Source organism: Scyliorhinus torazame, chromosome 7 (assembly GCF_047496885.1).
Source record: "Scyliorhinus torazame isolate Kashiwa2021f chromosome 7, sScyTor2.1, whole genome shotgun sequence".
Taxonomy (NCBI): domain Eukaryota; kingdom Metazoa; phylum Chordata; class Chondrichthyes; order Carcharhiniformes; family Scyliorhinidae; genus Scyliorhinus; species Scyliorhinus torazame.
The window spans coordinates 115088825-115233003 of NC_092713.1; the positions used below are offsets into that span (position 1 = coordinate 115088825).

Below are 144179 nucleotides of genomic sequence, written 5' to 3' on the forward strand. Positions count from 1 at the left end.
ATGTATATTTGCTAACAGAGTACCAGACACTATCGAAACCCCTAGCCGATTTACATTCTAATGGCCCATTTCCCCAGGACAAAGGACTGGTACTCAGGTATCAGATACAATTCCAGACACATCGGCGCACTCCCTTCACCCAGGAAGCCCAAACAGTCAAGGTCAATGACTGCTCAGGACACGCCCAACCATCAAGACACCCGCCTCTTTATTGGCTCAAATCGAAGGCAGTAATCGAAGCCTGCCGAATTATTTGGTCCAAAGCCAAGGGCCGCCCAAAAGAGCACAAAACCCAAAGGATAAAGAGAGACACTGCCATTGTGTTCGATCTCTTTTGGCCCTGGCACACCGGCACTCTTCGGCCCGGCCTATACCTGAAGCCAACTGCAGCACCACGACCAGGAGCAGGTTGAAGATCAACGATTGCTACCGGACGGATGAGCCCAGCAAAACTGAAGTTACTTCTCCAGACCCAGCCACTCCAGATCCAAAAAAGGGCCTTGTTCCTCTGCCAAAGCCGGGTACCTGAAGTTAAGTACAGGTTGTTGTAGTGTTAGGTAGAATTTAGCTTGTAGTGTTTTTATGTTGCATGTGTGAGTTAATCTTGTATGTAAATAAACTATTATTGAACTTGAACAAACTGACTGATTGTTGGGTCTTTGATCAATGTCCGGTTGAACCTTGTGGTGGTATCATTTGATACCTGGCGACTCTGAAAAGCAATATCATCATTATTAATTGGCAACATTCTTGGTGACGCTGGTGGGATAGTATCCCACTCAGTATTAAAAAAGGCAACATTATTGGCACCTCCGGTGCAAAATTGGCAACAACCTAACATCCAAAGGTCATTAAAAGAAGCCAGAACCTTACATGATTGTTGGTCTAGTCCTGACTGTCAGGTTTTTTAAAAACATGAACCTCAAAAAAACACACTTACAGTAAATACATGGGGCTGGACTCTCCATAGCCTGACGCCGAAATCGCGATCGGGCGGAAAATGGATTCCGACGCCTGAATCGGGGGCGGTGCGGTTTGACCCCAGTCCACCATGCTCTGCCCCCTCCAAATCGGCATCATCATGACGTGCTTCGCGCGCCATTTCAATGCCGTTGGCAGGTCTTCGGCCGGTCCACCTAAGGTGCTTTACCTCCGATGGGCCGAGTTCCCGACACCGCGGGCCACATGTGGCCGGGATCCGTGCCGCTAGCCGGGGGGTGGGGGGGGGGGTTTTGGTAGGGCTGAGGGGACTGGTGGGGGGTGGCCAGTGGGTGGGCTGTGGGGTCACGGTTGGCAGGTTAAGGTTAGCGCACAACCGGCGCCATGTTTTATGGCGCGAGCGGTGCAGGTCGTCAGCTCTGCAATCGCGCGGCCTGGAACCCGGTCATTTTCCGCCTGTTTTCGGAGTGATCCGCGGGAGTTTCACACGCCGCCGGTGCTCGCCTCTCACAAGTACCGGAATCGGTGAGAGGTTCATGCCGATTTTCCTGTTGTGACCCTCCCATGGATTCTTTATTGGCGCTGGCACTTCGCCTCAGAAACGAAGCATCCAGCCCACAAACTTGCTTCAAACTTGCCTCTCTGTTCTCCAAAAACTTCACCTCATTCAAAATTATGTCCCCTGCAATTTCTTAGCAATTTCTACAATCCTCACTCTTCTATACTAACTCCCTACATCTCAATAAAGATCAGGTTGTTGCAAAATAGCTTGATGGGTAAATTGAAAAGGGAATTAAGAGAGAGTAGCCCCAATAAGTGAGTTGGTTGAGATTGTTGCTGAAAAATGAGCGATGGAACAGGTAGAATTGTTGTTTTAGGACAGCTCGCACCCAATCCCACAGTGGTGGACAAAGGCTAAGGTGAATAGAAGGAAATTACACAGTCATCCATGAAAGGACTTGAGTCTAGATTGTCATGGGGGAAGAAGATTTGCAGCAAAATAACTTCAGGTTATTCAGGGCTTTTGCTAGGGCTGAGGGGACTGGTGGGGGCTGGCCAGTGGGTGGGATTGAGTGAGAAACTGAGGAATATAATTCTGCACAGCAATGAAGGGAAGAATGTGGGAATGTAAGGGAATGTGGGAGGCAGAGGCTAGAACAAATTTGGGTCAGAAGGAAGCCAATGGAGAAATGTGGAGGGAATTTCAAGTCTAGAGCGGCAACAATATGCACATTGGGTGAGCTTCAAGCTTTCCCAAGCCAAATATAACAGGACCAACTGCAAATTAAAGTTGCGTGTGTACTGCTCATTAAGTTCTCTCAGTTCGAGCAGCACGGTGGCGCAGTGGGTTAGCCCTGCTGCCTCACAGCGCCGAGGTCCCAGGTTCGATCCCGGCTCTAGGTCACTGTCCGTGTGGAGTTTGCACATTCTCCCCGTGTTTGCGTGGGTTTCGCCCGCACAACCCAAAGATGTGCAGGCTAGGTGGATTGGCCTCGATTAATTGCCCCTTAATTGGAAAAAACGAATTGGGTACTCCAAATTTATTTTTAAAAAACGTTCTCTCAGTTTAGGTTCAGGTCAGACACTGAGTAAAGCTCCCATTACTCTACCACAACATATCTCAATCTCTCAAAACATAAACCATTACTGGGGTAGGAGAACATTTTTCAACTTCTTACACACACCATTTGTCCAATTTATTTAAGTATTTTACATTGGCAAGAAGAAACTAAGCAAAGTTGGAGAATTCTATTGAGCAAAAGCTTGATGAGTGAATGTAGGCAGACAAAGCTCTGAGCCTAGGCTTGTCTTGGGGGTTGACAGCCAAGCTGATGTGATGATCAGGGACAGGGGCTTATTTGCTGTTTCACTGATGAAGGTGTGATGAACGGTTACTGCCTTCTCGTCATGTAAGGTGATGTCCCCTTTAAGACCGGGCTTGGAACCCTGGGGACTCCGCCTCTGGCTCCGCCCATCTGGGAGCCATACATAAAGGCCTGCCTCATGGTCTGTGTAACAGTCAGCTCTCGTCTCTAGTTGTAGTATAGTTATTAGTCTAATAAAGCCTTCTTTACAGTTTAATCTCTAAGCATCATTATTGAGGGTACCTCAGAAGGTTTGGAGATTGTTCTGGTAGTTGTGGTGCAAAGCTGTCATGGAGCTAGTGATGTGAAGCCGATAGATAGTTTAGCTGATGATCTGACACTGTTTGCAAATCATAGTCTGTGGTTGCCAAGTGATCAAGGTACACTTCAGGAGACTATCTGATGGTCAGAAATCCTCAGTGAGTTTGGCACATGGTGGTGTTGGGCTTGCTGTTTGGGTTATCCATGACTGCTGTGATTTATATTGCCTTGATCTTGTTAAATTCTCCATCTCCCCAGCCGCGTGTTCCTCCATGGTGCGCCATCACCGGCAGCAGGATTCTCCATTCCCGCCGCCAGCCAATGGGATTTCCCATTGTGGCCACCCCATGCCGCCGGGAACCCCAGGGGTGGGGGTGCACTGCCGGCAAAGAATTCACCCCAATGTGCTCTCTTTTCATGATGTAGCCGCAGAACTTATTCCTGATGCCATTCAGCCTCGGTTGGTGTCACGGGTGTGTGCAATCAGCTTATCTCTTCCCGTCAAGCTTTAGCTGCCTTCTGTGGTTGGAGTTTGAATGAAGTTGAAAGAATCTAAAAGCAGCCATGCAAAGGAGGGAAGAAGTGGGCCACAGAAGCAAGGCAGGGCTATTGATGGAGCAAGAGATTGGACAAAGTTAGCAAGAATTGTGGTGAACAAAGGTATCTATGGAACATTGTCAATTTGAAAAAGGTAAAGCAGCAGTGAGTTAATATCCTGGAAACTTAAGCTTTTTTTTGTTCATTCATGGGATGTGGGCATCACAGGCCAGCATTTATTGCCCTTGAACTGAATGACTTGCAAGGCAATTTCAGTGGGCATTTAAGAGTCAACCACATTGCTATGGATCTAGAGTCACATGTAGACCAGACCAGGTAAGGATGGAAGATTTCCTTCCCTGAAGGAAATAAGTGAACCAGATAGGTTTTTGCAACAATTGACAATGGTCATCATTCAGCTTTTAATTGCAGATCTTTTTAAATTGGATTTAAATCTCACTATCTGCCATTTTGGGATCATCACCCGGGTCCCCAGAGCAATATCCTGGGTCTCTGGATTACTAGTCTAGTGATAATACCACAACACCATCGCCTGTCCTTTGAATGAGAAATATGGGATTGCTTTTGGATCCCAAACCAATGGGAAATCTATTAAAGTCAAGATTTGCACATGCGTGAGCTCTTAATTGACATGGAGACAGTTTCCCATGGCGGGAAGGCTCTGGAAGCTGGAGGGCCAATCAGAACCCATATAGCTTCAGAGAAACACCCAACTGCAAAATAATGTAAGTAACTGGAAAGAAGATACCCTCCCAACTACTTTGTAAAAACTTTAATTATAAAACACAAGAAGCCACTAAAGCAGCTGTGAGAGGAGGCTACGGGCTGGCCTTTAGCTGTAACCCCATCCAGGCAGACAGGGGAGATCTATACATCTGACAGGAGCTTTGGCATCCCATCCTGCCACCGGGTGCCTGCCTCGACACAGTTAATCTGGCCCCAATTGTGTCAGAAACTGGGGGTCAACTGGAAAATCCCAGTTGCTTCATTAATCCCTGTTCAAAGCAGCTCTTAATGAACCAATTTGCCTGCCTACCTCAGAGGGGCTGTTGGTCTTCCCAGATTCAAACCCACATCTGGAATGAGGTCTGGAAGCTGGTATGGCAGCTGACCTTGGAACGCACAGGCTCCATCTGCTTCTGATCCAGAAGTTGACGAATCCTGGTGTGTGGGAAACGGAAATGATGCCATGCGGGCACAGTAATAGGAGCTCTGTCAGGGGCTGAAGTATGGTGTTGGGAGTTTTACTCTGCATCTGGTTCTGCTGTGCCTGATTTGGGAATGAGTCAAGGGCCAATTAGAGTGGTTTCTGTTATAGCTGGTTCAATTAGACTCAATATTGAAGTGCTTGAATCTTTCAGTGGTTCATTGAACTGGGAAATGCAGCACTAATATCCCTTACTTTGGTGAAGGCAATAGTAAGGCTAAAATTATATAATGCAAGAAGTCATCAATTACACATCTGGCAGAGGACCTTTTGACTTTATCTGAAGATCTATATATATAATATATATAGCAGTTGGTAACATTAGATGCACCAGTCCAAAATCCCAGTCCTTCGGGAGGTAAGTGAGACAGTCCAATCGTGCTTTGATAAAAATGGATTTCAGAAGGTAGAAAATCAGTGGCCTGGACTGTCAGAAATAATAATTCAGCACTAACTATGACCAAGTTACCAAAGGTCTTTTGCCAAGAATACTTTCATAATGTTCAGGTGAAATTTCATGTTTCATCCATCCTGGATGCAATTTATGGTGACAACCTGTTAACCTGGAGATAGGATTATCTGTTTTAAAAATACAACCAGCCAATTAGGCAAACAATATGAAAGAGGAGAAATAGGCACTATCAAAATAAAGAAAGGAATATTTTTACTGAAGAACAAGGAGTAACATCTCATTAAAAATAATCAAGTTCTTATTTTTACTGCTTTGCTTCCTGAAGTGCTGGCAATAGGTGGATAGCATTTCATGGATGCTCATCATCCTACAATACAGCACAAATGTTTATCTTGAGTTTGGGTCTAGATGGGATTGTTTAGAGTTTGCCAATTTCCTGAGAATGTTACCAGAAACTATTACTGTCGCACAGTGGTTGGCACTGTGGCTTCACAGAGCCAGGGACCCGGGTTCGATTCCCAGACTGGGTCACTGCCTGCGCGGAGTCTGCACGTTCTCCCTGTGTCTGTGTGGGTTTCCTCCGGGTGCTCCGGTTTCCTCCCACAAGTCCCGAAAGATGTGCTTGTTCGGTGAATTGGACATTCTGAATTCTCCCTCTGTGTACCCGAACAGGCGCCGGAGTGTGGCGACTAGGGGCTTTTGACAGTAACTTCATTGCAGCGTTAATGTAAGCCTACTTGTGACAATAATAAAGATTATTATTATTTGTAAAAACTATTCTATATTGACAGATCTATATACATCTCAGTACTCTACACAAGGCTGTACTTTTGCTTTCAATCTGATAAGATCTCGGCTGTGAAGCTCTTTCTATTACTGTACCTTCTTCCTGTTGATCTCATATTCACACTTTCTCCCGGGCTGTAGCACTTTCAAGTTTCATGTGTCTGAAGCTGAAATTCTGAGCATTACTTGCTCCTGATGCTTTCTGCCTCTCTCATGGTCACCTGAAGTAATATTAGATGTAGTTTGTGTAGTTGTGTTGGGAGTTCTGTTCACAGCCATCTGCCCACAAATAATTCTGATGATGAGAACCTGTTTTTTAAGCAATGAGGTTCCGTAGTTACGAAGAACTAATATCTTGGGGGCGATTCTCCGATATGGTGGGCAAGTGTTCGCGTCGTCGTGAACGCCGTCGCGTTTCACGACGGCGTGAACACGGCCCGGGCACGACCTATTCTGGCTCCCACAGACTGCATGCGCAGTTGGGCCGCGCCATCCTGCACATGCGCGGGGAACGTCTTACGCTTGCCAGCCCCTCACCAACATGGCGGCGGTGTTCTGGGGCCGTGCGTGGAAGGAGGTGGGCCCGGGGGGGGGGGGGAGAGGCCGGCCCGCCAATCGGTGGGCCCCGATCGTGGGCCAGAACCCCATCGGAGGCCACCCCAGTGAAGGAGCCTCCCTCCCTCCCCCACAGGCCGCCCCCCTAGCGTTCCCGCAGAGTTCCCGCCGGCAGCGACCAGGGGTGGATGGCGCCGTCGGGAACCTGTCATGTTGTAGCGGCCGCTCAGCCCATCCGGGCCGGAGAATCGCCGCTCGCCGGTTCTCCGAGCAGCCCGGTGCGAATCACGCGCCGCTAGTTTCCGGGGGGTGGGAGAATCGCGTGCGGGGGTCGGGGCGGCGTGGCGCGATTCGTGCGGCGCCCCGGCGATTCTCCCACCCGGCGTGGTGGGGGAGATTAGTGCCCATGGGCTTAGCGTCAGCCCTTAGGGTGATGTGATATTCTGCCTTCATCTTTCCTAGGCCTGAAAATGGTGCTGGAAATTATTTTCTGAACATATTACTGGACTGTTGATCAGAAATTTAATCAACCTTGTAAATCTGTTCCAACTGCAAGCATATTTTTCTGCTTAATGGTGGTGACTCCTCGTTCTGTATAGCATACAGGGGTCAACAATTTCCTTATCCTTGTAAATTAATCTTGCCAAGTATTTATTTCATTGTAGTCCCTCCTAGACTTTGCATTTGGATGGAGGAAGTCTATAATGTGAAATTGTTTAGCCAGTTTACTTTATCAGATAATACGGAAATATTGTCAACAGTATCTAGCTTCAAATCTGTGGGGTTACCATCAACTTCTAATTTAATGCTACAATATATTTTTTGTTTCATTAACTTCTCCTGGGGAGTTGTTAGATTTTTCTGTGGCTTTTCCAATTCTTGAATTTGATTTGGCCTTGCTACTTTCTCTTTCTTCCTGTGGGCTACTTATATTTTAGATCAGCAGACATTTTTAAAGAGTCTTAACTTTCCTCAGTTTTGACACTCTGCTCCCCTTGTGGAATTGTTCCCGTTTGTGCGAGGTTTTCCCACCACACTGAGAGCACCTCAAGATGTAGGACAGCATGTTTTTTCCCAATTTTATGAACTTTTGCTTCGCTGTGATTTTTTTTCCAAGGCATTTCCTCAAGGACAACCATTGTACTTAGCTTCCTAAACTTGGTCTGCCTCACTATATGTACTGCCTCTGTTGAGAGTGAATCCTTCTTTCATTTGTAGGATATCTGATACACTTCACCTAAGACCCCAACTACTACGCCATCACGTATTAATTCGGCTCTGAGGTCTCATTGTTGCAGTTCTCTGCAAGCCAGGACAGGTCATTTATAAATGAATCCATGCATTCACCCAGTTTCTGTTTCCATTTTGTAAATTTTGCTTGCTCATTGATCACATTTTTTTGAATACTAAAGTACACAATGAATGTCTGTAGGACTTCAACTTATGAGCTTCAAGCCTCATAGACTCTGTGCCTTGCTTTTACTTTATCAGCGATAGCCCCTACTGTATAGAGTAAAGTATTGACCTGATCCTTTTGTTTGTTCTGATGCAAACCTGAAGTTCATCTGTATCTGGAGAACCCCTTTCTTCATTCGTCCCAGTGTTTAACCTGTTGTGAAGCTTCAGTGCTTTGGAAAGGTTCTGGGCATGGCACCAGGTAGACTCCATGCTTGTCCTAAGCTCTGGATTGGTTTTTGTTTCAGTCATTTTCCTTGTAGATTGCGACCTGTACTCACTTCTGTCTGGACCCCAAGCTTGTGTGTCAGCTTGCATTTGCTGCACTCACGATGCTCCGTTCTCAGGTGAGTTTTCAATCTTTTTTTTCTTATCCTTTTCCGAAGGATTTGTAGGTCTTTCAGGTCCGCGGTCTTCACTTGGAGTTTTTCTGGGTTTTTTAAGTTCTGTCCGCTGCCACCATGTTTTATCTTCAGGTCAGGGTCTAGATGGTATTTCTCTAGGGTTTGCTTGTTTCCCCAAGAATGCTACCATAGTTTGTTGCTTATAAAAAGCAACCTTGTTTTTTCACAAATTTATATGCATCTCAGTAGTCTACACAAGGTTATACTTCTACTTCCTTCCAGATCTTAGTTACCTAATCATGTTGCAATGCATTGTAGTTACATCATGTGCTCCATATGTCGCACTGCATCATAGTTACATCATGTGCTTTACTCTACAATCAAGAGGTCATTTTTCATACTTAGGCATGAGTAAGCAGAATCAGAAGAGAAATTGAGACCAGGGGAGGTGATCTTCGTAAATACACGTCATTGATTAGTGGATGAGAAGTTTGAATCATTACTATATTAAATGCCAATCCAAGATTTAACATGGACGAAACTCGGCCAAATGGTTGAAAATGGGGTCTGGGTTACATGCAGATTTCCGATGGGAGATACACAAAATGTACTCTTGGTAAAGGGTTTCATGCACCCTTAGCTAACAGCTGTGAGCAGCATGTAGAGCAGACAAACTGTGGCATGAATCAGTGTTCAACAATGTGATATGGTATGAATAAAGTAATGGCATGATGGGAAAACTGGTCAATGGGAAGACTGGTCAAAATGTTTGATGTAATGTAAGAAATGCTGCCCTAACCATTCCAGACCCCTGTAAGACTGATAAGGCTGACTCCGCATAACTTGAAGTCTGAATAAGATCAGAGAAGGTCAAGCCATTCCAAAATACCGGACCTCGGCAACTCCTGATAAGACTAACTCGTCATAACCCAGGGCAGTAGGAATAAGACAAGATAAGGTCAGGAAGAAATAAGTCTCCTCCGATCTCTCAATGTTCCCTCCAAGGACAAGATAATGGTATGAGTGATGCGACAAAGAGCCCAATAAGGTCAGCAGGCATTGCTTCCGTTTCTACTTCCGATCGAATTCCTGACTAAGCTGTAGTCACACAATCTTGATAATGATAATGTATAAATACTGAACTGATTTTCTGTAAAAGCGCGGACTTGAGAAGGAATTAGCAAGTTTCACTAACTGCTCTCTGACCTCAAGTTTCAGCCATTACTGCATGCAGTCATTTTGAAAATAAAGCCTTGTTATTTTGTCTCAACGAGCGTTGTTGAATCTTTCTACTACAGAAGCAGGAAAATATTGTCTACAACATTTTAGCGCAAGCGAGCAGTTACCAATACCCTGAGTGAATTCCGTGGGGGACTGAAGATGTGATCGAGCCACGACCCGTAGGGAAGAGACGGACGCTGGCACAAGGTAAGATTAACCTTGGTCTCTCTCTCTTTCTCGGATTGGTGGTTCGACCCCTCATCCCTGACGGAGTAACTAAACAGATGACGGTGCTCGAATCTAAATTGGACTGTTAGTAGAATACCTAGGGTCAGGGATCCCAATTGTGGTTAGCCTTAGGTCAGGGACCTCTTGTTACACAGGCTTAAGTTTGGGTCAGGGACCCTGCAATTTGATTTGGTACCAGGGATTTTTTTTTTGATCATTTTTTGTTGACAGGGGCACATTTTACTGACATTATGGGACAGAGTTTAGACAAAACCGGGGGCAATTCCCCTCTTTTTTTATGTGTTCCGAAACGCCTTCTCAAGAACGTAATTTCCGGAGATTATCTGCTGCGCTAAACAATAAATTGGGTAACGATATTTGGCCACTACGATAATTGCATTGCTGCGGAGAAATCTATTTGAGAGAGAAACGCCGCTTCAAATGGAAATTTTAAATTTCAGAGTGGAAAAAACAGTCCACTAAACGCCACGAACAATCACTATTAATGAGTTGGAGAGATAACGCCCGCAGAAAAGGGATTGATGATTGTGTGGATGGTAAAGCAAAAAATTGGGAAACTTCAAAATTGGAATGTGAACTTTGGGATAGAAAGCATAAACAACAAAGCAAAAATAAAAAATCTCCACCTAATAGGCAGGTAGGGCTAGCCCATCAGATTAATCGAAAGGAGGATCCTGCCAGTTGCTCTGGCATGCCGCTGTTTCCCTTCTCAGGCAACACAGAAGAGGAGGAGGATTTGAACCCTGGACCCCACCCTCATCCTGCACTCCCCGATCCTACAATTCCACCGTCCCAAGTACAGCCTACCCCTTATGGTCCCACTGCCAATGAAACTCCTGCTAACGCATCACCCGTAGCAACACGCACTCGGTCACATACGCAAGCCGTTATTATGGAACAACCCTTCACCTCTGTTAATTAGGCTCTTCTTGATTTATCACTCCAACCTAGGGAGGAGGAAACTTTTCCGCCACCACCTCCCCCCGCAAATTATCCCATTAGGAGTGTTATTAACCTCCACGCTGGTGATAATGACGACCCATTCATTGAGGTGTGGCAGGCTTTTAAACCCCATGAGCTATGTTTGATCATGGCCCAATGTCCCTCCTGCAAAGATGACCCAGAAGGGTTCACTGAGTTTTTGAGGAGAACTGCGACCATGTACGGTGCTACCGCACGTGATCAATATTCTCTGATTTATTCATCCCTTCCCCCAGAATTAGGGGAAAGATGGAAAAATGAATTAGGACTTCATGTTGCAGTACCCCTTCACTCCACACACGGAGGATTTCGACAGCGCTCCTCCGCGTCGTCCTCCTGCCAAGTATAATGTCACTTGCTTCAACTGTCAACGGACAGGGCACTATGCTAGGGATTGTCCAGCACCCCGACGACAAGGTAGATTTCAACCCCGTCAGCAGACACCATTCACTACCTCAAAACCCTACTGACTAGCCCGATCAAATAAGCATGTGGAACTTGCTGGTTTCATGGGGGAAGGTGCTGTTTATCCGCTTACGGGGCTGCTCTCTGTTCAATTTGAGGGCAGGGAATGTTGCATCCCTTTCACGGTTACCCGCGTCCTCAGTGTCAACCTGGCCGGATGTGATTTGCTGTGTCCCTTGCAGGTGGAAATTGTTTGCCTTGATAACGGCATTACTATATCAGCTATCCCGCAGGCCCAGCTTCAAAATTTTCCCCTTTTCACTACTCCACAGTGGTGGTCGATTAATTTTGATCCCTCACACTTTTCACCTCCCTTAGATATTCCTGATCCACATGTCACTCTTTGCTACGATCATCCAGGATGCTCGCCTGATTTGGAGAGCATTTACCAAGACGCCCTCGGTTCTCTACAATCCGTTTCCTTTGTTGGCCTTGCTAAGGGATAAGAAGGGTCTGCATTTCTTGTCGATTTACCCCACGGCCTCTGGTGTCAGTCGGGACTTGTGACACCCCATGTGACCCTTTCTGTCAACGAAGGCTACAGTGCCAAGTCCTTGGGATTTCTGGCAGCTGCACTACGAGGATAAGCTGATCCTTTCTTTAATGGAAGTCAAACCCTACCCACAGGCACTTTAGAATATTTTCAACGCCCATTTGTCCTCATTGGCGAAGTTGGTCTCACTAATGTCCCTCCCGTTGTTATTAAAGTTAAACCTAACATGCCCTTGCCCTCAATTTCACAGTTTCCTTTGCGCCCCGAGGCTGAAGAAGGAGTCTCGGTCATGATTCAATCGTTCCTTCAACAGGGAATTGTGGTACCATGCCAATTGCCCTGTAACACCCTGATTCTTCCAGTTCCTAAGATGGGAAGACCATCCGAATGGCGTTTGGTCCAAGACCTCCGACATATTAATCAGGTAGTGGAACCCTTACATCCTATTGTCCCAAACCCGGCAACAATCCTTAGTCATGTCCCACCGGAAGCGACTGTTTTCACCCTTGTTGATTTACAACATGCCGTTTTTGCGATACCCCTCGCCCCTGAATCACAGTATTTGTTTGCCTTTACATTTAAGGGCAACCAATACACTTGGACTAGGCTCCCACAGGGCTTCATTCATTCTCCAACCCTTTTCTCATAGGCTTTGCACTCCCAGTTAGCGACATTATCACCTCCTGGTGGCTCCACAATCATCCAATATGTTGATGATTTACTCCTTGCCAGCCCTGACTTCATCGCTAACCAGCGTGACAGCGTTTACCTGCTCATCTGCCTCCATTCATGGGGATATGTGATCCCGCCCGCTAAAGTTCATAAAGGCCAACGGCAGGTCAGATTTTTGGGTGTCCTAATAAGTGCTACGGATCTCTCCCTTACTCAGGAACACATTACTCCGATACTGCAGACCCCATTTCCTACATCACCCAAGCAGGTGCGAGCCTTTTTAGGATTGGTGAACTTTTGCAGACAATGAATTCCGAATGTTACTGTCCATAATAAAGATTTAACTCCGTACTCCTCTCAAAACGCTCCTCTTAAGTTTGAACTTCCTGATTCAGCAAAACAATCTTTTGTTACTCTTAAAAACACCCTGGCTACCGCCCCAGCACTAGGACGACCTATGTGTGACAGACCCTTTCAGTTGTACGTAAATGTTCTTGATGAATGTGCCACTGGTGTTCTTACACAAGAACACGGTGACCGGCGTCGCCCGGTCGCCTACTATTCTACGAAATTGGATCCTGTAGCTTGCGGTCTACCTCCCTGTACCCAAATTCTTACGGCTGTCCATTTGTTAGCACAGGCAGCCTCAAATCTGACCCTTCACCAGCCAGTACAAGTGCATACCTCGCACTCTATTGTGGCTCTCCTAACGTCTCAGCAAACCCAGCATCTGACACAAGCACGCTTGAGCCGCTATGAGGTTTCACTATTGCAAAACCCCTACCTCTCTTTTTATTACTGTTCTACCTTAAATCCTGCTGTGTTCCTCGATCAGCCCCCCCGGTTACCTGGCGGACCCGCCACACGATTGTTTGCTTCGGAATCACTTCCTTAGCGTGCCTCGCCCGGATTTAATGGACCGGCCTATTGTAATCCAGATCTAATTTTTTATGTTGATGGCAATTCCTCCATTTCTCTCACTGGCATCCCACAGTCGGGATATGCCGTGGTAACCGACACCGATGTGCAGGAAGCAGCAGCCTTCCAGACCCCTGTCTCTGCACAAAAAGCCGAGCTATTTGCCATTACTCGAGCATGTATTTTGGCCACAGATAAAAGTACTAATGTTTACACTGATTCTAGGTATGCCTTTGTCGTGACCCACGATTTTGTCCGCCTCTGGCAACAGTGAGGCTTTCTCACCTCTGCGGGAGCTCCCATTCAAAATGCTCTTTGGGTCAAAAATCTCCTCGATGCTATTCAGCTTCTCATAAATTGGCAATTATTAAATGTGCAGTGCACACAAAGGGGGTCACTCCTGTTCAATTAGGAAATGCCCGTGCTGATTCAGCTGCTAAGGCTGCGGCTATAACAGCCTCTTTGATTGTTCCCAGTGGGGCTAATCAGGCTCTAAACCAGGTACCTGCATTAGGAACGAAGGGCATGCCAGAGATAACTGAAGTTCAAAATTTACAGAGGGACGCCTCTGATTCCGAGCGCAGACTATGGAAGTCAATGGGGTGTTCACACTCCTTAACACGAGACCTCTGGCTTACTCCTGTTGGTCAAGTTTGTATTCTGAATTCTTTATTGCCGGTACTTATTGATTATTTGCATTCTTGTACCCACCTTGGCAAGGAGGGAATGGTACAGCTACTCCTAAAAACTTGGTGGCACCCAGATTTGAATACAGCAGCGCAAACGCGGCTGGATCGATGCGGCATTTGCATGAAACATAATAAGGGTAAAGGCATTAAATGCCTTCCAGGAACCACTCCCTTGCCAGATGGCCCCTTTGTCTGTATACAGCTTGATTTTATCGAAGTGCCAAAAGCACAGTGCTATAAATATTGTTTAGTAATAATCGATGTGTTTAGTAAATGGATTGAAGCCTTCCCCACCACTAATTGTACGGCACATACGGTGGTGAAGTTGTTGTTAACAGAAGTCATTCCTCGTTTTGGGGTACCCAAGATGGTGAGCTCAGACAATGGACCACATTTTGTGGCTCGGATCAATACTGAATTGTGCGAAGCACTCGTAATTAAACAGCAACTGCACTGCGCGTATCATCCGCAGGCAGGAGGAATTGTGGAAACGGGACTTTAAAAGAAAAATTATCTAAATTGACTGAAGAAACTGAGTTAAATTGGCTAAAAGTATTACCCTTGGCACTGTTTCACATGCGAGTGACTCCCCATTCGCGGACCGGACTGTCAGCTGCAGAGATAGTCTATGGTTGGCCAATGAGGACTCCCTGGGATGCCCATGAAAATCCCCTAGAGGGAGTAGACCTCCATGTGATGGGGGAACAAATGCAGAACTATTTGAAGCAATTAACACTTTCTCTGAAGTTTCTCCACTCACAGGTGAAACAGGCATATCTCCCAGTAATGGCAGGGACAGCCGTCCCTCGATATCCAGTGATCAAACCCGGAGACCACGTGTTGGTAAAAAACTGGGACAGAAAGAAACTAGGATAACGCTGGAGCGGAACCTTCCTCGTACTGCTGACTACACCGACTTCCGTCAAGCTTGAAGGACGTTCAAGTTCGATACATCTTTCCGATTGCAAGAAGATAGTCTCCAACCCAGACGAGAACACAGGATGAAGATCTTCAGTATAATTTTTAGACTCTCTGGACTATTTAGCCTTAATGGCCACTCGGTAGTAAAAAAACAAACTAAACGAGACCTGCCTTCCAATACCTATTTATGTATGTCATATCTTTATGCTGAAAAATTGAATATAAGCAAGTGTTGGGTTTGTACCCACATCCCCGTCCATTCGAGGGAAGGAATACCTCTCCAATCCCTCCCCTTTCATATCGCAGAGACAGTTGAATGGATTTTACAACAAAATCAAATAGGGAGCAGGGGAGATGGGGGGATATGGAAATATGGAAATCTGCTGGTTATGACATGACTAAATTTTCAGCTTCGTATCAACCTACCTATAATCATGCCTTGACTCCACCCTCCCTCACTGTCCACTCGTATAATGTTCAAGGTTCCATGTGTTTTAATAAATCAGGGAAAGGAAAGTTAATGGGGCAAAGTAGGTGCAACCTTACAGTTGACTGGCAAGGACCGGTACCAGGCATATCCACCAAGGGCATGTTTAACTGTGATTGGTCCAGGGTGTGGAATATAACCTTTAACAGTTCATGTGGATAGACATCCCCAATCGCCTGGATGACATTAGCTGATGATTTTACGGCATATAATGGAACCTATTTCATATGCGGCACTAAAGCATTACCGTGGCTCCCCATTGATTGGACAGGATCCTGCTTTTTGGGATACGTCGTACCTCAAATGCGTCGCCTACCCACCCTTAAGCACTCCCCCTCGTGAGCAAAAAGGACTAATTCTCAAACGGAACAGTTCTTTATGATGGCCTTTCCCTTGTATGGAACGGGCAAGGCATCCGACGAACTGATCAACATGGCCTCAGCATTGGAACAACTGGCGAACTTAACGGCAGCAGAAGCCAGGGAAACTGGACAGGCACTGGCTGAGGTCTCAGCTGAGCTAGTCGCTGTCCGGACCGTGGCATTACAAAATCGACTGGCTTTGGATTATCTGTTAGCCTTGCAGGGAGGAACGTGCGCTATTGTAAGTTAGGAGTGCTGTACTTATATTCCAGATGGCTCTGAAAATATCACTAACCTGGCCGACCATATTAAGAGACAGGCTGCTCAAATTCAAGAGATTGGCAGTGAATTTCATGACTATAACCCGGGTTGGCTAGGGTGGTTGGGTGACGGATTATTTGACTGGATCTTTAAGGTCTTCATGCTGTTACTACTTCTGTTAGTAGGGATAGGATTGCTTGGTTGCTGGTGTAAATGCATTTTCAATCGAGTCGTGGATATACCTATTTAACGAGTTGTCATGATATGACAAAAGGAGGGAATGTGATATGGTACGAATAAAGTAATGGCATGATGGGAAAACTGGTCAATGGGAAGACTGGTCAAAATATTTGATACAATGTAAGAAATGCTGCCCTAACCATTTCAGACCCCTGTAAAACTAATAAGGTCGACTCTGCATAACTTAAAGTATGAATAAGATCAGAGAAGGTCAAGCCATTCCAAAATACCGGACCTCGGCAACTCCTGATAAGACTAACTCGTCATAACCCAGGGCAGTAGGAATAAGACAAGATAAGGTCAGGAAGAAATAAGTCTCCTCCGACCTCTCAATGTTCCCTCCAAGGACAAGATAATGGTATGAGTGATGCGACAAAGAGCCCAATAAGGTCAGCAGGCATTGCTTCCGTTTCTACTTCCGATCGAATTCCTGACTAAGCTGTAGTCACACAATCTTGATAATGATAATGTATAAATACTGAACTGATTTTCTGTAAAAGTGTGGTCTTGAGAAGGAATCAGCAAGTTTCACTAACTGCTCTCTGACCTCAAGTTTAAACCATTACTGCATGCAGTCGTTTTGAAAATAAAGCCTTGTTATTTTATCTCAACGAGTGTTGTTGAATCTTTCTACTACAGAAGCAGGAAAATATTGACTACAACAACATTGATGCGACACCAATACTACCATTATCCAATTGCACTGTGATATGGTACGAATAAAGTAATGGCATGATGGGAAAACTGGTCAATGGGAAGACTGGTCAAAATGTTTGATATAATGTAAGAAATGCTGCCCTAACCATTCCAGACCCCTGTAAGACTGATAAGGCTGACTCCGCATAACTTGAAGTCTGAATAAGACCAGAGAAGGTCAAGCCATTCCAAAATACCTGACCTCGGTAACTCCTGATAAGACTAACTCGTCATAACCCAGGGCCGTATGAATTAGACAAGATAAGGTCAGGAAGGAACAAATCTCCTCCGACCTTTTAAGGTTCCCTCCAAGGACAAGATAATGGTATGAGTGATGTGACAAAGAGCCCGAGAAGGTCAGCAAGGTTAGGTCTGTTTTATGATATTGCTTATGTTTGTATTTCTGATCTAAGCTGTAGTCACGCAATCCTGATAATGATAATGTATACATACTGAGCTAATTCTCTGTGAAAGGGCGGACTTGGGAAGGAATCAGCAGTTGTACTAACTGCTCCCTGACCTCAAGTCTCAGCCATTACTGCATGCAGTCTCTTCGTAAATAAAGCATTGTTATTTTGCCTTAACCAGCGTTGTTGAATCTTTCTACTACAGTCTAGAACCAGGAAAATATTGATTTCAACAGCACACTCTAGCGAATACACTAACCTTGCAAAAATTAACATGGCATTAAACAGAATGAAGGACCATCCATCAAAACCCCACCACAGCCAACGCCCCCCCACCCCCCCGTTCCAACATTGAACCTTGCGAAACATATACCATTTTCCATTCTGAAAAACAACCATTTATCTACAACTTGTTGGTTTCTGTCCTTAAGCCAAATCATTATCCAACTGTCAGTGATTCTACTATTGGACGAGCCTTAATTTTGTTAGCCAGTATCTTGTATGTTGTACTTTGTCAAACATTTTCTTAAAATCCATATAGTGACATCCATTGCTTTCCTTTCATCAACCTTCTTTGTTACTTCAGTGAAAGATTCAATTAGATTAATCAAGCATGATCCACTTTTTACAATTCCATGCTGCTCTCTTTAATTAACTCAACCCTCTCCCATTGCCTATTAATTTTTTTCCCTGACTTTTTTCTAAAACCGTACCCACCACTGATGTTACTGACCAGCCTTTATTAAGAACATAAGAAATAGGAGCAGGAGTAGGCCACCTGGCCCCTCGATCCAGCTCCATCATTCAATGAGATCATGGCTGATTTTTTTGTGGACTCAACTCCACTTTCCGGCCTGAACACCATAACCCTTAATCCCTTTATTCTTCAAAAAACTATCTATCTTTATCTTAAAAACATTAAATGAAGGAGCCTCTACTGCTTCTCTGGGCAAGGAATTCCATAGATTCACAACCCTTTGGGTGAAGAAGTTCCTCCCAAACTCAGTCCTAAATCTACTTCCCCTTATTTTGAGGCTATGCCCCCGAGTTCTGCTTTCACCTGCCAGTGGAAACAACCTGCCCGCATCTATTCTATCTATTCCCTTCATAATTTTATATGTTTCTATAAGATCCCCCTCATCCTTCTAAATTCCAATGAGTACAGTCCCAGTCTACTCAACCTCTCCTCGTAATCCAACCCCTTCAGCTCTGAGATTAACCTAATGAATCTCCTCTGCACACCCTCCAGTGCCAGTACGTCCTTTCTCAAGTAAGGAGAACAAAACTGAACACAATATTCCAGGTGTGGCCTCACTAACACCTTATACAATTGCAGCATAACCTCCCTAGTCTTAAACTCCATCTCTCTGGCAATGAAGGCCAAAATTCCATTTGCCTTCTTAATCACCTGTTGCACCTGTAAACCAACTTTTTGCGACTCGTGCACTAGCACACCCAGGTCTCTCTGCACAGCAGCATGTTTTAATGTTTTATCATTTAAATAATAACCCCTTTTACTGTTATTCCTACCAAAATGGATAACCTCACATTTGTCAACATTGTATTCCATCTGCCAGACGCTAGCCCATTCACTTAGCCTATCCAAATCCCTCTGCAGACTTCCAGTATCCTCTGCACTTTTTGCTTTACCACTCATCTTAGTGTCATCTGCAAACTTGGACACATTGCCCTTGGTCCCCAACTCCAAATCATCTATGTAAATTGTGAACAATTGTGGGCCCAACACTGATCCCTGAGGGACACCACTAGCTACTGATTGCCAACCAGAGAAACACCCATTAATCCCCACTCTTTGCTTTCTATTAATTAACCAATCCTCTAACCAATACTACTTTTCCCTTAATGCCATGCATCTTTATCTGATGCAGCAATCTTTTGTATGGCACATTGTCAAAGGCTTTCTGGAAATCCAGATATACCACATCCATTGGCTCCCCGTTATCTACCGCACTGGTAATGTCCTAAAAAAACTCCACGAAATTAGTTAGGCACGACCTGCCCTTTATGAACCCATGCTGCGTCTGCCCAATGGGACAATTTCCATCCAGATGCCTCGCTATTTCTTCCTTGATGATAGATTCCAGCATCTTCCCTACTACCGAAGTTAAGCTCACTGGCCTATAATTACTCGCTTTCTGCCTACTTCCTTTTTTAAACAGTGAGGTCACATTTGCTAATTTCCAATCCTCCGGGACCACCCCAGAGACCAGTGAATTTTGGTAAATTATCACTAGTGCATTTGCAATTTCCCTAGCCATCTCTTTTAGCACTCTGGGATGCATTCCATTAGGGCCAGGAGACTTACCTACCTTTAGCCCCATTAGCTTGCCCATCACTACCTCCTTAGTAATAACAATCCTCTCAAGGTCCTCACCTGTCACAGAAATGAGGCTATCAGTCACTGGCATGTTATTTGTGTCCTGCACTGTGAAGGCCGACCCAAAAAACCTGTTCAGTTCCTCAGCCATTTCCTCATCTTCCATTATTAAATCTCCCTTCTCATCCTCTAAAGGACCAATATTTACCTTAGCCACTCTTTTTTGTTTTATATATTTGTAGAAACTTTTACGATCTGTTTTTATATTCTGAGCAAGTTTACTCTCATAATCTATCTTACTCTTCTTTATAACTTTTTTAGTAGCTTTCTGTTGCCCCCTAAAGAATTCCCAGTCCTCTAGTCTCCCACTAACCTTTGCCACCTTGTATGCTTTTTCCTTCAATTTGATACTCTCCCTTATTTCCTTCGATATCCATGGTCGATTTTCCCGCTTTCTACCGTCCTTCCTTTTTGTTGGTATAAACCTTTGCTGAGTACTGTGAAAAATTGCTTGGAAGGTTCTCCACTGTTCCTCAACTGTTTCACCATAAAGTCTTTGCTCCCAGTCTACCTTAGCTAGTTCTTCTCTCATCCCATTGTAATCTCTTTTGTTTAAGCATAAAACACTAGTGTTTGATTTTACCTTCTCACCCTACATCTGTATTTTAAATTCCGCCATATTGTGATCGCTCCTTCCAAGAGGATCCCTAACTATGAGATCATTAATCAATCCTGTCTCATTACACAGGACCAGATCTAGGACCGCTTGTTCCCTAGGTTCCATTACATACTGTTCTAGGAAACTATCGCGGATACATTCTATAAGCTCCTCCTCAAGGCTGCCTTGACCGACCTGGTTAAACCAATCGACATGTAGATTAAAATCCCCCATGATAACTGCTGTACCATTTCTACATGCATCCGTTATTTCTTTGTTTATTGCCTGCCCCACCATAATGTTACTATTTGGTGGCCTCTAGACTACTCCTATCAGTGACTTTTTCGTCTTACTATTCCTGATTTCCACCCAAATGGATTCAACCTTATCCTCCTTAGCACGATGTCATCCCTTACTATTGCACGGATGTCGTCCTTAAATAACAGAGCTACACCACCTCCCTTACCATCCACTCTGTCCTCCCGAATAGTTTGATACCCTTGGATATTTAACTCCCAGTTGTACCATCCTTTAACCATGTTTCAGTAATGGCCACTAAATCATAGTCATTCACGATGATTTGCGCCATCAACTCATTTACCTGATTCCGAATACTACGAGCATTCAGGTAAAGTACACTTATGTTGGCTTTTATACCTCTGTTCTGAATCTTAACACCTCGATCAGTAACCTCTCCTAAGTTATATTTCCTCTTAACTTTTCTCCTAATTTTCCTTGTCGTTGAATGCATATCTTCATGTAACAACCTGCCGCGTCGCTTACCATTAATGTTTTTACTTCCCTTTTTATTCCTTTTAGTATTACTGGTCCTATTCACTGAGCTCCCCTCAGTCACTGTACCTTGTACTGTCACCCTTTTTGATTTTTGACTATGGCTTCTCTGCCTTACACTTTCCCCCTTACTGCCTTTTGTTTCTGTCCTTGTTTTACTACCTTCCAACTTCCTGCATCGGTTCCCATCCCCCTGTCACATTAGTTTAAACCCTCCCCAACAGCTCTAGCAAACCCCCCCCCCCCAGGACATCGGTTCCTGTCCTGCCCAGGTGCAGACCGTCCGGTTTGTACTGGTCCCACCTCCCCCAGAACCGGTTCCAATGTCCCAGGAATTTGAATCCCTCCCTCTTGCACCATGTCTCGAGCCACGCATTCATCCTATCTAGCCTGACATTCCTACTCTGACTAGCTCGTGGCACTGGTAGCAATCCTGAGATTACTACCTTTGAGGTCCTACTTTTTAGTTTAACTCCTAACTCCCTGAATTCAGCTTGTAGGCCCTCGTCCCGTTTCTTACCTATATCATTGGTGCCTATGTGCACCACGACAGCTGTCTGTTCACACCCCCCCCCCCCCCCCCCCCCCAGAATGTCCTGCAGCTGCTCTGAGACATCCTTGACCTTTGCACCAGGGAGGCAACATACCATCCTGGAGTCTCGATTGCGCCCGCAGAAGCGCCTGTCTATTCCCCTTACGATTGAGTCCCCTGTCACTATAGCCCTGCCATTCTTCTTCCTGCCCAGCTGCGCAGCAGAGCCAGCCACGGTGCCATGAACCTGGCTGCTGCTGCCTTCCCCTGGTGAGCCATCTCCCTCAACAGTATCCAAAGCGGTAAATCTGTTTTGCAGGGAGATGACCGCAGGGGACACCTGCACTGCCTTCCTACTCTTGCTCTGTCTTTTGGTCACCCATTTTTTATCTCCCTCAGTACCTTTCACCTGCGGCGTGACCAACTCGCTAAACGATCCATGCATTCTTGGATAAGGATCTCAGATTTTCCACTTTCCAATCGTCTGGCATCTCTCCTGCATCTAGGAAAGTTTGGAAGAATATGGCAAGCCCTTCCCCTATCTCTATTCCCACTTCCTTTAGCAACCTGGGATGTAAGCCATCCATACCATGTGACCTATTCATTCTTGAGCATAACTAGTCTTTCCAATACATTCTTCTATCGATTTTCACTCAGTCTGTAACCTCTACCATCTCTGCTTCTACCAATATCGTGTCAGCATCCTCTTCCTTCGTAAAAATCAGTAGAAAGTATTCATTAAGTATTCTAGCTTTTCCCCGAGCTTCTAAACGTATATCACCCTCTTCGTCCTTAATAGGCTCCACTCCCTTCTTACTACCCACTTACAATTCCTTACTACCTTTTTATGTTAATTGGCATTCTCTTATCATATTGTCTCTCCTCCAGTCTTATTTTCCTTTTCCCTCAAAACTTATTATATTTAGTCTGATTCTTGCTTGACAAATTCACCTGACATTGATCAAACACCCTCTGTTATTGTTTCATCATATTCTCTAACTTCCTTGTCATCCAAAGGATCATGGATTTGATTCCCTTACCTTTCACCCTATCGTAATGTACGTAGCCAAAGATGGGCAACCTACGTTAGTGAGTGGGCTGCACCTCAGTGAGCTGCAAGATGGAAATCGGACACCTTCACTAACCATGACCCTGTGAATAAGATTAAATACATTTAATACATGCCAAATATTTGATAACAGGTTATAGAAAATGCTTAATCATTCATATATGAATAGAACTGCCAACTTCAAATAGTATGAACAAAATAGGTATTTATGCTATGATTGGATGCAGAGGGAGCGCATGCTCCCACAGTCATGCACCTCATTTCACGTACCCCTTCTTTATGTGTGTATCACTTTAGTCATACCAGTAGGAAAAAAACTACACAGACAAAAAACAGTGGAATTTGGAAACCCTGCATGTGGACAATGGTCAACAAAATGTTTCATGAGCCCCATTCAGAAGCCTGATGGCCTACATGAGGCTCCAGAGACACATGTTGCCCAACACTGTCCTCGCCTGTATCTGAAAGAGGCCCATCTTGAAGATTACCAATGTTCTATTACACTTTGTTCTGTCAATTTTTGATTCAATTTTATCCTGGCCAGATTCCCTCTCATTCCATTTAATTCCATTCCTCTTCTAAATTAAAAGTTCTGGGTGTGATCTAACAAAAACGTTTCTAAGTGGCATTTGTGGCAGGTTTAGCTGGGAGTTTCCAGCGACAGCGCACGTGTTTCCCGCCGACAAGGAGTGCAATCACCAGGAAGTCCCGTAGACAAAGGCAGGACTAGAAAATCTTGCTGATAGGCCACCTCCCCCACCGAAAAACACGCGGTAGGTTGGTCGGTAAATCCTGCCCATCTTCACTTTTTGGGGCCCTTGGGAGTTTCTCACTGGGCCAGCCCACACTTAGGGCACGCTCTATCAGCTGCGTACATCCGAAAGGCAGTATGACGCAGCACAACATGGCTCATAAATGACACGATCTACCCGGCTTGCCATGTCTTGTGAGATCTAACGCATGTGTTTGGGCGGGACACCTTTTGACAGATCTGCATATTAGAGTGAGATAGCTAGTCTCACTCTAATATGCAGTCCCACGATCTACCCAAGGCAATGGGACTTAACCCCCTTGCCTTGGAGATCTTGGGCGAATGCCATTCAGTGCTGGTCTCCCCAAATGGGAACAAGATGTAATGGCATTCATGGGAGTTGCCCAGAGGATCGGAGGCCCCCAGATGCTTGATTTCTGGTCAGGGTGGCAACCTTTGGCACTTCTAGACTGGCACCCAGACGGTGCCACCTGGATAGCAGCCTGGTGTCGCCAAGGTGGTAGGGCCACTGTCAGTGCCATATTCCGTAGGCCCCTTCATAGCTGTTCTGGATCCCCCCATCCTTCGTACCCCCTGCCACCCTCCTTTCATGCACATGGCCCCTCTCCCCCCTCCCCTGACACTTGGCTATACTACCCTGGCACCGTGGCATTTTCCCACGCTGTGAATTGGGCACAGGGGTACCTTGTGTGTGTGGGGGGTTGTGGGTGGAGGGAGGTTGAGGCTTGGGGGGATCACGTTGAGGGGGTCGAGAGATCAAGATGCCATTTAAAAATGGCATTCCAACGTCCTTCTTCACTGAGGAATTCCTCAGTGCAGAACACGGGAGTAAGTGCAGCCTTGTCAGGGCATTCCCTGCTGAGGCCCCGTATCTACCTGAATGGGAGATCAATAGCGTGGCTTTTCTCGGCGCTCCAAGTGCCGGGAAGCACCTAGAAAAACATGCTCGCTACGGGAGTCTGCTCCCATTCGGGTGATCACATCCTTGGAATTATTTTGTTCTGTCATGTGAGAGTACCTTTAAGAACTGGGTGTTTATCAAATAGCTGTAGTGGATGTACCTTTAAGAAATGGGTGTTTATCAAATTGTTGCAGTGATGTCAGAGTGTGGGTGGAGCTGGGTTGGTTGTCTTTCAATTTCGCTTTTGAGCAGGCAGCTACAGTGGATTTTAGTTTAGTTTTCAGAGCTGGATAGCTGCAAGCAAAGCAAGCAGCTGTACAACGATCTCTCTCTACTAGCTACAGACTGTCTTCAGCTCAATTAAGGATTTCAAAGCAATACCTGTTTCTGTAGAGAATTTAATCCTGCTGTCTTTCTTTGAAAAGGGTTTAATATATGGATGTTGTTAGGAAAGTTATGAAGGGTCACTTATAGAATATTGTATCTGTGGGGATTATTGGTGTTGATAGTTGTTAATATGTTTACTGTGGGTTTATAAAGTGTTAACTGGATTCATAAATAAATATGGTTTTGTTTTAAAAGTACTTTAGATCTCTGTTGCATCACCCTGTAAAGTAGGCCCTTGTGCTCCCCATAACCACAATCTGTTAAAAGTTGTGGGTCAGGTGAACTCCATGATACACTTTGGGGTTCTCTAAACCCTGGCCCATAACACTTCTCTGCGGAGCTGAACTCACTGTCCAAGCCAGCTCCTCATAGATCGGGCACTCTTTTGAAAGTGGGCTTGTAGGTCCCCCATACCAATGTCCACCCCCCACACACATGGGCACTACCCCCACAAGTGATGGCACCCAGCTATGGGGTTGCTGCCCTCCCTTTTCAGGCCTTCCCATGCCTCATTTCAGGCCCCACCCCCTTCCAGGACTCCCACCCTTCACCCACTCACCTTCCGGAGACCCTTTCATAGCTGCCCTGGAGCCCCCTATCCTGCATACCCTCTGCCACCCTCCTTTCATGGGCATGGTCCCCCCAGGCCCTGATACTTAGCCATGTCACCCTGGCACTGTCACCCTGGAAGTGGTCCTTCCAGCTTGGCAGTGTCACCCAGGCACCTTGGCAGTGCCAGGGTGGCAGTGTCAAGATGCTAACCTGGCAGTGCCAAGGTTCCCACATTCCACTGTGAGGGCCAAGGGGCCAACCTTCCCTGTCCCTGAGCACCCAGCGGCTTCCAATGTCCTGGGAGAACCCCTGGGTGCCATTCCGCCTGGTCCACATTTGTGTACACCAGTACTGAATCGCGCCCTGCTGGGGTCTCCCTGGGAAGGTCAGTAGATGCCGGGAGCCGATAAATCCTGGGTCAGCATGCCTAAGTGAGGTTTAAATCTACTTGGATGTGCGAGTGTTGTCCCGCCCATTGTGAGCAGAATCCTGATCACGACGCCTCGCGAGACGTGGGTAGATCTTGTGTGGCGTACCGGCTGTCGGGAAGCCCGCGGGAGGCCTCCCCTGGCATCTATCGGTCGTGTTGCGCTCCATTTCTGGTGGGAGACGGCCGGTAGATCGTGCCCTCTATGTTAGATTGTTCCTTGCTTTTCGGAAGTTGCTCCTTGTGTATTCTAAACTTTATGATACTGTCAAGCCCAGTAGAGGCATACTCATAACTTTAAACATGGACTTTGCTTATACGGAAGCTTCTGGAACTGTCTTTTATTTATTTAAAATGGACACTGATTTTATGGTTGCCAAGGGAGTCAGGTGCCCTTTTTTTTACTCAAGGCAGACTATCAAGCTTCTGGAAAATTCTAACTGAATCACCCTGGGTGATGCTAGTATTGGTCATGTGATTGAAATGGGCTTGAGATAACGAGTCTTACCTAAAGGCTCAGAGGGACCAGAACAGTCTACAGAAAAACACTGAAGAGACAGCAGAAAGGACAGTGTTATCTTTGACTTTTAAGAACCATCAGTAATCAGAGACCGAGAACCTGACTCTGAAATGAGCTGCAAGTCATCAAATAGCCAAAGTACTTAACCTGTTCCAGTCTCAAAATTAATCGAGGAATCAACCTCCTACATATTCTACCAAAGAAACCTCACAAGTCTTCACCCCACAAGTCCCCTCACTTCAACTTTAAATCATTTGATCCATTCAATGAATCACAAGCCTGCCACCTGAATGACTGGAAATCGTAAAGCAGAGACTGAAGTAACTGTAATTAGTAAAAGTTCACTGTCTTTACCTGTATCCAATCTTTGTGTGTGTCTGAAAGTGCGTGGTACTAATTGTGTGATGCTGCATTAACTGTGAGAATAAAGAATCTTTTTTATTTTGAATTCACAATTATTTATGCTGAATTATTTAATTGCAATACACATTCCACAGATAATAAAAGACACCTCTTTCCACACAAAACATACTGATTATGAGCATTAAAAGAGCACATACATACTGTCTGTGACAGATACAATGGTCACTCTTAATTTACTGTTCCCCATCTGGTGATATGCGCAAGCAAAAATGTATATAATGATGTAAACAACCTCCGACCAGCAGATGGCAGTATAAATCTACCATGTGACTCTGTACCTCGAGGAGTTGGGAGTTAGTCGTGTTAGTGGATAGTCATACTTGCAGTAGCTCTAGGATAATTTATCAGTATTAGTAGATGCAATATATTTCTTATAGTTATCTTTACCATGCATTTATTTTATGACAAAATACTTTAACTAGTCAAGAACTAGATGTTCTACTGTGCATCATTCCTATCGAGCACCAGAACGTAACACCCCACAGACACTTAGTCCACTTGGCCCACCTCATTTCTCATGATGACAGTTTGAGAAATGCCTGTATATTCCCTCAACTATGAAATCTCCGATAATTAGTGTATGTCTACTTTTTGCTGTTGACTCCTGTGCAGTCCCTTGCTCATTGTTACCATGGTTTGGACTGCACTTTTAAAAGTGTCATAGATTAACTTTTGCTGAAGTGCATTTTTGTTCATTTAAAAGATTGTGTTAAAACTAGTTGTTTCCAGGCATGGAAGACAATGGCTTCCACTGGTAGTTGAACATGGCTGGGAGAAAAAAAGAAAGGACACACACCGAGCAAGAACACTGCCAGCAGAGGGAGGAGGTGAGGAAGAGGGAAATCTGCTGAGACTTTTCAGGGAGCAATTCTCTCACCTCAAATTCAGTGAGGACCAATACTGCAGATGCCTTCACTTCACTCCAAACATTTTGACTGAAACCTGTAAAATGCTGTGGCCACAATGCAAACTTTTAGCAAGATAGAGACAGCAATTTCTGTGACTGCCAAAATAACTGTGGCTCTCATGCTCTATGCCTCTGGCTCAGTCTAGACTGCAGCTGGAGAGATAAGCAAAATTTCCAATTTTTTGTGGTATAATTGGCATCACTGTAGTTTTCTGGAACCAGAAAAACATGGCTGGGCTTTTAAATATCGATGGAGGCATGGATGCATTGAAAACCGCATTCAGAAGGGGACACTGGATCCCAATAACTCCAAAATGTAACATGATATTGGGGGAAGGGGGGGGGGGAGCAAGCCAGGAGCCCACTGATCTCCAACGAGGTAGTCGTTGAGTTCATTGTAGAGCTCAGTAAAAGGCTTCAGAGGAACATATATAAACTTTCAATTAGGATAAATAGAGAAATTGCGGTGTCTAGCACATGTTCGTTTACAGCCCTCATGAATATAGTGGGTGTAATGATATAGTAGTGTGATGAACGGTTACTGTATTACTGAACCCTTATCATCATGTAAGGTGATGTCCCCTTTAAGACCGGGGCTTGGAACTCTGGGGGACTCCGCCTCTGGCTCCGCCCACCTGGGAGCCATATATAAGGGGCCGCCTTGTGGGTGGCACCCAGTAAGCACCCGTCTCGGCAGCAGGCTAGTTCTTAGCTTATTAAAGCCATCTTTACCGTTTACTCTCTAAGTGTCGTTATTGAGGGTATAACAAGTGGGAAGTCATGATGGCTAATGAATGCACTGGTAAACATATTTAAGAAGCAAAGAGTAATCCTCAACTGCTGAACCAATGACACAGAGTTGCCACTGCTAGAGCTGAGATGCTTACATTTGAGAGCTAGGACACCTGAGAGGCATAAGTGGCTGATGCATCAGTGGGTAGCAGAGATTGGCAGAGGAAGCCCTGGTGAACAAATGAGGTCCCCATGAGGGAGTTGAATAGGGAAGGCTATTCTGACATTGGACAGAGAAGCAAGAAGGAACTTCAACATATGCATCCTCCTGCTTTGGAGGAGGACAGAGAGGCACAGATTAAGGGTGAAAGGGGAAAAAGGCACTCCAAATTATCAGGTGAAACGCTCAAGAGTTAGCCACCAGCAAATGACAGAGGAGCAGTGCCATCGGAGGCTGTGTCTACCCAGACAGTTGGTCATGGATATCTGTGCTCTAGTCAACCATGGACTGAGGCCTTGTGGTCTCCAAGACAATCCCCTACCACAGCCATCAAAGTCACTGTGATGTTGAATGTTTACATTTTGGGTTGTTCCAGTGATCAGTTCTGGAACTGGGTGACATCTCATAGTTGAAAGCTCATTGAGCCATCAGGCAAGTCACAAATGCCCTATGGTGGAGGGAGGGGAAACCACATCCATTTTGGGCCAGATAGGCCTGGTGCAGGCATAGAGGATATTGGGCTATGCCACCATCTATGGACTCCCTTAGGTTCAGTGGGCTCATCATTTCTACCCACACATTCGTCGAGGCACTAACAGACCGGCTAGCTAGATTCCTGAACAGGAAAGGCTTCACCTCATGAAATGTCGATCTGGTGTGTGGCAGCATGAAGCACATCTTTCAGTTGTGTGTTCAGTTCTTGGGTAGTTGTCATGATTCCTTTACCCTTCAAGAATCCCAGGTGTCATACCTCTTCCAAGACAAAAATAGGTCTGGTACTCATCAGGAAGTTGCTCAGCACCAATTATGCCACACCAACATTCCATACCAAGGAACACTCTCAGCATCAAATGGGCAGATTCTCACACCTGTAAATGGTTTGATTTAATTATCAGCATCAGAAGGACAAATATCCTGGTGTAGGATGTTGCTATACTGCCATCAATCGGCATTGACAATGTGATGTTGGAGGTTCTTGACAGCTTCACTTCTCTAGGTTCCACAATTACAAAAAAGATGTCACTTGATCCTTATATCAACACAAGCGGCACAAAAGCTGCAGCTGTTATGTCCAAGCTGAGTAAGACATCATGGAACAAAATCAACTTGACAGAGAATGCCAAATTGAAAGTATACCGAGCCGACATCCTCAGTGCACTCTTATAACACGGTGAGACCTGGAAAACAGAGGTTAAGCAGAAGAAAAGGCTGAACAGTTTCCACCTTCCCTGTCTCAGTGCATCCTCGGTATCGCTTGGCATGGAAATGCCACCAATTCAGAGATCCTGCAGCGTGCTATTTTCATCAGCAAATACTCATTAATAAGCCAATGATAATTACATGTTCTCAGTCTCCTGTGCTCTCCAGCATCACAGATATCACTTCAGCCAATTCAATTCATTCAACATGGCAAATTACTGAAGGCACTAGATAATAATAATCTTTATTAGTGTTACAAGCAGGCTTACATTAACGCTGCAATGAAGTTACTGTAAACAATCCCCTAGTTGTCACACTCTGGCGCGTGTTCGAGTACACTGAGGGAGAAATCAAAATGTCCAATTCACCTAACAAGTACATCTTTCGGGTCATGTGGGAGGAAACCGGAGCACCCGGAGACAACTCACACAGACACAGGGACAACATGTAGACTCCGCACAGTCAGTGACCCAAGCTGGGAATCAAACCGGGTCCCTGGCCCTGTAAAGCAACAGTGCTTCACAGATTATGGGCTCTGGCAACAACCCAGTTGTAGTATTGAAGACTTCTACACCAGAACTAGCCCCGCCTCTAGCCATTTTAGTCCAGTACAGCTACAACACTAGCCATGTGGAAAATTGTCCCGGTATGTCCTGTCCACAAAAAGCAGGACAAATACAATCCGGCCAATCATTGCCCCATTAGTCTACTCTTGATCATCAGTGAAGTGATGAATGGTGTTATTGACAGTGCTGTCAAGTGGCACTTAGACAGCAATAATCTATTCACCAATGCTCAGTTTGGGTTTTACCAGGGTCACTCAGATCTTGACCTCATTATAGACTTGGTTGAAATATGAACAAAGGAACTGAACTCAAGAGAGGAGGTGAGAGTGATTTCTCTTTACGTGAAGGCAGCATTTAACCAAGTGTTGCAACAAGAAACGTAGCAAAATTGAAGTTAATTGAAATCCAGGGAAACTTTTCACTTATTAGAATCATACCTGGCAAAAAGAAGGCTGGTTGTGGTTGTTGGAGACCAATAATTTCAGCCCCAGGGCATTGCTGCAGGAGTTCCTAAAGGTAGTATGCTAGGTCTAATTATCATCAGCTGTTTCATCAATGGCCTTCCCTCCAACATTAGGTCAGGAGTGGGGATGTTGGCATATCGACGATTGCTCATTGTTCAGTACCATTCGTGACTCCTCAGATACTGAAGCAGTGCTTGTCCCTGCAGCAAGACCTTGACACCATTCTGACTTGGACTGATAAATGACAAGTAATTTATCTGCCAAACAATGAGATTGCTATCGAAGAATCCCCATCAATATCTTTGGAGTTATCACTGACCAAAAACTTGACTGGACCAGCATTATAAATACTGTGGCTTCAACAGCAGATCAGAGGTTGAGGATTCTGTGGTGAGTAACTCATCACCTGACCCTGAAGCCTGTTCACCGTATACAAGGCACAAGTCAGATATGTGATGGAATATTCTCCACTTTCCTGGACAAGTACAGCTCTAACAACATTCAAGTAACTCAACACCATCCAGGATAAAGCAATGCACCTGGTGAACATCCCATCCACCATCTTAAAGATGCATTTCCTCCATCACTGGAGCACAATGTTAGGAGAGTGTGACATCTACAAAATGCACTGCAGCAATGTGCCAAGGCTCTTTTGATAGCACCTTCTAAACCTACGACTACTACCCCCTACAAGAACAAGGGCAGCAGACAAATAGTGGCACCAACATCAGTGAGTACCCCCACAAGTCACACACCATCCTGCTTTGGAACTATATTGCCGTTCCTTCACTGTCGCTGGATCAAAATCCTGAAACTCCCTCCCTCAAAGCACTGTACCTACTTCACACAGACTAGAGCAGTTCAAAAAGGTAGTTCACCAGCAGCTTCCCATGGGTAAGTAGGGTTGAATAATAAATACTGGCCTTGCCAGTGATGTTCTGATCCAAGAAAACTTTTTTAAAAACTGTACAGTTAGCAGAGGTGTAGAAGGAAGAGGAGGAAGAGGATGAGAAAGAGAAACTGTGTGAAGAAGTAATTTCAGTGTGATACCTGTAACTTCAAACCCAATTCCCCATTCACCAATAGTCACACACCTTACTTTCACCTTGATACTGACCAGCACAGCTTGAGTAAGACCACGGAAAACCGCTACAAAATAAAATTCCATGCCAAATTTATATGTTAAATTATGCCATATTGCATGCAATTAAACAAATTGTCTTACGGATCCCTTACTATCCGTCTTCCAATTGCCTTTGCCTGTCTAATGCTTCCATGCAATGTTACCCGACAACTGGAATGTTGCTGACTTTCAATGGAGAAGACTGCAAATGGAGAACTTCAGGTGTTTTTGGGTCTAGAAGGCCCTACTGCATACTGCACAATCCTGACATGGGTGGCAGCAATGTGTGCTTCTTAGCTGACAAGCAACATCAAGGGCACTGTGAATTTGCAGGAGTGGAGAATATATGCTGTCTTACAGAACGAACAATGGGTTTGTGCTCCAGTGAGTTACTGCCACTCAGCACCTTAGCAATCCTCGTATTCTGTTGGAAGACAGCTTGCTATATTGCTCTGATACTATGAAATGTCCTTTTCACACTGTTATCCACAGCCGATTGGAGCCTCTATCATCGCTATAAGAACATAAGAACTAGGAGCAGGAGTAGGCCATCTGGCCCCTCGAGCCTGCTCCGCCATTCAATGAGATCATGGCTGATCTTTTGTGGACTCAGCTCTACTTTCCGGCCCGAACCCTTAATCCCTTTATTCTTCAAAAAACCATCTATCTTTAACTTAAAAATATTTAATGAAGGAGCCTGAACTGCTTCACTGGGCAATAATTTCCTTAGATTCACAACCCTTTGGGTGAAGAAGTTCCTCCTATGCTCAGTCCTAAATCTATTTCCCCTTATTTTGAGGCTATGCCAGCTAATTCTGCTTTCACCCGCCAGTGGAAACAACCTGCCCACATCTATCCTATCTATTCTCTTCATAATTTTATATGATTCTATAAGATCCTCCCGCATCTTTCTAAATTCCAACGAGTACAGTCCCAGTCTACTCAACCTCTCCTCGTAATCCAACCCCTTCAGCTCTGGGATTAACCTAGTGAATCTCCTCTGCACACCCTCCAGTACCAGTACGTCCTTTCTCAGGTAAGGAGACCAAAACTGAACACAATGCTCCAGGTGTGGCCTCACTAACACATTATACAATTGCAGCATAACCTCCCTAGTCTTAAACTCCATCCCTCTAGCAATGAAGGACAAAACTCCATTTGCCTTCTTAATCACCTGTTGCACCTGAAAACCAACCAACCAACCACTATCCATAGCTCTAGGCCACAACATGCATTTAAAAGTGTATGTACACGGATACCTTGGGCTGGTTGGTTTAGTTGGCTGGACGGCCAATGAGGTTTACATTGATGCCATTAGCACAGGTGCAAAACCTGATCCAGCTGGGCTGGATTCAGGACCTGCCTCCTTGTGGTGGAGATCGTGGTGCTGTGGGTGGACCTGCGATTCGGCAGAAAACGTAAGAAGGAGAAGAAATACACAGCCATGACAGCAGTGTGAGCTACCACTCCAGCAGTGAGATGTTGCTTGGCTGTTGCTTTTTCTGCAATGGAAGCTGTGACATCAGATGCTGTATCATGTTTGAGTTGACAAGTGTGCAATCAGAGTTAGCCCCCACTTGCATGCTGGGAGTGGGGTTGTGCTCCAAGCTCAACCCAAAGCCTTGTGCCAAGTTGATGCTGGACTCCTCCATGTTCTTTGATATAGATTGCAGGTTTTCCAACATGTTTCCCATGTTGTTGTGCATATCCTTTAGCATTCATCTGGAGGATGCCTTATCAATGTCCTTATTGCGTCTTCTGCTCTAGAACCCCTGTGTGATCTCCCCCTCCAGTGAACTGGCACCTGCACAATGCTTGCCTTCTACCCTGACTACAGTGTCTCACCATGTGCAGATACCATCTCGACTTTATCCTTTAAGATATATAGAGAATCAAAGTATTTGAGCTGATGGCTATGAGTGCAAAATCAAGTGGTGGTGCTGTTTCTTCTCATAACTTTCTTGTTGGCATTCTTCCGCTGTCTGGCCAGGTTGCATGTCATAGGTATCTGAAAGGAAAAAGGCACATGAGTAAGGTTATGGTGAGCACAGAAGTAGGGAAAGTAAGAGACATTCATACTTATGCCATCTTCAGTTTGTAAATCAGAAGGGATAAGGTGGAAGTGGAATGAGAGAAGGAAAATTAGATTTGAGAATACTGTCATCTTTGATAGTTTCCGTCCCACCGGTGAGAGCAGCTGGATATAGGAAAGAAGGGACTAACTGCGACCAAGAGGGGGAATAAATTGTTGGTCTGAGAGTCAAAATGTGAATGTGAATTAGATATGTGGTTAGCACTGCTGCCTCACAGCGCCAGGGACCCGGGTTCAATTCCAGCCTTGGGTGACTGTGTGGAGTTTGCACTTCCTTCCCGTGTCTGTGTGGATATCCCCCCACAGTCCAAAGGTGTGCAGGTCATGTGGATTGGCCCATGATAAATTGTCCCTTAATGTCCAAGGATATGCAGGTTAGGTTAAAGGGTTATAGGAATAGGGTGGGGTACTGGGCTTGGGTGGAGTGTTCTTTCAGAGGGTCAGTGCAGACTCAATGGGCTGGTTGGCTCCTTCTGTGCTGTAGGGATTCTATGATTCTACGTAGGGAATTTGGTTTACAGAGACTTGGAAGATGTTGGAAGTTAACTAGTCCCTCTTTGTCCTGTTACCTTGTATTGAACATATTAAATACTTTTTTTTTCATACTCTTGGTATCTAAATGTTACAATTGTTATGGGCCAGGGTTTAGAGAACCCCAAAGTGTATCATGGAGTTCACCTGACCCACAACTTTTAATAGATTGTGGTATGGGAAGCACACGGCCCACTCTACAGGTGTGGTACAGCAGAAATGGAAAAGTAATTTTTAAAGCAAAACAATGTTTATTCTATGAACTCAAGTTAACCCTTTTAAAACATACAGTGAACATCTTAGCAACCATTAATTCAAATACAACCCCCAAAGAACACAACACTAAGTAAACCTTTAAGCTTTCCTTTTAACATCCATAAGACTTAAAACACCTTTTACCAGAAGCACATCAAAGTCACTACTGTTATTAGTTTTAAATCACCAGGATCGATCTACAGTCTTTAGATTACAGAGAGAGACTCTAATACACCTTCTGGCTGTGACTGCAGCTATCCATCTCTGAAAACGAAACTAAAACACACCCTGCGGCAAACAGCCTCAACAAAAGTAAAAAGCTGACAGACAACCCAGCTCCACCCACTCTCTGACATCACTGCAGTAATAAACACCCATTTCTTAAAGGTACACTCACTACAGATACTCATATACACAGCCATTTATAAACACCCATTTCTTAAAGGTACTCGCACATGACACAATAACATTTTACAATATCTAATCAATCAACTGTCAGCCCACAGGTGAAAAACCTCACTGGATAAACTTCACCAAACATTAAAGCATGTCACAAATGAAGTCTCACAAATTTAGAAGAAGTTGTTCTTTAGTCTTCGTGTGGGTTTAGTGAGTAAAGACACTGCTCTCTCGTTGACCCTGATGATTTTCTAGGTAAAGATCATGATCCTTGATTGGTGCTGAGTCCCAGATAAAATAACACAAGCAAATTGACTCACCATTCCTTTGTGCTTTGATGCGCCATCAATTGCACAAAGACGCAGATTGGGTACTGTGGCTTTATTGCAGTCAGATGCGTGTCCTCCTGCTGCAGCTGGCGAAATGGCAGGGCAATGGAGGTCATGCATATTTATACAGGTCTTAGTGGGCGGAGCCAGCCGGCAGGGGCTACCGGCGAACCTGTAGTGCAGGTCCTACCTTACATCCCATAATACAGTGATTCACCACATGCTTAAAGCTGTTTCATAAGCCACCATGTACCACGATAGTTTCAAAGAAACCATTACTAAGTTTTTAAAAACGTTTGAAGTTTTTAACATTTTATACAAAATTACCAAACATGCAAACAAATACTTTAATAAACACCAACCCCATACAAATCCCCGCCACAACCTATCAGAAAACAACAAAAAGAAAACAGAAAAAGGCCTGATCACCCCCCCCCCCCAGCTACCCATCCCCCCTCCCTAATCTCAACAGTGATCACACAATAGAATGCTTCAATCAACCCCCTCATGGTGAATTTGACATTCTTAAGGTGCAAAAACTCCATCAAATTTCCTAACCTGTCTGCAACTCCAGCATATCCGATACCCCAAAATTAGCCGTCGGGGGGCAGGGTTCTAGCTCAATATTCAGGGTTGCTGACATTGTATCAAAAGAGGACCTCCAGAAACCCATCAGCTTAGAACAGGATCAAAACATCTCTTGTGATGTGCAGGCCCTCTGAACAGCGCTCGCACCTACCCTCCACCCCGTCAACAAAACGGCTCACCCTTGCCTTAGTGAGGTGCGCTCGAAACACTACCTTTAACTGAATAAGGCTCAGTCTCACACATGACTGTTGTGTTGGGTGCTCGGGATCCGTGGGACACATACAGGTCACCAACACTTGAAATAGTGCAACACTATTTTATTGAATCATTAACTGTTTAACATACTCTGATCATGGGTTAACATGATACTAGCTTTAACTAAAGACCTTTGACTTGTCCTAACCAGTCGATGCACTCAGCACATGGTGAATGTCTGTGCTGCAGGCTGTGAGCTCTGACCTCCTAGCTAGCTGCAGCTCGAATGAGCGGGAACTCTGATGCCCCCTGTCTTTATAGTGCGTGTGCTCTAACTGGTGATTGGCTGCGGTGTTGTGTGTGTTGATTGGTCCCACTGTGTGTCCATCAGTGTGTGTCTGCACCATGATATAAGAGACAAGATTTATAATCATCTAGATAGGAATAATATGATCAGGGATAGTCGGCATGGCTTTGTGAAGGGTAGGTCATGCCTCACAAACCTTATCGAGTTCTTTGAGAAGGTGACTGAACAGGTAGACGAGGGTAGAGCAGTTGATGTGGTGTATATGGATTTCAGCAAAGCGTTTGATAAGGTTCCCCACGGTAGGCTATTGCAGAAAAGACGGAGGCTGGGGATTGAGGGTGATTTAGAGATGTGGATCAGAAATTGGCTAGCTGAAAGAAGACAGAGGGTGGTGGTTGATGGGAAATGTTCAGAATGGAGTTCAGTCACAAGTGGAGTACCACAAGGATCTGTTCTGGGGCCGTTGCTGTTTGTCATTTTTATCAATGACCTAGAGGAAGGCGCAGAAGGGTGGGTGAGTACATTTGCAGACGATACTAAAGTCGGTGGTGTTGTCGATAGTGTGGAAGGATGTAGCAGGTTACAGAGGGATATAGATAAGCTGCAGAGCTGGGCTGAGAGGTGGCAAATGGAGTTTAATGTAGAGAAGTGTGAGGCGATTCACTTTGGAAGGAATAACAGGAATGCGGAATATTTGGCTAATGGTAAAGTTCTTGAAAGTGTGGATGAGCAGAGGGATCTAGGTGTCCATGTACATAGATCCCTGAAAGTTGCCACCCAGGTTGATAGGGTTGTGAAGAAGGCCTTTGGAGTGTTGGCCTTTATTGGTAGAGGGATTGAGTTCCGGAGTCAGGAGGTCATGTTGCAGCTGTACAGAACTCCGGTACGGCCGCATTTGGAGTATTGCGTACAGTTCTGGTCACCGCATTATAGGAAGGACATGGAGGCTTTGGAGCGCGTGCAGAGGAGATTTACCAGGATGTTGCCTGGTATGGAGGGAAAATCTTATGAGGAAAGGCTGATGGACTTGAGGTTGTTTTCGTTGGAGAGAAGAAGGTTAAGAGGAGACTTAATAGAGGCATACAAAATGATCAGGGGGTTGGATAGGGTGGACAGTGAGAGCCTTCTCCCGCGGATGGAAATGGCTGGCACGAGGGGACATAGCTTTAAACTGAGGGGTAATAGATATAGGACAGAGGTCAGAGGTAGGTTCTTTACGCAAAGAGTAGTGAGGCCGTGGAATGCCCTACCTGCTACAGTAGTGAACCCGCCAACATTGAGGGCATTTAAAAGTTTATTGGATAAACATATGGGTGATAATGGCATAGTGTAGGTTAGATGGCTTTTGTTTCGGTGCAACATCGTGGGCCGAAGGGCCTGTACTGCGCTGTATTGTTCTATGTTCTATGTTCTATATACTGGTGGATATTATGACAATGACAACATAGCATTCACCCTCTGCAGGGCCTCACTCCACACCCCCGCCTCCAGTATTGCCCTAATTCCTCCACCCATATTCGCTTTCACTGAACTCAACTCTTCCCCCGCTAGCTGTGCATACATGCCGGACATCCTGCCCTCCTCTGACCCCCAACAGGAGAGAATCCGCTCCAATAGCGAGGATGGTTGCACCACTGGGAAAGCCGAAAAACCTCTTAACAAAACTTCTCACCTGGAGGTACTTAAATATGTCTGAGCCTTTCAGCCCAAATTTCTCCTTCAGCTCCTCCAAGCTGGCAAACCGCCCCTCCAAAAATAAATCCCCTACTTTCTCCAACTCTCTCCCTTCCCACGCAAAATGTGGCATCCAGTCTTGCCAACTCAAAGAGGTGGTTAACACAGATGGGAGCCAGTCTTGAAGCTGCCTCCAACTTAAAATGCTGGCGGAGATACCTACATATTTTCAACGTGGCCCCCACCACTGGATTGGTTGAGTATGTTGCCGGCACCAATGATAGTGGCACTGTTACCAATGCCCCCACACTTGTCCCTCTACATGACCCCAACTCCATCTGAACGCATAGAGCCCCTGGGTCCCCGAACCGCCCAATAATAATACAGCATATTTGGCAATGCTAAGCCCCCTGCCTGTCTCTCCCTCTGAAGCACCCCCTCCGAATCCTCGGGGCAGCCTTACCCACCCAAATAAAACTGAAAATACGCTGCTCGATCTTTTGGAAAACAATTTGGGCAGGAAGACCGGGAGACACTGAAGTAAAAATAGAAATCTTTGCAAGATGTTCAACTTAACTGTTTGGACCTGGCCCGTTCACGACAACAAGAGACTATCCCACCTCTTCAAGTCTGCCTTAACTCTTCCCATTAGGCTCAATCATTAGGTTCAACCTCCGAAGCTGTCCCCAATTCCCCACCACCTGAACTCCTAGGTATCGAAGACTAGTCAACGCCAACCAAAACGGCAGCCCCTCAATCCAGTTCCCTGCCTTGATGCACCAACCACACAATATTTGCTCTTCCCTCTGCTCAGCTTGGAATCGGAGAAGGTCCCAAAGCGATGCAAAATGCTCACATTATTCCCAATGGACAACCTAGGGTCCCTGACGTACAGCAGCAAATTGTCAGCATACAACGACACCCTGTGTTCCACCCCACCTCTAACGATCCCACACCATGTATTTGAGGCCCTCAATGCAATGGCCAATGTCTCAATTGTTAACACAAACAACAAGGGAGACATCGGACACCCCTGCCTCGTACCCCAATACAACCAAAATGACCCAGAGCTCGTGACATTAGTACAAACACTCACGAACAGAGCCGCATACAGCAAATGCATCCATGACACAAACCCAGGACCAAACCCAGAGTTCTCCCAGTGAGCCAGAGAGAAGAGGAGTTCTCCCAGTGAGCCAGAGAGAAGACAGCCAGAGTGAGGCAGCAAAGAGTGAGTTTGGGAATTTGAATCTAGGTGGGAATTGAATTGAATTGAATTGAATTTAATTGAATTGAATTAAATCAGTAAGGCAGCTCCTTTTAAATTTCAGGAGTTTAAATTAATTTAAATTAAGCTAGTATTGTGCAGTGTGGGTTAACAAGGGCTGCCCCACCCACTCACATAACTGGTTGGCAGTTAAGTGTCAGTAACTTAAATCTACCTTGATCTAAAAGCAGGTGGGGGAGGGGAGTCAATTCAGGACAGTTTAAAAAGAGCAACTTGTAAACTCACTCCCAGTGAGTTCTCCCAGTGAGCCAGAGAACACAGAGCCAGGAGTGAAACACATCTAAGAGTGAATTTGGGAATTTGAATCGAGGTGGGAATTCGAAGCTTGGAGGGGGGAGGAGGTGCTTTTAATCCCTGGTAAGTGACTGGCAAGTAGTGTTTCTGTTTTTCTGTTTCTTTTCATTGGTATATTTATTTATTTTTTCTTTGTTGTTTTTTGTTGAAATTGTAGTTGTTGAAGTTAACCGAAGGTTTAAGACATGCCAGGAGATCTCAGACCCATGTCATGCTCCTCGTGTGCGATGTGGGAGCTCAGGGACACGTCCAATGTCCTTGGCTCCTTCACGTGCAAGAAGTGTGTCCAGTTGCAGCTCCTGTTAGACCGCCGGACGGCTCTGGAGCTGCGGATGGACTCACTTTGGAGCATCCGCGATGCTGAGGACGTCGTGGATAGCACGTTTAGCGAGTTGGTCACACCGCAGGTGAAAGGTACTGAGGGAGATAGAAACTGGGTGACCAAAAGACAGAGCAAGAGTAGGAAGGCAGTGCAGGTGTCCTCTGCGGTCATCTCCCTGCAAAACAGATATACCGCTTTGGATACTGTTGAGGGAGATGGCTCACCAGGGGAAGGCAGCAGCAGCCAGGTTCATGGCACCGTGGCTGGCTCTGCTGCGCAGCTGGGCAGGAAGAAGACTGGCAGGGCTATAGTGATAGGGGACTCAATTGTAAGGGGAATAGACAGGCGGTTCTGCGGACGCAATCGAGACTCCAGGATGGTATGTTGCCTCCCTGGTGCAAGGGTCAAGGATGTCTCGGAGCGGCTGCAGGACATTCTGGGGGGGGGAGGGTGAACAACCAGCTGTCATGGTGTACATAGGCACCAACGATATAGGTAGAAAATGGGACGAGGTCCTACAAGCTGAATTTAGGGAGCTAGGAGTTAAACTAAAAAGCAGGACCTCAAAGGTAGTAATCTCAGGATTGCTACCAGTGCCACGAGCTAATCAGAGTAGGAATGTCAGGATAGAGAGGATGAATACGTGGCTCGAGAGATGGTGCAAGAGGGAGGGATTCAAATTCCTGGGACATTGGAACCGGTTCTGGGGGAGGTGGGACCAGTACAAACCGGACGGTCTGCACCTGGGCAGGACTGGAACCGATGTCCTAGGGGGGGTGTTTGCTAGAGCTGTTGGGGAGAGTTTAAACTAATGTGGCAGGGGGATGGGAACCGATGAAGGAAGTTGGAAGGTAGTACAACAGGGACAGAAATAAAAGGCAGTAAGGGGGAAAGTGTAAGGCAGAGAAGCCATAGTCAAAAATCAAAAAGGGTGACAGTACAAGGTACAGTGACTGAGGGGAGCTCAGTGAATAGGACCAGGAATACTAAAAGAAATAAAACGGGAAGTGAAAACATTAATGGTAAGCGACGTGGCAGGTTGTTACATGAAGATATGGGTTCGACGACAAGGAAAATTAGGAGCAAGGTTAAGAGGAAATATAACTTAGGAGAGGTTACTGATCGAGGTGTTAAGATTCAGAACAGAGGTAAAAAAGCCAACATAAGTGTACTTTACCTGAATGCTCGTAGTATTCGGAATAAGATAAATGAGTTGCTGGTGCAAATCATCGTGAATGACTATGATTTAGTGGCCATAACTGAAACATGGTTAAAGGATGGTCACGACTGGGAGTTAAATATCCGAGGGTATCAAACTTTTCGGAAGGACAGAGTGGATGGTAAGGGAAGTGGTGTAGCTCTGTTATTTAAGGATGACATCCGGGCAACAGTAAGGGATGACATCGGTGCTATGGAGGATAAGGTTGAATCCATTTGGGTGGAAATCAGGAATAGTAAGGCGAAAAAGTCACTGATAGGAGTAATCTATAGGCCACCAAATAGTAACATTATGGTGGGGCAGACAATAAACAAAGAAATAACAGATGCATGTAGAAATGGTACAGCAGTTATCATGGGGGATTTTAATCTACATGTTGATTGGTTTAACCAGGTCGGTCAAGGCAGCCTTGAGGAGGAGTTTATAGAATGTATCCGCGATAGTTTCCTAGAACAGTATGTAATGGAACCTACGAGGGAACAAGCGGTCCTAGATCTGGTCCTGTGTAATGAGACAGGATTGATTCAGGATCTCATAGTTAGGGATCCTCTCGGAAGGAGCGATCACAATATGGTGGAATTTAAAATACAGATGGAGGGTGAGAAGGTAAAATCAAGCACTAGTGTTTTGTGCTTAAACAAAGGAGATTACAATGGGATGAGAGAAGAACTAGCTAAGGTAGACTGGGAGCAAAGACTTTATAGTGAAACAGTTGAGGAACAGTGGAGAACCTTCCAAGTGATTTTTCACAGTGCTCAGCAAAGGTTTATACCAACAAAAAGGAAGGACGGTAAAAAGAGGGAAAATCGACTGTGGATATCTAAGGAAATAAGGGAGACTATCAAATTGAAGGAAAAAACATACAAAGTAGCAAAGATCAGTGGGAGACTAGAGGACTGGGAAATCTTTAGGGGGCAACAGAAAGCTACTAAAAAAGCTATAAAGAAGAGTAAGATAGATTATGAGAGTAAACTTGCTCAGAATATAAAAACAGATAGTAAATGTTTCTACAAAACATAAAACAAAAAAGAGTGGCTAAGGTAAATATTGGTCCTTTAGAGGATGAGAAGGGAGATTTAATAATGGGAGATGAGGAAATGGCTGAGGAACTGAACAGGGTTTTTGGGTCGGTCTTCACAGTGGAAGACACAAATAACATGCCAGTGACTGATGGAAATGAGGCTATGACAGGTGAGGACCTTGAGAGGATTCTTATCACCAAGGAGGTAGTGATGGGCAAGCTAATGGGGCTAAAGGTAGACAAGTCTCCTGGCCCTGATGGAATGCATCCCAGAGTGCTAAAAGAGATGGCTAGGGAAATTGCAAATGCACTAGTGATAATTTACCAAAATTCACTAGATTCTGGGGTGGTCCCGGCGGATTGGAAATTAGCAAACGTGACACCACTGTTTAAAAAAGGAGGTAGGCAGAAAGCGGGTAATTATAGGCCAGTGAGCTTAACTTCGGTAGTAGGGAAGATGCTGGAATCTATCATCAAGGAAGAAATAGCGAGGCATCTGGATGGAAATTGTCCCATTGGGCAGACGCAGCATGGGTTCATAAAGGGCAGGTCGTGCCTAACTAATTTCGTGGAGTTTTTTGAGGACATTACCAGTGCGGTAGATAACGGGGAGCCAATGGATGTGGTATATCTGGATTTCCAGAAAGCCTTTGACAAGGTGCCACACAAAAGGTTGTTGCATAAGATAAAGATGCATGGCATTAAGGGGAAAGTAGTAGCATGGATAGAGGATTGGTTAATTCATAGAAAGCAAAGAGTGGGGATTAATGGGTGTTTCTCTGGTTGGCAATCAGTAGCCAGTGGTGTCCCTCAGGTGTTTGTGGAAAAGGAGCAGAACCTTTGACTCTTTATACAACAGCAGCTAAACGTAGAAAAATGGCTTCTGCCACAAGGCTCGATGCATCCTGTCCAATTCCGGAGCAGTGAACACTTCATCCCTACCCACCAACTGAGAGAACATTTCTGAAAAATACTCGGTTGGCCTTGGGGCCCTCTGCTCCCTCTGACAAGCCCACCACTCAGGTTCATGTGCTTCGACCTGTTCTCCAGATTCACCACTTTGGCCTTCAGGGTCGTACTCCTATCCGACACGAGCAGCATTTCAGCTTCCAACGAGGCAAGCTGATCCTTGTGCCTTGACAAGGCCTTCTCCATGCCCTCCAGTGCCTCCCTTGCTCCTTTACAGCTTTGGTCGTCTTGCCAGCTGCTCTTGTGTTGGGCCCAATGCCTCCTTGATGGTAGCTTTAAACAAAGCTCTAATCTCCTTCCCTTGTTGCTCGAATTGGCCATCCATCTGCCTGCCCACTAATGATATGCAAATGACGTTTACTGTACATGCAGAGTAGAACGCATTAACGCCGCTGTCGAGGCACCGGAGCATTGCAATTTGGCATGCACCCGGCGCCCACCACAATATTGGCTTCATATCCAAATCTCCGTCCAATCACCTTTCCCGGTAATGGCGGCGGTCCTCGGTGAATCCTGCCCAAAATCTAACAGCTACTACAAAAAGTACTGTGGATGATGGATCTCTGAAATAAAAACAGAAAATGATGGAAATACTCAGCAGGTCTAGCACTATCTGTGTAGAGAGAGACAGAGTTTCAGGTCTGTGATCTCTGATCAGAATTGAGAAAAAGAAATGGCAACAACAGTACATTGATTACAAAAATCAATGTACTGAAAAAAGAGTTGACGAAGGGGGCCCGAGCAGGGTTGGAACAAGGAATCTTCCACATATCCCAGAAAAAGGCAGGCATAGCTAAGTTCCGTGAGGGTACCCATAGCAATGCCTCTTATTTGCAGGAAGTGAGTTGAATTAAAGGAGAAGTTGTTCAGTGTTGTTCAAACTAGTTCAGGCAAGCAGAGTTGAGTGGTAGAGCATGGAAAAAGGTTGGGCCTCCGTTCGAGAAAGAAGCAGAGAGCCCTTGGAGTGATGGCCTGATGAGGAAATGGAGTTAGAATTCTGATGAAAAGTCATAGACTTAAAAGCCTAAACCTTCTGATATTCAGAGCAATGAAATCTAGACTTTAGTCTGTGTTGCATGTTGGGACCCTGCAGAAGTCTTGGCGCAAACCCATGTTCCGTAATTGCCTCAGTAGCTTAAAATTCTTATGAGCTGACCTTACTCTTGGAGACTAGGGCTAGATATGTGGAACTTACCCGAATACTTACCCTGTAAATGTTACACAGCTGGTGTAACAGAATGAGAAACCAACGTAACTGAATCAAGCACCACAACCAACTACCCTAATCAAACCCCTGACCTTATTCCCTCCCACCACTCTAAACCGACAACCCCTTCAGATCTGCCTCCCCTCAAACCCAATCCGATGATCTTCCCAATTCACCATTTCCCGCAACTCAAGCCTAGTACGTCTCCAACTGAACTACCCAACAGAGCCAACTTGACTACTCAGCCAACCTGTCCCAATTCAACCAACTACCCGACTACCCATTCACCAACTCACTAATACAACCACTCACACACACACTCGTTCAATGAAAGACTTGAAACCTTTAAAAACTTACCTGACTATGGCAGCTACAATCGTAAAAAGGAGGCATGTCCTCTCTTCGTCTGTTTTCTTTTAATCTCTCTGGACTTGCCCTGGACAGGCTGCCTGAGCCCATTACTGCTGTAGCCAGGATGCAATATAGACCGGGTGCAGAAAACCTGGTGAGCAGCAGCGATGCTCCCAACATTGCTCGACAATAATATCTGGGTCAAAATGTTGGGGGGGGGGATTCTCCAACCAGCGGCGCCTGGATTGTGAATCGTGATAGGGCGGAGATTCGGGTGTCAGTTGACAATTGAGGTCAGTGCCAGTGCTTCGATGCCGGCCTGAAAGCATTCCATGCCCTGCGCCGGCATGGGCATGCAAAACGTACAGCAGCATTTGTTAACATATCATTAATGGGTCCGACATGGTAGTCTCCAGCCTCCCGCTATGCTTCGCCTCCGCCAGGCAGAGGTGACACCGGCGCGGTTCACTTGTGGTATTTAAAAACAGGGACCGGATGCCGTGGCAGCTAGGGGAGAGAAAGTAAGAAAAGTTTCCAAAGGTACATTCTCGAGCTGGGGCTGCAGTGCAAACCAGGGCCACTGTGTAGCCCGTTGGACCTGGATGGACACTGGAGTACTCACCATGCTAACATGTCCACCCTTAACCCTCTGCAAACAATGGATTTCAGACTCCAGCCAGGAATGGTTGACAACTGCATAGCTGTGGCAGCCCTTGCAAACGTAGTGATGCTGCAAGAGCAAGAGCTGCTCGGAGAGGACGCTGCAGAACAGGAGACTGCCCTAGAGAAGCAGGGGTCAGCCGACGAGGCTGGAGAGCGTGCCATCCAACTGACCGAGGGGGAGATTGATGTGTTGGGTGCTCTGGATCCGTGGAACACATACAGGCCACCAACACTTAAAATAGTGCAACACTATTTTATTAAGTTAGAAACTGTTGAACATACTTTCACTGTGGGTTAACACGATGTTAGATTAAACTAAAGACCTATGCCTGTCCTAACCAGTCTATGCACTCAGCACATGGTGAAGATCTGTGCTGTACGCTGTAAGCTCTGTCCTACTGAGAGGCTGCATCCCGAATGAGCAGGAACTCTGATGCCCTCTGTCTATATAGTGAGTGTGCTCTAACTGGTGATTGGCTGTGGTGTTGTGTGTGTTGATTGGTCTTGCTGTGTGTCCATCAGTGCGTGTTTCTGCACCATGATATACGGCATCCAGCAATATCTCGAGCTCTGGGTCCGCGAACCTCGGGGCTGCTCTCTGTAGTGCCATCACCTTGGCTGGAATCCGTGTGTGTGGCGAGTGGAGTTTATATGCAGCTCCAGTTTGTCAGGCTCTCTAATGCCAATCCAGACCCGGTGAATCCGACATTGGCGTCAGTTGGAATTGCACGAGTTCCGCGTGGTGTGATTGCTGGCCCATTAGCATGTCCTGAATGACTCCGGCACTGGCACCCCCGTCGGGACCAGGGAACATCCCCCATTCAACATGTAATCTCTCAAACGGAGAATCCTGTCCGTTAAATCTGTTTCTCTCTCCACACACTCTGCCAGACCTGCTTAGTGTTTCCTTTATTTTCTCTTTTTATTTGATCTAACAACCAATTCCTGATTCATCTCATCTTCTATCCTGGTGATGACCTGGACAATGGGGCTTTTCAATTAAAAAATACGTCATCTTAATTCTTAGGCACCTCTCAGCTCTAATCTGCAACCGTTTGGTTGAACTCCCCTGACTATAAGGCTCGCCACTGGGAAGTTATTTTATATCACAGAATTGGGGCAGTGGGTGGTGCTGTGTACAATATGGGATAATTATGTCATAGATCTCTAGTATTATAGTACATCTCTCCTCTATGCATTGGTTTGTGCTTTGAAATCAGTTTAGCATTTAGAAATTAAAACTAGATATTTGTATTACTTTATAAGAGTGACTTAAGGCATTTCTACAATGATAATGAATTATGTGAATGTTTTAGATGTATAGCAGAAATGGTTATGTATTTTGCTGATGATTGTCACCAATCACTTTCAGGGCACAATTCTTTTTTTTTTCTTTTTTAAAATGACTTTTTCTGAGTTACCAAGCCAGGGCTCAGAGTGTGGGTCAGGGGCGAACCCCTAATCCAGCTCCTCGCCTGCTCCAAAAAACTAATTCAAATTGAATCCAATTCATGGTCCCCACAAGAGAGACATACCAGATCTGAGCCAAAGGCTCAATCTACATTACACTTGATCTTAGCCAAAAGGCCGAGAAGCGATCAGGGTACAATTCTGTTGGAAGTTCCTAATATAAAGTACAACAAAGTTGACAAATAAAAATACTATGAATCAACAAAGACAAAGAGCAAATTTGTTGAACAAATTTCACATTTTGATTTAACAAAGATTACAATGCCTCAATCATTGAAGCTTCAGTACACCTTGAATCAATCTGATAAAGCATTTTGTTTTCACTGCAAGCACCTCACAGGTGACTTAGAAAGAATGTTTCAAAACTGAAATGAATAGTGGGATTCAAGTCGCCAAGTAAAACATTCACTCTGGCCCACACATTCACTGATAAATTGTCTTACTGAAAGAAAGGGTTTGACAAAAGAAATGCAGAGTGGTGCTGATTATGGTAGATTTTAATCAGAAGGTTTCATAAATACCTGATTAAAACGATAGCATGTTGTTCACCTGATGATCCACCAGGTAAAATGCCTGGAGCATTGAGAAATTGAAATGGGAAGGTCACGGGTTTAATACTTGGGTCAATGTTGAGTTAGCTCATTTGAACTAAGGCATCACTAGAAATTTTTAAGTTGATCTCAATGTGCCTTGATTAGAAACGGTCAGATATTTGGTTGCGTTTGCTGCTAAGTGACCTATTTTTAATTGTGTACTATATGTGTGTTTATGATGTGTGTAGAAATCAAGATTGGGTTCAGCTGCAATGCCCCCTTAACAGTCAAATATCTCCAGGGTCAAAATGATAATTAACTTCTTGAGAGAAACAATGGAAGACTGAGGAATTAATAGAGTTGTAGTCGAAGAAGAATCAATGCCTTTTAAAGAGGAGGAATACAAAGAATTATAGATTTAAAACGTTGCAAATTGATAAGCTGAACGTTACCTGTTAAAGTATTAAACCTGCTTTGAATCGGCTTTTTTCATGTCAAGTAACATTCTATTTTTGTCAGTAAATTAAACCATGAGATTTTCTGCAGTACCCTGAGTTAGAAGTGACAAGAGGCAACAGCTGTTTGGCCTGGTTGTAACGTTTTAGAGTAAATATATGAAGCAGGCAGAAGTGCCACCACTAAGGTGGGAGGCGAGTCCACTTCAACTGCCAGTGGCAGGACCCTGGAGCAGCACATTGCCAGCATTGGCTAATTAAGTGGGTACCACTGGTGTTGTGGTCCAATTGAGGGCAGCTGCCTGCCCCAAAGACCTGTCAACCCAATCAGGTGCCTGCAACTCAACAGCTTCAGCAGTGCCACCATTAGCAGTGACTGCTGCTGAGGCAGCAGCTGTGAGAAGAGGGCTAACTGGGCCCCGTAATTGGTCACTTCAGCATCTCAATTGGGTTCTCGGTAGGTAGCTGATCTGTCACCTTTCCTACCACTGACAAAATAGCATGGCAGTGGGAAGACATTGGGCAGCACCCCCCCCTCGACTTCCCCCTCCCCACCAACACCTTTGCGTGCCATTTGGCCAGACGTCCCGCCTCCCAGCCCTTTACCAAACGGTTGGTAAATTTAATCCCACTGGGTGTGCATTTATCCCTCATACAGTAGTTGAAAACAGAGCTTCCTGTGAAAGGTTTTAACTGAGGAACATCCTATGAGCATCAAAGTAGAGTGGTTCAGATTTAAGAATTGAATGATAATGCTGCTGATGGTTGAGAAGTGGCATACTTGCTTGCAACGTGGTTGTGAATGTATCTTCAAATTTCTTTACAACTTTTTTAAGGAAGGTTTATTGCTCTGGAGTGAATTTTTCCAAAAGTATATGATTAATTGACCTGATTTCCTTAATTAAGATTGCAAAATGGACGGTATATAAAAGAAAAATCAGCTGAAAGGGACTTGTTTTGATGCCCAGATCCAATGGAATAATTGATAGTTTTCACAACAATTGGGAAGCTTGCATCAGCCAAGAAAAACAACATAAGAAGTTCAGCTTGTCCTAGATAAATTATGTTTGCGGCACCTGTCGTGTTATTTACCCTGGGGTAACACAGACTGCAGCTGGATGCAGTTGGACTGTAAAGCATACACCAAACTTCGATGTTGGTTCAATAAGATTTCTTGAACTTCTTTAACAATGCCCACAGCTTGCTGTGGGTTGACACTCTACTACTCTAAATGTACTAACTCTAACTAACTAGACCAGACTAGCTCTGATCCACGTGGAGAAGGTGCTAACTGATATATACACCCTGACTGTCACTACAGTTGTCACCAGTAGAAAGAGGCAGAGAGCTGATGCCTCGTGTGTTTTATAGTAGGAAGCCCCCTCTAGTGTTCTGTCTGGTGATTGGTTGTGTTCTGTCCTGTGTGTTGATTGGCTGACCTGGGTGTCTGTCACTGCCTGTCTTTACCTCATGATGTGCATGGGTGCATATTATGTCAGCACACAATGTACATTTATTATTAATTATGTCTTCTGCAAAGTCAAGAGGTGTTTTTCTGAATCATTGTGTAGATGAGAGACCATACTCTACATTTAAGGTCCATTAAGTTTAAGTTTGCAATACAGTAAATCTGGGCGCAATTCAACTAAAAGGGAACAAAGACCCAAAGCGAGCGGGTTAGCCATGTGCTTCCCAGCGCTTGCAGCACCAAGAAACACATGGCTATAAAATGCGACCCGTGTTAGATAAGGGGCCTAAGCAGGGAACGCGCGGCCGAGGCCGCAAATAGCCCCATTTTGTACACTGAGGAAATCGGCTCGCCGGAACTCCTCAGTGTGGTGAGAGATCGAGACACCTTTAAAAATGGCATCCCAATCGTTGAGGCCTTCAACGCAAACGCAACCACCCCCCAAGCCCCAATTCACTATGGGAGGGTCCACCCCCCCACCCCCCCTCAGCGCCGCAGTCCCAGTGCTAACCACTGCGCCACATGCTGCCCCTGGTATCTAATGTTAATTAGGGCACTTAATGATGCCCCACGGGCTTTACACCGGAAATTACTGTCCTGGCGGCTGATTCACCAGGACCACACCCAGCTGCTCCCTGCTAACAAGTTGGACCAGCAATTAAACTGGTCCTGCAGAGCAAACCCCAGAAAGCATGCAGCCATGCCACTGCGCAGACCAACTCCGTGATTCAGGGATGCCGACCTGGCCAGGCTCATAGACGTGAAATCCAGATGGGATATCCTGTTTCTCTGCAGGGCTCAGGGGGTCAGCCACAGTGCAGCCAGTGCCGCTTGGGAGGCAGTGGCAGCAGCCGTCAGTGCGGGAATGTGTCACAAGGAGGACCGCCGCCCAGTGCCACAAGAAGCTCAACGATCTACACCAGGCCACACGGGTGAGTTGACATTGGCCCCCTGGCACGGTTCCGCCTGCTACCCCCGGAGCCCGCCGCCCCTCACCTCCCGCCGATGACCCTGCACCTCGCACCCTCCCAGCACAACACTGTGACGTCTCCAAAACACGCTGGCATCCACCAGCACACTCCACCCATGTCCCCCGCCATGCCCCACCCCTATGCCTGATGCATGAAGCAGCTCCCCTCTGTATCCCCACAAGAGAAGTTGGCCCACAATAGACGGTAAAGGGCCCAGGCAGGCGACAGGGTGCTGCACACCAGGGTCCTCATCCCCTATGGCCCTGGAGGTCACGGGGTGGCTGAGGACATTATGGTCACTGACGTCGACATTGGCCTGATGCAGGAGGACTTTTCTGAGGTGGTGCAGAGCATGCCCCAGTCTCAGGTAGGCTATGCCGAAGCACTGCGGAGCATGTCTCGGTCGTTGGGAGTTGTGTCCCAGTCTCAGGTGGAATGGGGCGAAATGGGCAGTGTTGGATCAGGTGCCCAGTATTCCTGCACAATATTCATTTCCATTTACTCTGAAAAGGAAAATTGGACGAGGGTATCAAGGGTGGATAATTCGCTACTATCTGTTTAACATACTTGTTGAAGTTGTGTATCTCGGTGCGCAACTATAATACACCCCAGGGTGAACATTCTGATCACAGTTGCCTTTTAGGGCCATGTGTTTAGTATGAGCATTTAGGTAAACTACCGGAGTTCTGTCAGCAGATTTGTATTGTAAAAAGATTAGGCTTGTTCTACAATAGTTCTATTATTGGGGAAATTCTATAGAACTTACAACCACGGGAGATTTTGATTTCCCTATGGCAGGCAGAAATGCAGAGAGAAAGTCACCAGTGATTCGATCATTATACTGGCCTGTGGCAGGCTGTAACACATTTGCATTCAATGAAACAGTCTTCAATAAAGTCCTACCCTCAGAGTAAAGTTAATCGAGCACGAGAATCTTGTATCAAGTTCATTATCGTTTAAATGTGGCATGCACCAATTGGCTTTGTGCATTGTGACTAAGCTAAGCGTTGAGAGATTGGTGTTTGGATGCAGTGAGGTCTGATGGAGGGAAAGGAGATTGGACAGATGTTGATATTCAGGTGCAGGGAATTGCAGTGGAAAGAAGATAATAATCTTCTCGGTGGTGTAAGAGGTTGGGAATGGGCGGGTCAAGGCAGGGATTGAAAGATCGATGAAGAACCTAAAGGACGGGGTCGGTGCTATATTGGTGGGTTCCAGAGGGCCGAATTGAGGATTCTGAGCAACGAAGGCAATAGTCACAGGGGGGAGTTGTGTTTGGTACGGGGACAGGTCCAGAATCAGGGTCAGTTATTGGAAGGTCTCATGGGGTTGGCCATGGAATGAACAAAAGCATTGAGGAAGATAATAGGAGGGCTCAGGGCCAGAGTGGAGGCATTGGGATGGACATGGGTGTATACATTGGGGAAGAGATACCATGTGGAGGGATATGGTAATAGGGTCCAGGATAACAGGGGTGGTTCAAGGGTAGCAGCGGGAGAGGAAAGGATTTGTTGGTTTGGTCAAAAGTGATGGAGGCAACCGTGTCTGGGGGACAGTAGAAGGTGCTCATCTGTGAGATGCAGCAGATTTCCTTGCCTTTGTTTGAACTGATGCCCTGAGACTTCATGGGGTCCAGAATCAATGTTGAGTGCTCCGAAAGCACTCATTCTGCTGCCACCTCTGGTGGGTCTATCCTGCTTGTGAGCAGGATTTACACAGGGATGATGATGCCTTGAACATTCTGTAAGGTATGAATCCATGAGTGTGATTGTTGTTTGACTAGTCTGTGGGGCAGTCCTCCCAATTTTGGCACAACCCCCCCTCTAGATGTCAGTAAGGAGGAGTTTGCAGGGTCAACATGGCTGCATGTGCCATTGTCTTTTCTGGTGTCTAGGTCAATGCTGGGGGTAGTCCACTTGGTTTCATGTCTCATTGACTTTTCTGTAGCAGTTTGAGTGGCTTGCTAGACCATTTGAGAGGTCATTTAAGAACTACATTGCTGTGGGTCTGTAGGCCAGACCAATTATGGACGGCAAATTTCCTTCACTAAATGATATTAGTGAACCAGATCGGTTTTTACAACAATTGGCAATGGTTACCATCACCATTGCTATGACTAGCTTCTAATTCCAGATTTATTAATTTAATTTAAATTCTATGGTGGGATTTGAATCCATGTCCCCAGAGCATTAGCTTGGGCCTCTGGCTTGCCAGTCCAGTGACATTTCCACTGCACCACCATCTCCTCATAATTTTATCTACTTTACCATCAATGAAGACAGCAAGGCTGCAAGATCAGCTGTGTTCACTGTTGGGGTTTCCTCGAGTGCAAGATGTCATTGACCGCATTCATGGGGCCACAAAAGCTCCCTGGGGAACAGCCAGCTGCTTTTATAAATTGTAACAGGTTTCACACCTTGAAAGTACAACTGGTGTACAACTAAAGGAGAAGAATAATGCAGGTCTCTGCTTGTTTTCCAGGGAGCTGTCAAGACGCATACATATTGTCCAACTCACAGCTCCCAGAGCTTTTTGAAGACCAAGTCCAGGTTGATGGGTGGATCCTTGGTGACAAGGACTATTGCCTGTATACATGCCTTCTGACAGCAGTGAGGCATCCGTGAGCATAAGTCTCTAAAATCAAACTCCTGCGTCCACCGCAGCTGACATTGAGCACACAATATGGCTTCTTAAAATCTGCTTCAACTGCCTTGACTGGTCTGGAGGTGCTCTGCAATATGCACCCGGGCTGGCATGAATTTTAATGGTCTGCTTGTACTTATCAGTTAGGTGCTGCAACGTGGAAAGATGTTGCCAGGGGAAAAGTGCGGGAAACATCAGCCCTCCTTAAATGACAAGGATTTTTGGAACATAAGGATGGGGCCATACATCCAAGTGGGCCTTTCATGGATGCTAACACTATGGAGAGATATGAGCGACCAACTTGATTGACACAAGATTTGCACAACAATAATATATCTGCATGATCAGCCTTCCAATGCTAGATCTCCATTAAAGTCCTGAGGTGTAGATCTAGCCCTGCTTTCCTCCCTTGCTAAGACCAGAATTCTCAACAAGTTAGAACAGAATGGGAACCGCCATAGTGCTAATTTTTTTTTTCGACCACTGCATTTTGATGCAACCTGACATCACCAGCTGTGGTGGAGGCTGTCTGCTAATGCCATGTCCCATCGCCTTGGATGACCATGGTGGGTACCCTTTAGATAGAGCAAGGAGGTTTTAAGGGCTTCAGTCTACTGGTGGTTTCCTTCACTGATGCCGGGGAGGAGAAGGGGGGTGAGGCGGGAGCATCCCCCTCCTGCCTGCTGGAGCTGTTGAAGTTGACGGGATTTGCAGACTTGCAGACTTGAATTTATGGAAATAACTTCTTTGATTTTGTGAGAGCAAGTAAGGAAGGTAATATTTGAAACTGAATGAAACTCTGAAATATACTGAATGGCAGTATATGTATCTTGTTAATTGGAGTATTTGCTCCTGCACTGGACTTCCTCATTCTGCCCTGCACTGGCCTGTGATGTCAGCTGATTTTTCCACCGTGTTGCTCATCAGCAAGTTCCGTGTTTGCTCACCTCAAGACACACATCGCAATATTGACCACATTTACCGCCATTGTGGCTAGAGGTAAGCCAGGATTTCAATTCGGCAATTATTCACCCAGGCTTTTTACAAATTAATAAGCATTACTGATCAATTTGTGTATTTTTGTGGCTTGCACCTTTGGCTTCTGTGGGACGAGGGTGAGGGGTGTCGGCAGGTGCATGATGTCATGGGGGAGGGCCAGAAATGAAGGTGAGCGGGGGCCCCATGAAATGTAAATCCGCCTCTGACTGCGCATTGTTCAACTAAACCAAATGGATGCCAGCCGTTCCCAGGTTCATTCCCCAGGGTAGTGCCTTGACTAATCTGAGTCAACCTGTGTGGTTTGAATTTAAACAAAGCTTGGCAGTTAACTGTCAGTTATCAGTTAACTAGTGCATTCTCAATGGCAATGCCTCTACATATCAGATTCCACTTACCAACTAATTAGCACTCTCTTCTCATCCCGTATAAATTGTTGTTTACCGTTTACATTTGGCATTCTTAAGAATTGTCCTGATGAGTGCAAATTAAAAGCTTTTGACAATCTTATAGTTTTTCGTTACCAGTTTCCCACTTTGCTGTTGTCATCATCAAGTAATCCAACAAAGTTATAGTCATGTACAAAGTAAAACTGTCTATACTCATCTCCAACTTGGATGGTTTTCCCTTTGCTTACTTGGGAAAATTGAAACTAATTGGAGTACCCTGGTTGACACTGGCTATCTGTGGGCCCACCTCATCACAGGGAATGCAGCAGTTCCGGGACAGGCCCACCGCCACTTCCAGTTAACTATAGATGGGTAATGAATACCAGCATCACCGCAACCTGCGAACAAATGAAGAATAACGTTCAGACCAAGGATGAACTTCAAACAGCTGGGGCGCGATTCTCTGCTCCCGCACCGGTTTGGAGAATCGCCTGAGTCGCCAAATTTTCCCGCGATGCCAGTCCGACGACCTCCCGCGATTCACAGAAGCGGCCAGATCGGCACAATCGCCTTTTGCGCGGCACGGTCCAGTGAATCGCCCGAGACAGCTAAAATGGCGATTCACCGGTACCCCCGCAATTCTCAGTGCCGGATGGGCCGAGCGGCCTGCCCAAAATGGTGGGTTCCCCCCGGCGCCTTCCGCACCTGGTCGCTGCCGGCGAGAACAGCGCGGGATCGCTGGGGAGGAGGGGGGCCGGCCAGTGGGGGGGGGGGATCCTGCACTGGGGGGGGGGGCCTCAAATGGGGTCTGGCCCACGATCGGTGCCCACCGATCGTCGGGCCGGCCTCTCTGAAGGAGGATCTCCTTTCTTCCGCAGCCCCGCAAGATCCATCAGACATCTTCTTGTGGGGGGGGGGGGACTCGGAGAGGACGGCAACCACGCATGCGCGGGTTGGCGCCGGCCAACCCGCGCATGCGCGGGTGACGCCAGTTATGCGGTGCCGGCCGCGTCTTGTATGCAGTGCCGCCTTTACGCGGCGCCAAGGCCTGGCACGCGTAAATGACGCGGCACCGCTCCTAGTCCATTATCGGGCCCTGAATCGGTCGGGATAGGGGCCGTCTCGCACCGTCGTGAACCTCGACGGTGTTCACGGCGGCGCAAACACTCTGCCTCCATTTCGGAGAATCCCGCCCCTGGTTTGCGTGATTCAACATCACAGCAAGTGGCATATTTAGCAACTGGACCATCAGGGAATTTGTTCATGAATTAATGGTTGCTGTGCACTTTAAAACTTCTTTTGGTGGGATGTATAAATGCATGCAGTGGTTTCTGAGGTTTCTTTTTGGTAGTTGGTAGAATTCAAAATTGTAGTGTCTTTTTCACCAGAGAAGAAAAGAATGCAGCTACTCAGCAATGATAAAATCTAATGAACAGAAAGCAGACAGACCAAGTTATAAAATCAACAACATAAAGAAACACAAAAAAATGAAAATCTGATTTTTGATAATATCTTATATTTAGAAATGAACAATTGTCCCAATGTAAATAATTTAATCTCTGAACATGCTACCATGTGAACAACTTTATATATCAGCAAATCACCTTAAACATTTACTGTGGATTGAACTTTTCCTACAGGGCCTAATAAATTACACTGGTTTATTTTTGCACAAGTCTAATGTGATAGCTATATACACTTTCCCATTCCCTCCACTTTCAGCATTCTGCAGGGGCTGTTCCCTCCATGACATCCTGGTCCACTTCTCAATCAATCCCAAAAGCCCCTCCCCATCCCAAAACACTTTCCCATGCAAACACAGGAGATACAACACCTGCAATTTTACCTTGCCCATTAACTACTCAAGTGGCAACACCTCTTCCAAGTGAAGCAATTATTTTCTTGTACTCCTTTCAATTTAAAATTCTGCATTTACTTCTCAAAATGTGGTCTACTCTCCAGAGGGGAGACCATGCAGATTGGATCACTGCACTGCAGACTATTTCAGTTCAGTCAGCAGGAGTGACTCTGAGTTTCTGACTACTTGTCATTTTAAGTCTGCACCCAATTACTGATCTGGCCTCTCTGTTCCCCCAGGTCTGTGAACAGCCCACATCCAAACTCCACACTAGCCATCAAGCCGGCCCTCTCTCCAAAATCACATGTGCCAGGGGTGGAGCATTATTGGAAATTACAACCGCAGAGTCCTCCACTTTCCTTACACCCGGCAGCAGAGCCCTCCCCATTATAAAATAGTCGATCCGTGAATAGACTTTATGCACCAGTGAGAAAAACGAAAATTCCCCTCGCCTGAATGTAACAATTTCCATGGGTTCCCCCCCATCTCTGTCCTAAATGGCGCCAATACCTTTGCCACCCCCATGAAGGGGTAAGCGACTTTGGCCTGGAGTGGTCCTGTTTCTGGTTCAAGACCGTATTCAGGTCACCCCCAGAATCAACTGGGTCCGTGCCCGGGATCACTGCCACCATCCTCTTCATAAAGCCTACATCGTCCCACTTCGGTGCGTAAACCGTCATCAAAACCACCAATTTATCCTCCAGGACTCCTACACACAATCACATGCCTCCCCCCTGATCGTCCAACATCTTCTCCATCTGGAACCGGATTCTTTTATTTATCAGAACTGCCACCCCCTGCACCCTACTATCAAAGCCCAAATGGAACATCTGACCTACTCACACTTTGCGGAGCCTAAGTCCTTCACTCGCAAGTGGGTCTCCTGAAACAGCACCATATTGGCTTTCAAACTCTTCAAGTGCGCGAAAACCCTCGCCTGTTCTACTGGGCCCCCTAACCCCCGGACATTCCATGTCACCAATAGGACCGGGGGCTCTCACACATCCCCCTCTCGCACTCAGCCATTAGCCATTATACTTCTGGGAGATGTTTCCACACCCCCAACTTCCACATTGCGTGTCCCTTACAAGATAGCACCTTATCCCACCCACAACTCCAGGTTCCCAGGTTCGATTCCCGGCTTGGGTCACTGTCTGTGCGGAGTCTGCACGTTCTCCCTGTGTCTGCATGGTTTTCCTCCGGGTGCTCCAGTTTCCTCCCACAAGTTCCGAAAGACATGCTGTTAGGTAATTTAGACATTCTGAATTCTCCCTCTGTGTACCCAAACAGGCGCTGGAATGTGGTGACGAGGGTTTTTCACACTAACTTCATTAATGTAAGCCTACATGTGACAATAAAGATTATTATAATGGGTGGTCCAGCCACTCCCCCCCCCCCCCCCCCCCCCCCCAGCCACTGTCAGCAAACTAACCCATCCCACCTTCCTCTTCCGAGAAACGCCCACTACCACTTCCTCATTCCCACTCTACTCATCATCCAACTACTCACACCTCCGAAGCTCACCAAAACCTGTTTGGCAGGTCGCAGCCCCTCTCCCCACTCCCCTCCTGTTCATTAGCTAACCAAAGCTTCCTGGCCTGGGCGCTCCTCCACCAGAGACCCCCCCCCCCCCAGACAAAGGAATCAAAACCTCTCCACTCCACCCATCAATCCTGCCACCCGAAGAAACCAAAACCCCCACCAAAGGACCGGCCCCTGAATTCTTAACCTCTTCCCCAGCTGTCCTGCAAGAAAATATGGACAATAGAACAGCTAGGCCAACAAAAATCTACACATTTATCAAAACACTAATCGCCCATCAGCCCCAACCCACCACCAACACCAATGTCTCTCGTCTGCCATGATCAGCCAAGTCCCAGTTCCTCTGCTTGAACAAACGCCACTGCCTCCTCCGCCTTTACGAAATAATGGTCTCTCCCATTGCGCGCATTCCTCAACTTCGCTGGGTAGACCACCCCGAAGAGCACTCCACTCGTATACAGTGCCACCTATGCTTTAATAATAATAATAATAATAATCTTTATTAGTGTCACAAGTAGGCTTACATTAACACTGCAATTAAATTACTGTGGGAATCCCCGACTCACTCCGGCACCTGTTCGGGTACACTGAGGGAGAATTCAGAATGTCCAATTCACCTAACATGCCCGTCTATCGGGACTTGTGGCAGGAAACTGGAGCACCCGTAAGAAACCCACGTAGACCATGGGGAGAACGTGCAGACTGTGCACAGGCAGTGACCCAAGCTGGGAATTGAACCCGGGTCCCTGGCGCCGTGAAGCAACAATGCTGACCACTGTGTTACCGTGCATTGAAGGCACTCTCCTTTTCGGCAAATCCACCGTGAGATCATGGTGAATTCAAATCACAGTGCCTTCGCACTTTGTCTCCTGCATCTGCTTGACACACCTTAACACCTTCTCCTTCGCCTGGTAGCTATGAATGCACACGATCAGCGCCCTCGATGGCTCATTCACCTGCAGCTTCAGCCGGAGCGATAGGTGGGCCCTATCCAATTTCACGGGGGGACATTTTCCTACTCCCCCATCAACTTCCTCAGCATCTCTGCTATAAACTCTGTAGCTCAGGACCTACCTGCACTCCGGCAGCCCCACAATCCACAAGTTATGCCTCCGAGATCAGATCTCAAGGTCCTCCACCTTTGCTCTCAGGCCCCTATTCCAACTTCTATCTTGGTCATTTCAGCTTCAAGCAAGGCGAGTTGATCATTGTGCCTCAAGTGTCACCTCCACCCCTTTCAATACCTCACCCTATCCCCTTCCTGTCTCCGACGTTTTTCCGAGCGTGTCCCTCATCGGCGGCAGGTAGTCCTCCACCAAATACTTGAGGGACTCCAGCATCTCCCTCCATTGCCTCTCAAAGTATTTATTGAACTGCCGTTCGAACTCTGCCATCACCTCCGTCAATGTATCCACCGTTATAAAGACGGCCCCTTCCGGCCCACCCGCCTCTGCCATCTTCCCTGCTCACGCACCCTTCATTGTGCTTGAACCTCCTGGCAGACTAGCGCTTGAATACTTCCTCCCTTGATTTTTCCACAGGTTCTTGACCATCCTTCACCAACTACTCTCAACGGGGACAACTTTGTCTGCAGTTTCCCCCCCCAAAACGTGTGAAAAAGGCCTAAAACTCAGGATTCTGGCGGGAGCAATCCAATGTGAGACCTCCTCTTACATGTTGTCACCGGAGCACCCTTTCCATTTTTTATAAAGTATTTTGATTGACTTTTTAGCATATTATAACAACAAAGAAGAAACCATTACATAGTGCAACATATAAATCAGAAAAAACAAGCAGCAACAGTAATATGAACTCCAACAACAATAATCCGACCCAGAATAATCACCCCCCCGACTCACCTCCCCCTCTCCCTTACCCGTTCACTAACAGCTAACAGTGACAAGTTCTTTAATGTTCAAAATGAACATCCGCCATCTACAATAGAACCTGTCAATCGACCCCCTCATCATAAACTTGATTTTCTCAGGTTTAAGAATTCCATTAGATCACTGAGCCATGCAGCGGCACTGGGTGACGTCATTGTTATATTACTTGCAGTAATATATGTTACTCATTTGCTCATACCAAGATGCTCTTAAACTTGATGTTGATAAACACTCGTAGTCGTTCAGTGAAAGCAAATAATTTATTGAGTAACGAAACGATTAACTTGTGAGTTTGATTCTTTAATACTTTTACTAGCTATTAAAATAAACAAGATAGAATAAGAATAAACTATGATAAACTACGCTTGCACTCTGAGCTAACTCACTACACCTCTGGTCTCTAGTCACAATACACATGAAGAGAGAGGCGGGAAAGCAGATTGAGTCTGTTTTTATACCCCTTGTTAGTGCTGCCCTCTAGTGATAATTTAACTGTAATGACTATACATTAACCTCTTATGTATATACAGATACACAGATCACTACAGTCACCTGCCTCCAGCTCAGCAGTGTTTGTCGCCATGCCAACAGCGATGCAAATGCCAGAGCATCCGCCACTGTCCTCAGTTATGGTTGATCTGGCACTCCAAAAATAGCAACTAATGGGTTTCAAGTCAATCTTCAGAAGTGCTGATATGTTGCAGAAAAAGACCTCCAATAGCCCACCAATTTTGGGCAGGACCAGAATATGTGAGTATGGTGAGCATGTCCCAATGAGCACGGCTCACATTTACCCTCAAACCTTGGAGAATCTACTCATCCTGGTCTTTGTGAAGTGTGTCCTAAACCAACCTTAAGTTGTAACAAGCTTAACCTCATGCAGGATGATGTAGCATTTACCCTATGGAGGGATTCATTCTGTACCTCTTCCTCTAAAATGGGCCCTAGCTCCTCCTCCCACCTGGTCTATAACCCACCTATAAATCCAAGACGTGTTGCCCTCTACTGACCCCGCACATGAGAGGATCCTTTCCAGCAGGGTAGGCAGCGGTGCCTCCGGAAAAGTCAGAAGCGCTCGCTTGACAAAATCTCGAACCTGAAAATATCTAAACCTATCCAGTCTCCCAAGCTCTGCCTTTTCCTTCAGTTACTCCCAACTCGTAAACTGTCCCTCCAAGGACAAATCCTTCACCCTCTCTAGTCGCTTATCCTTCCATCTCCTGAATGTAGCATCCAATTTCACCGGCTCAAATAAATGACTCCTACAGATTGGGGCTCACTTTGACATGGCCCTCAGATTGAAATACTGATGAAATTGCCGCCATATTTTTAACATGGAGATTGCCACAAAATTCCCAGAATATTGTGCCGGTGAAAAAGGAAAGGATGCTGTTGCCAGAGCCTCCAAACCTGTTCCTCTACATGACCCAGACTCCACTTGTACCCAGTAAGAAGTCTTACAACACCAGGTGAACCTGAGGAAGGAGCAGTGCTTCGAAAGCTAGTGTTTGAAACAAACCTGTTGGACTTTAACCTGGTGTTGTAAGACTTCTTACTGTGCTCACCCCAGTCCAATGCTGGCATCTCCACATCATGGCTACCACTTGTACCCAACTAACTTCCTGGTCCCAAAACCACCCTAGCACTTTCTTTGGCAGCACCAACGTTCCCACCTATCTCTCCCTCTGTGGGACCCCTCTCCAGATCTGAGGTATTCTTCCTGCCCATAGAAACCCCATTATGAGCCACTCCACTTCCCGGAAAAAAGACATAGGCAGAAAAACTGGAAGGCATTGAAATAAGAACACAAACTGTGGCAAGATGCTCATCTCAATAGACTGAACACGACCCCCCAGCGAGGGTGGAAGGATGTCCCATCTTTGTAAGTCCACTTTGACTCTGTTCACCAGCCTTGTGAAATTTAATTTGCGGGGTCGTGTCCAGTCCCGGGCCACCTGCACCTCTAAATAGTGAAAACAGGTCTCCACCAGACGAAATGGGACTCCCCTTAACCCTACACCTCTCCTCGGAAGACTAACTACAAAATGTTCACTCTTCTCAACATTAGATTTATATCCTGAAAAGAACCAAAACGCTGCAATACTTCCATTATCTCTCCCATACCTATCTCTGAATTCCTAACATACATGAGTAGGTTGTCTGCATATAAGGATAACTTGTGCTCTATTCCACCCCTCACACTTCCTTTGCACTTCTTCGAAGCCCTCAAAGCTATCGCTCATGATTCGATCGCTCGTGCGAACAACAGTGGGGATATCGGGCATCCCTGTCTCATTCCCCTGTGCAGCCTGAATGACCCCAAATTCATATTGTTCATTCAAACCCTAGTGGTCGGTGTCTCATACAATAGTCTGACCCATGGCACAAACCAGGGCCGACCCAACCTTTCCAGAACCGCAACAAAATACCTCCATTCGACCCTGTCAAACCCTTTTTTCGCATCTAGAGACACAATAATCTCTGGTTCAGGTCTCTCTGCCAGCACAAGAGCTACATCAAGTAGCCATCTTACATTAGAAGACAGTTTTCTACTCTTTACAAACCCCGTCTGATCTTTCCCTCCTACCTCCAGAAGGCAGGGTGCCAGCCTCAGTGCTAGGATTTTAGCCAACAGTTCTGCGTCTACGTTAAGCAGAAGGAGGTAGATAAATGCTCCTCTCAACGTCTCTGGAAGGAAAGCCCGTGCCAATGAGTCATTGAACATCCTCAGAACCAATGGGGTCAACTGGTCCGCAAACTTCATGTAAAATTCTACCGGGAACCCATCAAGCTCTGGTGTTTTCCAGCAACGGTGGCAAGGGTCTGGCATGCCCGGAGGACCAGGTAGGCCTCATCCTCGCCTGTTTCACATAGCACATGGCTTCATCCATCATCTCACCCCCTCCCCCTTTCCCATTCACTACCCACCCCACCCCCCACCCACACAGTGTGAAATACCGTGACAGAGACTTCACATGTCTCGGGCGTAATATATTTTAATGGTGTACATTCGTAACCCTAATTGTCCCTAGTTACCAATGGTGCCGCCCACTCCTCCCCCTCAGTGTCTTCTCAGTGATCTTCAAATTGCTTAGGCCTCCGTGTTCTATCGTTATGTCTTAGTGTATCCCCAGGATGCACATCAGAGGTGGGGGCAGCCTGTTGCTTACCACGTCCCGTGGTGTTTTATGTCCCTGGCGGGCATCCTCTAGAGGGCCTGGGGCCGGAGGGCCCCATCCGACTTGGAATTGGCACATGCCTTGCCATGCCACCCTGTTCCTCATGATGGCCCCAAGACTTGGGAGAGCTGGTCACCGCTGCTGTCACCCTGTAGGGATGCTCCAGGTCGGCCTCCAATGCTCCCTCCTCGTGAATTGTGCCCACAGGGCCCGAGGGTCACCTCACGGTGGAGGGGCTGCTGGATTGAACTCAGGGTGACCCTGCATCATCTGACTCTGCTAGCCCTGGTGGCTCCCAAATGTCTGCAGCATGGTGTTAATGCCCTCTGTGATGCCCCTCTGTGAGCAGGCCATGCTCTGCAGTGCCTTGCCAATGTCCACCTGCGTCTAGGAAATGGTCCTCAATGACTGGGGCAAGCTCTGGAGCACGTCAGCAATACCCACCTGAGACTGGGACATGCTCCGTAGCGCTCAGCGTCCAGGTCCACCTGAAACTGGGACACGCTTTGCAGTGGCTTGCCAATGACCACCTGCATCTGGGACATGGTCCTCAGCGACTGGGACATGCTCCGCAGCGCCTTGGCAATGCCCTACTGAGACTGGGAAATGCTCCGCAGCGACTCAAAAAGGGTCACCTGCGTCAGGGACAAGTCCCCCAGTGACACAGACATGCTGTTGAGGCACTCGGCCTTGGCCACCATTGGCTGAGCTACGCCTTGGACACCACCACTCATGGTGCTGATGTCACACTCCAGGCTTTCCACTGCGGTCGCCCCCGAGCAGTGTTGGTTTCAGACCTCGCATTGCCGGTGCTACCGCCTGCGTCCATAGCCTTTGGGATTCCTTAAACCTGCTATGGACCCGCTGGATTGTCGCTAACATCCCCTTTTGAATTTCACGGCCACACCCTATCAAATGCATCAGCTCCAGGATAGCCTGGTTTAGAGGCTCAGTATCTGACTGGGACTCAGCTAGGTCCTGGGATCCAGCACGCCTCCAAGTTTGTCTCCCCGGGACGTTCCTGCCTCCACCTGATGTGCGTTAGCAACTGTGTGGTGCTTCCCAGATTGTGCCCCAGAAACCTGTCCACTATTCTCGCCCACCGAGGTGTGTGACTGGTGGAGGGTGGGGATGACAGCTGTGCCGCCTCGATGGTGGCATCCTTGGCGTTCTCCTCAGAGGTGTTCTGATGGCAGTGGTGGGGGGGAGGGGGGTGGCACCCGATTGGGCTGGCACCATCGGATGGAGATCTCGTGGGAGAATGGGCATCTGGTCAATGGGAGGGAAGGATCATCATGCTGGCATGAGCAACTCACGTGTGACAAGACATCTGGGTGGGTGCCGGTGGATTCTCACCTCTGCAGCGCCGGCCAATCTCAACGTTGTGACCGCTCTGTCCTCGGCCACCACCCCAACCTCCAGGGCCCCATTCTTCATAGGTGGTGAGGAACTTGAGGTCAGGCATCCCGCTGTCCGACTGGGCTCTATTCCATCTGCTATGGACCAGCTTCTCCTGTGGGGACACAGAGGGGTCATTGTGAGCTTCAGGCATCATGGGTGAGGTGGGGGGAATGACAGGGGACAGGCGGGTGCACCACTTCTAGGCATAGGTGTGGTGACCTGGTGATGCCAGGATGTGCAGGGAAACATTGTGGCGTTATGCTGGGTGGGGTGGGGGGGTGGGGGGGAACAGTGGCAGGCACAGGGTTGTCGGGGAGTGGGGGGCTCTGGGTTCGCAGGTGGGAACAGTGCCTGGGGGCTGATGCCAACTCACCTGTGCGGCCCCGTGTGATCGTGAGCTTCTAGCAGCACTGGGTGGCAGTCCTCCTTGTCACACTCCCCGGGTTGACAGCTGCTGCCACTGCCTCCCAGCCAGCTCTGGCTGCCCTGTGGCTGAACCTCCGAGCCCCTGTGGGGAACAGGGTATCCACATGCATCAGTCTGGCCAGGTCGGCATCCCTGAATCACGGAGTTGGTCTGTGCAGTGGCATGGCTGCGTGCTGTCTGGGTTTTTCTCTGAGGGATCTGTTTAAGTGCTGATCCCTTTCATTAGCGGGGAACTGCCGGACATGGTCCCGGTAAATCACCGGTGAGACAATAATTTGCGTTGTGAAGCCTGTGGGGCATCATTAAGTGCCCTAATTAACACTAGATACCACTGACAGCCTTGCCAGGTCAGCTGTCGGGAAACACCCAGCATTCCCCGTTCGCTCCCACACTCAGAAACATCTCTGTCAATTCGCGCCCATAAAGTGTGAAATACAGATTATGGCAATCAGCACATTATAGTTTGCCAAATTATTAACTGTTCTACACTTTGGCTTGATATCCTAAATAGTATCCTGTCTGTTAACTTTGAGAGTTCTATGTGAAGTAGGTTTTGGGCAATTTCAATCCAGTTCATAGTGAGCATAGGCCTATATTCATACCTACTGTTAAATTGGTACTAAATTGGTAATTCTCACCCAAAGAGATTGCAGGATGTCTGGTGTGAGAAATGGTAAAATGTCACACTAATGTAATATGGGATCATCTGTTGACGTTTTGGCTGAGACATAAAGGTGCAGAACATTAATTGGAAATTTATATTGTGTGACCTCTATAATACACTTTTCTTGGGAGCATTTGAGGCTGAATGCATGAAATTGCAACATGTTTCAGACCTTAGTACTGAGAAAAAAAGTGAATAAAGGTAATGAAGATTTGAAAAAATAACACGCCTGCTAGCAGGCTGTGTAAGGATCTTTCGTCCCATTCCATACATAGATTCCGACAAAAAAAATTGGTGTTTCCCCAAGGCAAGTTTATTACAAATCACTCCAGTGAATATTTCAGATTTAACACTGAGGCAATTTAAAGGAAAACATGGCTGAGGAGCATTGAGCCCAGATGTCAATATTTCTTTTCCTGTAAGTGCAAGGAAAGAGTTTATTTTCCTAAACACTTTCAGTTTTTTGTCGATCAAATCCTAAAGGCATTCAATTTTCAGGAAGCTGCCCAAAAACAGCCTGATCGCATTTGTTATGTCTGCTAGATGATAGATTTCCCCCCAAAATATTTAGCCAGTAACCAAATCTTGCAAGACTGTTGTTTTTATTTCAAACCAGAGCAATTAATCACACTAAGTTGACTTAATTGAACCAGTATAACGCAGAGCAAAAAGGACAATCGAATCCTGCTGCACAGTTCAAATAATACAACTCTTCAAATAGGCTTTTAGTAATTTCATGTGGCCGTCGTAAAATGTGTGATGTTATGGCGATGGGGGATGCATAATCATTGCTGCCATTGATAAAATACATTAAAAATGTTTGAATCATTAATTTTTTAAAAACTTGATATCCTCCTCATGCTACAGTTTCTCAGGAAGAGTTTAGATTTCAGTACTTTGTGATGTGTGAACTTAGAAAGCAAATTTGTTATTCTTCTACAAAGAAGTATCATGTGAAGAAACATTTTCCAGGATAGACCACTCTACTGTAATGTACAGTATAAAAATGGAATTGGTAATGTCCATTTTTTGGGGTGCTAAGAGAGGTCCACAATAGCAACCATGGCACATGTGCACACTTGTGAGGTGAAATGCCATATGAGTGAGGCCATTGTGCAGTGAATGTTAATCAGTGCACAAAGTATGATTTGATGCCAGCAATGCCATTTTGGAACTCAACTCTCCAACTAACATTTTCCCTTAATCTTGCACAGCTAAGCACATATCCAGCAGCAGAAAGGAGACCTCACCAGACCTCTGGCTGTTGCTACAATTCTACAGGTATTTGGTGCTTACTAAAGCCAGGACTTTTGCTACAGAGAGCCTCTCCATATTCCCGAAAGATGTGAATTGGACATTTTGAATTCTCCCTCTGTGTACCCGAACAGGCGCCCGAGTGTGGCGACGAGGGGATTTTCTCATTAACTTCATTGCATTGTTAATGTAAGCCTACTTGTGACAATAATAAAGATTATTATTATTGTAATGTTGGACACACCCAGGAATCAGAAGTCAAGTCCCCAACATGGCACTGATTAATTTAGTGGGAGTGGAAATGGTCCTGGGTCAGGGTTTGTGCAATGTAATAAAAAATCATTCAATTTGGGGGTTTGGGTGTCACTGGCTCGACCAGCATTTTTGCCCACCCTGATTTGCCCTTGAGAAGGTGGGAGTGCTGCCTTCTTGAACGGCCGTGGTCCATGGGCTGGATTCTCCGCCTCACAATGCCGGAAACGTAAATTGAGATCGGGCGGAGAATCAGGCATCTGGCCAAAATGAGGCCCGCGACTGGCACTGATTCTGGCGACATGCTGCAGTCCCTCCCTGGTGGCGAACATGAGGTTGAGAAAATGCGGTTTGCGCCATGCGCCAGCAGGGCATGAAAAAACGGTATTTGCATTTGTTTACCTAGTACTTACTGGGTTGGACCCAGCGTTCTCCCCGCTTCCGCGATGCTCTGCCCCTCACAGGCGGACGTCAGGCAGGCGTGATTTACGGCAGGTATTTACAAATGGGATATAGGCACCATGGCTGCTGAGGGGGAGAGAAGGTTAGCAAAGCTTTAAAATTATAGCGCTTGCTGTGGGTGGCTGTCAGGGCCAGGAGGAGTAGCGGGGAGCGACTTGCTGACAGCTCCGTGGTTCCAAGTGGCCCCCTCGGGACCGGGGTGGCCTGGCTCAGGCTGCCATTGCTGCAATAATTGTTTTAAACGCACTCTTTGGTCCAAGTTACAGGTCCCTGGCTGCTGACTCTGCTGACTGCTCACTGCGTCCTGTAAATGTTCAGAAAGTGTCTGGTCATTTGGTGGTCCACCTAGGCCAGCCCTCTGGAAACCAGCAGACCCCAGCTGACCCATTAACAGGATCGGCATGGCCAAACTCAATCAGTGGCACACCTGATGCTGCCACTCCTCAGTGACCTCATCAGAAGTGCAGCCCCACTGCAGGGGAAGCAGAGGAATAGTAGAGCTCATCCCAAACAAAGGACACAGGGACTGTGACCTTCGGCACCCACCCTGGCACACTGCCCCACTCAGGACAGAGGCCTCACCAGTGACATTTTCAGCTAGCCCAACCCTCAGGACCACCAGTTGTCTCCAAGCTCTGCCCACTACGCCCTTGCTCCCATCCATCCTGCCCCTGGTCAGGTTGTCACAACTTGTGTGTCACATCCAGGCCCACATCACACTGCAGCTAAGCACGCTTCCCTCGCTCACTGCCATCTGGAGAAACTTCCCAATCACAAGCCTCGTGTACACCGTCAGCGCCTGTCCTTCGAGAAGCTGCCAGAAGGCATGTGCTGCTGAAGACCAGAGATATCATGCACCACCTGTACCATGTGGTGGTGCACCTGGCACCGCAGGGATATGGAGGATACCCGCTCTAGTTGTCAGTTAAGTTCACAATCGCCCTGACCTTTTATACCTCTCCATCTTTCCAGAGGCCGAGCGGGAACCTATCTGGGAATTCTCAGACATTGGCACACATGTGTTGTATGGATGTCCTATGTGCCTGGGCAGCAGACTATATAAACTTAGGTCTGGGTCCAGGCACACCAGGAAGCCTGGGCAGCAAGGTGTGCCACCATCGCTGGCATGCCCCTGGTCTAGGGGGTGATTGAGAGCAAGCATGTCCCTCTCCGAGCACCAGCTTATCAATTGGAAGGGCTTCCACTCCCTGAATGTGCAGTTGGTGTATGATCACCAGCTGCACATCATGCACGTCAATGGCCGATACACAGACAGCGCACACGATGCATAAATTCTGATGAACTCATTGGTTCCCGGCACTTTCGAGGCGCTCCCTCGGGTGAGAGGTTGGCCCTTGGATGGCAAGGGTTACCTGCTGAGGTTTTGGCTAATGACTGAAGATCTCACACCGACGCGGAGACCCGTTATAATGATGCCCATGCAGCAACCATAAGTGTCAGCATCCTCAAAATGTGCTTCTGATGCCTGGACTGCTCCTGTAGGGTGCTCCATTATAACTCCAGGAGGATCTCTAATATCGTGCTGGCCTGCTATGTCCTGCACAACATCGCGCAGCAGAGGAGGGATATGCATGAGGGGGAGGAAGAATGGCAGGTCTAATCTGATGAGGAGGAAGGCCAGGAAGAAGTGGGCATGATGCCCACGCTGGCATGGCAGGCCACCCACATGGGTCAACCTCATCACCTCTCGATAAGTTAACTAGGAGGCCTGGCCACCCGCAGCTCCACTGCTCTATCCCACCTCTCCATGCCACCCCTCCCCCCGCCCTTTCAAGTGGTGCCCCCTTCCCCAGAGCTGCACACATCCTCCCTGTCCTTCTTCCCTTCACTGCATCACCCCTCTCTCCTCCCTTCACTGCATCACCCCTGACCCTCCTCCCTTCACTGCATCACCCTTGTCCCTCCTCCCTTCACTGCATCACCCCTGACCCTCCTCCCTTCACTGCTCCACCCCTGACCCTCCTCCCTTCACTGCATCACCCCTGACCCTCCTCCCTTCACTGCTCCACCTCTGACCCTCCTCCCTTCACTGCATCACCCCTGACCCTCCTCCCTTCACTGCTCCACCCCTGTCCCTCCTCCCTTCACTGCTCCACCCCGTCCCTCCTCCCTTCACTGCTCCACCCCGTCCCTCCTCCCTTCACTGCTCCACCCCTGTCCCTCCTCCCTTCACTGCTCCACCCCGTCCCTCCTCCCTTCACTGCTCCACTCCTGTCCCTCCTCCCTTCACTGCATCACCCTGACCCTCCTCCCTTCACTGCTCCACCCCCGTCCCTCCTCCCTTCACTGCTCCACCCCTGACCCTCCTCCCTTCACTGCTCCACCCCTGACCCTCCTCCCTTCACTGCTCCACCCCTGACCCTCCTCCCTTCACTGCTCCACTCCTGTCCCTCCTCCCTTCACTGCATCACCCTGACCCTCCTCCCTTCACTGCTCCACCCCCGTCCCTCCTCCCTTCACTGCTCCACCCCTGACCCTCCTCCCTTCACTGCTCCACCCCTGACCCTCCTCCCTTCACTGCTCCACCCCTGACCCTCCTCCCTTCACTGCATCACCCCTGACCCTCCTCCCTTCACTGCTCCACCCCCGTCCCTCCTCCCTTCACTGCTCCACCCCTGACCCTCCTCCCTTCACTGCATCACCCCTGTCCCTCCTCCCTTCACTGCTCCACCCCTGTCCCTCCTCCCTTCACTGCTCCACTCCTGTCCCTCCTCCCTTCACTGCATCACCCTGACCCTCCTCCCTTCACTGCTCCACCCCCGTCCCTCCTCCCTTCACTGCTGCACCCCTGACCCTCCTCCCTTCACTGCTCCACCCCTGACCCTCCTCCCTTCACTGCATCACCCCTGTCCCTCCTCCCTTCACTGCTCGACCCCTGTCCCTCCTCCCTTCACAGCATCACCCTTGTCCCTCCTCCCTTCACTGCATCACCCCTGACCCTCCTCCCTTCACTGCTCCATCCCTGACCCTCCTCCCTTCACTGCATCACCCCTGACCCTCCTCCCTTCACTGCTCCACCTCTGACCCTCCTCCCTTCACTGCATCACCCCTGACCCTCCTCCCTTCACTGCTCCACCCCTGTCCCTCCTCCCTTCACTGCTCCACCCCGTCCCTCCTCCCTTCACTGCTCCACCCCGTCCCTCCTCCCTTCACTGCATCACCCCTGTGTGGTGGTATGTATTAGGGGTCATGTGGGACTGTGAAGCCGTGATGCTATTGGCTGACAGATCCCGGGTCCTGGTTGGCTGCTGACTCCTGGCTCCGCCCTGAAGGCGGAGTATAAGAACCCGAGCTACTCCCCGCCGCTTCATTCTGTTGCTGAACTGCTGGGGACAAGTCTCGCTTAATAAAGCCTGAATCGACTTCATCACTTCTCGTCTCTCTCGTAAGTCATTGTGCGCTACAATTTATTAAGCGAGCTTAAAAGACTATGGAGCTCCGGATCGTCCCGGAATGCCTGCGGATCAGCCCCCACGCAGCGAACTCGGCAGCAGTATTTAAACACTGGCAAGCATGTTTTGAAGGCTACCTCCGAACGGCCCTCGGCCGGATCACAGAAGACCAGAAAATGCAGGTCCTGCATTCGAGGGTAAGCCCGGAAATTTACCCTCTCATAGAAGACGCAGAGGATTTCCTGACGGCGCTCGCATTACTGAAGAGCATCTACGTTCGCCCCGTTAACCAGGCTACCAACTCGCAACAAGACGGCAAAGTCCCGGAGAATTGCTAGAAGAATTCTACGCCGCGCTGCTAATTCTGGGACGGGGCTGCAGCTGCCCGTCGGTGAACGCGATCGAACACACGGACATGCTAATTCGCGATGCTTTTGTGGCAGGTATGAACTCTCCCCAAATCCGCCAAAGACTTTTAGAAAGAGAGTCGTTAGGACTCTCAGAGGCATGGGCCCTTGCAGCTTCCCTAGATGTGGCCTCGCAAAACGCCCGCGCCTACGGCCCCGACCGCGTGGCAGCCCCTTGGGCTCCGTGGACCCCCGTCGCGACAAACCCCCCCCCCCTCACAGGCTTGCGCGGTTAAAGCGCCAGACCATCCCGGGGGGGCCCGCTGCTATTTCTGCGGGCAAGCGAAACACCCCCGGCAGCGCTGCCCGGCCCGCGCAGCTATTTGTAAAAGCTGCGGCAAGAAGGGCCATTATGCGGCCGTGTGCCGGTCCCGGGGGGTCGCCGCAATCCCCGGAGAAGAACGAGCCCAGCATAGCCCGAATGCTCCTCAAACCCCCAGCGCCCCATGTGCGACCCGCGGGTGCCGCCATTTTGGGTCCCGGGCACCACGAGGGGAGGATGGGCGCCGCCATCTTGTGACCCCCCAGCCACGTGCGATTCATGGGGGTGACCATTTTGTCCACCCCCGACCACGTGCGATCCATGGGGGCGGCCATTTTGTCCACCCCCGGCCGCGTGCGATTCATGGACGCCACCATCTTGGGTGACAACAAAGGACCCCAGCATCGACGGCTCCACGGGGTCCGAAGAAGACGCCGCGACACTACTACCACGACTGGCTTCGGTGACTCTAGATCAATCACGGCCCCGGACGCTCCAGACGACGACAACAACGGTGCTGATCAACGGACACGAGACATCATGCTTGATCGACTCCGGGAGCACCGAAAGTTTCATTCACCCAGACACGGTAAGACGCTGTTTTCTGACCATCCATCCAAGTATGCAAAAGATTTCCCTAGCTGCAGGATCCCACTCCGTAGAGATGAAAGGGTTCTGCATCGCGAACCTAACGGTGCAAGGGAGGGAGTTTAAGAACTACAGGCTCTACGTCCTTCCCCAACTCTGCGCGCCCACATTACTGGGATTAGATTTCCAGTGTAACCTGCAGAGCCTAACATTTCAATTCGGCGGCCCAATACCCCCACTCACTATCTGCGACCTCGCAACTCTCAAGGTTGAACCGTCGTCATTGTTTGCAAACCTCACCCCGGATTGCAAACCCGTCGCCACTAGGAGCAGAAGGTACAGCACCCGGGACCGGATATTTATTCGGTCTGAAGTCCAGCGGTTGCTGAAGGAAGGCATAATCCAGGCCAGCAATAGTCCCTGGAGAGCCCAGGTGGTAGTAGTAAAGACCGGGGAGAAGCAAAGGATGGTCATAGACTATAGCCAGACCATCAACAGGTACAGCTAGATGCGTACCCTCTCCCCCGCATATCCGACATGGTAAATCGGATTGCCCAGTATAAGGTTTTCTCCACCGTGTACCTCAAGTCCTCCTACCACCAGCTCCCCATCCGCCCAGGTGACCGCAAGTACACAGCCTTCGAGGCAGACGGGCGTCTATACCACTTCCTAAGGGTCCCATTTGGTGTCACGAACGGGGTCTCGGTCTTCCAACGGGAGATGGACCGAATGGTTGACCAGCACGGGTTGCAGGCCACGTTCCCGTATCTCGACAACGTAACCATCTGCGGCCACGATCAGCAGGACCACGACGCCAACCTCCAAAAATTCCTCCAGACCGCTAATGCCCTGAACCTCACATACAACGAGGAAAAGTGCGTTTTTAGCACAAACCAGTTGGCCATCCTGGGATACGTAGTGCGCAATGGGATAATAGGCCCCGACCCCGAACGCATGCGCCCCCTTATGGAATTTCCCCTCCCCCACTGCTCCAAAGCCCTGAAACATTGCCTGGGGTTCTTTTCATATTACGTCCAGTGGGTCCCCCAGTATGCAGACAAGGCCCGCCCGCTAATACAGACCACTACCTTCCCCCTGTCGACAGAGGCTCGCCAGGCCTTCAGCCGCATCAAAGCGGATATTGCAAAAGCCACGATGCGCGCCATCGACGAGTCCCTCCCCTTCCAGGTCGAGAGCGACGCATCCGACGTAGCTCTGGCGGCCACCCTTAACCAAGCGGGCAGACCCGTGGCCTTTTTCTCCCGAACCCTCCACGCCTCAGAAATCCGCCACTCCTCAGTGGAAAAGGAAGCCCAAGCCATAGTGGAAGCTGTGCGACATTGGAGGCATTACCTGGCCGGCAGGAGATTCACTCTCCTCACCGACCAACGGTCGGTAGCCTTCATGTTCGATAATGCACAGCGGGGCAAAATTAAAAATGACAAGATCTTAAGGTGGAGGATCGAGCTCTCCACCTTCAACTACGAGGTCTTGTACCGTCCCGGAAAGCTGAACGAGCCGTCCGATGCCCTATCCCGCGGCACATGTGCCAACGCACAAATAGACCGCCTCCAAGCCCTCCACGAGGACCTCTGCCACCCGGGGGTCACTCGGTTCTACCATTTCATAAAGTCCCGCAACCTCCCCTACTCTGTGGAGGAGGTCCGTACAGTCACCAGGAACTGCCACATCTGCGCAGAGTGCAAACCGCACTTTTTCAGGCCCGATAGAGCGCACCTGATCAAGGCTTCCCGCCCCTTTGAACGCCTCAGTCTGGATTTCAAAGGGCCCCTCCCCTCCACCGACCGCAACACATACTTCCTGAACGTGGTGGACGAGTACTCTCGTTTCCCCTTTGCCATCCCCTGCCCCAACATGACAGCGGCCACAGTCATTAAAGCCCTTGGCACCATATTCACACTGTTCGGTTGCCCCGCATATATCCATAGCGACAGGGGGTCCTCCTTCATGAGTGACGAGCTGCGCCAGTTCCTGCTCAGCAAGGGCATAGCCTCGAGCAGGACGACCAGCTACAACCCCCGGGGGAACGGGCAAGTAGAGAGGGAGAACGGCACGGTCTGGAAGACCGTCCTGCTGGCCCTACGGTCCAGGGATCTCCCAGTTTCCCGGTGGCAGGAGGTACTCCCGGATGCTCTCCACTCCATCCGGTCGCTGCTGTGTACCACCACTAACCAAACGCCTCATGAGCGCCTCCTTGTCTTCCCCAGGAAGTCCTCCTCCGGAACATCACTGCCGACCTGGCTGGCGGCCCCAGGACCCATCTTGCTCCGGAAACATGTGCGGGCGCACAAATCGGACCCATTGGTCGAGAGGGTTCACCTTCTCCACGCGAACCCGCAGTACGCCTACGTGGTGTACCCCGACGGCCGACAGGACACGGTCTCCCTGCAGGACCTGGCGCCCGCCGGCAACACACCCCCCCCCCCCGACACCGATCATCCCCTCCCTACCACCGGCGCACCCCGCGACCGCCCCCTTCCCGGGAGGATCGGTCCTCCTCCCGTGCCCGCCCAGGAGTGAAACAGGAATGAACACCGAAATGCTCCCGGAGACGACAACGCCTGAACAAGCACCTGCACCACCACCGAGGCTGAGACGATCGACGAGGAAGACCAGACCGCCCGCTTGACTCGTGGCATCCGCGTGACACCAAGAATGTTGTTGTATTGTAACACAAAATTTTTTTTCTCTTACTAATATTGTAAATAGTTTCACAAACTTTGTACATAGCCCAGTGTAGGGCTAAAACTGTAGTAACATGTCCAAACTTTTCCTCCCAGGACCAGCCTTGTAAACCCCTACCACCATGTGAACCACCACCCCGCCGGGTTCCTTTTTAACAAGGGGTGAATGTGGTGGTATGTATTAGGGGTCATGTGGGACTGTGAAGCCGTGATGCTATTGGCTGACAGATCCCGGGTCCTGGTTGGCTGCTGACTCCTGGCTCCGCCCTGAAGGCGGAGTATAAGAACCCGAGCTTCTCCCCGCCGCTTCATTCTGTTGCTGAACTGCTGGGGACAAGTCTCGCTTAATAAAGCCTGAATCGACTTCATCACTTCTCGTCTCTCTCGTAAGTCATTGTGCGCTACACCCTGTCTCTCCTCCCTTCACTGCATCACCCCGTCCCTTCCCCCTTCACTGCTCCACCCCTGTCTCTCCTCCATTCACTGCATCACCCCTGTCCCTTCCCCCTTCACTGCTCCACCCCTGTCTCTCCTCCCTTCACTGTATCACCCCGTCCCTCCTCCCTTCACTGCTCCACTCCTGTCCCTCCTCCCTTCACTGCTCCACTCCTGTCCCTTCCCTCTTCACTGCTCCACCCCTGACCCTCCTCCCTTCACTGCTCCACTCCTGTCCCTCCTCCCTTCACTGCTCCACCCCTGTCCCTCCTCCCTTCACTGCATCACCCCTGTCCCTCCTCCCTTCACTGCATCACCCCTGTCTCTCCTCCCTTCACTGCATCACCCCTGTCCCTTCCCCCTTCACTGCTCCACCCCTGTCCCTCCTCCCTTCACTGCTCCACCCCTGACCCTCCTCCCTTCACTGCATCACCCCTGTCCCTCCTCCCTTCATAGCATCACCCCTGTCCCTCCTCCCTTCACTGCATCACCCCTGACCCTCCTCCCTTCACTGCATCACCCCTGACCCTCCTCCCTTCACTGCTCCACCCCTGTCCCTCCTCCCTTCACTGCATCACCCCTGTCCCTCCTCCCTTCACTGCTCCACCCCGTCCCTCCTCCCTTCACTGCATCACCCCTGTCCCTCCTCCCTTCACTGCTCCACCCCTGTCCCTCCTCCCTTCACTGCTCCACCCCTGTCCCTCCTCCCTTCACTGCTCCACCCCTGTCCCTCCTCCCTTCACTGCATCACCCCCGTCCCTCCTCCCTTCACTGCATCACCCCATCCCTCCTCCCTTCACTGCTCCACCCCTGTCCCTCCTCCCTTCACTGCTCCACCCCTGTCCCTCCTCCCTTCACTGCATCACCCCTGTCCCTCCTCCCTTCACTGCTCCACCCCTGTCCCTCCTCCCTTCACTGCTCCACCCCTGTCCCTTCTCCGTTCACTGCATCACCCCTGTCCCTCCTCCCTTCACTGCTCCACCCCGTCCCTCCTCCCTTCACTGCATCACCCCTGTCCCTCCTCCCTTCACTGCTCCACCCCTGTCCCTCCTCCCTTCACTGCTCCACCCCTGTCCCTCCTCCCTTCACTGCTCCACCCCTGTCCCTCCTCCCTTCACTGCATCACCACCGTCCCTCCTCCCTTCACTGCATCACCCCATCCCTCCTCCCTTCACTGCTCCACCCCTGTCCCTCCTCCCTTCACTGCTCCACCCCTGTCCCTCCTCCCTTCACTGCATCACCCCTGTCCCTCCTCCCTTCACTGCTCCACCCCTGTCCCTCCTCCCTTCACTGCTCCACCCCGTCCCTCCTCCCTTCACTGCTCCACCCCGTCCCTCCTCCCTTAACTGCTCCACCCCTGTCCCTCCTCCCTTCACTGCTCCACCCCTGTCCCTCCTCCCTTCACTGCTCCACCCCCGTCCCTCCTCCCTTCACTGCATCACCCCATCCCTCCTCCCTTCACTGCTCCACCCCTGACCCTCCTCCCTTCACTGCTCCACTCCTGTCCCTCCTCCCTTCACTGCTCCACCCCTGTCCCTCCTCCCTTCACTGCATCACCCCTGTCTCTCCTCCCTTCACTGCATCACCCCTGTCCCTTCCCCCTTCACTGCTCCACCCCTGTCCCTCCTCCCTTCACTGCTCCACCCCTGACCCTCCTCCCTTCACTGCATCACCCCTGTCCCTCCTCCCTTCATAGCATCACCCCTGTCCCTCCTCCCTTCATAGCATCACCCCTGTCCCTCCTCCCTTCACTGCATCACCCCTGACCCTCCTCCCTTCACTGCATCACCCCTGACCCTCCTCCCTTCACTGCTCCACCCCTGTCCCTCCTCCCTTCACTGCTCCACCCCGTCCCTCCTCCCTTCACTGCATCACCCCTGTCCCTCCTCCCTTCACTGCTCCACCCCTGTCCCTCCTCCCTTCACTGCTCCACCCCTGTCCCTCCTCCCTTCACTGCTCCACCCCTGTCCCTCCTCCCTTCACTGCATCACCCCCGTCCCTCCTCCCTTCACTGCATCACCCCATCCCTCCTCCCTTCACTGCTCCACCCCTGTCCCTCCTCCCTTCACTGCTCCACCCCTGTCCCTCCTCCCTTCACTGCTCCACCCCTGTCCCTCCTCCCTTCACTGCTCCACCCCTGTCCCTCCTCCCTTCACTGCTCCACCCCTGTCCCTCCTCCCTTCACTGCTCCACCCCCGTCCCTCCTCCCTTCACTGCATCACCCCATCCCTCCTCCCTTCACTGCTCCACCCCTGTCCCTCCTCCCTTCACTGCATCACCCCCGTCCCTCCTCCCTTCACTGCTCCACCCCTGTCCCTCCTCCCTTCACTGCATCACCCCATCCCTCCTCCCTTCACTGCTCCACCCCTGTCCCTCCTCCCTTCACTGCATCACCCCCGTCCCTCCTCCCTTCACTGCTCCACCCCTGTCCCTTCCCCCTTCACTGCTCCATCCCTGTCTCTCCTCCCTTCACTGCATCACCCCTGTCCCTCCTCCCTTCACTGCATCACCCCCGTCCCTCCTCCCTTCACTGCTCCACCCCTGTCCCTTCCCCCTTCACTGCTCCACCCCTGTCCCTCCTCCCTTCACTGCATCACCCCTGTCCCTCCTCCCTTCACTGCATCACCCCTGTCCCTCCTCCCTTCACTGCTCCACCCCTTTTCCTTCCTCCCTTAACTGCATCACCCCCGTCCCTCCTCCATTCACTGCATCACCCCTGTCCCTCCTCCCTTCACTGCTCCACCCCTTTTCCTTCCTCCCTTAACTGCATCACCCCCGTCCCTCCTCCCTTCACTGCATCGCCCCTGACCCTCCTCCCTTCACTGCTCCACCCCTGTCCCTCCTCCCTTCACTGCTCCACCCCTGTCCCTCCTCCCTTCACTGCATCACCCCCGTCCCTCCTCCCTTCACTGCTCCACCCCTGTCCCTCCTCCCTTCACTGCTCCACCCCTGTCCCTCCTCCCTTCACTGCATCATCCCCGTCCCTCCTCCCTTCACTGCTCCACCCCTGTCCCTCCTCCCTTCACTGCTCCACCCCTGTCCCTTCCCCCTTCACTGCTCCATCCCTGTCCCTCCTCCCTTCACTGCATCACCCCTGTCCCTCCTCCCTTCACTGCTCCACCCCTGTCCCTCCTCCCTTCACTGCTCCACCCCTGTCCCTTCCCCCTTCACTGCTCCATCCCTGTCTCTCCTCCCTTCACTGCATCACCCCCGTCCCTCCTCCCATCACTGCATCACCCCGTCCCTCCTCCCTTCACTGCTCCACCCCTGTCCCTTCCCCCTTCACTGCTCCATCCCTGTCTCTCCTCCCTTCACTGCATCACCCCTGTCCCTCCTCCCTTCACTGCTCCACCCCTGTCCCTCCTCCCTTCACTGCTCCACCCCTGTCCCTCCTCCCTTCACTGCTCCACCCCTGTCCCTCCTCCCTTCACTGCTCCACCCCATCCCTTCTCATTTCACTGTACCTCCCCTGTCCCTCCTCCCTTCACTGCTCCACCCCTGTCCCTCCTCCCTTCACTGCTCCACCCCTGTCCCTCCTCCCTTCACTGCTCCACCCCTGTCCCTCCTCCCTTCACTGCATCACCCCCGTCCCTCCTCCCTTCACTGCATCACCCCTGTCCCTCCTCCCTTCACTGCTCCACCCCTGTCCCTCCTCCCTTCACTGCTCCACCCCTGTCCCTTCCCCCTTCACTGCTCCACCCTTGTCCCTCCTCCCTTCACTGCATCACCCCCGTCCCTCCTCCCTTCACTGCTCCACCCCTGTCCCTCCTCCCATCACTGCATCACCCCTGTCCCTCCTCCCTTCACTGCTCCACCCCTGTCCCTCCTCCCTTCACTGCTCCACCCCTGTCCCTCCTCCCATCACTGCATCACCCCTGTCCCTCCTCCCTTCACTGCTCCACCCCTGTCCCTCCTCCCATCACTGCATCACCCCGTCCCTCCTCCCTTCACTGCTCCACCCCTGTCTCTCCTCCCTTCACTGCATCACCCCCGTCCCTCCTCCCTTCACTGCATCACCCCTGTCCCTCCTCCCTTCACTGCTCCACCCCATCCCTTCTCATTTCACTGTACCTCCCATGTCCCTCCTCCCTTCACTCCATCCCACCATCCCAGCACCCCCTCCCTCCTCTGAGTGTTCTATCAGCATCACCACAGGGTGGTGGCAGGCAGTATCAGTGATCTTGTCCACGGGGCACAGGATGATGATGACCCGCTGTGAGATGAGCTCTGGTGCTCCTCATTGTTTGACGAAGTCTGACTCCTGCCTTCAGGATCACATTCCACTGTCCGCACGGGTGATCCCTGCATGTGTGCTGGCCATTCCATCTCATGGGCCCATGTAACCTTTGGGGGAGTGGGGTGAGGATGGTGCGGTTACGGAGATGCTGAGCAGTGATGGGTCACTCACTGAGTAAGCAGCCCTATAGATGGTGAAATTTGAATTCAATAAAATATCTGGAATTAAAAGTTTAATGATGACAACCATAAAACCACTGTCGATTAACGTAAAAGCCCACCTCGGAAGAAAATTTGGCATCCTTACCTGGTCTGGCCTACATGTGACTCCAGACCCACAGCAATGTGGTTGACTCTTAAGTGCCCCCTCAAGGGCAATTAGGGATGGGCAATAATTGCTGACCCAGCCTGTGATGCCCATTTCCCATGAACAAAAAAAAAATAGAATGTTCAATTGTGCTGCCCCGTACCATCTCTAAGACCCACACCCGCCACCACCAACCTCCTACACCCCCCAACCAGCACACCCAGCCGAGCCTATCCCTCACATACTTCAGACAGAGGATTGAGGCAGGTCGGAATGTTGGTGAAAAGGTGTTTAGCCATGGCTATACACATTGATGTGCCCTGACTCCTACCTCAAATTAACTGGTGTCGAACTGTCTTATCTTATGTGGCCTACCGCTCCATCAAGGTGTGACCCCAGACAGCACAGAAGACATGGAGGTGGCCTGCTGTGTATCTTGTCCTCTGACCTTAGATGCCTTCAGTGGTGTCATAGGTGATGAAGTGCCAGTCTCTTCTGCCCACTGCCCATGAGGTGCGCCAGTGAGATGCCCTCAACCATGGAGCACTGAGACTGGGCCACATCCCTCGGCGAGTGAGTCATGTCCCTGTGGCACTGTGCAATGTCCCTCTGGGACAGTGCCACATCCCTCTGTGACTGGCCCAGGTGAGTCAGGGTCTGGCCAATGCTCTTAATTCCCTCAGCCATGTCCCTTTGTGACTGGGCCATGCTCTGGAGCATCGCAGCAATGTCCACGTGGGCCTGATACATGTCTGTCTGTGACTGGGTACCCTATCCTGAGCCTCAGCCATCGACCGCACAGTGTGCCTCAAGCCTTGGACGTTTTGACCTATAGCTCTGACGTCTTGTCCCTGGCCTTCCACCCGTTCAGTATTGGCATGGGCATCTTGCATTGTCGGCACAACCTCCTGCGCCTGAAGGCAGTTGGACTCCTCCAGCTGCACTTGCAGGTGCTGGATAGTTACTCGCACCCCCTCCTGTAAATCCTGGCTCTGCACTTGCATTGCCACCAGTAATGGGATCGTACTTTCCAGAAGCGGAGTACCTGTCCGGACTGCAACTGCTTCCTGGGATCAAGCAACCCTCCGACTGTCCGCTCCCTCGGGTGTCCCTACGTCCACCTGATGTGTTGCAGCATGTATGACGTATGCATCAGAAGGTCGTAGTGATCTCTGTATATCAATATACATGATCAATATACGTAATGCTAGTACAGGCAATTGAACACTAGATGTCTCACTGTCAGGACCTATATTAATAACTTTCCCGCTCTTTCTGTTGGCAGTGTGTGTCAGGAGTGCAGAGAGAACAGACATAGGAAAGCTCGAGAGAGGAGAAGTTATTAGTTTCAAAGCATTGTATTGCATAATTTAATTAGTTATCTCTACAATTGTTTCTTTGTTTTACTAGTTGCGTATTAAGTAAAAAGAACTCACAATATTTATTTATATTACTCAATAAATTAGTTTATCTTTACAAGACTACTGCTCATTTCAACAACTCGCTGGTTCAAAAGAGTAATATATGTATTACACAAAGTAATATAACAAAGATGACCCAGGAGCCTCATCATATCCAGACATGTCCTTGTGCAAAGCCAGTTGACATAAGGTCAGTTGACATAAGGTCCTCCTATCTCATAACTGATATAAGCCAGTCTCTGGTGAGCAACTTCCAAGCAAATAAACTTTCACATTGATGCCATAATTACTCAGGTGAAAGCCCAACCCCCACAAGGGGCAGAATCAACACCAATGAGTTTGACTCAGTTACATTAAAATGGCTGAAACACTAACCATATTAACTATAGACCTTAACATATTACAAATACACACACACAACCTGGCCCCCTCACATAACAGGCAGTCTGTTAATGAGGCGCCAAAGTCTCCACCATGTTCATAATTAACCATGCCCACAATGCTGAGAGGGACATGACTTAAGACTTTACACTGCATACATATTGATGGAATTGTATGTGCCAGCAAACAAGCAGATAAGGTAAATTACACAGTATGAGACTACACTTGTGCAAAACAGCACTTTAAAAAACTATGTACCATCCTTTTCGGCCAGTAGTTCCGTTTCTGAGGTGAGTGACGTCTGCTAAATTTCAGGCTTCCATAAACCTCTGCTTTCTTCACAAAGTTCGGCCATCTAGATTGTAAATGTTGCCAAAATAATGGGGACAGCAGGCAAGCAATATCCCCCGGAATACAGATCATGTTGCGTACGGCGCTTATACCTAGGCCAATGCATGACAGTGCTGTGTAGTGGAGTGCCTTGCACACCACACTCATGCTTGGGATTCACCTGCTGCACAACATCTGCACATCGTGTCTGATCATTGAGTTTTCCATAAAGTCAAGTTTGGATGAATAACAAATGTTGCAAGGAGCATCTCAGTGCTTGAACCTTTGGACACTGGATTCTTATGTGATAAACCAGAGAAGGAAGAAACATGCCTCACATATACGGCCACACCTTTACTCCCAAAGACTTCATTAGGAGATGGACCTCAGCATGCTGCCTTCATTATCACTGGCAAGAACATCCTTCATAATTATTATTATTCTTTTGGAGTTGTTTGAACCAGGTTATCTGTGAATGTATGATGTCACATGTGATCTGTATGATTTGAACCATGTAACCATGGTAAACCCATTAATTAGTGCTCTAGGTCAGACAGGATCTTGTACATATACACACTCCTGCGAAGTGCCCCCCACTGTGTTGCCTCAGAGGAGGTGGAGTCAGGCTGCACATTTTTCAATCTATATAGTAGTGAGGAGCATGGTTCCTACCACATCATGCAGGCACCCACTGGGAATATCCTCCAGACTGTGGCCTTTGCATCACTGCATGGGCAGCCATGGCCACTGGCATATGCACAGCAGACAAGGGATTTGACGGAGAGGCCAGGATAATGGATGAAGATGAAAGTGCTGAGAAGGCTGCGGTACCTTCACCTTCCTCAGTTACCTCCACAGCCCTGTTAAGGCAACACAGCTCCTCTTGTATTCCATGGATGTCAGTGCTCATACTCTGCGCAGACTGATACAGGCTACTGAGGGGGTGCTGCTGGTCTCCTGCTGCACTCACTGCAGCTGCAATTTGAATCTAAGCCTTCTTGGTTGTCTGAAATGGTTTACACCAGGCAACAGGATACAGGACTGGTCTCCTCTTCTAGACCTCTTCCACGCAAATTTGGTCCTGAAATGCCTGGTGCAACTCGGCCCATCCCTTCCCCCAAGCCTCATCTATGTGACATTCTATCAATGAAAATGGAAAGTGAAAAGAGTTGTGAGACATTCAGATTGCAATGCTCTCATTCACTTCTGTGTACTTACATGCACTAACCATTTTCACCATATCATCAAGGTGTGGTGGAGAAAGTGGCTCTGCACAAATGCTTGGTGCCATCTATGTTGTAGCTGGGACTCCAAGTAGCATGCTGTGCTCTGTGATCACTGAGAGCCCGACTAGGTTACAACCTCTTGTCAGACAATGTGCAGGTGTCACAGAATCACAGGGAGGGATATAAAAACTTAAAATGCTGGAAAAACTCAGCAGGTCTGGCAGCATCTTTGGTGAGAAACAGAGTTGACATTTCAAGTTCATATGACTTCTGAGGAATCTGGTCAACTGTATGGGTGCATCCTAATAGATGGGTGGCAAGAGGTTAGGATAATGACCATGGTACTGTTCATCGTTCATCCTCTGTGTCTTGGCAGCTAACTGTATGACTGCAGAATATCTGCAGCAGGTAGTAATGACAAGCCAATGCCAGCTACATTGTTGTGTCTTGTGAATCCAGCCCATGCTTCCAGTGCCTCAGTAAGCAATACACTGTGAATAGGCAGCAACAATGACAATCTTTTCCAAGATAAACCCCATGATGGGCCATCCATTCCAGGGTCAGCAAACAGTTGGACAACATTTAAAGAGTTCCCACTCAATTGACAAGTCAATGACATCTCCTCCGGAGCACTGGAACTTCACCACGGATGACCAACCTCGCAAGTGGGCCTTTCTGAAAGTTCACTTTTTATCTGCATCCGAGTAGCCCGATCCATGATGAGTCCACCTCCAATCCCTCACTACTTCTGGGGTCATCAGCACCCACGGACTGAAAATCTGCGTTCGGTCAGACATTTTTAGAGGTTAGGTTTGCAAAGCCGGGAATTCTCCTGACTCTGCTCACCCAACGAGAGGATGAAAATTTAGGCCGAAGTTGCCAACACCTATAGGGAGTGTTATATTCAGCATGTGCTGAAGGACTTCGTTTTGCTGATTTCAAGGCTGATGCATCAACCAGTTACACCCAGACATGGGTGCAAAAATAAAAAATTCCCTTGGAATACAGCGTGACTGAGCAGGAAGTAAGCAGAGTAGGACAAGCTGCTGGAAAAAAGAGGGGGAATAAGTTTTCTCAGTAAGAGACCATATCCATCCAGGGTGGTCAGAGAGCAATTCTCCTACGGAAACCTCAGTGAGAAACAATGCATGAAACATCTGAATCTCAATGAGAATATCTCAACTGACATGTGTCACCTCCTGCAGCCACAGCTACAACCTCAGAACAGGACATGGATTACATTGCCCATCGCTGTGAAGCTAACTGTTGTACTGAGCTGGTTCCTTCTAGGCTGACTTGGGAATATTTGCAACATCTTGAAGTTTGCCATCCACTGTTGTGTAAATGAGGTCACTGATTCTCTCGGTTCAAAGTGATTCACTTGGCGAGGTTCGCTGTTTCAGAAATATAGTGCGGGAGTCTCCGATTGCCGACGCCGAAATAACGTTCGGCGATTGGCTGGAGAATCCGTTTTTACACCGAAATCGGGGGTAGCGCCGCTTTTCGGACGCTCCGCCCCCTCAAAAGCGGCATCATCGCTGAGTACACCAGTACACCGCACGCCATTGGGACGGCCTCAGGACATCACCTGAGGCCCTCTCCCAATTCACCGCCACTGATGGACCGACTTCCCGACGGTGTCAGTAACGTGTCCTCTCACTTTTCGGGGACCTCGCGTGGCGGCTGCGGACTGTGTCCAGTGCTGCCACTGTCGGAGGGGGGGGGGCGGTCCACTGGCAGGGGCGCTTCGGCGGAGGCTGGGGGGACTGGTGGGGGATGATCTGGGGGGGTGAGGGGTGTTACAGGGGGGCACAAGCTGGCAGGCCGTGTCCGCGCGCGGCCGGCGCTATGTTGTACGGTGTGGCCATGGACCAGACCATTCTCCATCCGTATCTGCAGGTAAAGCTGGAGGCTTTATGTGGCGCAGCTGCTAGCCCCCCACTGGGCGGAGCATCGGTGCGGGGGCGGCGCCGACTTATTGGTCGTAAGACCAAACGCTTCCTCCGGACATAGGCGCAAAATCGGAGAATCCAGCCCAAAGTGTTGATGCCGGGACTGAATCGGTGGTGTTCTACGACAGGAAAATTGATACTGTTCCCAGAGCAATTCATAACCGTTAATGGGCTAGCACTGCCGCCGTGTGGAACAAGATCGATTCCAATGAAAAATGGTGTCTGATTCACTGGAGTCGGATTGACACTTGAGAGGCTGACAAGCTGCAGCCACATATAAGCACTCCACTCCCCACACACACTCTTCCAGCCAACAAGCTGGCAGCAAAAAAAGTGGCACCCTGTTTCACTGCCATGGAGGAGAGGGAGGGCACCCTGTACCCTAGGGTGGGAAGGTGGTTGCCATCCACCCCTCTGCTGCGCAATGTTGTGGAGGATGCTGCAGGCCACCACAAAGTGGGAGACTTTCCGAGCACTATACTGGAGGGCCCTTCCAGAGCGGTCCGGACACTTGAACACCATATATAGGGCCTCCGTGACAACCGTGGGTGTACCTGTGCACCGAGGTCTGTGAAACTCTGAACACAAAGTGCCTGGAAGGTCCCCTTTGGGGTAAAAGTACAGGGGGCGGGTGTCCTCCCCCACACCCACAGTGCCAGATGCTCCACGATCTGGCAGATATGTGACATTGTCTGCCTACTCAACCAGAGTCTTCAACGGCATGCCCGGTCTGGCAGGACCTCGAAAGGCAGGCGCTGCCCATACACACAATGTCTCATGCAGCGCTTCCTGCCCACCACCTCCTCCTTGGCCTGTTTGGCGGCCAGCACTCCATCCTCACTAGCTGGCTCCTGTTCCTCTGGGGCAGGCTCCACTGCTGCAGGGTTCCCCTCGAGCAGCTCCAGCTCCGACAGCCTCTGTACATTCCCCAGGGTGCAGCGACTAGGATGAAGGACATTATCCCTGGTTGAATTCCAAACTCCATTGTCTGCAGGGGCTGACAGTCAGACATGTTAGCATGGTGCGTACCCCTGTGCCCAACCAGGTCTACCAGGCTACATGGTGGCCCCAGTCTGCACTGCCCCCCCCCCTCCCCGGCCGTGCCTCCTGGCACTCTGTCCACCGTTCCCCTGGCCCCGTTGGTGCCCAGCATTGTGAGGGCCTCTGGCCCTGGCACCTCTGCCTGCTTCCAGGGGTACTGTTGACTGTACGCTCCGTGCCCCCCGTCCGGCACCCTCCTGCAGCGGCTACTGTGGATGTTGCCCTTGGGTGGGCCATGAGCTGACCCGCTGGCGGGTGGCGGTCAGTCCCGGGTGGTGTGGGGGGAGAGATGGTGAGGTGGAGGATGTGGGATAGGATGATGGAGTGGAGTGTGGGAGCTGGGGAAGGAGGGATGATGCACCCATACAGCCGGTGTCACTGCATACCCACGGGTCATGGTTGGCCGTCCGTGGGGTGCGCAGCAAGATGACTGCCTTGCAGGCCGCAGCAATGGTGATCTGTGTCATGAGACCCCACGGTCCATTCTCTGGTCACCCCCCATTGCCCCACCTGGGCCTGGCGGGCTCCCCCTACCAGCCCTGCCAGCGGCAGGGCCGGCAGCCCACGGCCGCGCCTTTGCATGTCCTACCTCCTCTCTCTCCCTCAGCAGGCACAGCGCCTGTTTCCCAATTTTTAAAACCACAAGTGAAACTCACCATTGGCAATTCCCCCGGCAAACTTAGAAACATTACTCTTGGGTTCTTTGTCCAAGTCATTAATATAGATTGTAAAGAGTCTGAGGCGAGGGTCCTGGCGCTTGTGGCACTCCACTAGTTACAGCCAACCAACTTGAAAATGCCCATTTCACCTCTACACTCTGCTTCCTGCCTGTTAGACAATCCTCCATTCATGTTGTTATGGGCAGGGGCGGATCTACTGAAACTAATGAAGCTTAAGCTTCAGGGCCCCTAATCCCGGAGGGGCCCCAGAAGCGACTTTAGTCCACATTGCTTACAAATTTTGGGTCCACTGTATGAGAAGGGGTTTAAAAAATATAATAATATTAATAATATAGTATAATTTAATACAAAATAATAGTTAAAATAAAAATTAAACGGTTATTAAAGTATCATGTAGGCTAGCCGTAAACAAAACAGCGTTCAAATTAAAGATGTTTCGTTCTAAATATATTTAATATAAAATAATTAGAAATAATTTAAAACACTATTAACATTTATGACAGAAATACAAACAGTAGATGACATGTTGTAACAAAAAAGGGAAGCCGTTGAAAAGGCAATCGCAATGCTAACGTGAATTTTCAACGTGATAGCACTCGTGATAGTGATCGAGACAAGAATTATTTTCAATAAAGTGTTCATAAGGATACAATATTTTAATTACCCCTACTCAAAAATAAATGTTATATTTAGAAGTCCTGGGTGAACATAAGCTTTCACTTGAAAATATCCGTGGTCAGTCCTACGATAATGCATCTAACATGAAGGGTTCGGAGAAAGGGCTGCAAGCACTCTTTAAAAACATTAACAGGTACGCAGACTATGTACCATGTGCAGCCCATTCACTTAACCTTGTTGGAGAAAGGGCAGTGTCTACTGTACCTGAAGTTGTTGACTATTTTGGAATTTTGCAGGAGCTGTGTGTTTTTTCTGGATCTCCACGAAGATGGGGGATTTTAAACACACAGGGCAATCTACATTTTTCTCTAAAGAGCTTAAGTGTAACTAGATGGTCTGCACACTATGGAGCAGTCCGGGCAATTAAAAATGGATATATGGGTATTTTACAAACTCTCAAACATATTTTTGAAGACTCAGAAGAGAAGCCTGAATGTAAACGAAATGCAAAGAATTTATACCACAAGTTGGTAAAGCTGGAATATGCTATCTGAACAGTCGTTTGGGAAGAAGTGCTGGAGCGTTTCAACAAAACAAGTAAGAAACTCCAAACCCCTGGTTTTGATGTATTTGAAGGTTATCTTCTGCTGTCATCTTTACTTTTGTTTGTTAAAGAACTCAGAGAAAGTTCAGCTGATAGGATTGCACACTATGAATCAGAAGCGAAAGGTTTGTGTGAAGATATCACCTCAAGTTATTCTGATGCTTCCAAACGCATTGTTACAAGAAAATTTTCAGATGGAACAAGTGGTATTGCTTCTTTGAGAGGAGCTGACAAATTTAGGAAAGAAGTTCTATATCAACTCTATGACTGCTTATAATCCAGTTACGCAAGAAGATTGACCCATATGAGCAGATTGCGAAAAGGTTCAAGTTCCTCTCAGAATTGGTGAACAATTCTGAAATTGATGAGGGCAGTATTAAACTTATAATATCGTATTACAAAGATGATATTGACCACAAATTAGTAAACGATTGTTACCAGTTCAAAGAATATTTGCAGCTTAGGAAATCCCAGAACACAGAAGAAAACACACCATCTAAAATGCAATGCGCAGAAGTTCTTCAGCTTATTTGTGAGCAACACCTAATTGAAGTGTTCCCCAATATTACTACTGCGCTTAAGCGCAGTACTTGACAATGCCTATCACAAGCTGTGAAGCAGAAAGACATTTTTCAAAGCTATCCTTTATAAAGAACAAACTGGTCTACCATGACTGAAGAGCGCTTAAATTGTTTATGCATATTGTCTCTAGAAAATGACATTGCAAGGAAGCTCTCATATGACAAAACTGTACATGAATATGTTGCTAGAAAAAACAGGAAAAAGAGTATTTTGTAAAATGTGCTTCATGTAGTATGTATTCTCATAGGTGTCTAAAATAAAAGATTATATTGACTGTGGTCTTTTCTGTGTTTTATTTCATCATTCTATGATGCATCATGCATGTATATAACATTTCCCTAATTTTCATCCCTCATAACTCGAAAACTATAAGGCATAGGAAATTTGTATTCACACCAGTGACTTTGACATGTCAGATAATCCAGTACAGCAATTTTAATCAAAATCTGAGATGCAGTGGTTAAATTTTTAAAACATTTGTGGTGATCTGTCGTGGAACAACCCCATTGAAGAAGATAACAGTGGTTATCCAGACCTCGTTGTTGGTTGCAAAGGGGCCCCCATAACAGTTCAAGCTCCAGGGCCCCAAAAATGTAGGTCCGCCACTGGTTATGGGCCAGGGTTTAGAGAACTCCAAAGTGTATCATGGAGTTCACCTGACCCACAGCTTTTAATAGATTGTGGTATGGGGAGCACATGGCCCACTCTACAAGTGTGGTACAGCAGAAATGGAAAAGTATTTTTTAAAGCAAAACAATGTTGATTCTATGAACTCAAGTTAACCTTTTTAAAACATACAGTGAACATCTTAGCAACCATTAATTCAAATACAACCCCCAAAGAATACAACGCTAAGTAATCCTTTAAGCTTTCCTTTTAATGTCCATGAGACTTAAAAAACAAAACCTTTGAGAAGCACATCAGGTTAAAGTCACTACTGAGAGCAGTTATTAGTTTTAAATAACCAAAGGATCGATTTACAGATTTTAGATTACAGAGCGAAAGACTAATACCCCTTCTGGCTGTGACTGCAGCTATCCAGCTCTGAAAACGAAACTAAAACATACCCTTCAGCAAACAGCCTAAAACGAAAAGCTGACAGACAGCACAGCTCCACCCACACTCTGACATCACTGATAAACACCCATTTCCTAAACACCCATTTCTTAAAGGAATTCTCACATGACACCTCCCCCCAAGAAAAAAAAATAAACCATCAACTTCAAGATGGTTTCATTTCTCACCTTTTCACTATCCTTTAAGAAATGCACATAGTAAATATATATTATCATTTTTTAAAAACAACACACGCAAACAGGTATAATAATATAGTCCATTTTTTCCCCCTTCTTCCTCCAGCTGGAATCCTTCTCGATTGACAGTCTCTTTGAACAAGAAGGTCTCTGCACGATCCATCCATTTCTCTACGCCTTGCCATTTCTCTTTAAAGTCAGATAATTTCGTTCAATCTGATCACAGAGTCCCTTGTAATTTTCCAACACAGGAGCATTGGTTATCACAGCTTTCATGCAGTCAAATGCCTGTTGAAAGTCCGCTGTCCACTGAAATTTTTAACATTTCTTCAGTAAGTCCATCAGTGGAGCAATCACGCTACAAAACATTTGCACAAATGTTCGATCAAATCCACTCATGCTTAGAAATCGCATTATTTCCCTTCGTCCTGAGGGTATCGGAAACTCCTCAATAACTTTTGTTTTCACATCCAGTGTGACCATTCGACCCTGTCCGATTGTATGGCCAAGGAAAGTGACTTGGGCTTTTCCAAATTCACTTTTGGCTACGTTTATCACCAAACCCGCCTCCTGAAGTTGATTGAATAACTCCATCAGATGTTTTAAATGTTCTTTCCATGTCTGGCTGAAAATTACCAGATCGTCGATGTATACCGCACAATTGGGTAATCCTGAAACAACTTTGTTAGCTAACCGTTGAAATGTGGCTGGGGCGTTTTTCATGCCAAATGGCATAACTTTGAATTGGTATATACCACCTGGAGTCACAAAAGCTGAAATCTCCTTCGCCCTTTCGGATAAAGGTACCAGACAGTATTCTTTAAGTAAATCCAGTTTGGAAATAAAAGCAATCCTCCAAATGTGTTCTTGTAACTGCATTAACCTTTCTATCGTCCACACACAACCATTGGGTACTGTCTGGTTTAGGTACCAACACTATGGGTGAGCTCCATTGGCTGCAACCCACTTCAATTATGCCATTTTTCAGCATAGTCTCAATCCCCTTGTTAACATGTGCCAATTTTAAAGGGTTAAGTCTATATGGATGTTGTTTGATTGGAACAGCATGTCCCACATCTACATCATGTATAGCCATTTTAGTACTTCCCAATTTATCACCACAAACTTGCCCATGTGATATCAATAACTCTTTCAGGTTAGTTTGTTTTTCCTCTGGAAGGTAACTCAACAATTTACCCCAATTTTTAAGAACATCCTCATTTTCTAATTTAATTTGAGGTATGTCAAATTCACAGTCATCTGGATTTGGTCCATCACTTTGAGTTAGAATCATTAAAACCTCCTTTTTCTCTCCTTCCCTTTCAAAGTACCTTTTGAGCATATTCACATGACACGCTCGGTGAATTTTCCTTCTAGCTGGCGTTTTTACCATATAATTCACCTCACTTAATTTCCTTTCAATTTGATACGGTTCACAAAACCTTACTTTTAAAGGCTCTCCTACCACTGGTAACAATACTAAAACTTTATCTCCAGTGGCAAAACTACGAACTTTGGATTTCTTGTCCGCTATCCGTTTCATCACATTTTGTGCAACTTTTAAATGTTGTCTAGCCAATTCACCTGATCTATTTAATCGTTCTCTAAAATTTGACACGTAATCCAATAATGTAATTTCCAATTTCTCACTCACCAATTTTTCCTTAATCAATTTAAGTGCTCCTCTTATCCCATGACCAAAAATTAGTTGAAAAGGACTGAATTTAGTTGACTCATTTGGTGCATCCCTAATTGCAAACATAAGAACATAAGAACTAGGAGCAGGAGTAGGCCATCTGGCCCCTCGAGCCTGCTCCACCATTCAATGAGATCATGGCTGATCTTTTGTGGACTCAGCTCCACTTTCTGGCCCGAACACCATAACCCTTAATCCCTTTATTCTTCAAAAAACTATCTATCTTTATCTTAAAAACATTTAATGAAGGAGCCTCTACTGCTTCACTGGGCAAGGAATTCCATAGATTCACAACCCTTTGGGTGAAGAAGTTCCTCCTAAACTCAGTCTTAAATCTACTTCTCCTTATTTTGAGGCTATGCCCCCTAGTTCTGCTTTCACCCGCCAGTGGAAACAACCTGCCCGCATCTATCCTATCTATTCCCTTCATAATCTTATATGTTTCTAGAAGATCCCCCCTCATCCTTCTAAATTCCAATGAGTACAGTCCCAGTCTACTCAACCTCTCCTCGTAATCCAACCCCTTCAGCTCTGGGATTAACCTAGTGAATCTCCTCTGCACACCCTCTAGTGCCAGTACGTCCTTTCTCAAGTAAGGAGACCAAAACTGAACACAATACTCCAGGTGTGGTCTCACTAACGCCTTATACAATTGCAGCAGAACCTCCCTAGTCTTAAACTCCATCCCTCTAGCAATGAAGGACAACATTACATTTGCCTTCTTAATCACCTGTTGCACCTGAAAACCAACTTTTTGCGACTCATGCACTAGCACACCCAGGTCTCTCTGCACAGCAGCATGTTTTAATATTTTATCATTTAAATAATAATCCCTTTTGCTGTTATTCCTACCAAAATGGATAACCTCACATTTGTCAACATTGTATTCCATCTGCCAGACCCTAGCCCATTCACTTAGCCTATCCAAATCCCTCTGCAGACTTCCAGTATCCTCTGCATTTTTTGCTTTACCACTTATCTTAGTGTCATCTGCAAACTTGGACACATTGCCCTTGGTCCCCAACTCCAAATCATCTATGTAAATTGTGAACAGTTGTGGGCCCAACACTGATCCCTGAGGGACACCACTAGCTACTGATTGCCAACCAGAAAAACACCCATTAATCCCCACTCTTTGCTTTCTATTAATTAACCAATCCTCTATCCATGCTACTACTTTCCCCTTAATGCCATGCATCTTTATCTTATGCAACAACCTTTTGTGTGGCACCTTGTCAAAGGCTTTCTGGAAATCCAGATATACCACATCTATTGGCTCCCCGTTATCTACCGCACTGTTAATGTCCTCAAAAAATTCCACTAAATTAGTTAGGCACGACCTGCCCTTTATGAACCCATGCTGCGTCTGTCCAATGGGACAATTTCCATCCAGATGCCTCGCTATTTCTTCCTTGATGATAGATTCCAGCATCTTCCCTACTACCGAAGTTAAGCTCACTGGCCTATAATTATCCGCTTTCTGCATACCTCCTTTTTTAAACAGTGGTGTCACGTTTGCTAATTTCCAATCCGCCGGGACCACCCCAGAGTCTAGTGATTTTGGGTAAATTATCACTAGTGCATTTGCAATTTCCCTAGCCATCTCTTTTAGCACTCTGGGATGCATTCCATCAGGTCCAGGAGACTTGTCTATCTTTAGCCCCATTAGCTTGCCCATCACTACCTCCTTGGTGATAACAATCCTCTCAAGGTCCTCACCTGTCATAGCTTCATTTCCATCAGTCACTGGCATGTTATTTGTGTCTTCCACTGTGAAGACCGACCCAAAAAACCTGTTCAGTTCCTCAGCCATTTCCTCATCTCCCATTATTAAATCTCCCTGCTCATCCTCTAAAGGACCAATATTTACCTTAGCCACTCTTTTTTGTTTTATGTATTTGTAGAAACTTTTACTATCTGTTTTTATATTCTGAGCAGGTTTACTCTCATAATCTATCTTACTCTTCTTTATAGCTTTTTTAGTAGCTTTCTGTTGCCCCCTGTAGATTTCCCAGTCCCCTAGCCTCCCACTAATCTTTGCTACTTTGTATGTTTTTTCCTTCAATTTGATACTCTCCCTTATTTCCTTAGATATCCACGGTCGATTTTCCCTCTTTTTACCGTCCTTCCTTTTTGTTGGTATAAACCTTTGCTGAGCACTGTGAAAAATCACTTGGAAGGTTCTCCACTGTTCCTCAACTGTTTCACCATAAAGTCTTTGCTCCCAGTCTACCTTAGCTACTTCTTCTCTCATCCCATTGTAATCTCCTTTGTTTAAGCACAAAACACTAGTGCTTGATTTTACCTTCTCACCCTCCATCTGTATTTTAAATTCCACCATATTGTGATCGCTCCTTCCGAGAGGATCCCTAACTATGAGATCCTGAATCAATCCTGTCTCATTACACAGGACCAGATCTAGGACCGCTTGTTCCCTCGTAGGTTCCATTACATACTGTTCTTGGAAACTATCGCGGATACATTCTATGAACTCCTCCTCAAGGCTGCCTTGACCGACCTAGTTAAACCAATCAACATGTAGATTAAAATCCCCCATGATAACTGCTGTACCATTTCTACATGCATCTGTTATTTCTTTGTTTATTGCCTGCCCCACCATAATGTTACTATTTGGTGGCCTATAGATTACTCCTATCAGTGACTTTTTCGCCTTACTATTCCTGATTTGCACCCAAATGGATTCAACCTTATCCTCCATGGCACCAATGTCATCCCTTACTGTTGCCCGGATGTCATCCTTAAATAACAGAGCTACACCACCTCCCTTACCATCCACTCTGTCCTTCCGAAAAGTTTGATACCCTCGGATATTTAACTCCCAGTCATGACCATCCTTTAACCATGTTTCAGTAATGGCCACTAAATCATAGTCATTCACAATGATTTGCGCCATCAACTCATTTACCTTATTCCGAATACTACGAGCATTCAGGTAAAGTACACTTATGTTGGCTTTTTTACCTCTGTTCTGAATCTTAACACCTCGATCAGTAACCTCCCCTAAGTTATATTTCCTCTTAACCTTTCTCCTAATTTTCCTTGTCGTCGAACTCATATCTTCCTGTAACAACCTGCAGGAAGCGTCGCTTACCATTAATGTTTTCACTTCCCGTTTTATTTATTTTAGTATTCCTGGTCCTATTCACTGAGCTCCCCTCAGTCACTGTACCTTGTACTGTCGCCCTTTTTGATTTTTGACTATGGCTTCTCTGCCTTACACTTTCCCCCTTACTGTCTTTTATTTCTGTCCCTGTTTTACTACCTTCCAACTTCCTGCATTGGTTCCCATCCCCCTGCCACATTAGTTTAAACTCTCCCCAACAGCTCTAGCAAACACCACCCCTAGGACATCGGTTCCAGTCCTGCCCAGGTGCAGACCGTCCGGTTAGTACTGGTCCCACCTCCCCCAGAACCGGTTCCAATGTCCCAGGAATTTGAATCCCTCCCTCTTGCACCATCTCTCGAGCCACGTATTCATCCTCTCTATCCTGACATTCCTACTCTGACTAGCTCGTGGCACTGGTAGCAATCCTGAGATTACTACCTTTGAGGTCCTACTTTTTAGTTTAACTCCTAGCTCCCTAAATTCAGCTTGTAGGACCTCGTCCCATTTTTTACCTATATAGTTGGTGCCTATGTGCACCACGACAGTTGGCTGATCACCCTCCCCCCCAGAATGTCCTGCAGCTGCTCCGAGACATCCTTGACCCTTGCACCAGGGAGGCAACATACCATCCTGGAGTCTCGATTGCGTCCGCAGAACAGCCTGTCTATTCCCCTTACAATTGAGTCCCCTATCACTATAGCCCTGCCATTCTTCTTCCTGCCCAGCTGCGCAGCAGAGCCAGCCATGATGCCATGAACCTGGCTGCTGCTGTCTTCCCCTGGTGAGCCATCTCCCTCAACAGTATCCAAAGCGGTATATCTGTTTTGCAGGGAGATGATCGCAGAGGACACCTGCACTGCTTTCCTACTCTTGCTCTGTCTTTTGGTCACCCATTTACTATCTCCCTCAGTACCTTTCACCTGCGGTGTGACCAACTCGCTAAACGTGCTATCCACGACGTCCTCAGCATCACGGATGCTCCAAAGTGAGTCCATCCGCAGCTGCAGAGCCGTCAAGCGGTCTAACAGGAGCTGCAACTGGACACACTTCTTGCACGTGAAGGAGCCAGGGACAGTGGACGTGTCCCTGAGCTCCCACATCGCACACAAGGAGCATGACACGGGTCTGAGATCTCCTGCCATGTCTTAAACAGTACGAATGGAATTCCTTTATCCCAATCCTCTGGATAATCGTGACAATAAGCCCTCAACATTGTCTTTAATGTCTGATGCCACCTTTCTAACGCTCCCTGTGATTCTGGATGGTACGCAGTTGGGCAGCACGGTAGCATAGTGGTTAGCACTGTGGCTTCACACGCCAGGGTCCCAGGTTCGATTCCCTGCTGGGTCACCGTCTCTGCGGAGTATGCGCATTCTCCCTGTGTCTGCGTGAGTTTCCTCCGGGTGCTCCGGTTTCCTCCCACAGTCCAAAGATGTGCAGGTTAGGTGGATTGCGCATGCTAAATTGCCTTTAGTGTCCAAAAAGGTTAGGAGGGGTTGTTGGGTTAGAGGATATGGTTGAAGTGAGGACTTAAGTGGGTCGGTGCAGACTCGATGGGCCAAATGAGCTCCTTCTGCACTGTATGTTCTGTGCTCTAAATTGTTTTATTCCTAAGCTAACCATAACTTCTTTGAATAACCTTGAGTAAAATTTGATCCTTATTCCGATTGTATTTCTGTGGGTAGTCCATATCCAGTAAAGAATTTAAGTAACTCCTCCACAATCTTTTTAGCTGTAATATTACATACTGGAATGGCCTCTGGAAACCTAGTAGACACATCCATTATCGTCAAAAGATATTGATTCCCCCTTTTTGTTTTAGGATGCGGTCCTGGGCAATCAATTAGGACCCTTGTAAAAGGTTCCTCAAATGCTGGAATGGGTATTAAGGGTACTGGTTTTATCACTGCTTGAGATTTCCCTATCACATGACATGTGTGACATGATTGACAAAATTTAACTATATCTTTATGTAGTCCAGGCCAATAAAAATGTTTTATTTATTCCCAAATGACCTCCCACTGGTACCTCATGTGCAACTCGCAACACCTCCTTTCTATACCCTACCGGCAATACTACTTGATGATCTTCTGCCCACTTTTCATCCGCCTGCATATGTAAAGGTCTCTATTTTCTCATCAAGACATTACTTTTACGGTAATAACACTCTGGTATACACTCCGATTCCTCTTCCGTGTATGCTTTCTGATACATCCATTTTATTTCTACATCTTTCTGTTGTAACTCCGCCAATTTTCCTGAACTAAAAATATCCGCCTCATCCTCCACCTGTTCTTGTTCTTTTTCAACCATCTGATCAAAAATCGTTTCTGATAATTGCACTTCATCTTCTCTCTTTGATTTCTCCTCTTGTCTTAACCTGTGACTTTGCGACCTTGTTACTCCACAATCCGGAGAAATCCCAGGATATTCGTCCTTCAACACTTCAGTTGTCTGATTTTGCACTGGCTTACCAACCACAGTAGGTATCACTCCCACCTGCGATTCAGCTATATCATTACCCAAGATAAACTATATTCCTGGACAAGATAGTTTCTCTATTACTCCTACTACCACTTCACCACTCTTCACTGGACTTTCCAACCTCACCTTATATAATGGAACACTACTCCTCTCACCCTGAATTCCACATATTACCACCTTTTCTGGCAACATTCTTCCTAAACTACATAACTCCTCATCTCTTACCATTAAAGATTGACTAGCTCCCATATCTCTTAAAATTGTGACTTCTTTACCTGCTCCTCCTGATACACATGAGTAAACTTTACCGACACAAGTAAATTCTTCAAAGAAATCTGGCACCTTCTTATCAATCACCTCTTGATCAGGCTGTACAATCTTTTACACCTCCTTCACTTCACTTGGGCTTTCCTTTACCACTTTAACAAACCCCACTGTCTTATCCTGTTTTACCACATCAGCCTTCCCAGTGCTTTCCTTCAACCACCAACACTGTGACTTTACATGGCCTAGTTTATTACAGTGCAAACATTTGAAACTTTTCATTTCTTTTCCACCCTCCTGGATTTCTTTTTTAAATCTGAAGTACATTCTCCTTATTATCTCCCATCTGATCACCTTTACCTTTACCATTTGAGTATTTCTCATATCCCAGTTTCTATCCCTCACAGGCTGAAACTGATGTCGAAAACCAAGCTTTGATTTATGAACTAATTCATTATCATCTGCCATTTCTGCTTCTAACCTCACAGTTTTAACCCTTTGATCTTCCACATGAGTTCTCACTACATCAGGAATTGAACTTTTAAACTCTTCCAAAAGTATAATTTCTCTGAGAGCTTCATACGTTTGGTCTATTTCCAATGCCCTCATCCACCTATCAAAATTACTCTGTTTGATCCTTTCAAACTCCATGTATGTTTGACCAGGTTCTTTCCTTAAATTGCTAAACCTTTGTCTGTAGGCTTCAGACACTAGTTCATATGCACCTAAGCTGGATTTTTTCACCTCCTCATATGACTCAGATACCTCCTCTGGTAGTGATGCAAACACTTCACTAGCCCTACCTATCAGTTTTGTTTGAATCAGTAATACCCACATGTCTGTGGCCATTTCATTTGTTTAGCTACCTTCTCAAATGAAATGAAAAAGGCTTCTACCTCCTTCTCATCAAACCTTGGCAATGCTTGGACATATTTAAATAGATCCCCACCAAGCCTTCAACTACGACGCTCTTTCTCACTATCCTCATCACTATCATCCAACTGTACGTTTCCCTTTATGCCTGCTAATTTTAACTGACTGTCATGTTTCATGGCCATTTTCCGAAGTTCTAACTCTCTCTCTTTATCTTGTTCCCTGATCTGTATCTCCCTTTTTCTTTCTTTTCCCTCTCTATCTCTTTCGTATTCAAGCTGCTTTAATTCTTTCTCATGTTTCATTTGTTTAATTTGTAACTGAATTTTTGCCATTTCCAATGAGTCAAACTGTATCTCAGGCAATTTTAAATGCTTAGCCACCGCCATAATTACCTCATCTTTTCGCATTTTGTCAGGTAATGTTAACTGCAATATGTTTGCCAAATCTAACAGTCTGCTTTTAGTCTCTGTCCGTAAGGTACTGCGTGTGACCGTCTCCACCCCCAAAAACTTCAGAGCCTCTGAAAGAGCCATTGTCCACAACACACTCCCTACTTAAATTAAAATACCACACCTGAAAAGTAACCACAGTATGCTCACCCCTCACTGTCTTTAAGTTCACTAAGCCAATCCAATAGATAGACTTTTATCTACAGATGTGATGCAGCAGAAATGGAAAAGTATTTTTTTAAAGCAAAACAATGTTTATTCTATGAACTCAAGTTAACCTTTTTAAAACATACAGTGAACATCTTAGCAACCATTAATTCAATACAACCCCAAAAAATACAACACTAAGTAATCCTTTAAACTTTCTTTTTAAAATCCTGCAGCAAACAGCCTAAAACGAAAGTAAAAAGCTGACAGACAGCCCAGCTCCACCCACACTCTGACATCACTGATAAACACCCATTTCTTAAAGATACATTTCTTAAACATCCGTTTCTTAAAGGTACTCTCACGTGACAATGTGAATATTTTACCTCCAACTCCATAAGCACTTGCCTTGCTTATTAACCTTTTCCGTATACGTGCTATGTGACACCACCATCAATGACAACTTTAATCACTTTTCTGATATTTGATTATAGTCTAATGGGAGATAATATGTTGAATTGGATTTGTCCAGTTTTTTGTGGACAGGTAATGCCTGGGCAATATTCCCTACCTTGTGGGAACATTAAATAGATAGAGGTCAAGAGGAGATGAATGCCAGGAACTTAGCTCTGTGGACATGACTGCACTGTCAAACTGAAGCTAAATAATCTCATTAGAGATGCCAAGGTAAGAATACTTATCTCGTCTTACACTTCCACCTTCAATTTCACTAATTTTGTGATTCCTCCCTCAATCCAACTTGTCAAAGTTTGGTGTAGAACATGGAGAGGATTCTGCCAACATTGATCAAATGATCAGTGCATTGACACAACAGTGATGTGTAATGTCATTGAACCTTTCCTGAAAACTCTCACAGGTACATAGAAGCTCAGATAGTCTTTCAGAGCCACTGTTGACAGGAGCCTCCAGAACATCATGTTACACCTAGAATCATAGGATGGTTACAGCACAGAAGGAGGCCATCAGCTTGTTGAGTTCGTCCTCTATAAGAGCTGCTTCAACTCCCAGTCTTTTTACCATAGACCTACAACTTTTTTCTCCTCAGATAATTATCCAATTCCCCTTTGGAAGCCATGATTGAATCTGCTTCCTACATACTCTCAGGCAATGCCTTTCAGATCCTAACCCACCACTGCTTTAAAGCATTTTCCTCATGTCAATTATGCTTTTTTTGCCAATCACCTTAAATGGGTATTCTCTGGTTCTCAATCCTTCTGCCAATGGGAATACTTTCTCACTGTCTAGTCTGTCCAGACCTCTCATGACTTTGAATACCTATTTCTTTTTTTTTTTAAAAATTTTTTATTAAAGGTTTTCATAAAATATCAATAACAAAATGAGAAAGAAAAAAGAACCCAACAGGGTTAAGTACAAAACACAATCTAAAAAAGCAACCCCCCAAACCCCTCCCCCCCTGTACCTAAATAATAAATTAACATTAACACCCCGACTTAAGACAACAGGTGTATACACCCCCTCAGACCCTTCCAGTGTAAATAACATAAACAAAAATAAAGTAAACCCCGCCCCCCCCCCACCCCCCGAGCTGCTGCTGCCATTGACCAATGTCTATCGTTCTGCCAGAAAGTCTAAGAACGGTTGCCACCGCCTAAAGATCCCTTGTACCGACCCTCTCAAGGCGAATTTCACCCTCTCCAATTTAATGAACCCTGCCATATCGCTGATCCAGGATTCCACGCTTGGGGGGCCTTGTATCTTTCCACTGAAGGAAAGTCCTTCGCCGGGCTACCAGGGACGCAAAGGCCAGAATTCCGGCCTCTTTCGCCTCCTGCACTCCCGGCTCCTCTGCCACCCCAAATATTGCGAGCCCCCAGCCCGGTTTGACCCTGGATCCTACCACCCTCGACACCGTCCTCGCTACGCCCTTCCAAAATTCCTCCAGCGCTGGGCATGCCCAGAACATATGGGTGTGATTTGCTGGGCTCCCTGAGCACCTAACACACCTGTCCTCACCCCCAAAGAACCGGCTCATCTTTGTCCCGGTCATGTGTGCCCTTAAACTGTATGAGGCTGAGCCTCGCGCATGAAGAGGAAGAGTTCACCCTCCCTAGGGCATCTGCCCATTGAATACCTATTTCAACCTACGTCTCAACCTTATGTTTTTTAATTGGAGCATCTCCAGCTTTGCCAATTCATCTCTCACCCCTGGAACATTCTCAAAAATCCTTTCGACACCGTCTCCAATACCTTCAGATCCTTCCTAAAGTAATGGTGCCCAGAATTGGAGACAATACTCCAGCTGAAGCTGAACCATTGCTTTTGAAGGTTCTCCATAACTTCCTTGCTTTTGATTTCCACGAAGTAATTAATAAAACCCGGGGTCCCTTATTTGTCGTTTTCTCAACCTGCCCTGCCATCATCAGCAATTTGTGCATGTACACTCCCAGGTCCTTCTCCTCTTGCACCGCTATAGAATCTTTACCTTCTTCTTTTCAAAACTTCACACTTCTCCACATTAAATTTCATCTGCCACGTGCCCGCTCATTCCAACATCCAGTTCATGTCCGCTTGAAGACCATCACATGAACCTGCCTCCCATCCATTGACTCCATCTATACCTCCCGCTGCCTGGGGAAAGCAGGCAGCATAATCAAAGATCCCTCCCACCCGGCTTACTCACTCTTCCAACTTCTTCCATCGGGCAGGAGATACAGAAGTCTGAGAACACGCACGAACAGACTCAAAAACAGCTTCTTCCCCACTGTCACCAGACTCCTAAATGACCCTCTTATGGACTGACCTCATTAACACTACACCCTGTATGCTTCATCCGATGCCAGTGCTTATGTAGTTACATTGTATATGTTGTGTTGCCCTATTATGCATTTTCTTTTCTTCCCTTTTCTTCTCATGTATTTAATGATCTGTTGAGCTGCTCGCAGAAAAATACTTTTCACTGTACCTCGGTACACGTGACAATAAACGAATCCAATCCACTATCTTCCCTACAATTCACGATACTTCCAAATTTCGTGACATCTACAAACTTTGAAATTGAACATTGCACACTAAAATCTAAGTCATTAATTTAGATCAAGAAAAGCAATGGTCCTAATACCAATCCCTAGTGAACTCCACTATATACCACCCTCTAGCCTGGTAAACAACTGTTCACCACAATTCTTTGAATGCCGATCTGGCAGCCTTGCCTTGGGCGTACCCTATGATCACAGGTGCAGTAACTTTGTAATTGCTCTCCGTAGTCCTCCATGGAGGTTTTCCAACAGTTTCTGGTGTCTCGCGGCCATTGACCACTCCTTATCTCTCATGTCTGATTGTTGACTTGGCGATGGGTGGGTCCCATGAGCACTGTCCATGGGGAAACCTGTATGGGTCATCTGATACTGAGGACGCTGTAATCCTTGGAACCCTGGTGTTCCTGAGCCCCTTTCTCAGCATTCTCGTGGGTTTCAATGGCAATTCTATGGCTGTTTTGAGGTCTAGGCTAGGCTCTGCCAGCAGTTTCCTTTGGGTTTGCGACATTATTTATCCCATGTACTAGTCGGGAAGGACGGTCCAAAATTCACAGTGTTCCGTCAGTTTCCTAAGTCTGGTCAGGAATCCCGTTACTCATTCTTCAGGGGTTCTTCTTGTTATATTACTTTGTGTAATATATATATTACTCTTTTGAACCAGCCGAGTTGTTGAAATGAGCAGTAGTCTTCTTGTAAAGATAAACTCATTTATTGAGTAATATAAATAAATATTGCTAGTTCTTTTTACTTCATACTCAACTAGTAAAACAAAGAAACAATTGTAGAGATAACTAATTAAATGATACAATACAATGCTTTGAAACTAATAACTTCTTCTCTCTCTAGCTTTCCTATGTCTGTTCTCTCTGCACTCTTGATACACACTCCTTTAGAAAGAGCGGGAAAGCTATTAATATAGGTCCTGATAGTGAGACATATAGTGTTCAATTGCCTGTACTGGCATTACATATATTGATCATCTACATTGATATGCAGAGATCACTACATCCCCCTTTTTTTAAAACATTTTCTTGCAAAGATTAAAATAAAATTTTACATTTGAAATGCAGTGGTTGCATAGTACAGCAATCACTAGAATTATGTAAAAGTTCACAAATTCAGTCGATTTGGTCTTCTTCTTCTCCTTGTGGATCTTCTTAATCTCAAAGGTGATGAAGAAGTTTTAATGTCCTTGTTGATTGCTAGATTGGAATGTAGTTGTTGTTCAACTTGCTTTCAATTTGTGTGATGTATGTCAAGATGAAGAAAAATCTGTGTTTGATCTTTGACTTGAAGTAGATCACGACACTTTCTTCCATAAAGGTTACCATTTGAAGTTTTAATCAGATATGATCTGGGAGAGAATTGCCTAATAATATGAGCAATGTCAGACCAACGTCCTTGAGGAAGTCTGAATCGAACAGTATCATTTTCTTTTAGAATTGACAAATCTTTTGCATGTAGATCAAAATACTGCTTTTGTTTCAGTCTCTGTTGCTGAAGTTTCTTCACAGCAATATGTTGTTCAGGATCAGGAATATGTAGAGTTGTTCTTATGTTCCTGTTAACTAACATCTGAGCTGGAGATAATCCTGACAATAAAGGTGATGATCTATAAGTAAGTAGTGCTAAATAGAAATCAGATTGTGAATCTTTTGATTTGCTCAGTAACTGTTTAATTATGTGGACGACTTTCGCAACCTTCCCATTGGATTGCGGGAAATGAGGGCTTGAGGTGATGTGTTCAAAATTGTAAATTGTTGAAAATTCTTTCCACTCATAACTCGAAAATCATGGGCCATTGTCAGACATGACGGCACGAGAAATACCATGCCTGGCAAATATTTCTCTGCATGCTTTGATTACAGTATTGGATATAAGATCATTCAATTTCATGATTTCTGGGAAATTTTAATAATAGTCAATGACTAAAATATAATCCTTACCCAATGAATGAAAGAGATCGATACCTACTTTCACCCATGGTGACATAATGATGTCATGCTGTTGCAATGGTTCCTTGCATTGTTGACTCAGATGCGTTTGACACGTTGAACATGATGCTATCATGTCAGAGATATCTATTTATACCTGGCAAATATATTGATTGTCTGGCTCGGCATTTACATTTCTCTATGCCTAGATGACCTTTGTGAAGTCTAGTAAGCATTGCTGACTTCATGCTGTCTGGTATGACAATTCGATCCTGTCGCAGCAAAATACCATCTAAGACAGTTTGTTCAAACTGTATGCTCTGGTATTGTGGACCTTTGGGCCATACATGTTGTAAATTATGTATAACTTTGGTCAAAGCGGCATCTTTCTGTGTTTCTGTTCAAATTTGTTGAAGCTTTGAATCAGAGGCTGGAAGTAACTCTCTGAAAAGTTGCAGGTGAAAATCAATGTCATTGATTGATTCCTCTTGAAGAATATCAGTATTGATGGATCTGGACAGAATGTCAGCTATGACTAAATCTTAACCTGGACTATATATAAGATTAAAATCATATCTGCACAATGTCATCATAAGTCATTTTAGTCTTGGTGTCATTTCATTTAAATTCTTTTCAATGATGTGGACAAGTGGACGATGGTCTGTCTCTACAGTAAACCTGGGTAAGCCATAAACATACTCGTAGAACTTGGAAATTCCAGTCACAAATCCAAGACACTCCTTTTCAATCTGGGCATACCTACACTCAGTCGCAGTCATGGATCTGGAAGCAGAGGCGATGGGAACCCAATTATTGAAATGGTCTTGTTGAAGTAGAACTGCACCTATGCCATTCTGACTAGCATCAGTTGAAATTTTGGTGGGCCTGGTCGGGTCAAAGAAGGACAAGCTATTGGATCAACTGTTGTTTCAGATCTATCCATTCTTCAGTATTACTCTGAGTCCAGTTGAAATCAGTATTCTTCCTGATCAGCTGATGTAATGCAGTTGTTCTACTGGAAAGATTCTTGATGAACTTCCCTAGAAAGTTGACAAATCCCAGAAAGCGTAAGACTGCTTTCTTGCCTTGTGGTATTTGCATTGACTAGCTGATTCACAAGTATTGAGGAAAATTCTTTGACAGAGCTGCAAATCTTTGCAAGCTTGAGCACCCAATAGTGAAGAACGATTGTCATCCACTATCTCAAATCTGATTTGTTTGTGAATTTCCCTGTTGGTGGCACTCAAATAACATGAGCCATGTGAGAAAATTGGATTGCCATTATAATCTTTTAAAGAACACAGTGGAGGAATTATGTCACGGTGACTTAATCATAGACAAATCTTGGGAGTTGAGAAGATTCGTTGAAGCACCTGTGTCCAATTTGAATGAGATTGGAACATTATTAATATGCACAGTAGTCATCCATTCGTTGCTGAAGACATTGACTTGTTGATCTTTTGTTGCTTGAAGATCCTTTTTATTTTCGTGAAGAGCTTTTTTTGTTGTTTGATTGGAGCATTCTTGCTTGCTTGCAGACTAGTCTTCGTGGATGCCTCAACCACTCCAACAAAGAAAGTATTTTCTGATGAGAAAATTTCATCATGTTGTGTGAAATCTTGTTGAGTGTTGATTTGTTCCTCTTTGTCAACAGCTCTCACATTGTAGTTCTTTTTATGTGCATGAGGAGGATAACTTGCAGATGATTGATACTGAGCATTATGATTCATTTTGGAAGATCTCAGACAGCGTGTTCCAAAAGCAGGGCAGTTTCCCTTTTTATTTTTATTTTAGAGTACCCAATTCATTTTTTTCTAATTCAGGGGAAATTTAGCGTGGCCAATCCACTCACCTGCACTCATCTATGGGTTGTGGGGGTGAAACCCACGCAAACACAGGGAGAATGTGCAAACTCCACACTGTCAGTGACCCAGAGCTGGGATCGAACCTGGTACCTCAGCGCTGTGAGGCAGCAGTGCTAACCACTGTGCCACCCTGCTGCTAGGGCAGTTTCCCTTTAAGTGGCCATTGCCACACCTACGACATGACATCACGTCATTGCCGTGACGTATTAGTGACATTTGGGCATGCTCAGACCTCTTTTGTGGAGTCTCTGTGCGAAGTGTGCATGTCCCGAGTTAGAAAATGCGTGTGCTGGGTAGCTGCTGTTCCGAATAGTCTTCTGTGCTGCCTGTGGCACCATTTTTATTTTCTCTGCCTCATGGTAGACTTTCATGCCTCTTTCCTCGGGATAAAATTCTAAATACTGACTTTCGGTCTGTTCACTGGAGATGCATTTCTCTATCGCAATTTTCAAAGTTAAATCATTTTGCCGAATTAAAGCTTCACGTACAGTATCATCAGTTATTCCATAAACAATTTGATCTCTTACAAGAGAATCATGAAGATCAGCATAGTTACAGGTTTGAGCTAAGAGTTTGAGATCTGTAATGAAGTTACAGGGGCTGATTTAGCACAGTGGGTTAAACAGCTGGCTTCTGATGCAGAGCAATGCCAGCCTCCCCAAACTGGTGCCGGAATGTGGTGACTATGGGCTTTTCACAGTAACTTCGTTGAAGCTTACTTGTGACAATAAGCTATTATCAAGTTATTCATCGGTTCACCAACGTTTTGGACTCACTTATGAAACCTGAATCTTTCTAAAATTTCATTAGTTTGCATCTTGCAATGGTCATCGAATTTCGCGATAATTTGTTCAAACTTTGACTTATCTTCACCAGCAGCAAAATTAAATGAATTATAGATTTCAATTGCTTGCTGTCCTGCTAGGGACAGTAACAAAGCGATTCATCTTGCATCAGATGCAGCGTTTAAATCACTAGTTTCCAGATAGAGGTGGAATTGTTGTTTAAACAACTTCCAATTTAAATGCAGATTACCAGTGGTCTTTAGATATCTGGGAGCTTACACTTGGTCGATCGATACTCTGTTATTGTCGAGGATTCCGAAGTTACGATGACTTCACCAGTCGAATAGTTGATTCCGATTTCTTTCCTCTTTTTTGTTCAAATTTTCTTTACTCGTCTTTCTTAAAAGCTTAATTTATTCTGGCACCATGTTATATTACTTTGTGTAATATGGTATGTTACTCTTTTGAACCAGCCGAGTTGTTGAAATGAGCAATAGTCTTCTTGTAAAGATAAACTCATTTATTGAGTAATATAAATAAATATTGTGAGTTCTTTTTACTTCATACTTAACTAGTAAAACAAAGAAACAATTGTAGAGATAACGAATTAAATTATGCAATACAATGTTTTGTTAACTAATAACTTCTTCTCTCTCTAGCTTTCCTATGTCTGTTCTCTCTGCACTTCTGATACACACTCCATCAGAAAGAGCGGGAAAACTATTAATATAGGTCCTGACGTTGAGACATCTAGTGTTCAATTGCCTGTACTATATATTGATAATGTATATTGATATGCACTTCTGGCCGTGTTGAATCTGTAACAGTGTAATATCACAGGTGGTTTAGGGTCATGGTGGTTCGCTATTAGGTCCACCAGTTCATTAAAGGATTTCGAACCGGGGCTGCCTAGTAGGTCAGGCTTTTAATGATACCGAATATTTGAGCACTGCAAGTGGTCAAGAGAATCAGCCTCTGTTAGTCGTCACCTTCTGTGCTGTTTGCCTGAAAGAAATATTACATTCTTTTGGCATGTTGGGGGCAATCTTCCATGCCTGCATCAAATGGCTCCAATTTGCTAATTTTTTTTATTCATTCATGAGATGGGGGCAATCCTGGCTAGGCTGCCATTTATTGTCCATCCCTAATTGCACTTGAGAAGGTAGTGGTGAGCTGCCTTCTTCAACCACTGCAGTCCCTGTTGTGTAGGTACACCCACTGTGCTTTCGGAAGAGAGTTCCTGGATTTTGACCGTGAAAGAGCAGCAATATATTTGCTAATTTGGATGGTGAGTTGGGCAGCACGGTGGTACAGTGGTTAGCACTGCTGCCTCACGGTGCTGAGGTCCCAGGTTCGATCCCGGCTCTGGGTCACTGTCCATGTGGAGTTTGCACATTCTCCCCGTGTTTGTGTGGGTTTCACCCCCACAATCCAAAGATGTGCAGGGTAGGTGGATTGGCCTCACTAACTGCCCCTTCATTGGAAAAAATGAATTGGGTACTCTAAATTTATCAAAACAAATTTGGATGGTGAGTAGCATGAGGAAAACGTCCAGGTGGTGGTGTCCCCATGTGTCTGCTACCATTATCCTTATAGATGGTAGAAGTCTTGGAGTTAGAAGTTGTCGAAGGTGTGTTGGTGAGTTCCTACAGTTCATCTTGTAGATGATACATTCTGCTGGTATGAGGGTCATGGGGGGTGAGTCTGTGACCTGAAAACCAGTCAAGGCCATCTATTTAAAGCCACCCTGGCACAGGTTGGTGGTAGTTGCAAAGGGAATCCTGAATTGGTGGAGAAAATAGGAAGAGGATAGTTGAATACTTGAACGATTGGAGCACCAACAGGTAAGAGCATATTATTCCATTTCGATATCTATTTTGCCAGCAGTGGCACATTCAGAACTTTTGCCAGAGAGGAAAGAACATCTGAGCACACCCGTCCCATTTCCCTTCTGAATAATAAGAGTTTTCACAAAATAACTGAATAGTTATAGTGAAGAAGGAGGTCAACCATGTCTGCACTAGCTCTCTGAAAGAGAGTTTAGTGCCACTCTCCCACCTTCTCCTCATAACTCTGCACATATTTCCTTTTCATACAATGGTCTAATACACTTCTGAATACTTCAATTGAAGCAGCCTCCTCCACCCTCAGCAATGCATTCCAGACCATAAGCACTTGCTTGCTTCTTCAGAAAATTACTCAAATTCTTTCATTCTGTTTGGTCCTTCCATAGAGGAGGAAAGTCAGCTTGTGCAGTTTGAAGCATTGTCACGTCCTCAGCTGCAATCTGCAATAACAAATGGAAGTAGGGAAAATGAAGGGGCCCAGACCAAGGACAGTCCCATGGGTTCAACGATGCAAACTCCTTGCGAACCCTCCTCCAGCTGTGAATGATCGACAGGGGGTCCTCATACCAAACGATAGAAAGAGATGACTTCCCTAGCAGACCAAAGCAGCCTGGATGGAAGTTGCAGACGAGGACAGTAGCCATCCAGTTGTCAAAAGGACTTGGTTACAGTGACTAAGAAGTTGAATGACCTCTTACAATTGGCCAAGGTGAATGTGCAACCATTTCGTAGATGGATCTATATGAAAGAGTGTGGTGTCTGTCAAGATTGGGATTTGCAGTATTGGGCCCAAGTGCAGAAGGTGGCAGGAAATAGATATGTCACTCTTCATGGCACCATGGGATTTTTTGGGGGCAATGGGGGAGGCAGTTCTGAAACTCAAGACCTGGTAGTTACATTTCGATGATCATTGGGAATTGCTGGCCATAGACAATGGACATGTTACGCATGCAGTAGAAGATACATAACAATGTCCTTTTTTCTTTGCAAAAGAGGACACATATTGCCCATGAGAGGGCAAGGAATGGTGAAAGAACATCAAAATCTTGCGATTTGATCTTTTGTGGACGAGGAAGTGTGGGATCTGGCAGGCAATCATTGCTGTCAGACCACTGGCAATGCAGGAGCTGGAGGATGGCCTGGGATGATGAGATTACCTGGGCCCGCTGCTCTCTCCTGTAAAGAGTGCACTGAAGAGTGGTGAGAGTAAATTGGGGAAGGGAGTGGAGAGGGAGCATTGATGCTTGCCAATTTGGCAGCTTGCAGCATTTGGGGAGGAATATGTGTCTTAATATTGAAGGGACTGAGGTTTAAAACCTGGTTACCATTTTCCAATTGTGTGTGTATGTGTGTAGTGTGTTTCTGTGAAGTCAGCTCAAATGATGGTGGTGGCCTTCATAATCCTTACTTGTCTACACCATAAGTAATATCTCAGCAGTTCTGAATGATCATTATTAACCTCTGAGGAGGAGGAGGAAGCCTCAAATCCTTGTCACAACCTTGCACAGTGCTTAGCACCAGTGCAGTTACATGCACCTCAGTGGGTATGCCAGGAAGGATCCAGTTACAAAAATCAATCTTGGCCACTGTAACCTTCAAATTGACAGGCATAGGGTGGCCAACTGCAACCTATTCAAAAGTGTAAAATAGATGAAGGGGTTGTGGCTAAGAACTGTCTGAATGCTTTCCACATTTTATATTTTGCAATGTTTCATGGTGTTACATGACATCAAACCCTGAAAACGCTTTGCTAGATAATTGTGTTTGTTTCTTTAATTGCTGGGATTATTATTTAGTAATTAATCTGTTACAGATTCTGGCAGTGGTGACTATGAGGTTAATTTCTTGTTTGACACTCTTATTCACACTTTAATTCATGTTTGAAGAGATGAAGAACATGGAATTAATTCTCAGCCCACAGAAACAGCAAGTGATGTGTTCCTATTCTGTTTCTTAATGGCAGATTGTTATAACTACTTTTCAAAGCAGGAAGTATACTCAACAAGATTTTTTATAATACTCAAAGTTCGGCTGCAGTTTGATTGTGAGAAGAAACAGCTAACTTTAATCCTTTTCTAATTTCTCTTTATTATTCTTGGAGATCAAAAGATTCCTATTTTTGCACTCTGCTTGGGAAAATAACTAAATAAGTAGTTTAGCTTTTCTCTGGTAGCTGAGCACCTGAGCACACCCTCTAATGGAGGAAACTGGGGTTTAAAGAAAAAGCAAACAGAAAAAGATTGAAAACTTAAAGGTTTCTGCCACTGGGATAATAAGAGGGCAAACAGAGGATTGTGGTTTTGATTTCAAGCTTGTGCTTTCCTGTAGCTCACTCCATGCTCAGTTACACTGTTTGTTTAAAGAGAACCATCTGATAAACCTCTGAAGGCAAACATGCACAACCAACCTCAACTACAGCCACTGTCTGCTTAAATTTGATATTAGTTTAAAACATTCCAAAGAGCCGAGAGAGAGAGTGCCATCAGGCTATTTGTACAGGGGCCATCATTGTCAAACCCAATCTTACTCTTGAGATCTCTAAGATTGCATGGATACATATATCTACAGAAACAATTCTGATACTATCAAATTTTGGATTCACATGATATTTCTCTGCATAACCTCTCAAAATATTTCTAACTTAGTCCTGCCAAAGTCATTATTATATTGGCAATCTGTGTTTTTCCTCCAATTTTCTCTCCTCCATTTGTGAGGCACTGGCTCTGGAGTTTTGTTCAATGGATATGGCTATTTTCTTGTACCTGAGAGGTTATTTTCCATTCAGGAGACCTGACAATGGGTGACATTCTCCGGTCTCGTCTGTGGCGGGACCCCTTGTGAACGAGAACAGAAAATTTAGCGTTCCAGCCAAACTCCATTGGGTAGGATTCTCCGTTGCCCGATGCCAATATCATAATCGGCGATCGGGCAGAGAATCCCTGTTTACAACTGAATCGGGGTGGTGCTTGTTTTCGCATGCACTGCCCCCTCCAAAACGGCGTCATCTAGGAGCACTCCGCACGCCGCACACCGTTGCGACGGCGTCAGCACGTCACCTGGAGGCCCCCAATGTGCTGGGTTCCTGACGGCGCAGGGCATGTGTGCACTCAGTTTTTGAGAACTCGGCGTGGCAGCTGCCGGCTGTGTCCAGCGCCGCCACAGTCGGTCGGGAGCCGTGCTGCTGGCTGGGGAGGCTTCGTCGAGGGCTGGGGGGACTGGTGGAGGGTGGCCAGGGGGTGGTGAGGGGATGTCCGGGGGACATTATCTGGCGGCCCGGGTCTGCGCACGGCCGGTGCCATGTTGTACGGTGCAACCACTGCAGGTCGTTGCCTTGCGCATGCACGCCACAGACCCAGCAATTCTCTGCCCGTTTATATCGGGGAGGCCGGGCGTTTTGCATGGCAGCTAGCCTCTCAGCGGTCGGAGCATCGGTGCGTGGGCGGAGCCGACTTTTTCATCGTAAAACCAGCCACATCCTCCGGACATAGCTGCAAAATCGGAGAATTCAACCCCATTAACTTTCAGCGGCACGGGAATGTCCCAGCCGCGAACGAGGATGGAAAATTTACTTACACAGTGAGTGTCAGCGGGTTGTTTGTGCATGGGGTCATCACAGACAAGCTCATCTTACTCTTAATTGAAATCTCTGAGCTTGCATGGATGTGTATAGGTACAAACACACTCAACCATGCACACAATTATTTTCATCAGGGGTCTCCAGACAGCCTGTCTGTTTTTTTCCCTCCCTATCCCAAGGATGTAGAGATGAGTTAACTCAGAATAGATTAAGAATTGAAGATGAGATAAAACATAACAAAATTGAAAATTCTGGAAATCTAAAAGATTATCAAAAAATGCTGCATCTTTTCAATGTTTTCTACCTCTGTGATCTTCCTTTTCTGTTTGGCTTAGTACCACACCGATCATTGCATTTACCTACCAAGGCATGAAAGGAGCTTGCTAAACCTTGCTCGAAACATAAAATGGGACAGGTCCATGTATGAAAAGAATTAAAGTTACTGAAGTTGAGTCCTGGACTTTGTATTGCTATAAAAAATTTAATATTGTAGAAAAGTTGCTTATAATATTGTTTTATCTATGGAAAATAAGTTGTCCGTATTGTGAAAGACTGGTTGTAAGCTATCTTTATATTTGTTTTGATTTACTTTGTGTAGAAATGTATTTCATTTTTTAAATCATTAATTTTAAATCGGAACGATTCAATTGGGCTTTCCCAATGGCTCATTTAGTAAGTACATTGCATGATATACAGCCAGGAAGATTTCAAAATGAGTCCAAATTAATTAATGTCTCCTGCAACGAGTCATTCAATACAATTGTTCTCAGTGGGCTAGAGAGAAGTGAAGTCTGCCTGGTTTCCTGCCTCTGAGTTCTGTCCAGTGACTCTTGCATAAACATCAGTTCATATCAATACCAAAATGAGGAAAGAATTGGGATTTATGAATTTCCCCCTTTTTTAAAGAAATTGCCAGTCATTCCATTAGCTAAAATGGTTGTGAGGGAGATCCTAGGGGTAGAATTTTGCAGCGATGGGGTGTGCATGCGCCTGTCCCGGAGGTCTGTGAAATGGCGTGGAATGATGTCAGCCGCACATACCAACGTCATCACACACTCATTGGTGATATTCCCCTTGGCGGGAGCAGGCATGGATTGGCCACGCACGCACCGACAATAAAGTGTAACTAAGCGGATTAAAACCCCAGCTGATCCCATGTGATTTTAAGATCGTTGCACAGGCAACATGGGCAAGCGGACCAACCAGAATTGATCTTTTTTTAAATTCAAGTGTGGGGTAAAAGGTCCCTGCTGCAAATGCTGGGCTAAGGTGTTCGGCGTTTGTAGGTGTGAAGTGAGCTGGTGTTTTGGAGTGTTGATAGAGTGTTTTCTGTTGGGTGTGGAGCTCAAACAAAGATTTTTGTTAGCTGGCACCAGAGGTCTGGGATCCTCTGTCCCCTTTGTGCATGGGTGAGCCCCATTAGCCAACCTGCTGATTAGTATTGTAAGCTCAGCATGCTGCACCTCCTCCTCTGAGGAGGAGAGGGAACAAAGATTGATGAGGCCTGGTGGTCACAGGCATCTCCTCTTGGGTCCAGGTACAAGATGATATGATCCATCAGAGAGGGCAAGGTGACCGCCCCCAGAGAAGATGCCACTGCCCAGCTGTCAGGGGTACAGGCAGTGGTCAAAATTATCTTGACATGACCAAGGTCCTGTGCCACAGGGAAGCCATGAATGGCATCTGCCAGATGACGAGGCCTGAGAAAGCCTCAAATCATGTGGGAGGAAATCAAATGTCTGTGGCTCTGAAGGCCACAGTGGCACTAAACATTTATGTCTCCAGATCCTTCTAGAATGCTGTCAGATCTCGGTGGCACAGTCAGCTGCACACAGTAATGTCAAGCTGGTCACTAATGCACTGTTCAGTCGCGTGAGTACATTCATTCGTTTCAAGACAGATCAGGTCAGCCAGCCTGAGCAGGTGAGAGGTTTTGCAGCCATTACAGGGTTCCCCGTATCCAGGGTGCCACTGACTGTATGCATGTGGCCATCAAGGGACCAGGTGACCTTGCAAAGTGCAGGAAAGCGATAGTGACTCTGTAGTAAGTGGCACAGATAGGCGCTTCTGTGGAAGTGAAAGAGACTCCAGGATGGTGTGTTGCCTCCCTGATGCCAGTGTCCAGGATGTCTCTGAATGAACACAGGAGATCCGGCAGGGGGAGGGTGAACAGCCGGAGGTCGTAGTACACAGATCTGTAGAGGGCCAGGTAGTATTCAGGAAGCAAGAGGGCTGCAGAAGGATTTGGACAGACTAGGAGAGTGGGCAATGAAGTGGCAGATGAAATACAATGTAGAAAAGTGTGAGGTTATGCACTTTGGAAGGAGTAATTTAGGTATAGATTATTTTCTAAATGGGGAAATGCTTAGGAAATCAGAAGCACAAATGGACTTGGAACCATCGATATCATCCGGGTGGTACAATTTGCAGATTGGGCAGTGCCTGTTGACCCGGTCTTGAAACCAGATAAAACCGTCTGCCTGTACGTGGATTACAAGCCAAAAGTGAACAAGGCCTCTTGTTCGGATAGATATCCGATGCAGTGAATAAAGGGTCTCTGCACAAAATTGGCTGGAGGACACTCTTTTTGTAAACTCAATATGAGCCACGCACACCTCCAAATGGAGCTAGAAGCGGGTTCCAGAAAAGTTGTGACCCTTCATACCCACAGAGACCTCTATGAATATACAAGGTTGCGATTCGGAGTGCTATCGTCTTCTGGTATTTTCCAGGGAGTCATGGAGAACATCCTCCAAGGACTATCGCGAGTGGAGGTCTACTAGGACGACGTCCTGGTCATCGGAGTCACTTAAAAGGAGCACAAGAGCAACTTGGAGGAAGTCCTCCGCCGATTTTCCGGGACAGGCATCCAGCTTAAGAGGAGAAAATGTGTTTTCTACGCCAAAGAGGTCACGTACTTTGGGAATCGTGTCGACCGAGACAGCCTGCACACATTAGAGGAGAAGGAGTGAGCAATCAAACAAGACCCACGCCAGAGTACAGAACCGAATTGCAGTCGTTCTTAGGACTCGTGTGAATTCTAGCCTGGCCTGGCGATCATCCTCACACCACTGCACGCGCCACTTTAGAAACACCAAGAATGGGTGTGGAAAGTGATGCAAGAAGAAGCCTTCGCCAGGGCGAAGCGGTGGTTGTTGTCATCAGGGTTGTTGACCCATTACACCTCAAAGCCCATTTTGGTCACTTGTGATGCCTCTCTGTATGGAATAGGGGTGGTGTTATCCCACCGCATTGACGTCGGACAGGAGAGACTGATAACCTATGCATCATGGACTTCGGCGGCTGCGGAGCGCAACTATGCCCAGATTGAGAAAGAAGGGTTGGCTGTCGTCTTTGTTGTGAAGAAATTTCACCAGTATATGTACAGGCATCATAACAGACTACAAGCCAGTGCTTGGATTGTTTAAAGAGGACAAGGCGAGTCCGACAATAGCATCTGCCTGGATACAGCATTGGGCCTTATTGTTAGAGATGTATGAGTACGTGACTGAGTAACGCCCGGGCACGCAGATCGCTAATGAGGACGCTCTGAACCGGCTCCCACGCTGGCAGCCCCCCCCCCCCCCCACCCCCAGTGCCAACCAGGCACCCTTGCACTGACATCCCGGCAGTGCTTCTGCTGGCTTTGCAGTGCCACGGGGCATCTTGGCAGTGCCAATAACCTGGGAGACCCCCCCCCCCCCCCCCCCGGTGCTGTTCTGCCTGGTTCACGTTTGTGTGGACCAGTACTGAACGGCACCCAGCTGGGGACTCGCTTGGGTGCCGTTAGGTGTCAGGAGCCCGGTGGATCCCGGGTAAGCATGTCTAAGCTGGTTTAAAACCTACTCAGGTGGGTGAGGCTTGGTCACACCCATTGTGGGTGGAATCCTGATTGCGACACCTCGCAAGGTCTGGGTAGATCTTGCGAGGCGTACTGGCTGCCAGGACGCCCATGGGAGGCTTCTTTCAGCATCTATTGGCTGCATCACACTTAAATCCAAGAATCATTGCAGTACCTACTCAATCTTTCCTGGGAACTTAAAACTGAAAAGCTTTTATTTTCTTCAGTTTTCCCTTCTCACAATTGACAGTCTTATAAGAATTAAACTTGACATCACCTAATCAGTATTTTCTATTCCCTGCTCCTGTCAGCCTTGGACATATGCTGCACTATGGACCTTAGCCCCCTCACCTGGGTTTCTAAAGACTTATTAAAAGATCTTGGAGGTTAACAATAATACATCAAACAATGCGGTGTGCTAAAGTCCTTGCTAATTACATCCGTCAATCTAATTCTACTGCAGACAAAGTTTTAGTATTTAGCAATGAGTAAGAATGCAAGTAGCTAATCTAATCTTGGTGGCTTTGCATAGTTTCATGTTACTTTCACTTGAACTTTAATTTAGCCCACTAGCTCCTGTGATGATTTCAGTGAAACCTGATATTAGTCAGTTAAACAAACATTGCTTCCCAACTTAGTATACCTAGTTTTGAGTTAGAGATGTACATTATTGATGATGTATTCTCTTAATTATTGTTTGCCTGCCACCTTCTATCTAACCTGATTTGGCAGTAGAAGTAAAGGGCCGCCTCTGAGCATTCACCGTTTTTGAGAAGCATGTTAGAAAGCCACCTTTTGTGGAGTTTGTACATATGCATTTAAAAGAAGAAAGCAGGAAATCGCTGTCCAAGATGCACAGCTCCTTTAGAAGCTTTGCTGCACCGATATCTCACTGAGAGACTCAGCATTCAACATACATGGAAGCATCTGATTTTGTGGTATTTACATGATAGAAAACCGCATAAGCATGCCAGAAAAAGTTAAAGCTCATTCATTCAAGAGTAAATGAATATTTAATACCAGTTCAATCTTAATTATTACCAAATAGCCTCACTGGCACTGAAAATTCACTTTTAAAAGTGTGGAGTTTTATTCCTTCAGATTTTAATTATTGCTTGAAATTTAGAAGTGATATTATCCAGAAAGCCAGTTAGCGAAGTTTTGTGAGGGCCACGAAGAATCCAGCACAAGTTTCAAGGATACAAAGAAATGACATTTATTTACAATAACATATATATACACAACAGCAGCAACCTCACTTGCTGCTTACTCCTTCCTGCTGGTTCCAAACTGGCCAGCTTTATTTATACAGGGAGTCTGCTAATGATTTCTCTGCCCCCCTCATTGGGGAAGCTCAGACCCCCACAGGATTGTGGAATTGTCATTAGTCCCCAGCCAATGGTAAGCAGGCAGGTTATAACATCCCTCCCCCCCCCCCCCAAAGTCCAAGGAATCCACCAAAGACCCTGGCGAAGGAGGGCGTCGGACTTGTTTTGCCGCAGGCCGGACACCATTTGCACGAGGCGCTGGGTCGGGCGGTGTGTAACGAGACGGAGACCGGCGCTTCCGTGATGAACGGCGTAACCATAAGACCATAAGACATAGGAGCGGAAGTAAGGTCATTTGGCCCATCGAATCCACTCCACCATTCAATCATGGCTGATTTCAACTCCATTTACCCGCTCTCTCTCCATAGCCCTTAATTCCTCGAGAAATCAAGAATTTATCAACTTCTGTCTTAAAGACACTCAACGTCCCGGCCTCCACCGCTCTCTGTGGCAATGAATTCCACAGACCCACCACTCTCTGGCTGAAGAAATGTCTCCTCATCTCTGTTCTAAAGTGACTCCCTTTTATTCTAAGGCTGTGCCCCCGGGTCCTAGTCTCCCCTGCTAATGGAAACAACTTCCCTACGTCCACCCTATCTAAGCCATTCATTATCTTGTAAGTTTCTATTAGATCTCCCCTCAACCTCCTAACCGCTAATGAATATAATCCCAGGATCCTCAGACGTTCATCGTATGTTAGGCCGACCATTCCTGGGATCATCCGTGTGAATCTCCGCTGGACCCGCTCCAGTGCCAGTATGTCCTTCCTGAGGTGTGGGGCCCAAAACTGCTCACAGTATTCTAAATGGGGTCTAACTAATGCTTTATAAAGCTTCAGAAGTACATCCCTGCTTTTATATTCCAAGCCTCTTGAGATAAATGACAACATCGCATTTGCTTTCTTAATTACGGACTCAACCTGCAAGTTTACCTTTAGAGAATCCTGGACTAGGACTCCCAAGTCCCTTTGCACTTCAGCATTATGAATTTTGTCACCGTTTAGAAAATAGTCCATGCCTCTATTCTTTTTTCCAAAGTGCAAGACCTCGCACTTGCCCACGTTGAATTTCATCAGCCTTTTCTTGGACCACTCTCCTAAACTGTCTAAATCTTTCTGCAGACTCCCCACCTCCTCCATACTACCTGCCCCTCCACCTATCTTTGTATCATCGGCAAACTTAGCCAGAATGCACCCAGTCCCGTCATCTAGATCGTTAATATATAAAGAGAACAGCTGTGGCCCCAACACTGAACCCTGCGGGACACCACTCGTCACCGCTTGCCATTCCGAAAAAGAACCTTTTATCCCAACTCTCTGCCAATCGTCAATCCATGTTAGTACCTTGCCTCGAATACCATGGGCCCTTATTTTACTCAGCAGTCTCCCGTGAGGCACCTTATCAAAGGCCTTTTGGAAGTCAAGATAGATAACATCCATTGGCTCTCCTTGGTCTAACCTATTTGTTATCCCTTCAAAGAACTCTAACAGGTTTGTCAGGCATGACCTCCCCTTACTAAATCCATGCTGGCTTGTCCTAATCCGACCCTGCACTTCCAAGAATTTAGAAATCTCATCCTTAACAATAGATTCTAGAATCTTGCCAACAACCGAGGTTAGGCTAATTGGTCTATAATTTTCCATCTTTTTCCTTGTTCCCTTCTTGAACAGGGGGGTTACAACAGCGATTTTCCAATCCTCTGGGACTTTCCCTGACTCCAGTGACTTTTGAAAGATCATAACTAATGCCTCCATTATTTCTTCAGCTATCTCCTTTAGAACTCTAGGATGTAGCCCATCTGGGCCCGGAGATTTATCAATTTTTAGACCTCTTAGTTTCTCTAGCACTTTCTCCTTTGTGATGGCTACCATATTCAACTCTGCCCCCTGACTCTCCTGAATCGTTGGGATATTACTCATGTCTTCTACTGTGAAGACTGACGCAAAGTACTTATTTAGTTCCTCAGCTATTTCCTTGTCTCCCATCACTAGATTACCAGCGTCATTTTGGAGCGGCCCAATGTCTACTTTTGCCTCCCGTTTGTTTTTAATGTATTTAAAGAAACTTTTACGATCATTCCTAATGTTACTGGCTAACCTACCTTCATATTTGATCCTCTCTTTCCTCATTTCTCTCTTTGTTATCTTCTGTTTGTTTTTGTAGCCTTCCCAATCTTCTGACTTCCCACTACTCTTTGCCACATTATAGGCTTTCTCTTTTGCTTTGATGCATTCCCTAACTTCCTTTGTCAGCCCTGGCTGCCTAATCCCCCCTCTGATAACCTTTCTTTTCTTTGGGATGAACCTCTGTACTGTGTCCTCAATTACTCCCAGAAGCTCCTGCCATTGCTGTTCTACTGTCTTTCCCACTAGGCTCTGCTCCCAGTCAATATTCGTCAGTTCCTCCCTCATGCCCCTGTAGTTACCTTTATTTAACTGTAACACCTTTACATCTGATTCTACCTTCTTTCTTTCAAATTGGAGATTGAATTCTACCATATTATGATCACTGCCTCCTAAGTGTTCCCTTACTTTAAGATCTTTAATCAAGTCTGGCTCATTACATAACACTAAGTCCAGAATGGCCTGTTCCCTCGTGGGCTCCATCACAAGCTGTTCCAAAAAGCCCTCCTGTAAACATTCAATGAATTCCCTTTCCTTGGGTCCACTGGCAGCATTATTTACCCAGTCCACCTGCATATTGAAGTCCCCCATGATCACTGTGATCTTGCCTTTCTGACATGCACTTTCTATTTTGTGGTGCATTTTGTGCCCCTGGTCCTGACCACTGTTAGGAGGCCTGTACATAACTCCCATTATGGTTTTTTTGCTTTTGTGGTTCCTCAACTCTACCCACACAGACTCCACATCATCTGACCCTATGTTGTTTAGTGCTATTGATTTAATTTCATTCCTAATTAACAAGGCAACCCCGCCCCCTCTGCCCACTTCTCTGTCTTTTCGATAGGTTGTGAATCCCTGGATGTTTAAATGCCAGTCCTGAGCCCCTGCAACCACGTCTCTGTGATGCCTACCACATCATACCTGCCAGTCACAATCTGGGCCACAAGCTCATCTACCTTGTTCCGTACACTACGCGCATTTAAATATAGCACCTTTTTATTCTCTATTGACTGTCCCTTTTTATTTTCTTAGTGTGGTGGACCTTGGTTTACTGAGCCTTTCCATACACTGTGTCATATTTTGTGGGATGGGGACTATCGTAACTTCTCCTGAGTTCTGTCTTTTTGTGCTTTTTTGTATTCCTAAGCAGCTACGCTTCCCACTGATTACTTCACCTCTTGGTTCCCTGACTTTCCCTCCCCCCCCCCAATCTCTAGTTTAAAGTCCTATTGACCACCCTATTTACTCTTTTCGCCAGAACACTGGTCCCAGCTCGGTTCAGGTGGAGACCATCCCAACGGTATAGGTCCCCCCTGTCTCAAAACTGATGCCAGTGGCCCATGAAAAGAAACCACTTTCCCACACCACTCTTTCAGCCACGTGTTAACGTCCCTTATTCTTGCCTCCCTATGCTAATTTGCACATGGCTTGGGCAGTAATCCGGAGATTATGACCCTTGAGGACCTGTTTTTTAATTTGAATCCTAGCTCTTTATAATCTCTAAACAGGTCCTATTTCCTAGGCTTGCCTATGTTGTTGGTACCGACATGGACCACAGCAACTGGATCCTCCCCCTCCCTCTCCAGTATCCTTTCAAGCCGGTCAGAGATGTCCCGCAGCCTCGTACCGGGCAGGCAACATACCATGCGGGACTCTTTATCCTGCTCACAAAGGATACGATCTATCCCCCTGATAATAGAATCCCCTACAACTACAACTTGCCTATTTACTCCCTCCCCTTGAATGGCCTGCTGAACCATGGTGCCTTGGTCAGCTGACTCATCCTTCCTGCAGCCCTGTTCGCCATCCACACAGGGAGCAAGTGCCTCATACCTGTTGGACAGGGTCAAGGGCTGAGGCTCCTGAGTTCCTGACTGCTGGTTCCCTTTACCTGCCTGACTTGCAGTCACACCCTGCTGTCCCTGGCCACTGGCAGGATTTAAACTACTTACTCTGACAGGTGTGACTGCCTCCTGAAACACAGTGTCCAGGTAAGTCTCCCCCTCCCGGATGTGCCTCAGTGTTTGCAGCTCAGACTCCAGCTCATCAACTCTGAGCCGGAGTTCTTCGAGCAGCCAACACTTACTGCAGATGTGGTCGCTGCAGCTCGCAATGGGATCTGCCAGCTCCCACATCAAGCACATCAAGCAGCTCAAACACATCACGTGACCAGCCATCACTAATTAATTAATTAGTTTAATTTAAGTTTACGAGTTTAGCTGTGTTTTTTTTTAAATTTGGGGCAGATTTGCTATCAACCAACCAGATCACAGCTTCCCTCTGACATCACTTTTGGGGAAAAAACTGGAAAACAGGAAGTTACCGTTAGGTTTTTATACTCACAGAGGCTGCTCCTCCTCCTCCGAACAGCTCCCGAAATTAGGCCAGAAGAAAGAGAGAAAAATGAAGGAGAGAACAAAACAGTAGGGAAAAAGCACCTTCTCCCACTCTTCACCAAAACAGCTTACCTGTTATTCACTCCCCTTCTCAGCAAGCACTCACTCAGCAACCTCTGCGCCCTGCACGATAGGGTCTCTAGCTCAGGTACACCTTCAAGTTAGGGTGACCACGGCGGAGGTATGCAAATTTCCCTTGCAACACCAATCAGCAGCTCCGCTCTACTGCCCTCTGCTGGATCTGTGGTTGTACATCCACAGCCCGTGGGCCTGAGGATTCCCCCTCTGATGCGTCCTGTGTCTCCATCTCGGAGTCAGAGTCTGTTGCCTCTGTCATCTCGGCGTCTCTATCTCCGCGCGGTTCTGTAACGACCTGCGCAGGCTTTGAGTGAGGCACCAGAGGAAGATTGTGAGGACTACTTTCCATTGTCTCTGGTCTCTGCGGCTGTAGAAATGAGCTCCGGCGGCGGGGAATCTTTGGAAGGGATAGTCTTCTGGACCGAACCTGGTCTACATGTTTGCGCTGGAGACGACCCTGGGCTTGCACCTGGTAAGATATAGGGCCAGTTTGGCAAAAGATTACGCCAGGGACCCACTGGGCACCGCCAGCAAAATTGCGAACGAACACTGGAACACCGGGCGCAAACTACCGAATCGGCCGATGCCGAGAACAACCCTGTCCCTGCCGTTCTTGTGTGCGGCATACTTTTGTGCCAATGTCCGGAAAAACCATACTAAGGCGGGTGCAAAGTCTCCGGCCCATTAGGGGTTCTGCGGGACCTACCCCAGTCACTGCATGGGGGGTGGTCCTATACGAAAACAAAAAGCGAGCCAGTCTCGTGTCCATTGACCCGGAAGACTGCTTCTTTAGGCCTCGTTTGAATGTCTGCACTGCACGCTCCGCCAACCCATTTGAAGCCGGGTGGTAAGGGGCAGTGCGGATATGGCGTATGCCGTTCATCTTCATGAACCTCGCAAACTCCTTACTGGTGAATGGAGTGCCGTTATCCGTGACCAGCACCTCGGGGAGGCCATGTGACCTAAAAGACAAACGCATCTTCTCAATTGTTGACCAGGACGTTGTGCCTAGCATCTTATGCACCTCTAGCCATTTAGACTGGGCGTCGATTAATAAAAGGAACATGGATCCTTGAAAATGGCCGGCGAAATCCGCATGCAAGCGCGCCCAAGGCCGCCCTGGCCATTCCCAGTGATGTAGGGGCGCGGCCGGCAGAAGCTTCTGATGCTCCTGACAAATGGAGCAGTTTTGGGGCACCTTCTCAATGTCGGCGTCGGGGCCTGGCCACCAAACATAACTCAGGGCCAACATTTTCATTTTGGTCACACCTGGATGCCCATTGTGCAAGTCTCTTAGTATCAGCTCCTGTCCTTTTTCCGGGACAATCACACGCGTCCCCCACAAGAGGATGCCGTCGTCCACGCTGAATTCTGACAGCTTGGAGGAAAATGCCCGCAACTCGCCTGGGAGCTGTCTATGCTGCCCACCATACAGGACTATGTGCCGAACCTTTGACAGGACTGGCTCCGTCTGGGTCCACTCACGGATCTGTGATGCCGTGACAGGCAAGGTGTCCATAAAATTTAGGGTTGCAACCACCTCACCGGTTGTGGGGGTTGACATGGGGCTGGTCGATAAAGGCAATCGGCTCAGTGCGTCGGCATTCGCTATCTGCGTTCCTGGTTTGTGTTCCAGAGATTACTCGTATGCAGCGAGCAACAAAGCCCAGAGCTGGATCCGTGCGGAAGCAATGGGCGGTATTGGCTTATCCTCTCTGAAAAGTCCCAGCAGATGCTTATGATCAGTCATAGAATTTATCATAGAATTTGCAGTGCAGAAGGAGGCCATTCGGCCCATCGAGTCTGCACCGGCTTTTGGAAAGAGCACCCTACCCAAGGTCAACACCTCCGCCCTATCCCCATAAACCAGTAACTCCACCCAACACTAAGGTAAATTTTGGACACTAAGTGGCGGCCATACACGTACTGGTGGAAATGTTTCACTGCAAAGACCACTGCCAGGCCCTCCTTCTCGATCTGCGCGTACTTTTTTTTCCGCTGCAGTCAATGTGCGGGAGGCAAAAGCTATCGGCCACTCGGCCCCATTCTCCATCTTGTGGGACAGGACGGCCCCAATACCATACGGGGATGCATCACATGTGACGAGCAAAGGCTTTCCAGGATCATAGTGGGTTAGTAACCCAGACAACGACAAAATGTTGTTTTACCCGCCGGAAAGCGGTTTCTTGCGGCTGACCCCAAACCCAGGTGTGATTTTTCTTTAGCAGAAGATGCAACGGGGCCAGCGTAGTTGCCAGATTGGGGAGGAACTTCCCGTAATAGTTTACGAGGCCGAGAAAAGAACGAAGATGCAAAGTGTCAGTCGGGGCGTGGGCCTGTTGAATCGCGCGCACCTTCTCTGCGACGGGGTGCAAACCTTCGCAGTCCACACGATAACCCAGGTAGACTACTTCCTTCGCCTGAAAGACGCACCTTGTGCGACGTAAACAGACTCCAGCCTCCGAAAAGCGTCGAAAGACAGCCTCCAGATTTTCCAAATGTTCCTGCTCCGACGTCCCTGTGATCAAAACGTCATCTAAGTAGACAGCGACACGCGGTAAACCTCTCAAAATTCCCTCCATAATGCATTGAAAAATAGCGCAGGCAGAGGATACTCCAAAGGGCAAACGTTTATATTCATACAGGCCCCGGTGTGTATTAATCGTTACATATGGTCGGGAGGCAGGGTCCAGCTCCAACTGTCGGTAGGCGTGACTCATCTAATTTTGTGAACGAGAGTCCACCTGCAAGTTTTGCGTAGAGATCCTCTATGCGAGGCATTAGATATCGGTCGAGTCGGGAAGCCGTATTCACTGTAAGTTTATAGTCGCCGCACAAGCGAACTGTGGCATCTGGCTTCATTACAGGTACAATTGGTGCTGCCCAGTCAGTGAAACGGATGGGCCTGATAATACCCAAAGTTTCCAAATGAGTGAGCTCCCCTTCTACCTTCTCGAGCAAGGCGTAAGGCACCGGGCGCGCCCGTAAATAGCGCGGCGTGGCTCCTGGTTCAACCTGGATACGGGCTATGGCCCCTTTTATTTTCCCCAAACCGGGCTGGAATACATCTGGGCATCGTCCTAGCACATCAGTCAACCCTCCAGAAACTGTTTGGAGGATGTGCTACCACTACAAGCGCAAATGGCGCAACCAGTCCCGACCCAACAGGCTGGGCCCATGGCCACGCACCACGATAAGTGGGAAACGCCCCTCCTGGCATCTATAAACAACAGGGGTCATCGTAGTTCCTGCAATGTCCAATGGTTCCTCCATGTAGGTGGCCAACCTGGCCTGTGTGTCGGTTAATGTAAGGGTCTGTATACCCTGCTTGATGCGGTCGAATGTCCTCTGGGCGATCACGGAGACCGCTGCGCCAGTGTCAAACTCCATCTCAAGCGGGTGACCATTGGCCCGTACTGTCACCTTAATGGGGGCCACACGGGGAGCTGCCACACAATGCAGCTGCAGGCAGTCGTCCTCCATCTCCACGTCCTCAGGAGTAGTCACCGCAGGTTCATCCACATTGAAGTTATGGCCCCTGGGCTGGTCCCAGTTTCGGTCGGAACGACGGCGCCTCTGGCGCCCCCAGGACTGGCGTCCGCGACGGGATCGGCGCCTATCAGTCTGACACGGACATGGCTCCTCATCCATTGGTTCTGGAGAAGGCTCCCTTCGGGGAGGAATGTCGATCCGGACGTCATTTCACCCAAGGTACCGCAGGAGTGCGGGGGGACGTTTTTGGATGGAAGGGGTTGCGCCCCAAGGCGTGCACTTCCATTCCCTGTATCTCCTGCACTCCTCGTTCTGCGCTCTCTTGGGACAATACTATTTGAATGGCCTGTTGAAAAGTCAATGTTGGCTGAGCTAACAACTTTCTCTGGGTGGCCACATTGTTAAAACCGCAAACCAAACGGTCGCATAACATTTCTGACAAGGTCTCACCATAGTCACAGTACTCCGCAATCCTGCGTAGCCTGGATAGAAAGTTGGCAAGGGATTCTCCTGGGGTCTTCTCAGCGGTATTAAACCGGTAACGTTGGACTATCGTGGACGGGGTTGGGTTAAAATGCTGCCCCACTAAATTCACAAGTTCATCAAACGTTTTGGTGCCCGGCGCAGCTGGGTACGTAAGGCTCCTAATCACCCCAAACGTGTGCGGGCCGCAGGCGGTGAGCAATATGACCACCTGCCGCTCGTTTTCGGTGATATTGTTTGCCCGGAAATAGTAACGCATCCGTTGTGCATACTGGTTCCAGCTTTCCAGCGCAGCATCAAAAACATCCAAACGTCCGTACAGAGGCATGGTATAATAGAAAACAACTTCCAACCTGTATCCAACAAAAATCCAGGGAGGTGGCTTCAGCAGTGTAGACAGCTATTCACTTTAACCCTCGTCGCCAGTTTTGTGAGGGCCACGAAGAATCCAGGATGAGTTTCAAGGATACAAAGGAATAATATTTATTTACAATAACATATATATACACAACAGCAGCAACTTCCCTTGCTGCACACTCCTTCCTGCTGGTTCCAAACTGGCCAGCTTTATTCATACAGGGAGTCTGCTAATGATTTCTCCGCCCCCCCTCATTGGGGAAGCTCATACTCCCACAGGATTGTGGGATTGTCATTAGTCCCCAGCCAATGGTAAGCAGGCAGGTTATAACACGAAGGATAAAACTAGAGCTAACCTTCACATACTTTTAGAAGCATTTATGTAAGGAGTGTACGGGAGGGATAGCTAGCACCCCTCACAAACAGGTCTGCCATACTGTTTGGAGTGGCTCAACGGCTATTGGTCCTTACCTTCAAACAGCTCTCACCCTTGGCTCCAAGTAACTTTTAGCATGTGATGGCAACCATACTCCATTAAACCACTTCTATCAGCAAGTCAAACCAGGTGAAGGTTGCTGTTGTGTCTTCTACCTTGATAACACAGAGATTTGTCTACCCTGGCATGTGAAGACTGATCCAAGCTCCAACAGTCTTGAAGAGGGTCAGTATCATATTCTGGAATAAGTAGAGCTCCACAGGACAGAGAAGACATCCTGGTCCCCTGCTGCATCTGGATCTATCTCCAGCCATCTAGACAGGTATTACCACTGGACCAAGATAGATTAGGACACGAGAGTGAGGCTGATGATATGCAACTCTCCTTTGCTATAATCCAATTCAAGTGCAAGTCATGTTCATCATCTTTCTATCAGCTGTCATTCATCATCTATCTGTCACAAGTCCTGTGGCAATGAGTAATTGACGTACTAGAAGGTGTAAATCCACTGGGAGCTGCAAACATGCGCATGGGGCTCAGACCAGAGAGTTGTTTTCCACTGGAAGGAAGCAGAAGTGGAATTCGGCATCCCTTGAGGAACTGAGCAGCCTTTTTCAGGACCACATTTCTCATCTCCCTATTACAAGGGAGGGGCTAGAAATGCTATCCTAAACATTGTCTGATTCACCTCCCTAGCCAGCAGACCATAGCTGGCAAGAATCCCATCAACATGAACGTAAGTCAATCTCAAAAAATAAAGTAAAGGTACACTGGCAACATTAGTGCATGGAACATGCGCACATCATGGTCAACCCAACCCAAGAACCAACAGACCAAGAGAAGAATAGCTCTTGTTGGTGGACAGCTGGCTCAGTACAGCATCCAGATTGCCGACATGAGTTTGTCAACCTGAGGAGGGTCAACTCAAGGAAATTGATGCAGGTTACACATTCTATGTACAAAGAACAAAGAACAAAGAAATGTACAGCACAGGAACAGGCCCTTCGGCCCTCCAAGCCCGTGCCGACCATACTGCCCGACTAAACTACAATCTTCTACACTTCCTGGGTCCGTATCCTTCTATTCCCATCCTATTCATATATTTGTCAAGATGCCCCTTAAATGTCCCTATCGTCCCTGCTTCCACTACCTCCTCCGGTAGCGAGTTCCAGGTACCCACTACCCTCTGCGTAAAAAACTTGCCTCGTACATCTACTCTAAACCTTGCCCCTCTCACCTTAAACCTATGCCCCCTAGTAATTGACCCCTCTACCCTGGGGAAAAGCCTCTGACTATCCACTCTGTCTATGCCCCTCATAATTTTGTATACCTCTATCAGGTCGCCCCTCAACCTCCTTCGTTCCAGTGAGAACAAACCGAGTTTATTCAACCGCTCCTCATAGCTTATGCCCTCCATACCAGGCAACATTCTGGTAAATCTCTTCTGCACCCTCTCTAAAGCCTCCACATCCTTCTGGTAGTGTGGCGACCAGAATTGAACACTATACTCCAAGTGTGGCCTAACTAAGGTTCTATACAGCTGCAACATGACTTGCCAATTCTTATACTCAATGCCCCGGCCAATGAAGGCAAGCATGCCGTATGCCTTCTTGACTACCTTCTCCACCTGTGTTGCCCCTTTCAGTGACCTGTGGACCTGTACACCAAGATCTCTTTGACTTTCAATACTCTTGAGGGTTCTACCATTCACTGTATATTCCCTACCTGCATTAGACCTTCCAAAATGCATTACCTCACATTTGTCCGGATTAAACTCCATCTGCCATCTCTCCGCCCAAGTCTCCAGACAATCTAAATCCTGCTGTATCCTCAGGCAGTCCTCATCGCTATCCACAATTCCACCAACCTTTGTGTCGTCTGCAAACTTACTAATCAGACCAGTTACATTTTCCTCCAAATCATTTATATATACTACAAAGAGCAAAGGTCCCAGCACTGATCCCTGTGGAACACCACTGGTCACAGCCCTCCAATTAGAAAAGCATCCCTCCATTGCTACCCTCTGCCTTCTATGGCCTAGCCAGTTCTGTATCCACCTTGCCAGTTCACCCCTGATCCCGTGTGACTTCACCTTTTGTACTAGTCTACCATGAGGGACCTTGTCAAAGGCCTTACTGAAGTCCATATAGACAACATCTACTGCCCTACCTGCATCAATCATCTTAGTGACCTCCTCGAAAAACTCTATCAAGTTAGTGAGACACGACCTCCCCTTCACAAAACCGTGCTGCCTCTCACTAATACGTCCATTTGCTTCCAAATGGGAGTAGATCCTGTCTCTAAGAATTCTCTCCAGTAATTTCCCTACCACTGACGTAAGGCTCACCGGCCTGTAGTTCCCGGGATTATCCTTGCTACCCTTCTTAAACAGAGGAACAACATTGGCTATTCTCCAGTCCTCCGGGACATCCCCTGAAGACAGCGAGGATCCAAAGATTTCTGTCAAGGCCTCAGCAATTTCCTCTCCAGCCTCCTTCAGTATTCTGGGGTAGATCCCATCAGGCCCTGGGGACTTATCTACCTTAATATTTTTTAAGACACCCAACACCTCGTCTTTTTGGATCACAATGTGACCCAGGCTATCTACACCCCCTTCTCCAGACTCAACATCTACCAATTCCTTCTCTTTGGTGAATACTGATGCAAAGTATTCATTTAGTACCTCGCCCATTTCCTCTGGCTCCACACATAGATTCCCTTGCCTATCCTTCAGTGGGCCAACCCTTTCCCTGGCTACCCTCTTGCTTTTTATGTACGTGTAAAAAGCCTTGGGATTTTCCTTAACCCTATTTGCTAATGACTTTTCATGACCCCTTCTAGCCCTCCTGACTCCTTGCTTAAGTTCCTTCCTACTTTCCTTATATGCCACACAGGCTTCGTCTGTTCCCAGCCTTTTAGCCCTGACAAATGCCTCCTTTTTCTTTTTGACGAGGCCTACAATATCACTCGTCGTCCAAGGTTCCCGAAAATTGCCGTATTTATCTTTCTTCCTCACAGGAACATGCCGGTCCTGTATTCCTTTCAACTGACACTTGAAAGCCTCCCACATGTCAGATGTTGATTTGCCCTCAAACATCCGCCCCCAATCTATGTTCTTCAGTTCCCGCCTAATATTGTTATAATTAGCCTTCCCCCAATTTAGCACATTCATCCTCGGACCACTCTTATCCTTGTCCACCAGTACTTTAAAACTTACTGAATTGTGGTCACTGTTACCGAAATGCTCCCCTACTGAAACATCTACCACCTGGCTGGGCTCATTCCCCAATACCAGGTCCAGTACCGCCCCTTCCCTAGTTGGACTGTTTACATATTGTTTTAAGAAGCCCTCCTGGATGCTCCTTACAAACTCTGCCCCGTCTAAGCCCCTGGCACTAAGTGAGTCCCAGTCAATATTGGGGAAGTTGAAGTCTCCCATCACCACAACCCTGTTGTTTTTACTCTTTTCCAAAATCTGTCTACCTATCTGCTCCTCTATCTCCCGCTGGCTGTTGGGAGGCCTGTAGTGTACCCCCAACATTGTGACTGCACCCTTCTTATTCCTGATCTCTACCCATATAGCCTCACTGCCCTCTGAGGTGTCAACTCCACCTCCCCTTTTACATCCCCCTCTATCCCGCCTGAAACATCTAAATCCTGGAACGTTTCGCTGCCAATCCTGCCCTTCCCTCAACCAGGTCTCTGTAATGGCAACAACATCATAGTTCCAAGTAGTAATCCAAGCTCTAAGTTCATCTGCCTTACCCGTAATGCTCCTTGCATTAAAACATATGCACTTCAGGCCACCAGACCCGCTCTGTTCAGCAACTTCTCCCCGTCTGCTCTGCCTCAGAGCCACACTGTCCCTATTCCCTAGTTCTCCCTCAATGCTCTCACCTTCTGACCTATTGCTCCCGTGCCCACCCCCCTGCCATACTAGTTTAAACCCTCCCGTGTGACACTAGCAAACCTCGCGGCCAGGATATTTATGCCTCTCCGGTTTAGATGCAACCCGTCCTTCTTATACAGGTCACACCTGCCCCGGAAGAGCTCCCAGTGGTCCAGATAATGGAAACCCTCCCTCCTACTCCAGCTGTTTAGCCACGTGTTTATCTGCTCTATCTTCCTATTTCTAGCCTCACTGGCACGTGGCACAGGGAGTAATCCCGAGATTACAACCCTCGAGGTCCTGTCTTTTAACTTTCTGCCCAGCTCCCTGAACTCCTGCTGCAGGACCTCATGCCCCTTCCTGCCTATGTCGTTAGTACCAATATGTACAACGACCTCTGCCTGTTTGCCCTCCCCCTTGAGGATTCCCTCTACCCGTTCGGAGACATCCTGGACCCTGGCACCAGGGAGGCAACATACCATCCTGGAGTCTCTTTCACGTCCACAGAAGCGCCTATCTGTGCCCCTGACTATAGAGTCCCCTATTACTATTACTCTTCTGCGCTTTGACCCTCCCTTCTGAACATCAGAGCCAGCCGTGGTGCCACTGCTCTGGCTGCTGCTGTTTTCCCCTGATAGGCTATCCCCCCCGACAGTATCCAAAGGGGTATATCTGTTCGAGAGGGGGACAACCACAGGGGATTCCTGCACTGACTGCCTGCCCTTTCTGGTGGTCACCCATTTCTCTGCCTGCACCTTGGGTGTGACCACATTTACATAACTGCGATCTATGATGCTTTCTGCCACCTGCATGCTCCGAAGTGCATCCAATTGCTGCTCCAACCGAACCATGCGGTCTGTGAGGAGCTCCAGTTGGGTGCACTTTCTGCAGATGAAGCCATCCGGGACGCTGGAAGCCTCCCGGACCTGCCACATCTCACAGTCAGAGCACAGCACCCCTCTAACTGACATTGCGTCAATTAATTAAAATTTGTCTTTTTTTTTTAAATACTTTTTTTTAAATTTCAAAGTTACTGTCAACTATCTGTTTCCTAGCACTAGATTTCTAATAGAAATGCGATAGCTAACTATAATACTCTCCGATCTCTGGCTTAGATATCCTCTAAATTATAATTAAGTTATTATGTTTAATTAGTTCCCAAATACTCAAATTTTTTTAAATTTAGGTTAGAATCCCAACCAGCCACTCTGGCCACAGCTTTTCTGTGATGTCACTTTAGTTTCCCCCCGACACACACAATTTGAAAAAAGGTATAAAAGTAAAAATAACTTGCTTACCTTCTTACCTTCTGAGTGTCTTAGATGTTCTCAGGTTCTCTCGCTGACAGAGACTGCTCCTCCACCTCCGAACCTTGACCTGCACAATGCTAATAATATAATAATAATATAATATGGCACTTACCTTACACCAATGGGTCTTATTATTAGGTTAGAGGAGGAGGGCGGGTGGGAGACACTACACGTGTAGTGTCTCGGGTTTCCTCTCCACCAGAATTTATTAGTTGGGGGGGGGGGGGGGACTTCCCAGAGGTCCGCGGGTCGAACTTCCGGTTCCCGCCTTATATAAAAACAAATAAAACAGAAAAGAAGAACAGACACGGGACCAGGCAAGGCTTGTTAAAGTAAGTACTCACCTCCCAGAAGGCCCCTGTGCACCGCTGCCGCCGAAATCCAAAGGGCTGCTCCTGTAAAGGTAAGGCTTTTAAATACACTACTCACCTCCAAGAAGACCCCTGCGCACCGCTGCCGCCGAAATCCGAAGGGCTGCTCCTGTAAAGGTAAGGCTTTTTAAAGTAAGTACTCACCTCCCAGAAGGCCCCTGCGCACCGCTGCCGCCGAAATCCGAAGGGCTGCTCCTGTAAAGACAAGGCTTTTTAAAGTAAGTACTCACCTCCCAGAAGGCCCCTGCGCACCGCTGCCGCCGAAATCCGAAGGGCTGCTCCTGTAAAGGGAAGGCTTTTTAAAGTAAGTACTCACCTCCCAGAAGGCCCCTGCGCACCGCTGCCGCCGAAATCCGAAGGGCTGCTCCTGTAAAGGTAAGGCTTTTAAATACACTACTCACCTCCAAGAAGGCCCCTGCGCACCGTAGCTGAAAAGATGAATAGCTTTGCTGTCATGAACCATTTAGTCAAGTTGTCTTGCCTTCCCAAGGGAGTTACTGACTGCCTGATGGTGCTTAACCCCCCCCCCCCCCCTTGCATGGCAACAAGTAAGCACATTTTATCATTGTAAATACCTTTTTCATGACCAACCTTTAAGAAGTCAAGGATAAATTCGACGATGACCTCCACTCCTTGATTGCTACTGTGCCAAAGTAAGATGAGCTAATCATTCTTAGTGACTTCAATACAAGTGCTGGTATAGATCAACAGGCATGGGAAGGGTCGTCGGATCAAAACAGGATTGGCTGTTGTAGAAGTAATAGTCTCCTCTTTCTGAATGCGTATGCTAAGCAAGAATTCTTAAAGACCAACACAGTTTTCCACGTGCTTAACCACAAAGGGAGAGCGGAGCCAGAGAGTTAAAAGAGCGCGGAAAGGAATGAGGCCGAGAGCAAGCCAGGGAGTTAAACGAGCATGAGAAGGAACAAAGCTGTCCACATTCTGCCTGCTATAATGACACATTATGCAAACACATCAAAGTCTCCAATGGTAAGGTGATGACTGCCTCAGAGACCGGGTCCAGCACTTTCTGTTGGATTTGAGCTCAGACATCACACCATCACTCTCGCCATGGATGCATTTCAACTGTGTCTAGGCGTGAGTTGGATGGGGTACCTTGATCTCTCTCGAGGTGCTGCTTCTCTTCAAGGACTCGGGAGGGGCAATTGGGAGGAGGGGTGCCAGCACATCTTATCATTATAAACACCCTCTGCCATTTTACCCAACAACTCCAGCAGGTTAGGTCGAGGAGGTGCACTTGCACCTGGGCAGGAGAAACTTAGGAGGCCGGGGACCTCAAGGACTCGGGCCATCAAAGGACGCCTGGCGAAGTACTCTTAGTCAACAACGCATAGCAGTCAGCGGGCTGCCCCCACCTCAGCTATGGATATTGGGGCTGTACCTAGATGTAGCCATAGGTTAGATAGATTAAGAAGTCACTGGTGGCATGGGTGTTCAATAATTGTATTTTTACTTTTACTTTTATAACGGTGGATACATTGATGGAGGTGATGGCAGTGGAGTTCGAATGGCAATTCAATAAACACTTTGAGAGGCAAGTGAGGGAGATGCTGGAGTCCCTCAAGCAATCGGTGGAGGACTCGCTGGCCCCGATAAGGGAGATGCTCGGAAGATCGTCGGAGACGGCGAGGTATTGAAAGGGGTGGAGCAGGCACTGTTGAGGCACAGTGGCCAGCTCACCTTGTTTGAAGCTGAAATGGCCAAAGTGGACAATCAGAATAGGGGCCTGAGAGCAAAGGTGGAGGACCTTGAGAACTGGTTTCGGAGGCAGAACTTGTGGATTGTGGGGGCTGCCGGAGGGCGGGAGAGTCCAGGGCAACAGAGTTTATAGCAGAGATGCTGCGAAAGCTGTTGGGACAGGAGAAAAATATCCTAACCCCCCCCACCCCGCCCCCGTGAAGTTAGATAGGGCCCACCGATCGCTCCGGTTGAAGCAATGGGTGAATGAGCCGCCGAGAGCGGTGATCATGTGATTTCATAGCTACGGGTTGAAGGAGAAGGTGTTGAGGTGGGCTGAAGGAATCTTAAATTTATGGGAATCTTAACCTGTCGAACTACGCCAAGTTTGGGGGAAGCTTAGTTGATGAATCAAGTCCTGGCGCAATACGACAAGTTGTAAGATTTATAATATTTGTAGACTGTGTTAAGTTGTTTGATTCCTTCTATTATTCGACTGTGTATAGTTGAAGGAATTTATATCATCTCTGCTATTCGGTTATCAGTAGCACTTTATGCGAATACTGGAACTCAGCAGAAATTTGCAGTATAAACTCCTCAGGTGCCAAAAAGAATTGTTTTATTTGTAGTTGCTTGATTACAATTTGAAAGTCATTTAAAAGGCAATTCGTAGACAATTCGAAGCTTTCAGAGAATTACAGACATTATCTTTCTTTGCTTAGGCAGACAGCTCGAAAGTAACTTTTAAAAGGTCAAAGTCTGGCAATGAAACATGAAGAGAGAGAGAAAGCTAATCTTCAGCTAAACTCAAACTCAAAGTCAAAAGTACACTCCATCACTGACACAGACTGTTAGACTGACAGAACCCCCAAAGACAATAACCCAAAAACTAAACACTAAAACAAAACTGGAGACTAGAATCAAAGGCAAAAACTGACGAAACTAACAGAAAGACAACACAGCACAACACACCTTCAAAGACAATAAAACCTCAGACAACACACGAAAAACTAAACCTAACCTACAAAGACAATACTCACAAAGACAACAAAACACAAAATGGCGGGGAGAAACTTTTTAGTTATACACTTTCATATCTGTCTTAAGTCATCTAATTACACCCCAATATAATCCTAATTGGTTTGGGTTAGACTCAAACACATTTGATTTGATGGCAAGCCGTCCATCTTCAATGTGCAACATCAGCTTTTCTGACCCAGCTGTTATCTGCATTGTGAACAATGTTGCTGTGTATTCAGTCCCTGTCCTTGACAATTAGCACAAGCAGTGTCAAATTATCTTGCTGTTTTAATGTCACACTGTCTTTGAAAATATGCATTTGCCAGAACAACGGACTTCAGTAAAAGTGAATTATGCTGTATAAATGGGTATTAAAAACTGGGGCTCAACATTTATGCTTAAACAGCTATCTTTTACCTATACTAGTTGTATTTGAAATACTTGGCTTCTACATGGGCCAAGCAGATGCGGGAAATGAAGTGGGAGGGCACCGTGATTCGAATTTACCAGGATCTCAGGGTGGATTTGGTGAAAAGGAGAGCTGCCTGTATAAGAGTGGATTGCGTTTCCTGGTGGTCTACTTGGCGAAGTTGAGGGTCCCGCGCAATGTGCGAGACCAGTATTTTGAGCCGGTGTAGGAGGCGGAGGCATTCGCTCAAGCAGAAGCACTGGGACTTGGCTGATCATGGTGGATGAGAAACATTATTGTTGGTGGTGGGTTGAGGCTGGTGGGTGACTAGTGCTTTGGTAAATTTGTATGTTTTGGTTGCCTAGCTGTTCTAATGCCCTCATTTTCTTGGAGGGTAGCTGGGGAAGGGTTTAGGGACTGGCCCTTTTGGGGGGGGGGGGGGGGGGTTGGTCTTATCATGTGTCAGGGCTGATGGGTGGGGTGGAGAGGTTTTGATTCCTTTGTTTGAGTTGGGGAATGGGACTCTGGTGGAGGGGCACCCATGCTAGCAAGCTTTGGTTAGCTAGCGAATGGGAGCAGAGTGGGGGGAGGGGCTTCGGCCTGCCAAACCTGTTCAGTCAGATTTTGGTGAGCCCAGAAGGTGTGAATAGTAGAGGAATGGATAGAGTGGGAATGAGATGGTTTTGAGAAGAAGTGGGACGCTGAGAACATCTCCCAGAGGGATTGCAGGGGTGTGGGGAGGGGGAGCCCCCTGATCCAGCTGATGACAAGAAATATCCAGGGGTTAGGAGGCCCGGTGAAACGGGCAAGGGTTTTCGCGCACTTGAGGAGTTTGAAAGCTAATGTGGTGCTGCTGCAGGAGACCCACGTGCGGGTGAGGACCAGGTAAGGTTCCGCAAAGGGTGGGTAGGTCAGGTGTTCCATTCGGGCTTCGATAGTAGGGCGCAGGGGGTGGCAGTTCTGATAAATAAAAGAATACGGTTCCAGGTGGAGAAGGTGTTAGAAGATCAGGAGGTGTGTGATGGTGTTGGGAGTCCTGGAGGATAAATCGGTGGTTTTGGTGAGTGTTTACGCACCGAATTGGGATGATGTAGGCTTTATGAAGAGGTTGGTGGCAGCGATCCCGGGCATGGACACACAACAGTTGATTCTGGGAGGACTCTGAATAGGGTCTTGGATCCTAAAGTGGACCGCTCCAGGCCAAAGTTGCTTAACCCTTCTGGGGTGGGTGAAGATATTGGTGGCGTTTATGTGAGAGATAGGGGGAGGGCAGACTCATGGCGATTCTCACATCGGGGGGTGGAGGGCATTTTCCTTCTTCTCGCTGGTGCATAATGGGAAGCTCTGCTGCCGGGGGTAAGGAAAGCGGAGTACTCTGCGATTGTACTTTTCAATCATGCTCCGCATATGGTAGATGCAGATTTGGAGAGGGGGGTCGGCTCGATGGCTGGCGTGGAGTTTGGATGTGGTACTGTTAGCGGACCTGGGTGTTTTTTTATAAAGGTAACCAAGGTGTTGGATGATTACATAGAAGTTAACAGGGTTGGGGAGGTTTCGCCCTCGGTGTGTTGGGAAGCCCTGAAGGCGGTGGTGAGAGGGGAGCGGTTGCATATAAGGCGCAGGTGGATAGGAAGCGAGGGATGAACACCAGCCGTTGGTGGATGCGGTGGATGGGAAGTATTTGGAGGACCCTACCCCAGTGCTTTGGCTAGTAGGAAGCTGTTGCAGGCACAGTTTAACCTAGTGTCCAAGGAAACGACGGCGCGGCAGTTGAGACGGGCGAGAGCGGCAGTCTACGAGTATGGGGAGAAGGCCAGCAGGCTACTGGCGTGTCAGTTGAGGCGGCATCCAGGAAATCATTCAGATACGGGAGAATGGGGGGTGAGTTGGTTTCGGCCCCGGAGAAGGTGAATAGAGTGTTTGAGGCGTTTTACAGCTCGGAGCCTCTGGAGGACAATTTGGACATGGTTGAGTTTTTGGAGTCATTGGAGTGTTCAAGGGTGGAGGAGGAGAACCGGGGTGGATTGGAGGAGCTACTGTGGGTAGAGGAAATTAGGAAGGCAATTGGGAATATGCAGATGGGGAAGGCACAGATGGATTCCCGATGGAGTTTTATAAAATGTTCGCGGACAGGTTAGTCCCGCTGCCGGTGATTTGATTTTTTGATTTGATTTGATTTGATTTATTGTCACATTTACCGAAGTACAGTGAAAGGTATTTTTCTGTGGCCGAGGAAATGTACACAGTACCTACGTAGTAGACAAAAAGAATAATCAACAGAGTACATTGACAAATGGTACATTGACAAACAGTGATTGGTTACAGTGCAGAACAAGGGGCCAAACACAGCAAATACATGAGCAAGAGCAGCATAGGGTGTCGTGAATAGTGTTCGCACAGGGAACTGATCAGTCCAAAGGAGAGTCATTGAGGAGTCTTGATGTTGTGGGCAAGAAGCTGTTCCTATGTCTGGATGTGCGGGTCTTCAGACTTCTGTACCTTCTGCCTGATGGAAGGGTCTGGAAGAAGGCAATGCCTGGGTAGGAGGGGTCTCTAATAATGCTGTCTGCCTTCCTGAGGCAGCGGGAGGTGTATACAAAATCAATGTGGGGGTGGCAAGCTTGTGTGATACGTTGGACTGAGTTCACCACACTCTGCAGTTTCTTACGGTCTTGGACCGAGCAGTTGCCATACCAGGCTGTGATGCAGCCAGATAGGATGCTCTCTATGGCACATCTATAGAAGTTTGTGAAAGTTGATGCAGACATGCCGAATTTCTTCAGCTTCCGTAGGACGTAGAGACGTTGTTGGGCTTTCTTGACTGTTGCATCAATGTGAGTGGACCAGGACAGACTGTTGGTGATGGTGATGCCCAGGAACTTAAAGCTATCGACCATTTCCACTTCGGAGCTATTGATGCAGATGGGGGTGAGTGTCGGCGACACTTCCTGAAGTCGATGATCAGTTCCTCGGTCTTTCCAACATATAGTGAAAGGTTGTTTTCAGTACACCATGTAGCCACTTAAATTGGCCAACTCCCGATTTAAAATGGCGAACGGCAAAGGCTGATGGGAAAGTCAGCCAACAAGACAAAAACTAGCAGCTGCAGGTTTGCTGTGTATTTACCTCTGCAAAACCCAGACAACATCGATACCAGCGGCCATCAGCATAACAAAGTAAACAGCCATCTGCATACTGATGAGCAATCCCCAGGAACAATAAGTAACATTTTGACACACAAAGCAAAGCCAGACTCCTCGGCGCCAGCAGGAGCCAAAACAAAGGAGATGAACGAGCACCTCAAGACTGCCCATCGATCAGGGAACCGCTCCAGTATTGGAGAAAATCGAACCAAGCGATTGGGGCAAAGTCTAATCACTTGGGACCAGGTACAGGGTCCGCCCCGAAAGACGGGAAGCCCCTGGGGACTATAAGAATTGAGCCGCAAGTTCAAATCGCTCTCTTCTTCACCTCTTCGCTCTCTTCACGCTCTTCTTCCTGCCCGGGTCACCAAGCAACAACGAACCAACATTGACCGTGACCGGTGCAGTGACTCCAGTGATCATCGAACTCGTAAGTCTTAATTCAACGCTCGCTACGAGATAGGCGCTCCTAGCTACCAATCCGTACCAACTTCAAATCCCGCAGACTCAGAACCCGAACGAAAGGCCATTTGTTCCCCTGACCTGGTGGGCCAGCCCGAAGTTAAGTATAGGCCTGTTAGTTGTAGAAGTAGCTTAGACGTAGAATTTGTGCATGAGTAGTGATTACTGTGTATAACAAATGTGCTTTGATTTAAATCTTACTAAATCGGTGTATTGGATTATTGATCATTACTCGGACTTGAACCTCGTGGCGGTATCATAAAGATACCTGGCGACTTGAGAGCAATGGTAATAAAACAGAGCAATTGAACCAAGGAGAAAATTAGCAACATTATTTGGCGACATCCTGACGGGACCCGATCTAGAAGTGGAAAACCACTCCGGGAGAACCCAGAATTTGAATTAGAGATCCAATTGGAAACAGAAAACCACAAGTGTTCAAGCAGTTCTGATCAATACTCATAAATTCGGAAGTGTGTGTATGCATGCGTAACTAACAGGGCTATAAGGTAAAACTGATAGATTTTTTGTTGTGACAAAACTGTCGGAAGTTTGTATTTCGGAAAGTAGCGAAAGCCGTACCCGTATTTACAGCACCGCCTTAATACCCTTGTCCCAAATTTGAAGAGCAGCATTCAGATTAATACTCCTGTCCCAAATTTGAAGAGCAGCATTCGGATAGGAAAGATGGCAATGCAGGCAATGCAGCGCCTCATGAACCCAGAGGAATTTGCGGTCGCAGCGACCAGCAGCAGTAGAGTGGGACAATGTCCCATTTGGGAAGAAGAGATCAGGAAACATCTCAAAGGAAAGGGATGGCCCCTTTGGAATGAATTCTGTGACAACGAGGAATCAGGTCCCGGGAGTATAGGCCATACTTGGTGGGAGAACCTGAGCGAGATCCACAAAAAGAGCTTAGGGAAAGCTCGCAAGCCGATGGCAATCGTGTCCTGCTTGGCACAATTGCGAGGCACAGAGGAGGTCGTTAGGACGCTCCGGAAAGAAGTTGAGGGCATACATTGAATGAGTAAGGTCGATGTAAGCGAGGTAGAAAAGGAGAATTTGGAATTGAGAAGGAAGTTGGCAGCAAAAGATGGAGAGGTGGAGGATGCCAAAAGGGCACACCAGTCTTGTCTGGCGCACCTAAGCAGCTTCCAGTCTCAATACGAAAAGGCCTATCAGGACACGCAACGTGCAGTCCTGGTACGTGAAGAAACAGAAAAGCAGGTAGAAGCATTACAGAGACAGTGTAGTGATCTCAAGGCAGCATTAAGAGCACTCCATGCTGCCAATACAGATCAAAGACAAAGCACATTAGATCACGCAAAGTGCCGGAAGCAGATTGCAGAGCTGCAATCGCTGCTTTCAGTTCAGAAAGGCTTCCAGGAAACCTTTGGAGCGAAATTAGATCAGGAAGATGGCCCTGATTGGGAAGAATTGAATGAAACAGCGCAGAGATATGTTCAGGGAACGTGTGCGCAGGGAAAGCCACAAAAGAGGAAAGTGCCCCAACCCCCCACAGAGCAGATAGTTCACACTCCAATGAACCCAGTAACCACCCGCTGCACAGCCATAGTAGACGACACGGAATTTCTATACTACACCCCCTTAACAGTGACCCAATTACGGGACTCGTGCGATAAGATCACACCGTTCCTCCCACCTCAGACCTCCACCATTTCTTTGCCACAGTCAAGCATCAGGCAACTATGTACGGCCTGGATGAGCGAGAGCATGTAACGCTCACAGTTTTAAGTTTAGATCCTTCAGTAGCAGCAGCCCTTCCCGACCCACAGAACGTAGGAGGAGGCACCCTTGCAGAAATGCATACCGTGATCCTGGATGAGATCGGGTATAACCGGGGTGACCCCATAGATGGCCTCAACAAATGTAGGCAAAAGAAATCCGAGCACCCCACAGCGTTTGCTGGACGCCTGTGGATCCACTTTGCAGCAGTCTTTGGAGACTTAGACTGTGCCCATTTGTCCCCAGACAACATGGCCAAATGGACCCGCACCCTTATCGCCCATGCCACAGAAACAGGACAGAAAGCATGCGCGAGTTATGATCCCTCAGAGGAGGCCCATAACGAGAAGTGGGTAGTGAAAAGATTGTCCCGCGCTTGGGAGCAATCTATACAAAGTAAACCCGCAGTCAAGAACCCCGAGGAAAAGCAGGCCGGAGCAGATATGCAGGCAGTAAAAACACACCAGACCCCCGCATGGGTGAATGAGGGAAAGAACAGCCCCCCACCCAAGTCACAGGAGTGTTACAACTGCGGACAGTTGGGACACTTCGCAAGAGAGTGCAATGCCCCTAAAAAGCCACAGAGAGCCCAGCAGACGGGCACTCTGAGTAAGAAAAAGACAGAGCCCATTCATAGCGTTAGCGCCCGTTCAGATCAGACGGACCTGACCGGAACGGACTGGCGGTGTTTGGGCTCCCCCAGTAGGGTCTGAGACACCCTTTGGGATAGGTCCGGACAACCGGTAGTTGCAGCGAAAATTTGGGGACAGCCCATCGAATTTCTCTGGGACACAGGAGGGTCCCGCACCACAATAAATTCCTCCACCCTGTTCCAAAAAGACACGTGGCCCACTACAGCCACCATCACCCTCAGCGGCTTTACAGGCCACTCACAGGAGGGACACATCACAGCCCCTGTACCCATTCAAATCGGCACCATCACCACCAAGCACCCCGTAGTTTTAGTTGACCTGCCCCACAGAGCAGAACACATTCTGGGAATCGATTTCATGAATTCCCATAATCTTTCATTCGATCCAGTCAACCAGTGTGTCTGGAAGATGGCAAAATCTGCAAGAGCCCCCGCAACGCTCAACATAGGAGAGTAGACGAACAAAATTAGCGCAGTAGGCGAATTTTGGTTCAACCCGACCACGCTTAGTACGGACAAGCAGGTTGGGGCAGTTCTGCAAAAGAACAGGGCAACATTCGCGACCCACAAGCACAACGGTGGACGGATGACTGGCTCCGTACAAATAACAGGACCTGACCCTAGACCCCCAAAACAGTATGGATTTCCCCAAGAGGCAGAGGGAGAAATCTCAAAGGTAATAGAACGCTTATTAGAACAGGGCATACTTAGATCAGTAGCCTCCACTAATAATGCCCCGATTTGGCCAGTGAGTAAGCCCGATGGATCATGGTGATTGACCATCGATTGCCGGGAACTCAACAAAGTCACCCCCGCAGCAGCCCCCACAGTAGCAACAAGTCCCGAGACCATGCTCAAGCAGGGACTCAATTCCCGATTCTTTACGGTTTTGGATGTCAGTAATGGATTCTGGTCCATTCCATTGGCAAAGGCGTGCCAGTACAAATTTGCCTTCACCTTTAAAGCACAGCAGTACACGTGGACATGCCTGCCACAAGGCTTCCACAACTCCCCCTCCATTTTCCACCGACAGCTGGCAAATGGTTGAGTCAAATTCTCTCACCCCAAATGTCTGGTTCAGTACGTAGATGACCTACTACTGCAGACAGACACCAAGGAAGAGCACATTGAGCTTCTGTCCGAACTCCTGGAACTCTTACACTCAATTGGTTGTAAAGTTAACCCCAAAAAGGCCCAGATTTTGGAAGATAAAGTGATATATTTGGGAACAATTATCACACATGGTAAACGCGAGATCGAGCATAAAAGGATTGACCCGATTGCTAAATTGCCCTTTCCCCAGAACGTTTCAGCCCTCCGGTCATTTTTAGGACTGGTTGGCTACTGCCGAAACCACATTGACGGTTTCGCCAGCAAGGCAGCACCTCTCTCAGATCTCCTAAAGAAAGGAGCCCCCTGGGAATGGCTTCCGCAGCATACGGATGCTGTGGACTCTTTAAAACAGGCACTCATAGCAGCCCCCACACTACAAGTTCCAGACCCGCTTTCCCTTTACGCTATAGAGGTGGCGACCACAGACCGCACCCTTTCGGCCGTGCTCCTCCAGGAACGGCACGACCAGTTAAGGCCCGTAGCTTACGCCTCCAGAATTGTAGATGCTGTGGAGCAGGGATTTTCAGCCTGTGAGAGGCACCTGCTCGCAGTATTTTGGGCAGTGCAGTATTTTTCATATATTACTGGACTGAACCCCATCACAATTCTCACCGAACACCCCCCTCCCAACTTATACTGGACGGACGACTCAAGGACGGTACAGTAAGCCAGATTAGAGCAGCTAGGTGGACCCTTCTCTTGCAGGGACGGGACATCACTGTTAAACGGACAAAGATGCACACCTTTTTAGCCGACAACTTACAGTACCCCGGAACCCCCCATGAATGTGAGATTATCTCTCCACACCACAACACAGGCCCCTTTATTGCTAAAACACCCCCAGAAAGATAGGTAGTTCAACCCAGAAGCCCCAGCACACGGACACGTGTGAGCCCATAAAGATCTATGTGGATGGATCTTCCACAGTTTTGGATGGGAAGCGCATAACAGGTTGCGGTATCTATGTTGAGGACGCGCAGGGACGCGCCCTTGAGGAAATATTGTTAAAACCTCCAGGCCACTTAGGCGCGCAGGCAGCAGAGCTCGTGGCCATCGCGTATATAGTGGAACACCCAGATTCCTTCCCCAGCCCAACAGACATATACTCAGACAGCCTCTATGTCTGCAACAGCCTCATGGAATTTCTACCCCTGTGGAAAGCAAGAGGATTTGTTTCCACAGACGGAAAACCCCTCCCCTCAGCCCCATTGCTCTGTCATATTTTACAGAGAGCCCAGAACAGGACTTTTGGGATAATCAAAGTCCGCAGTCACCATCGTTCCTCCCCCCCTGGAAATGTAAAAGCCGACGCACTGGCTAAAGCAGGTTCCAGACACGGATATTTTTGGACACCCCCCCCCCTCCCGCCGAAAGCGCACCAGTGAGTGCAGTTCAGGTCTCACAGTCAAAGATCGAGGATCTCGTGGAGGCCCAGAAGCAGGACAGCAATCTCAGGGAGATTGTAAAAGGAAAATATCCAGCTCCCTATGAGAGGTTCAAAAATGCACTGACCACACATGACGGTGTGGTGTTAAAAGACACCCTTTATGTGGTCCCTGAACAGGACAGGAATCAACTGATTTGTTTGTTCCATGACGGTCATGGACATCAGGGAATCGATCCCACTACAACCCATCTCAAGCAGCTTTGTTCGTGGCCGAATTTAAACGAAGATGTAAACCACTACATTGAGAATTGTCTTATCTGCGCCCAGAATAATCCGGACAGATATGCCAAAAAGGCT

The 144179-nt window shown here is 47.2% G+C and overlaps 1 non-coding gene across 1 annotated transcript; it reads right to left on the reverse strand.

Annotated features, from left to right (window-relative positions):
* Positions 1-47135: 47135 nt before the first annotated feature.
* On the reverse strand, positions 47136-47330 carry LOC140427561 (U2 spliceosomal RNA). Its single transcript, XR_011948566.1, has one exon. It is a non-coding gene; the product is annotated as a U2 spliceosomal RNA (small nuclear RNA).
* Positions 47331-144179: the final 96849 nt, after the last annotated feature.